This window comes from Moschus berezovskii, chromosome 22 (genome assembly GCF_049115385.1).
Source record: "Moschus berezovskii isolate FMDL1 chromosome 22, NW_MosBer_1.0, whole genome shotgun sequence".
NCBI classification, from domain to species: Eukaryota; Metazoa; Chordata; class Mammalia; order Artiodactyla; family Moschidae; genus Moschus; species Moschus berezovskii.
The window spans coordinates 8,529,115-8,646,637 of record NC_142481.1 but is presented as its reverse complement, the minus strand read 5'-3'; the positions used below and the strand labels follow the sequence as shown (position 1 = coordinate 8,646,637).

At 53.0% G+C, this 117,523-nt stretch overlaps 9 protein-coding genes across 20 annotated transcripts in view; 4 read left to right on the top strand and 5 right to left on the bottom strand.

The window, feature by feature from the left end:
- Positions 1 to 22,525: 22,525 nt before the first annotated feature.
- Positions 22,526 to 58,493, top strand: SULT2B1 (sulfotransferase family 2B member 1). Its single transcript, XM_055411696.2, has 7 exons — positions 22,526 to 22,678; positions 42,213 to 42,352; positions 49,349 to 49,557; positions 52,023 to 52,149; positions 52,408 to 52,502; positions 55,938 to 56,118; positions 58,272 to 58,493. Exons 1-7 carry the CDS (start codon positions 22,608 to 22,610, stop codon positions 58,469 to 58,471), a joined length of 1,023 nt encoding a protein of 340 aa, XP_055267671.2. The 5' UTR covers positions 22,526 to 22,607; the 3' UTR covers positions 58,472 to 58,493.
- Positions 58,494 to 58,639: 146 nt separating this feature from the next.
- SACK1E (scaffolding CK1 anchoring protein E) lies at positions 58,640 to 68,670 on the bottom strand. Its single transcript, XM_055411706.2, has 5 exons — positions 68,188 to 68,670; positions 66,439 to 66,606; positions 65,964 to 66,088; positions 61,632 to 62,082; positions 58,640 to 59,987 (listed from the first exon to the last, which is right to left on the bottom strand). Exons 1-5 carry the CDS (start codon positions 68,659 to 68,661, stop codon positions 59,712 to 59,714), a joined length of 1,494 nt encoding a protein of 497 aa, XP_055267681.2. The 5' UTR covers positions 68,662 to 68,670; the 3' UTR covers positions 58,640 to 59,711.
- Positions 62,243 to 64,365, top strand: SPACA4 (sperm acrosome associated 4). The gene is made up of 2 exons (XM_055411705.2): positions 62,243 to 63,282; positions 63,413 to 64,365. The coding sequence occupies exon 2, from the start codon at positions 63,666 to 63,668 to the stop codon at positions 64,044 to 64,046; it is 381 nt and encodes a 126-aa protein (XP_055267680.2). The 5' UTR covers positions 62,243 to 63,282; positions 63,413 to 63,665; the 3' UTR covers positions 64,047 to 64,365.
- A 2,561-nt stretch (positions 68,671 to 71,231) lies between the features above and the next one.
- Positions 71,232 to 74,944, bottom strand: RPL18 (ribosomal protein L18). Its single transcript, XM_055411704.1, has 7 exons — positions 74,875 to 74,944; positions 73,579 to 73,665; positions 73,113 to 73,220; positions 72,603 to 72,701; positions 71,993 to 72,116; positions 71,779 to 71,848; positions 71,232 to 71,349 (listed from the first exon to the last, which is right to left on the bottom strand). Exons 1-7 carry the CDS (start codon positions 74,875 to 74,877, stop codon positions 71,274 to 71,276), a joined length of 567 nt encoding a protein of 188 aa, XP_055267679.1. The 5' UTR covers positions 74,878 to 74,944; the 3' UTR covers positions 71,232 to 71,273.
- A 189-nt stretch (positions 74,945 to 75,133) lies between these two features.
- SPHK2 (sphingosine kinase 2) lies at positions 75,134 to 83,183 on the top strand. Of its 9 annotated transcripts, none has more exons than XM_055411670.2 (8): positions 75,136 to 75,290; positions 75,519 to 75,641; positions 76,276 to 76,428; positions 79,291 to 79,759; positions 80,547 to 80,696; positions 80,815 to 80,909; positions 81,000 to 81,115; positions 81,502 to 83,183. In XM_055411670.2, the coding sequence occupies exons 3-8, from the start codon at positions 76,390 to 76,392 to the stop codon at positions 82,592 to 82,594; spliced, it is 1,962 nt and encodes a 653-aa protein (XP_055267645.1). In that variant the 5' UTR covers positions 75,136 to 75,290; positions 75,519 to 75,641; positions 76,276 to 76,389; the 3' UTR covers positions 82,595 to 83,183. The 9 variants fall into 9 exon arrangements, 8 of the variants coding, with proteins under 8 accessions (XP_055267647.1, XP_055267645.1, XP_088687064.1 ...); XM_055411671.2 differs by lacking the exon at positions 75,136 to 75,290 and adding an exon at positions 75,291 to 75,403; XR_008683905.2 differs by lacking the exon at positions 75,136 to 75,290 and having other exon boundaries at positions 75,327 to 75,641; positions 81,502 to 82,752; positions 82,864 to 83,183.
- Positions 83,184 to 83,349: 166 nt separating this feature from the next.
- On the bottom strand, positions 83,350 to 89,777 carry DBP (D-box binding PAR bZIP transcription factor). Its single transcript, XM_055411702.2, has 4 exons — positions 88,991 to 89,777; positions 87,697 to 88,107; positions 85,981 to 86,192; positions 83,350 to 83,817 (listed from the first exon to the last, which is right to left on the bottom strand). The coding sequence occupies exons 1-4, from the start codon at positions 89,127 to 89,129 to the stop codon at positions 83,602 to 83,604; spliced, it is 978 nt and encodes a 325-aa protein (XP_055267677.1). The 5' UTR covers positions 89,130 to 89,777; the 3' UTR covers positions 83,350 to 83,601.
- A 364-nt stretch (positions 89,778 to 90,141) lies between these two features.
- CA11 (carbonic anhydrase 11 (inactive)) lies at positions 90,142 to 95,855 on the bottom strand. Of its 2 annotated transcripts, XM_055411700.2 has the most exons (9): positions 95,716 to 95,855; positions 95,553 to 95,627; positions 94,649 to 94,791; positions 92,641 to 92,826; positions 91,973 to 92,068; positions 91,753 to 91,825; positions 91,481 to 91,635; positions 91,052 to 91,217; positions 90,142 to 90,270 (listed from the first exon to the last, which is right to left on the bottom strand). In XM_055411700.2, exons 1-9 carry the CDS (start codon positions 95,780 to 95,782, stop codon positions 90,245 to 90,247), a joined length of 987 nt encoding a protein of 328 aa, XP_055267675.2. In that variant the 5' UTR covers positions 95,783 to 95,855; the 3' UTR covers positions 90,142 to 90,244. The 2 variants fall into 2 exon arrangements, with proteins under 2 accessions (XP_055267675.2, XP_055267676.1); XM_055411701.2 differs by lacking the exons at positions 95,553 to 95,627; positions 95,716 to 95,855 and adding an exon at positions 95,357 to 95,414.
- Positions 95,856 to 104,454: 8,599 nt separating this feature from the next.
- Positions 104,455 to 111,961, bottom strand: NTN5 (netrin 5). Of its 3 annotated transcripts, none has more exons than XM_088830132.1 (7): positions 111,613 to 111,948; positions 108,994 to 109,645; positions 107,525 to 107,713; positions 107,117 to 107,266; positions 106,647 to 106,700; positions 106,363 to 106,443; positions 104,455 to 105,044 (listed from the first exon to the last, which is right to left on the bottom strand). In XM_088830132.1, the coding sequence occupies exons 2-7, from the start codon at positions 109,622 to 109,624 to the stop codon at positions 104,680 to 104,682; spliced, it is 1,470 nt and encodes a 489-aa protein (XP_088686258.1). In that variant the 5' UTR covers positions 109,625 to 109,645; positions 111,613 to 111,948; the 3' UTR covers positions 104,455 to 104,679. The 3 variants fall into 3 exon arrangements, with proteins under 3 accessions (XP_088686258.1, XP_055267659.1, XP_055267658.1); XM_055411683.2 differs by having other exon boundaries at positions 104,918 to 106,131; positions 111,613 to 111,961; XM_055411684.2 differs by lacking the exon at positions 111,613 to 111,948 and having other exon boundaries at positions 108,994 to 109,683.
- The window catches only part of LOC129546587 (galactoside 2-alpha-L-fucosyltransferase SEC1), a 14,320-nt gene continuing 5,206 nt past the window's right edge, over positions 108,410 to 117,523 (top strand). The window contains exons 1-2 of the mRNA XM_055411690.2: positions 108,410 to 109,003; positions 111,849 to 111,960. Coding sequence (XP_055267665.1) covers positions 111,879 to 111,960 — 82 coding nt within the window. The 5' untranslated portion in view covers positions 108,410 to 109,003; positions 111,849 to 111,878. The remainder of the gene's footprint in view (positions 109,004 to 111,848; positions 111,961 to 117,523) is intronic.

The window sequence follows — 117,523 nt, the reverse complement described above, 5'->3', positions numbered from 1 at the left end:
GAAGCCCGTAGTTTTTGTCATAGCTGTGATAAATGGGTAAAGATATGGAAAATGCAGACCTGCCATGCCAAGTCACAAGGCAGAACTACAAGGGACTACCAACCTGTGGGAAAGCTTTTACCCTCCTTCTTTAAAAAGAAAAAGTATTTATTTATTTGGCTTCACTGGGTCTTACTTGTGGCACATGGGATCTTTAGTTGAGGCATGTGGGATCTAGTTCCCTGACCAGGAATCGAACCCAAGCCCTCTGCACTGGGAGAGAGGAGTCTTAGAGCAGGGAAATCCCTTTACCCTCCTTCTTAACTCTTTTAATAGTACATTTTGTTTTCTGAAATGATCTATCCCTTTCTTTATTGGCTTCTTTACTCTCTCTCCCTCCCTTCATCCCCTAGAATGAGTCCATTTTGTTCATTGCTGCATCTCTAGCGCCCACAACCATGCCAGCCATGGTCAATAAATGTTTAGTGACTCAGTGAATGAATACAGAAATGAAATTGAGACTCAGTTTTTCACTGACCAATAGAAAAACTCTAATAAAATGATACCGTTCGAAAAAAATAAAACGATACTGTTCGATAGGGAGGATGTATAACACAAACTCTAACGTATCATCCATTCTGTAAACAAGTGGAAGTTGTTTACCTTTCCAGAAACTGACTTTGCACTCTCACCCAGTAATTCTGTTTCCAGGACTCTTTGTGGAAGTTGTTTACCTTTCCAGAAACTGACTTGGCACTCTTACCCAGTAATTCTGTTCCCTGGACTCTTTGGGACTCTTTGTGTCTCAGACTGCAGTGCAAAAGACGCAAGTTCAGTCCTTGGTTTGGAAAGATCCCCTGGAGAAGAGAACAGATACCCACTCCAGTATTCTTGCCAGGAGAATCCCATGGACAGAAGAGCCTGGTGGGCTACAGTCCATGGGGTCACAAAGAGTTGGATATGACTGAGAGACTTTCACTTTTTTTTTCATGGAAAGGACCGAACGTTAAGATCTGCAGGAAAGCTGATGCACAAAGATTTTCTCTGTTGCATTATTTGTATCAGTAAAAAAAAAAAAGATACAAAAGATATTTGTAATCATAAGTTGTAAATATTTATAGTAATAATAAGCTTTAGAGGAAAGGTTCTATAAATTGTGGGATAGCAACGTTATGGAATGTTATGTAATCATTTTAAGTGAAAGGGGAACACGTTTTTATGATGCACTAAATCAAAATAAGCAGAATGCAGAAGTGCTGTGTAATGTATTCTCTACATGAAATGGAAGAAAATTATTCAACTTGGAATTAATGGAAGGCTCCAGAGCCAATAATGGAGACAGAATCACCAGAGGTTTTGCTTTTCCATCTTTTGCTTATCTGTAGTTCCCAAACTCGCTCCACAAACATGGATGCAATTTTTTCTTTTTCTTTTTGGTAATCACAAAGCAAGAAAATCATTTTCAGAACCAAGTGTTTACTCCCGCTGACCGGTCAAGGATTCAGTTCTAGAGATGGTGGAACAAAATCCAAAGTGCAGGGATGGCACTGGGTGTGCAAAGATAATTATCCCAGAGGACACTTGGCAAGGAGCCAAAAGTCCAACCAGAGGGCCCTGAAGAAGTAAAGCCTACTCCACCCATAGAAACCTAGGCAGGCATTCAAAGTTATGTTTATAAACAGCCTGAAGCACCATGGCAAATGTTTATGTGGAGAGTCATGTATAAAACAGCAAGATATAAAATGAAACATGCAAAGAAGAAAAAGAAAAAAATGCAATATCATCCCCTCCGTATATTTGTGTAGTCATTTAGGTGCATATATACACATGCACACATATACACACATGGAGAGGATTTTAGATGCATATGGTGGCTTAGTTGCTCAGTCATGTCCGACTCTTGCAACCCCATGGGCTATAGCCTGCCAGGCTCCTCTGTCCATGGGATTCTCCAGGCAAGAATATTGGAGTGGGTTGCCATTTCCTATATATATATATAGGGGCACAGAGGGGGTTTTATATCCCCACAGAAATCAGTGGGATGAATATATATAAATGTAAATATAAATGTGTATATGTTTCTATTATAAATGTATATATGTTTATATTATAAATGTATATTAAATACAATATCATATAAACATTATTAATATTTTGTAAATTTATATTATAAATTGTGTATTTATTAAAAATTTATATATATATGAAATTAAGAGACAAAAATCCAGGATGCTAACCACCTAATTTTACAAAGATAAAACCCTTAAAAATAAATATGTCAATTTATAAAACATTTCTACCAATTAAGAGTAAACTCTACAGAAATGAAAAAAAAAATATCAGAACACTGCTCCTGGTTGTTTCTTGGTGGTGGACCCCCTGGGGGTTAATCTTGCCCTTTTAACTTTATGAGCTTCCCTTGTGGCTCAGCTGGTAAAGAATCCACCCGCAATGTGGGAGACCTGGGTTTGATCCCTGGGTTGGAAAGATCCTCTGGAGAAGGGAAAGGCTACCCACTCCAGTATTCTGGCCTGGAGAATTCCATGGACTGTATAAGCCACGGGGTGGCAAAGAGACACGACTGAGCGACTTTCAGAATTCAAAATTTTTGGATTACTTGCACACAGCTGTTCGATGAGACTGTTCAGCTTCACAGAGACAGTCCCATGGTCACTCGATGTCCTTCCTAGGGGACCTGCTCTTTTTGTTGGGTGTTTCTTCACAGTGTTTTCTCCCCGTATACCCTCCCACGTATTTGTCTTCATAAATATACACTTTTGTAGGGTTTTTTCACCTAAATATTGTGTAGTGTTCCAGATGAACTGTCCAGCAACTTGCTTTTCTCACTTAACAGGCCTCAGAGAACTTAATCTGTCACCAGTACTGTTTTACAGTTTTAATCTGCTGCGTCACATTTCATAGAAGGGTGAGTCTCAGTTTATTTGATTACTGTCTTATTGGTGGTGCCTAGGTGGTTCCCAGTGCTTTTGCTGTGATAAATAATAGCACTGTGAACATCCTGAAATGTCCTGCTGTGGGTTGAAGTCCTTCTCTAGGGGAGATTCCGAGAAGTGAAATGATACGATGGAGAGGAAACACATTAAAAGGTTCAGGAGCCCTGCCAGCGACCCTCTCCTCTTCCTCCTTTTTTGTAATCATCAGGTTTTCCATTTTGAGCCTGTTTTCATGAAAACAAACATACAGTGTGATTTGGAAGAATGCAAATTTGCATGCCATTTTCTGGGCTTCCCTGGTGGCTCAGTAAAGAAGCTTCCTGCAGTGTGGGAGACCTGGGGTTCAATCCCTGGATCAGAAAGATTCCTGGAGAAGGAAATGACAACCCACTCCAGCACACTTGCCTGGAGAATCCCATGGACAGAGGAGCCTGGCAGGCTACACTCTCGCAAACAGTGGGACACGATTGGGCAACTAACACTTTCTGGGAACAGTCTCGGACATTCCTGGGCTGATGGACAAGGTTCCTGTGTCTCCCTGCAGTGAGCATCCAGTGTGTTGAGGGTAACCTGGTCCCGTCTCAGGTCTGAGGAGGAGGATCCAGGTCCCAGACACCTTACCTCCACTCTATTCAAAGAGAGGCTAGGAGCAAAGTCTCTGGGAACCAAGAGGAGGCTGTGTCTCCCTTCAGATTAGAGGACTGGAGCCCTTGACCCCAGTGCAGAGGGGCCGCAGGTGAGAGGACAGAATCCTTGATGCCAGAGGCCATGAGCAGCACAGGTAAGGTTGGCCCCCCATCTCATCGCTGATTCCCTGCTTCTCACTCAGGGGTGAAATAGACCAGTAGCTGTCTTAGTTTTCTGTGCCTGCTATAAAAAATCACCACACCTAAGTGACTTAAAACAGCACACATCAGGAACCTTCCTACACTGTCGGTGGGAATGTAAAGTGGTACGGCCACTCTAGAGGACAGTATGGAAGTTCCTTTAAAAACTATAGATAGAACTACCATATGATCCCACTCCTGGGCATATATCCAGAAAGGACAAAAATTCTAATTCAAAGAGACACATGCCTCCCAGTGTTCACAGCAGCACTATTCATGATAACCAAGACACGGAAACAACCTAAATGCCCACCGTCAGATGAATGACTAAAGCAGATGTGGTACATATATACTCAGTCATAAAAAATGGGATAATACCATTCACAGCAACATGACTAGAACTAGAGATTATCGTACCAAGTGAAGCAAGTCAGACAGAGAAAGCTAAATATCATATGATATCACTTATATGTGGAATCTTTAAAAATGATACAAATGAGCTTATTTACAAAACAGAGACAGACTTAGAAAACTTATAGTTACCAAAGGGGAAAGGTGGGGAGGAGGGATACATTGGGATTGACATGTACACGCTGCCATATTTAAAACTGATAACCGGAGGTTTCTCTGGTGGTCCAGTGGTTAAGACTCCACACTTCCACTGCAGGGGGTGCGTGCGGGTTTGACCCCTGGTCAAGGAGCTAAGATCCCACATGCCACTCTGTGCCCAAAATCAATAAATAACATAGATAACCAACAAGGACCTACTGTATAGCACAGGGAACTCTGCTCAAGAGTCTGTAATAACCTAAATGGGAAATGAACCTGAGAAAGAATAGATATATGTATGTGTGTTAGTCACTCAGTCGTGTCCGACTCTTTGCGACTCCATGGGCTGTAGCCCGCCAGGCTCCTCTGTCCATGGAATTCTCAGGGCAAGAATACTGGAGTGGGTTGCCATTTCCTTCTCCAAGATATATGTGTATGGATAACTAAATCACTTTGCTGCACCCCTGAAACTAACGCAAGATTGTAAATTAACTATGTTCCAATATAAAACCAAACAAAAACCAAGCAAAAACCCCACAACTAAAATCAAGCAATCTGGGACTTGAGATTGGCATTTGAAGATGGGTCAGTCTTGTGGGACCAAGCCCTCAACCTGTGGAGTCTGTGCTGACTCTGGGTGGTTAGTGAAGTGAATTGTTGAACACCCAGCTGGTGTCTGGAGAATTGGTGGGTGTGTGGGGGTGGCATTGAGGAGGAGAAGCCATACATATTGGTGCCACGAGTGTGAATGGAGACAGTTTTCCTTTGCCCCTTTTTTACTCACATGAATATACTGATAAACTATTTCAAGCACACAGAAAAATCAACAGTATTGTACGATGAATGTTGCACACCCATCCTTCAGAGTCGTCATAGAATTTTGATTCAGTTTGCTTTATGGCTTCTCTTCCTATCCACTTTTTACACCGAGATGCAATTGGTATACAACAATGGGTGAGATAAGGTGTACAGCATGATGGCCTGATGCATTGATCTGTCGCAGCGTGATTACTGTTGGAGGGTTAGCTAACACCTTCATCATCTCTTCATCATTTGTGTTTTTGTGGTGGGAACAATTAAAATCCACTCTTGGGAGTTCCCTGGTGAGCTAGCACTTAGGATTCCAGGCTTTCACTGCTGTGACCCAGGTTTAATCCCCACCTGGGGAACTGAGATCCTGCAAGCCTCGAGGTGTAGCCAAAAGTAAATGAATAAACAATAAATAAAATCCAGTCTCTTAGCAACTTTGAAGTTTGTAATCCAGGATAGTTGTCTGCATTCACTATGCTATACATTGGATTTCCAGGACTTATTTATCTACTGGCTGCAATTTTTTTTTTCAAGTCAGATTTACTCAGCTCTAATTTACATAATAATCATCCAATTCCATACAATAAAACACATCCTTTTAAAGTATATGGTTCAACTTTTAAAGCATATGGTTCAATGAATTTGTTTCCATTTACTTACTCACAGCTCTACTGATGTATAATTAACATACAGGAAACTGTACATATTTGAAAGTACCCAATTTGCTAAGCTTTGATACATGTACCCCTGTGAAGCCATCACCACAAGCAAGATGGTGACCACATCATCACCCCAAAGTTTCCTGTGCCCCTTTGTAAATCCTTCCTACCCCACCCCACCCTCATCCCCAGGCACCCATTGACCTGCTTTCTGTCACTGCAGATTAGCCTGCATTTTTTCTAGACTTCTATATAAATGGAATCATACAGAATGTTCTATTTTTTTTTTTTTTTGGTCTGGTTTTTTTTTGCTCAGCAGAATTATTTTGAGGTTTGTCCACATTTTTGGGTGCTTCAGAAGTTCATTCCTTTTTATTGTCGAGCAGCATTCCGTGGTCCAGTGGTGCCAGACTTTGTTGATTCAGTTGCCTGTTGATGAACATTTGGGGTGCCTCTCCTAGTTGCTTATGAGGCTGCTTTTCGGGCTCAGCTGGTAAAGAATCCGCCTGCAATGTGGGATACCTGGGTTCGATCCCTGGGTTGGGAAGATCCCCTGGAGAAGGGAACGGCTACCCACTCCGGTATTCTGGCCTGGAGAGTTCCATGCACTGTGCAGTCCATGGGGTCGCAGAGTTGGACACGACTGAGTGACTTTCACTTCTTTCACTTCACTTCTCCTAGTTGCTCATAGTAAATAAGGCTGCTGTGACCATTCATGGGTTTTCCCATGCATATGTGCTTTTGTTTCTCTTGGGTAAAGACTCAGGAGTATAATTGTTGGGTCATAGGATAAACGTAAATTTATTTATTTATGGCTGTTCTGGGTGTTCATTGCTGCGAAGGCTTTTCTGTAGTTGCAGAGAGCGGGTGCTCGGTTTCTCATTGCGGTGATCTTTCTTGCTTCAGAGCACAGACTCCAGGGCACGCGGGCTTCAGTCGTGGCGGCTCCCGGCTCCCCAGTACAGGCTCAGTAAACGTGGCACACGACCTTAGTTGTTCCACGGCATGTGGGATTCTTCCCAAATCGGGGAACAACCCTGCATTGGCAGGCGGATTCCTTACTACTGAGCCACCAGGGACGCCTATAAACTTAAATTAATAAGAGTTGGGAGGAAAAAAATCTCCTCTATTGAGATTTCCCTGGTGGGTCAGTGGCTAAGACTCTGCGCTTCCCATTCAAGGAGTCGGGGGTTTGATCCCTGGTCATGGAACTAGATCCCACGTGCGGCAGCCAAGAGTCTGCGTGCGGCAATTATGGATCCCGCCTGCCACGAGGGAGATCAAAGATCCTGAGTGCTGCAGCTAAGACCAGGCACAACCAAATAAATAAGTGTTTAAAATTTTTTCTTCTACCCTTCTAGGCTCTTTTGGCTGGTCCAACGATTAAATTGAATTAAGACAAATCAACAGGAGGAAAACAAAGTTAACTCTTCGGGCAGGAGACTTGCATAGACTCCAGAGGCTCAAGGACTGTCAGGCAGTTGAGGCTTAAATGACAAACTGAACGAAGAAAAAGCAGGAGGGGGTCTGGGGCTTCAAAGGGAAGGAAACCAGTTCACGGGAAGATGGGAAATGTTTGGTTAACAGATATTTGCCATGCCATGGAAATACAGTGGGACTCAGAGGAATTTGAACAAATAGGGGCCTGGCCAGCCCCACCCACCCCCTCCAGTTTAGCACACCTACCCATCCTCTTAGTATTAAATAGTTATCTCTGGGGACAGTTCTTTTCCTGGACTAGGCTCCCTATCTGAATTCTTTTGGGCAGCTAAGACAGACCTAAAAAGCATTTATTGGGTCTGTCGGGCTTGATTGTCTTCAGCTTAAAATAATCTATATACCAAAGTGGCAGGTGTTAGGGTAGCCCGTCCTGAACCCCATCAGTCCCCTCCTCTGAAACTTCTTTGGAAACTCCGCACAGGAAAAGCTGAACTGGTAGATCGTCCCATTATTTCGTTGAATTAGTCTCTTAGTCTGGAAAATAGGTCAGTTCAGTGAAGCAGTTGTGTTTCAATTTTAGGAGGTGGTGGTACAGCTGGGTTCCCAAAGTGAAGCCTATAATGCATGAGAAATGAAGTGCTTAATAAGGCATTTCTATGGAAACAAAAGAAAAACAGTGGTTCACGATTAGAGAAGATTAGAACCCCAGTTTCTGAGTTCTGAAGGCAGCCAGTTGAGAACATTTCTACATGTTGGACTCAAAATGTCTTCAGATGGAGTGGGGGCAAGCAATGACAACATGACAGGTTTTCCTGGTTTGTATGTCTCTGGTGATCTTTCTTCTTCTTCTTCTTTGTAATATTTATTTATTTGGCTGCGTTGGGTCTTGGTCATGGCCTGCAGGATCTTTAGTTGTGGCACGTGAACTCTTACTTGCGGCAGGCAGGATCTATTTCCCCGATCAGGGGTGGAACCTGGGTCCCCCTGCACTGAGAGCGCAGAGACCCGGCCCCTGGACCGCCAGGAAAGTCCCTCTGGTGATCCTTCTGAGATACGCGAGCTGTTTGTGATTTTGCTATCCATCTGTCCAGCTTTAGTTTGCAAGGCTTTGGGAACAAGGCAGTTTTAATCTTCCGTGATTCAAAGTCAGAAGGTAGGGAAAAAATTGGAAATGTGAGTATGGAGAATAGTCAAATACTGGAGGAAACTAGATGAGTTCAAGACCTAGTTCAATTTACAGGGAGAAAACAGAATCTCAAAGACAGTAAACAGAACTAGAATCTAATATTTATAGGTATGCATTTTTTTAAAAAAATGACTTTTATACTTTCTGTATTTTTTTTACCAAATACTCTTTTCTTAAAAAATTTTTTTATGTTTGGCACCATCAGGTCTTAGTTGCGTCATGCGGGATCCTCACCGCAGCCTGTGCTGTCTTTTGTTGCAGTGTTTGGACACTTACTTCATTGCAGTTCATGGACTTCTCTCTAGTTTTAGCAGTGTCTCCAGAGCACACGGGCTCTGGTGTTGCAGGACCGAGGACTCAGTTCTCCCTGGCATACAGGATTTTAGTTTCCCGACCAGGGATCGAACCCGTGTCCCCTGCATAGTAAAGAGGATTCTCAAACAATGGACCAGCAGAGAAGTCCCAAGACATGTGTGTATTACAGTGTCTACTGAAATACAGCTTTTTACTCTCTACAATCACCCCAATTTCCATCAAAGATAACCACAGAAAGATAAATTTGTTTGCCAATTAAGTCTAGTTCCAAAAAACTTGGCTTGATTATTTACATATGTGCAGCAAGAATAGTGGACATGGAACAACAGACTGGTTCCAAATAGGAAAAGGAGTACATCAAGGCTGTATGTTGTCACCCTGCTTATTTAACTTCTATGCAGAATACATGACACGAAACGCTGGGTTGAATGAAGCACAAGCTGGAATCAGGATTGCCAGGAGAAATATCAATAACCTCAGATATGCAGATGACACCACCCTTATGACAGAAAGCGAAGAAGAACTAAAGAGCCTCTTGATGAAAGTGAAAGAGGAGAGTGAAAAAGTTGGCTTAAAACTCAACATTCAGAAAACAAAGATCATGGCATCCGGTCCCATCACTTCATGCCAAATAGATGGGGAAACAGTGGAAACAGTAGCAGACTTTTTTTCTGGTGGGGGGGGGCTCCAAAATCACTGCAGATGGTGATTGCAGCCATGAAATTAAAAGCCATGACCAACCTAGACAGGTTATTAAAAAACAGAGACATTACTTTGCCAACCAAGGTCCGTCTAGTCAAAGCTATGCTTTTTCCAGTGGTCATGTATGGATGTAAGAGTTGGGCTATAAAAAAAGCTGAGCACCGAAGAATTGATGCTTTTGAACTGTGGTGTTGGAGAAGACTCTTGAGAGTCCCTTGGACTGCAAAGAGATCCAACCAGTCCATCCTAAAGGAAATCAGTCCTGAATATTCATTGGAAGGACTGATGTTGAAGCTGAAACTCCAATACTTTGGCCACCTGATGTGAAGAAGAAGTGACTCATTGGAAAAGACCTTGATGCTGGGAAAGATTGAAGGCAGGAGGAGAAGGGGACGACAGAGGATGAGATGGTTGGATGGCATCACTGACTCAATGGATATGAGTTTAAGTAAACTCCAGGAGTTGGTGATGGACAGGGAGGCCTGGAGTACTGCAGTCCAGGGGGTCACAAAGAGTCAGACACGACTAAGTGACTGAACTGAACTGAGCAAGAATAGTGATGGACAACATAGAATCTTTTAATCTGCTTTGCTCGAACTTTTTATCAGAAATCTCATATTACTTTTTAAAAAATCTCTCAAGGTGAGGAAGTCAAGCCAAGAACTTACCATCAGATGTTGCCTGCCACACTTAGAGATTTGGGTTAATTCCTCTCTTCTTGGGGTCCCCCAGAATATCCTGGGGTTACTGCCCCTGCCAGGAAGTGAGCTTCCTTACTAAAGGCAATGCCAACTAGAGGTAGAAAAAGCCACACATCTACAAGGCATATATATATATATAGACACACATGAACATACAGACAGATGCAGAGACTTCATAGCTTCTATTTTAAAGTAATCATAAGATGGGTATTTGTGGAGAAGATATATAAGGTTTTGTTACCGAACCAGGTTTGTTTGCCTGATGCAGAACAAGACAAAAATGCTGAGATGTTGAGATTTCCAACAGAGAAAAGATTTATTCATTAGGCAGCCAAGAGGGAAGATAGGAGAACACATCTCAGATCTACCTTCCCCAAAGTGAAGGGCTTGAGATATTTATAGAATAAATATGGAATAAATGAGTAGGGTGATCTTGGGCATATCTGAGTCACTTGCTTCTTCATGGAATATATGTTAAAATATGGAAGTGCTGAGTGTCAAGACAACTCCCAGTCGTCACATATGGTTATGAGAGCTGGTCTGTAAAGAAGGCAGAGCGCCAAAGAATTGATGCATTCGAACTGTGGTGCTGGAGAAGACTCCTGAGAGTCCCTTGGACTGCAAGGAGATCAAGCCAGTCAATCTTACGAGATATCAACCCTGAATAGTCATTGGAAGGACTGATGCTGAAGCTGAAACTCCTGTAGTTTGGTCACCTGATGCAGAGAGCCGACTCACTGGAAAAGTTCCTGATGCTGGGAAAAATTGAGGGCAAAGGAGAAAAGGGCATCACAGGATGAGATGACTGGGTGGCATCACTGATGCAGTGGACATGAACTTGGGCATACTCCGGGAGATGGTGAGGGGCAGAGAGGCCTGGGCTGCTGCCATCCACGGGGTCACGAGGAGTTGGACACGCCTGGGCAACTGACCAACAACAGGACAATTTTATCATTCTTATCACTTAGGAAATTCCAAGGGCTTTAGGAACTCTGTGGCAGGAACAAAATATATATTTCTTATTATGAATCACATTAACACGATATATGACAATATTTTAATGCATTTCAAAGTGAGTTGCAGAAACAAGCACACTCTAACCCTTCGATGAACATTTTAACTAGGGTTCCCCGTTCCCAGTTGTATTTTTTTGGAACAGGGTGAAATTTACAGAATGTGAAATGCACAGATCTTAATTTGGGTTTCAAGAAAGAGCTAACTTGTGTGACGATGTCCTTTTGCTGAAGAGCCTGGCATATTATCCCGTATGGAATGTCCCACCTCCCTGATTCATCTCTTTCCTTGTAAATTTTTTAGCTTGCACCGTCCCCCTGCCCTCCCCACCTCACCCCACTCCCTGCCACCTGGTGCTTCCCCAACACTAGAAGATGTGCCTGAGCAGGGCCTCTCACCTTGGCCCTGCTGACACTTGAAGCTGGAGAAGTCATCTTTGTGGGGCCACCTCTGTGCTGTCGGATGTTGAGTGGCCTCCCTGGCTTTGACTTATTAATCCCAGTAGCATCTCCTTCCCCAGCTGCAACAACCAAAAGATATCTCCAGATATGTCCAAATGTCCTTTGGAAGGGACAAAACTGTCCCAGGTCGAGCAACCATTGGGCTCAACATTTGTGTTGTGAATTCTTCCCAGTTTGTTCCAAGAGTCTTGGGTCCCTGGTGCTGAGGAGGGCAGACAGAATCCCCCTTCCAGGGACCACCAACCAACCTCCAGGAGAGATAGATGGTTCACGAGGACCTTGGAGCTTCTGAATTATCTCAGCCTGGGGAATGGCTTTTAAAAGGGATGGGCAGCCAGGATGAGAACTGGTGACCCTGAGCTATTGTTGATTAAGCATTGTTGGTGGGCCAGGAAATGTGCAAGAAGTTTTTCTCCTCCAGCCCTGTTCATGCCTTTATAGTAGCAGCACTGGTTGCCAGGTTCAAATCCAAGCTGGACAAGTGATGTTCTCTGTGTCTCAGTTTTCACATCTGTAAAATGGACTTAATAATAGTGCTAGCTGCATAAGGTCATCACAGGGATTAAATGTGGAGCTGGGTAGGTCTCTTGGCACTTTGTCAGGCACTGACTAAGGACTACGTAAGGGTTTGACAGATTCAACAAAACTATGACTGTGTATCTTGGTATGGCAAGCGTGTCCCCATGCCTTGGCAAGGCGTGTCAGTTTCCCTGAGCTGGGAGAGAACCTATCACATCATAGGGGACCCAGCTCCCTCCGTCTCTCCATTCTGCCTGTTGAGGGGCACAGTTCCACCTCTGAAGCTGTGCCCTTGCTGTCTTCTTTACCCTATTCGTCCAATTCGAAAGCATCAATTCTTCGCCGCTCAGCCTTCTTTATGGACCAAACCTCATATGCATACATGACTACTGGAAAAATCATAGTTTTGACTATTGAGACCTTTGTGGCAAAGTGATGTCTCTGCTTTTCAATATCTTGTCTACATTTGTCATAGTTTTTCTTCTAAGGAACAAGCCACTTTTAATTTCATGGCTGCAGTCACCATCCACAGTGATTTTGGAGCCCAAGAAAATAACATCTGTCACTGTTTCCCCTTTCAGTTCAGTTCAGTTCAGTCGCTCAGTCATGTCTGACTCTCTGCGACCCCATGAATCACAGCACGCCAGGCCTCCCTGTCCATCACCAACTCCCGGAGTTCACTCAAACTCATGTCTACAGAGTCGGTGATGCCATCCAGCCATCTCATTCTTGGTCGTCCCCTTCTCCTCCTGCCCCCAACCTTTCCCAGCATCAGAGACTTTTCCAGTGAGTCAACTCGTCGCATGAGGTGGCCAAAGTATTGCAGTTTCAGCTTTAGCATCAGTCCTTCCAATGAACACCCAGGATCGATCTCCCTTAGAATGGACTGGTTGGATCTCCTTGCGGTACAAGGGACTCTCAAGAGTCTTCTCCAACACCACAGTTCAAAAGCATCAGTTCTTCGGTGATCAGCTTTCTTCACAGTCCAACTCTCACATCCATACATGACCATGGGAAAAACCATAGCCTTGACTAGTCGGACCTTTGTTGGCAAAGTAATGTCTCTGCTTTTTAATATATCAAGGTTGGTCATAACTTTCCTTCCAAGGAGTAAGCGTCTTTTAATTTCATGGCTGCAATCAGCATCTGCAGTGATTTTGGAGCCCCCAAAATAAAGTCTGACACTGTTTCCACTGTTTTTCCATCTATTTCCCATGAAGTGATGGGACCAGATGCCATGATCTTTGTTTTCTGAATGTTGAGCTTCAAGCCAACCTTTTCACTCTCCTCTTTCACTTTCATCAAGAGGCTTTTGAACTTAGGGACCTGATGCCATGATCTTAGTTTTTTGAATGTTGAGTTTTAAGCCAGCTTTTTCACTCCCCTCTTTCACTCGCATCAAGAAACTATTTAATTTTTAGCTGTTGGTTATCTTTCTCCTTGACCACCATATTAGTTCCCTGTTGCAGCTGTAACAAATTGCCACAGATTTAGTGGTTTAAAACAACCCAGATTGGGACTTCCCAGTGGTGCAGTGGCTAAGACTCCATGCTCCCAATGCAGAGGGCCTGGGTTCAATCCCTGGTTAGGGAGCTAGCTATATCCTACATGCCACAACTAGGAGTTTGCATGTCACAACTAAAGATCCTATGTGCTTCAACTAAAACCCAGTGCAACCAAATAAATAAATAGAACACAGTTTTATTCTCTAACACTTCTGGAAAGCAGAAGCCCAAACTGGACTTTGTGCTGTCGTGTCTGACTCTTTGCGACTCCATGGACTATAGCCTGTCAGGCTTCTCTGTCCATGGAATTCTCCAGGCCAGAATACTGGAGTGGGTAGCCATTCTCTTCTCCAGGGTATCTTCCCAACTCAGGGATCGAACCCAGGTCTCCTGCATTGCAGGTGGATTCTTTTACCGTCTGAGCCACCAGGGAAGCCCAAGAGTACTGGAGTGGGCAGCCCATCCCTTCTCCTGGGCATTTTCCCCACCCAAGAATCGAACCAGGGTCTCCTGCATTCTTTACCGGCTGAGCTACCAGGAAAGCCTAAAATGGATTTTACTAGGCTAAAATCAAGGTGTTGGCAGGGCTGTTTCTTCTGGGGGTTCCAGAAGAGAATCTCTTTCTTTGCCTTTTCCACATTTTACCGACTGCCTGCCTTGCTTGACCTGTGGCTCCTTCCTCCATCTGCAGAGCCAGCAGCGTAGGACCATCAGTCTTTCTCTAACCCTGACCTTCCTGCCTCCCTTTGTCATTTGTAAATTACATTTGCTGTTGTTGTTCAGTCCAAGTCTTGTCTGATTCTGTGACCCCAGACTGCAGGCTTCCCTGTCCATCACCAACTCCTGGAGCTTACTCAAACTCATGTTCATTGAGTCGCTGATGCCATCCGACCATCTCACCCTCTGTCGTCCCCTTCTCCTCCTGCCCTCAGTCCTTCCCAGCATCAGGGTCTTTTCCACTGAGTCACTTCTCACATCAGGTGGCCAAAGTATTGGAGTTTCAGCTTCAGCATCAGTCCTTCCAATGAATATTCAGGACTGATTTCCTTTAGGGTGGACTGGTTGGATCTCCTTGTTATCCAAAAGACTCTCAAGAATCTTCTCCATCACCACAGTTCAAATGCATCAATTCTTCAGCGCTCAGTAAATTACATTCAGTTCAGTTCAGTCACTCAGTCGTGTCCGATTCTTTGCGACCCTATGAATCGCAGCACACCAGGCCTCCCTGTCTATCACCAACTCCCAGAGTTTACCCAAACTCATGTCCATAGAGTTGGTGATGCCATCCAGCCATCTCATCCTCTGTCATCCCCTTCTCCTCCTGCCCACAATCCCTCCCAGCATCAGAGTCTTTTCCAGTGAGTCAACTCTTCACATCAGGTGGCCAAAGTATTGGAGTTTCAGCTTTAGCATCAGTCCTTAAAATGAACACCCAAGACTGATCTCCTTTAGGATGGACTGGTTGGATCTCCTTGCAGTCCAAGGGACTCTCAAGAGTCTTCTCCAACACCACAGTTCAAAAGCATCAATTCTTCGGCGCTCAGCTTTCTTCACAGTCCAACTCTCACATCCATACATGACCACTGGAAAAACCATAGCCTTGACTAGACGGACCTTTGTTGGCAAAGTAAATTACCTTGGGCCCACCCAAATCACCCAGGGTCGCCTCCCCGCCTCAAATCCTTAACTTTTTTTAACTGGCAAGAAAGACTTTATTCAAGACTATTGTAACTGTGTTTATTGCAATCGGGGATAGGTTGAATTCAATTCTGCTAAAACAAGAGGGGCAGAATTCTTAAGCATTGGGGTGAATTAATGGAAAAGCACTGGAGGACATTGGTAAATGTGATGAGACCATCTGGGCTTGCTAATTATTATTTATCAGAGTTTAGCCCCTGCCTCCCCATGAAGACCTGGAGATGGGGTATTATCTTTCTTTCTTTCTTTTTAAGTTTTGTCCAGCTTTTCATTCTGATATGAAGATACATGTGCAGATGCAGGCTGCTGCTGCTGCTGCTGCTGAGTCACTTCAGTCGTGTCCGACTCTGTGTGACCCCATAGATGGAAGCTCACCAGTCTCCCCCGTCCCTGGGATTCTCCAGGCAAGAACACTGGAGTGGGTTGCCATTTCCTTCTCCAATGCATGAAAGTGAAAAGTGAAAGTGAAGTCGCTCAGTCGTGTCCGACCCCCAGCAACCCCACGGACTGCAGCCCACCAGGCTCCTGCATCCATGGGATTTTCTAGGCAAGAGTACTGGAGTGGCTTGCCAGTGCCTTCTCCGAATATGCAGGCTACAAACTACCAAATGCGTAATCCTGGTGATTTTGCATACACGTTACATGTTTTAATATAAAATCCTTAACTTGATCACATATATGTAAAGTCCCTTTTGCTAGTCTGAGGTCACTTATTTATTCTTCTTCTTTTTTTTTTTTTTTAGCCTGAAGGCTTATGTGATCTTAGTTCTCCAAACAGGGACTGAACCCAGGCCCTTGGCAGTGAAAGCACTGAGTTCTAACCATGGGACCACCAGGGAATTCCTGATCCATGTTCGTTCTGAGGTTAGGAGGTAGGGTCGCTATTCATTTTTTGTGCCCTACTGTATCCCCAGTTCCTGGAACAGCGTCTGGCACAGAACGGGTGCTCTGTAGGAGTTGCTGAATGAATGAATGGAACAGAAGGAGCAGGACGGGCAGGACGGATGTTCGGTGGAGCAGGTTTGGGGAGAGACTGAGGCCAAGGAGGAAGTGCCAACCCCAGTTGCCCAGGGTGGGATGATGGAAGGAGCAGGGATCAGCTGGACCAGCAGGGCAGGCAGCAGGCAGAAAAATGGAGCAGCAATTGGGGTGTCCTGTTCTCCAGGACTTAAGCCGGCGCTCACCCACCTGCTCACCCACCTACTCACTGCCATCGCCCTGGAGCACCTTAGGGGGAGGGGGTCATGGGGATGCCCAGCTAGCACAGCTGGTTTGGCTGGTTCTGGCCTCTTGGCGGAGAACCCTGAGGGGTGAGGATGCTGCTGGGAGGGTCCACCGGAAATCGCGGGGGAGGGGCAGCGCCTTTGTTCTCGGGCCCACCCCTGTGGACCCGATTCTCATACCCAACACCCCCACCCCAGAAGCCTCAGGGACCAGAAGCCTAACCTCTCCATCCCTCACCTCCTCCTCTCTCAGACCCAGGAGTCCGGGTTTCCCCACATGGCGTCACCACCAGGCTTGATCTCTCAGGATTCCCAGCTTTCTGTACACGTGGGTCCCTTCTCGCCCCGTTTCTTCTTTTAAGACCGAACGGCTGGTAAGGATCCAGGTTCTCAACCTTGCCTCCTTGCCCGGAGCATCCCTTCCCCACGGCTCTGTCCAACTCCAAGATCCCAGAGTCAGGGTCCCCCCCAAGCCGTCCACTCTTCCAGAGGCAACTCCAGGATCCCAGAGCCAGGGTCCCCCCAGCCGTCTACTCTTCCAGCGGCAACTCCAGCATCCCAGAGCCAGGGTCCCCCCAGCCGTCCAGTCTTCCCGAGGCGGCCAGGTGTGGCCCCGCCCTCGCCCAGCCCGCAGCCCAGCCCCCGTCCTGCTCCGGGAGGGGCGTCTGCGTGAGTGTGTGGGGTGGAGCCGGGTCTACGGTATCGGCCCTGGGGCAGGCTCCTCCACCGGGATGGAGTAATCGGGGCGGGGAGTAGAGACGGAGGTTTCTGCAAAGCTGCACACCCCGAGATGGACCCACTGATTAGAGGGCTGGGGGCGGGGTGCTGTGCCGGCTTTGAGGTGCCAGCTGCCTCCCTCTTCCCACCCCTCCCACCCTGATTCTTCCGTTCCTCCGCCGAGGGGCCCTTGGTCGCCCTGGGGACAAGGACATCCCCCTGCCTCCCATGACCCACTCCTTCCCCAGGTCCGGATGTCCCAGTTTCATCTCTGTCTGGGTCACAGGAACCCCAGCCCCCATCCCTTCCTCCCCCAAGACCCAGGATTCCGCGCCCCCTGCCCTTCTAGTGGCCCGCTTCTCGTCGCATTCAAAGTCCTTGTTCCCGACTCGAGGCTTTGGGAACCCTGCCCCCAGCCTCCGTCCTCTGGGGAACCCAGCCGGAGCTGGCCTGTCTTCGGCTTTCCCAGAATTCCCAGCAATTGCTAACTTTTCATGGAAAGGTCGGGCTCTGGAGGTGACAGTGGCCCCGATTCCGTGGAAACGTGACCTCATGACCCAGTGACCTCCCTTTGCCCATGTCTGAGCTCCAGGAGCAAAATGGTACATCCTGGGACTTCCTGGGGCCCCCGGGGGAGTCTGGAGAGAACCCAGAGAATTGCGGGGCGGAGGACTGTGGGGGCGGCGATGGCAGGCTTGAGAGCTCCCACCTCTGCCCTCAGCCCCAGGCGGGAAGACCACCTTTTGCTAACCTTTCACATTCAGTCCCTGAGGTCAGAGGCGGAAGGGGGTCCCCTCCGGCTCCAGTGACGCATGCGGGTGATGTGTTCATCTTCTCAGGGGCTCACAGGGCGGAGGGCATGTCCTGACCAGCCCAGCCCGACCTGGCCTTGCTCCCTGCTCCCTTTAAGCCCCCAGGGCTGGGTGTGGGTTCCCACCCCAGGACCCAGGAATGTGCGCTATCCCTGGAAGGCCCCTCTCAGGACAGGAAGAAATGCCTGCCAGCTGTCTCCCCAGCCTCTATGCCTGTGCCAGACCCTCTCTCTGGGTGCTTTGTCCACTCAGCTCACTCACCTGGTCTGTCTCCCCTACTGGGCCATCCTTGCCCCTGGGAAACCACCCCCTTCCTCCTCAAGAGATGGAATCTACAGGCAGGATACCAAGTAGACTGAAAGTCCCCCAGGCCAGCAGAATCCATTCAACGAGTATGCTAGCTCTGCGTGTCATTTTATACTTTCTGGCAGCCACTGTTCTTTTAGGAAAGAGAAAGGAATGAGACTAATTTTAGAAATATGTTTTGTTTAATCTCATATATCCAAAACATCACCATTTCAACATATCATCAATACAGAAATTACCTATGAGATAGTTTACATGCTTTATCTCAATGTTGATGCTCCATCTCCAAGGGTTAAGTGAGATACAGTCTTCCCAAAGTGTTAATGTTGCATTTAAGAGGAATGATGTTGCTTCTGTTTATTTATTTGTTTATCTTCTGCTTCTGTTTTTCAAGTTGAATTTCAGTTGATTAGAATGAAATGAAGTTGGAAATGTTCCTTTCCTCGGTCACAGGCATCACATCTCTAGTGCTGAATAGCAACACGTGGCCGGTGGCTCCTGTGCTGGACAGCGCAGCTGTAAGGTGTGTCTACTTACCTGTCCCGTTTGTGGACCCAGTGCCAGGTCCCGATCCAGGGGAGGCCTCCCTGGTCTTAGTCAGAGGGAGAGATGGACGGGTGTTTGGAGGACTGATGGAGAAGTGGATGCTGACTAGAGAGAGGGATGGATGGAAGCTGGATGAATGGATAGATAGATGAATGGATGGAGGGTGGATGGTTGGAGGGATGATTGAACAGACAGATGGATGTATGGACAGGTGGATGGATGGATGGGTGAACAGATGGATAGATGGATGGGTAGATGGTCAGATGGATGGATGGATGAACAGATGGATGGGTGGATGGACAGGTGGATGGACGGATGGGTGAACAGATGGATAGATGGATGGGTAGATGGTCAGATGGATGGATGGATGAACAGATGGATGGGTGGATGGACAGATGGATGGACGGATGGATGGATGGATGGATGAACAAATGGATGGATGGACAGATGTATGGCTGGCTGGCTGGCTGGCTGGGTGAATGAACAGATGGAGGGATGGATGGATGAATGGATGGACAGATGGATGGATGGATGGACAATCAGATGGATGATTGTACAATCCTATTCCTCCCAATGTCCATCCATCCCCCAGAAGCTGGCACTGGGTTTCCCACTCTCTCCTTCCCAACCCCTTCCAAGTCCTTCCCTGTTCCCAGATGCCGAAGTGCCCCCAATTCCATTTCTGTTTGACCAGTGATCTCCATTCCTGTTCCTCCCCTCCTGTCTCTGGGTAAGATGTTATTCTGGTGTCTTCTGGTTCCTCTTGCCACCTCCGCTGGAGTCCGGGCCCCTCACCCTCTACGATCAGGCCTTCCACGTCCCCATCCCCATGTTCTGAAGGGACTCAACCAACTTCCCTGTGTAACACTGTGACCCGTCACCCATTCCCTATCACCTGTGACATTTCACACACTCCATCCGCAGCATTTATCAAACATCCTACCACATTCTAAGAGCTCTGCCAGGCACCTCTCTTGGGCTACAATGGGGGACAGATAACCAGCCCTGTCTTCATGGGGTTGACAGTCGGAGGAGGAGACCATCAACAAGCCAAAGAGTGAAACACTGAGGCTGTCAGGTGGTGATGAGCGCTACTTGGAAAAAAGCAAAACAGGAAAGGTGGTGGGGGCGAGGTGGTTGGTGGGCAAACTCTGAGGAGGTGAGACTGGGCAGACTTGGATAAAGGGAGGCGTTGAACCTCGCAGGTGTCTGAGGAAGGGCATGTCAGACAGGGGAAGAGCAAGTGCAAAGGTCCTGGGGTGGAAGCGTTTTCTGCGTCCCTGGGACCCCTTCTGCAGCTGGTCCCTTGCCCACTCAGCCACAGCCTCCAGGCCTACCTTCTTCCTTAAACAGCTTCGTTGAAACTTTCATGGGGTCTTCCTGGATTTCCTGGTCCCGCAGGGCTGTGCCCCAAAGGTTTCCCCACCCACAATGTCCTTCAAGGATCAGGGTGTCTCATTTCCCCTAGACTCTCCCTCTCTTCAAGAACTTGAGGCTTCTGGCTGGCACAGGTGCCCTCCCCCTCTGGTTCTCTGGGGGCCCAGGGGCCAGGGTTCAACAGAGGTTCCCGTGGGAAGGGCAGGGCAAGGTTGTCACCTCTTCAGAGCTAAGAACAAAGGGTCATTGAAGGCAGAACAAAGGCCAGGCAGTCCAGGCCTGAGGGCCAAGCAGGATGTCTCGCTCAACCCCCTACCATCGAGTCGTGGGAAATCCACTCAGCCCCAGACCAGGAAAGAGAAGGCCCTCTCAATTTCCCTCCTCTCTTTGAAGGAGCCCTTTTCACAGATGGGAACATTAAGGTTGATACTGAAAGTGGATGAGGCGTGGGAATTTCCCGGCCGTGCAGTGGTTAGGACTCTGTGTTTTCACTGCCAAGGGCACGGGTTCAGTCCCTGGTCAAGGAACAAAATCCCACAAGCCGTATGGCATGCCCACCCCACCCCCAGAAAAAGTGGCCAAGGCAGGATTTGAACCCAGTTGAGGTGGCTCCCCATTTCACAGTATCCTAGAGATGAGCCTTGCGCAGATAAACTGACAGGGCGTGATGCTCTAGGACATGTGTCTTCCGCCTGTTTTCAGAGGGAAGGTGTGCAATGCTGTGTGACCCTGGGCAAGTTGCTGCACCTCTCTGAGCTCCCTGCTGCATCTATTACTTGTCCCACATGCAAAACATTGGAGACTAATTGGTGAGTAAAGAGAGGCCTCCCCCCCCTGCCCAGTTTTCAAGTCTTCATTGAATTTGTTACCAAATCGCTTCTGTTTTATGTTTTGATTTTTTGGTCACGAGGCATCTTAGTTCCCTGATCAGAGCTGGATCCTGCACCCCGTGCATTGAAAGGGGAAGTCTTAACCACTGGAAAGCCAGGGAATTACCAGTCGAGTTTTAAATGATGGTATTTTTGTATTTACTCATCCAACCAAAATTTCTCTGGCACATGACAGATGAGAAGAAATTTCTAGACTGATACTGCAAAAACGTTCATGGTATTTGTCTCTGTGGGTTGAAGGAGGGTCCCAAGGATCCCTATTTTTTTTCTGGACTTAGTGGCTCAGATTTTTTTTTTTTTTTTTAAGTTACTTTGTAAAAAGAAGTCATTTCTGGTGAGGAGACTGGGCGTCGCAGCCAGACACCGAGTCTCTGAGGGGTCAGGAGACCAGCGGGTGGGGAGGAGCTGGGTTTGGGAGGGAGAGAGCTGAAGGGGGACGTGGGCTTTGTGGAGCCTGATGTGAGTCAGGTGCTTTAAGAAGCATTTGAGAAACGTCTCATGCGGCCCTCACAGCAGCCTGATGACATGGATGTCACTTACAGGGCGGCGGCGGGTGGGGGCGCGCAGGGGAAGAATGCCCAGGGGGCTGATGAGACTGGTTTCAGGCCGCACAGCTGGGAGGTGTTGGAGCTGAGAGTCAGACCAGGAGCTCTGAGCTTCAGCGCCCCTCACCAACCAGCTCTGGCCGTCATCTGCTGCACTTCTGTTTCTCTTTGCGTCTCCCACCATCTCTGAGCCTCCGTGTGCCTCGCTTCCCCTCGGCTTCTCCCTGGATCTCCTCCCTCGGTCTCTCCGTGTCTCTTGTTGTCTCTGACCCTGTCTCGGTGGCCTCTCTCTCTCTCCCTCTGCCCTGGTCGCATCTCAGCCTGTTTCTATGCGTGCCCCTTGCAAGTGTCAGCCCACGAGGGCAGTTTCTGTCTGTCTGGTTCCCAGCGGCGTCCCAGCCCTTCCAACAGCGCCTGGCAGACAGGAGGCGCTCAATAAATATTTCTTGAATGAATAAAGCCATGAAGGAATGAATGAGCTCTCTGAGATGGGGCTAGCTCCTTGATCAGATGAGCAAACTGAGGTTCCGTAGGGTCACAGGCGTGCCCCGAGCCACCAGTACAGAGGGTTCCGGTGTGGCATTGTCTGTGACCCCCTGGACTTTGTCCCCGGCCACTGGCGTGGTGCCCAGGAGATGCCTGTCACTCCTCCTCTCCACCCTCAGAGAAGGGTGGCTCCCTCCTGGCCTCTCCCCGCTGTTGGAGGCGTGGGTAGCATCTGGGAGAACCGGCTGGATGCGGCCCCTCCCCTTGGGCGTGGAGGTAGGCACTTGGCGGGTCCCCGGGTGGCAGACGCCACCGCTGCACACACCTGGTCCCCGTGCTGTCTGCTCTCCGCGCGTCCTCCTCTCCCCAGCCTCGCCCCGCCTGCCATGGGTGAGCCTGCCGAGCCCGGGAACCAGGCCGAGTGGGACACCTCTGAGAAAAATATCTTGGCGATCAGGTGAGGCCCAGACCCGCGGGCAGCATACGGGGAGCCCCCTGGAGGAGGTGGCCTGCGGGGAAGTGCCAGGGGCCTCTGCAGAAGAGGCCCAGGCCTCCCGGAGCCTCTGAACCAGCCGGGCTGGGGCTGGCGCGGCCGCCCTGGGGTGCAGGTCCCTCCTGCGAGGGGATTTGAGGACGCAGGCAGTGCTGAGCCACCTGTTGAGATGCTTGGGGTGTCCTGTCCCTCTCGGGGCCCCAGGTTCCCTGTTTGTCAAATGCAGGACTGGAGGGGCTTGGTGTGCCGTCGTTGCTAGGGAAAGAGGAGGGCCTGTTGTCCCCGCTTTCCTCACATACACCCCCCCAGAAGCCCTTCATATGGGGGTGCTTTCCCTCCAGGGAGCTCTGCTCTGTTTGGGGGAGGATGGGAGAGCAGAGGTGAGTGGGCTTGGATACAGATACAGCTGAGTCCCCGAGTCCAAGGCTGTGTCCTGAGGGACTTGGGGGCCCAGAGGAGGGGCCTCTGCCTCCTCCTGGGGGTGCTTAGGTCAGAGCTCTCAGCACTTTGGAAGCCTGACTCCCATGTTCCCAGGCAAGACTCAGACACTTTTTATAGTCCTCCACTTTCCAGATGGGGAGACTGAGGCTGAGAGGGAAAGTAATGGGACCATGATTATTACGCAGCCAGAAGCAAACTGAATCCTGTCCATCTAACCCTCTCCTCAAGGGCCTCGGTGATACCCCCACAGCTCCATTTCTCAGAGGAGAAAGCGGAGGCTCAGAGAGGGCAGGCAGCCTGCCCAAGGTCACACAGCAAGCTGCTCAGATGACCCTAGCCCTCGGGACCTTGCCCTCTGCCAGGCAAGTCTCTGCTGGCCTCCGGAGCCCCTCCAGCCACCCCGGCTGTGCAGTTTCAGGTTCTCCCCTCCCCTCCCTCACCTTTTCCCCTCCCTGCCCCCATTTCCCCAAAACTCCAGAGACGGGAGTAGTTGAGTTCCGATAGCTGTGCGACACAGGCAAGTCTCATGCCATCTCTGGACCTCTCGGACTGAGAGTGGCCACCGGGCGGTTTCCAGCTCTGTTTGAGGAAACCTCCAGCATTAATTTCTCCAGGTCCCCTGGGTTCTGCAATTTCTCCCTCTCGAGATAAATAGGGTCCCCTTCTGGGTTCTCATACCTCCCATACCCAGACTTTCCTCCCACCAGGTCCTGGCAGCCCCCCTCCACTTTGCTCCCACACAGCCAGTTGATCAAACAATCGCCAGTTTTTTCTCAGTGAGTGAACTTGACCCAGTCATTTGTCCTCTCCCAGCCTCAGTTTCCTCATCTGTGAAATGGGGGTACATAGCCCTCACCTGTGACACTCTTACAGACCTGAATTCTGCAACTCCTTGGGAAGTGGCCTTAGGATTGAAAATCTTCTTTTCCACAAGCTTCGGGAATCCCCTGGACCAGAAGAATGCTTCTCACGAGGGCCCTCACCATCCTTTTTGGACTTCCCGCTGCAGACCCCTCAGACACACATCCCCAGCGTTGGGTGGGAACTCAGTGGCTCCCCCATAACTACCCCCCTCCCAGGCTGCCATCTCAGGGTTGGCCCCCATCAGTCCGCAGGCCAGACACCACGCCCCGCCATCAACCTTCTCCTCTCCTTCCTCTCCCTCCCACTTCCCGTCACTCCCCAGCCCTGCTCTCCTGTTCCCTGACTCTCTCCAGTTGCCTGGCCCCAGCTCTGACCTCATCTGCCCCTCAAGCCTCACCCTGGTCTCCCTGCCTCTAGTCTTTCCCAGAGTTGCCCCTCCACTCCTCCCAGTCCCAAGGCCCTCCAGAGCCCGGCACCCTGGCCTCTCCAGGTCAGTCCCCACCCTCACTTGTACTCCGTCTACCCCAGCATTTCAGAGTCCCTGCTTACACCTCACTCTTCCCTGCCCCAGTGCCTTTGCATATACGGTTTCCTCTGCAGAGATTCTCAGAGATCTCTACACCTACCAGCTGACCATCGCCCCAGCTCAAGCACCTTTCTTGAATCCCTAGCACCCACAGCAATGGTTTCCAAAAGCTTTATAAGACACAGATTCCTTTGTCCAGGAGAAATCTTATGTCCACGCTAAAATACGTAATAGAGATAAAAATGGAGCTGCTCTGGCTTAAAATGGAGGAGTGAGGCTGGGGTCCCACCGCTGCCTATGCTCCGTCTGTGAGAGTGCCTCTCCGCACACACCTCTCCCCCAGCTCCATCCTCCACCTTCCTGGCTGCCTGGGCCTCACCTGACAGCTTCCACATCCTGTCTGACCCAGATCTCACACCTTCAGGCCTTTGCTCCTGAAATGACCTCGCTCCTTCACCTGGCAAAATCCTTACCCAATCAAAGACTCTTGGCCCCCATAGGTAGGTTTGCTGATGATACTTCTGTCTTCAAACGTATGCCATGGTACCCAAAGGTGGACCCGTCCAGGGACAGGGACGGAGTAGGGACCACCTCTGCCATCCTCTGCTAGGGGCGGGGTGGGGAGGGGGCGCTGCGAAGGCTCTGGGAATGATGTCAAGGGATGAATGGAGGAGAGTCGAGGCAAGCTTGGAGCTGGTGCTGGCAGGATGACTCAGGGCTGGAAGGCAGGTGAGGAGGGGTGGGGCCCGCAGGGGTGGAGACTGGAGAAAAGGGACAGTGGCTGTTGGAAGTGATGCGAATGGCTTTCAATGTCAAGGGCTAGAAGCGACTCCCAGGCACTGACTACAGCCCACTTCCTTTTTTAAGCTTCCCCTCGCCCAAGCCAGGAAAGCTATGCCATGTATCATTTTTTTCAATACAGGCATAACAATTGACTGGGACTTCCCTGGTGGCTCACTGGTTAAGGTTCCTTGCTTCTAAGTCAGGGGATGTGGGCTCGACCCCTGATTGGGAAACTTAAGATTTCACATGCTGCACAGTGCGACCAAAAACCCAAACAAACAAACATACACACACAGTAGGTTATTTTAAAAGTCCAATTAAAAGAAAAGTGACTGGTAAGGATTTAATTCAGGATGAATGGGGAGGCCAGTGGTACAAGGAGGAGCCCAGAGGCTTACTGTTTGTAATGTTCCAGTGGCTCAGATGATAAAAGAATCCGCCTGCAATGCAGGAGACCCAGGTTTGATCCCTGGGTCAGGAAGATCCCCCAGAGGAGGAAATAACAACCCACTCCAGTATTCTTGCCTGGAGAATCCCATGGTGGGCTACAGTCCGTGGGGTCGAAAAGAGTTGGACACGATTGAGTAACTAACACATATACACACATTACAAATTATGGTTCAGAAATGTTACATGTGTCCATGGAGACTTGTAGGTATCCAGCGGACTAGAAAGGGCTCATTAAGTGCAAAACTAAAATTTTAAGAGGAAGAAGTTAGAAGCAAGAGGTAAGCAAAACCCAGGCAATTATGCCAAGTTTCAGGAGGCAGAGATGATGCAGAGACAAGCCCAGAGGAGGGTAATCCCTAGAGAATCTTTTTAATGTCACTTTGCTGATTATCTTCCACCCATTATCTCATTTAATCCACAACAATCGGCTGAGATTAAGCCATGTGGATGATTAACTATGATCATTCTATTTATGATGAAGGCCACTGAGGCCCAGAGAGGTTGAGTGACTTGTCCAGGGTCACACTGCTGTCAAGCAAGGTGTAGTCAGGATGTGAACCGGGACAGCCCGACTCTATCACACCCTGGAAGGGGTGGGCTGTTACGAAAGGAATTTGGGAATAAGAAACACGAGGAAGCAGGTGGATCTGCAAGACAGCCCTGCCCAGATGGGAGGCTTAGTAGATACTCTCTGCTGCGTTTCCTGGAAAATGCTGTGCACTGGGCTGCACCTTGACCAGCCCTTTCCCAAGAAGGTCAAGGTCAGAAGCCTCGTGGGCATTTGGACCTGTGCTTGCTGCACCACTCCCCTCCCCTCCTCCCTCTGATCTTGGAGAACCCCAAGCAAGGTCCTTTCAGATCTCACCCTCTGAGGTCACCAATCCAGGTTTTACAGCCCCGGCTCCTCCTTCCTTGGGCCAAGCTACTAGGATGATTTTAGGAGTTCGGCCTTGCCCGTCACCGTCACCGAGCTGCTTTGCCCAAGGGGAAGAGGGCAAGGATTCGATCCCTTGTTTCGGGAACTAAGATCCCGCATTCTGTGCAGCACAGCCCCCCCCCCAAAAAAAATTTTAAAGTCAGTAAATATGTAATCAAACCTTGAACTTATTGCCTGGGTGGAATTTGAGCAGGCAGAGAGGAGGTGGGGTTCTGGACCTCCATGAATAAAGCAGATGCCCTGTGGAGAACTAGAGAAAGATGCTTACAGCCCCTAGCTCCTACCTTCCCTTCTCCCTACCACCCTCCGCAAAGGATGCAGGCTGGGAGAGGGGAGGGAAGGAAGTGTTTCTGTCTCCACTTGCTCTCTAGAGGCCAGGGAGGGGGCGGTGGGAGGTGTGCCTGCATCCCACCTGTGGCTGTGGTCCTTTGTAAGGATCAGGAAGTGGGAGCATCCAGGCCCCACTTGGAAAGAATCAGAGAAGCCCAGTTTGCCGAAGGTAGGCTCTAGGGGAGGCAGAGTGAGCCCTGGTGGACCATCAGTGGCATCAAACTCCAAGGCAAGAAGGGAGACCCTGAGGACTTCCCTGGTGGTCCAGTGACTAAGACCCCAGACTCCCAATGCAGGGGGCCTGGGTTTGATCCCCAGTCAGGAAACTCGATCCCACATACCGCAACGGAGTTTGCATGCTGCAGCTACAGCTTCTGCATCCCACAACTAAGAACCAGTGCAGCCAAAAAAAAAAGAAAAAGGCCCTTGTCTCGCTGGGATCTGAATCAGAGGGCCTAACAGAGGCGTGGCCAGCTACTCATGAGGGTACCTGGACCAGTTTCCCTGTGGACTCTGGCCTCGCAGACAAGAATGCCTGTGTCAGGAGTCACGCAGCCTGCAGGAAGGTAGTCCTGAGTTCAAATCATGCCCCTGTCACCCGCCAGATGGAACCCACTGGGCACACAGGATCCTCCTGGGAGTTCCCCATCCATGAAATGGGTGATGCCCTAGGACAGGCCAGACTCGCCGTTCTCTGCTGAGTCAGGGATCACGGGGTTTTTCTTCCTCCTTCTTGGGTTCCCGTGACCATTTCTGAGCCAGGAGACCGGGTGCCAAAAAGGGTGGGGACGGGGTGAAAGATGGTAATAATTATGACCTTCCTAAGAACTGGCCACGCTCCAGGCTTGTGCTCGAAGCTTTGTGTGGGTGAACCTTTCCCATTTTCACAACAGCCCTGTGAGGGTGGTGGTGTCAGAGTTCCCATTTTACAGATGGGAAAACTGAGGCCCCGGAGAGGACTCATACATCTGGGATTTATTCCAGAGATATTGCTCTTTATCTCCATGCTAGAAAAAGAGATCAGAGAGGGGCCTTGAACTAGAGGGAGGGGCTACCCCTCTGTGGCCGGCACCTGGGAAGAGGGGCTGGCTCAAATAGGGTCAATGAGTCTGTGGTCTGACTGTCCTCCAGACTAACACTGTCCATAGATACATAACCCAAGCTCCCTTGGTAAACCTTTTCTTAGTCCTACCAAAAAAAAAGTAAAAGAAACAGGTGAAATTAAGTATGTGTGCTGTGTGTGTCGCTTCAGTTGTGTCCAACTCTTTGTGACCCCATGGGTTGTAGCCTTCCAGGATCCTCTATCCGTGGAATTCTCCAGGCAAGAATACTGGAGTGAGTTGCCATGCTTTCCTCCAGGGAATCTTCGCGACCCAGGGATCAAACCCACATCTCTTATGTCTCCTGCCTTGGCAGGAGGGTTCTTTACCACTAGCACCACCTGGGAAACCCAAATTTCAGTATATATTTTATTTAACCCAATATACCTGAAATATTATTAGCCTTTAGGCTAAAGGCACAGCACATGTAGAGTTCCAGTGATGTGGTTGAGCATGAAGTGTGTAGGGAACAAATTGAACTCGATGCTGGGAGCAGAATAACCCTGGCTGTGCTGGTGTGGGGACCCAGTGGAAGTGGGGGCAGCGCAGGTCAACAAGCCCACAAAGAATCTGCTGGGCTTTGAAGGACAGAGCCAGGGATGCAGTCCAAAGAACAGTGTGATTTTGAAGAGATTGATCCACAGATAGAGCTAGATTTCCCTCTCACCATCATCAAAGTAATAATCAAAAAGTCATTGAAAAGTATGTATAGATTTTAAATGTGCAAGGAGAGTCAAGGGAAGAAAAAAAGGAATGAGAAGGAAGATTTCAAAATTTTATCAGATTTCAAAATCTGTAGTTACTATGATCCAAAGAGTATGATGCCCTAGCGATTCCGATGCTACTAAATACGTAGCCCAAGGGAAATGAGAATGCGGGTTCCACGTGAAGGCAAAGGATGGTCCCAGTGGGTCTATGGGCACTAGCCGAAGCTGGAAACAGCCATGAACAAAAGAGGGCAACACGGCGTAATCTATTCATACTGTCAAATTTTACTCAGCCATAAAAAGGAACAAACCCTGTATGTAATGTACACTTATGTTTATGCAAGGACGCATGTCAAAGGGTATTATGTTAAGCAAAGTTGGATGCCAGTGAGTTGGCTCTTCACATCAGGTGCCCAGAGTATTACAATTTCAGCTTCAGCATGAGTCCTTCCAATCATGGGAAAAGACCCTGATGCTGGGAAAGATTGAAGGCAAAAGGAGAGGCAGGCAGCAGAGGAAGAGATGATTAGATAGCATCACCGACTCAATGGACCTGGATTTGAGCGAACTCCGGGAGGCAGTGAAGGGCAGGGAAGCCTGGAGTGCTGCAGTCCATGGGGTTGCAAAGAGTCGGACATGACTGAGAGACTGAACAACAGCAGCAAAAGTCAGATGCCAGAGTACTTTCTGTAAGTCGTTGGCTCTAGAAGGTCCAAGACAAGCCGAGTCAATTTATGATGGAAAACTCACAACACTGGTAGCCTCGGGGAGGGAGCTAATTGGGAAGAGGAAATTTTCTGGGGTGATGAACTATTCTGTATCATGATAACGGGACTCTCCTGGTGGTCTAGTGGTTAAGACTGTGCTTCCAATGCAGGGGTTGTGGGTTCAACCTCTGGTCAGGGAACTAAGATCCCACATGCATGGCCAAAAAAAATTTTAAGTGTATTGTGATAGAGATTTAGATTACTTGGAGGTATTATGCATTTGTCAAAACTCACTTGAAATGAAGAGGTTTCAAGAGACAAAGTCATTTGTTTCTAAGTAGGGCAATTGCCTGTGATATGTATTTTCTTCTCTATTATTTTTTGTATCTTCCAAATGTCCTATATGTTATTTTTCATGAGCAGAAAAATAATGATTCCAAAACTTTCAGTTCAGTTCAGTCGCTCAGTCGTGTCCGACTCTCCGCGACCCCATGAATCACAGCACGCCAGGCCTCCCTGTCCATCACCAACTCCCGGAGTTCACTCAAACTCATGTCCACAGAGTCGGTGATGCCATCCAGCCATCTCATTCTCAGTTGTCCCCTTCTCCTCCCACCCCCAACCTTTCCCAGCATCAGATTCTTTTCCAGTGAGTCAACTCATCTCATGAGGTGGCCAAAGTATTGCAGTTTCAGCTTTAGCATCAGTCCTTCCAATGAACACCCAGCATCAATCTCCCTTAGAATGGACTGGTTGGATCTCTTTGCAGTACAAGTGACTCTCAAGAGTCTTCTCCAACACCACAGTTCAAAAGCATCAATTCTTCGGCGATCAGCTTTCTTCACAGTCCAACTCTCACATCCATACATGACCACGGGAAAAACCATAGCCTTGACTAGACGGACCTTTGTTGGCAAAATAATGTCTCTGCTTTTTAATATACTGTCAAGGTTAGGTGATAATAATTTCCATATATCATTAAAATAATTGAAAACATGAAAAACCAAATTAGGAGTTTTCCTCAACAGGAAAATAATGTCTAAAAGGTGGAAATGGGATATATGTCTTGCAGCTATGAAAAATGTTTTTTATTGAATGAAAGATTCTTTAAATTCTATAATTTTCAAAACTTTCACACACAACTTCATAAAATCCCATAATAACTCTTTTATAATTTTTAAAATTTTATTTTTATTGAAATTCAGTTGCTTTACAGTGTTATGTTAGTTTCTACTGTACAGCAAATGAAATCAGCTATATGTATAGATAGATCCATTCTTTTTTGGATTTCCTCCCCATTTAGATCACCACAGAGCACCGAGTGAAGTTTCCTGTGCTGCACAGCAGGTCCGCATTAGTCGTCTGGGTTTTACATAGCAGTGCATATATGTCAGTCTCAACCAATGACCTTAAAAAAATTCCCTCCCCCGTGCTGCCCCTCTCTTCCTCCCTCTCCCCACTGCTAACCACTAGTTTGTTATCTGTGTCCATGAGTCTGCTCTTTTCTGTTTCATTCACCAGTTTGTTGTATTTTTGAGATTCCACATATAAGTGATATCTACAGTATTTGTCTTTCTCTGTCAGATTTATTCCACTCAACATAATGCCCTCCAGGTCCATTCATGTTGCCATTTTGGCAAAAGTTTCCTTTTTTTTAATGGCCGAGTAGTATTCCATATATATATATTCCATACATAAATACCATATATATATATTGCATATATATTTCACATACATATTCCATATATATATATATATATATATATCACATCTTCTCTATCCACTCATCTGTTGATGGACACTTTGGTGGCTTCTCTACCTCAGTAATTGTAAATAATGGTCTGGCAGCTATTTTTAAAAAGGAGATGGCTACAGATTTGAAAAGATTGCCATAATAAAAAATCAGCAAGATGCAGAGGAAGGTGTAAAGTCTGATATCAATAGTGTTTAGAAGGAGGGTGAAGGGCAGCAGAGAAGAAATCTCAGTGCCCACACCGTGAACAGGATGGCACATACTTCTGCAAGGATGGTTAAGTTTTGCATCAAGCTGGTAATACAGGAGTCCCCTGAAGCTGGCATGGCAGCGTTGGGGGAGGCCATTAACTTATTAACAAACCCTGAGGATAATAAATACATATAACTTATTAATAAACCCAAATGATCAATAGATACAGAGATACGATCCAAAAATTTATTTTCCTAATTAGATTTTCTTTAAAAAAAAAAAGGAAAAAGACGCCTGTGTTAAATGCAGGGTCTAGGGGACTCAAACTCCCCTCCCCCACCCCGTCTCCACCCACCCACTGAAGTTCATTCCAAGCTCATATTTCACCCCAGGCACGCTCTCCTGGTCATCTGATGCCAGGTCTGGGCTCTGCCATCCTCCACCCCGACTCCCAAGTCTCTGGTGACATCTCACTGATCCCACCAGCCGTGGGGCAGAGGGCGAGCACCTGGCAGTCACAGCTGCCACGCTCACAATTCAGAATTCAAGACGTGCAGAAAGACATAAAATGGAAAATTCTAGTTCTCACAGCACCCCCAGACCCATGCCCTGAGTAACCACTTTTAATGCTATACTGCCAGAAGATTTCTAAGTGCGTATCTTGTCTTTACTTACTTATTTGTTATTGTTTATTTTAAATTTTTTATTTATTTATTTTTGGCTGTTGGATCCTAGTTCCCCAAAGAGGGATGGAACCCATGACCCCTGCAATGGAAGGGCAGAATCTTAACCACTGGACCACCCAGAAAGTCCCACTGAACTTTCTTTTTAAACATAATTAAGACACTTTTGTTTCTGGCTCTGCCTCTTGTCTTTTCACTCTGCAATATCTCAGACATCTTCCCAAATAAATGCCATCTCCTTACTCCTCCGACCTTTTATTATGAACATTTCAAACGTACAAAACCTTTGAAGGGGTCATCCATGGCACACCTGCCCTGTATCCACTACCCCTGCAGTTTTACATACTTGTTTCGTCATGTATCTGTGCATCCTTCTACCCATCCAGCAATTCTTATTGGTGATGCGTTTCAGAGGAGTAAACTGCAGACATGGGAACACTTCACCTTAAGCATTGCTCCATATTATGAAATCGACTTCAATACTTGTTTTCGGGCTTTTTGAAAATAGATGATGTTTATACAGTACACTGCACAAATCTATTAAGTGTGCCATTTTGAGAAATACATGTGTAGCCCAAATCCCTATCAAAACATAAACGCCTCCTTTCCAGTGGCTGGATTCCAACGTTTGCCCGCCAGTGATTTATTCACCCAGTTCTGATTTATTTAACCAGTTCTCTTGTTGTTCAGCGGAGAAGGCAATGGCAACCTACTCCAGTACTGCTGTCTATGGGGTCGCAGAGTCGGACACGACTGAAGTGACTTAACAGCTTGTTGTTCAGAGAACATGTTTATACCTCTTATAAACAATGTTGCAATTAGTACTTTGGTACCTACAACACCACCTTCACTTCCTCAAGGGCACCCATCTCATAAATTTCTGGAAGTCACATTCATTTGTGCCTCCAACAAATATAATGGAGTGCCGCCTGCCTGATGCTGGTTCTTGGAGGTGGGACATGGGAGACCCAGAATTTCTGTTCCCTTGTAGCTCTACTACTAGACAAAGAAAATAGTAACTAAGTATTAAAAAGGCTGTGAAAGAAGCAAATAGGATGCCGCCGGGGTGAAAAAGCGCATCGACCAGGTAGGCTCGAGTGGGACGTGGCTTGTATAAGACAAATGTTGCCAAATGATCTCCCAAAGAGGTTACTCTGATCCCATCTCCCCGGCTGCCTGCCGCAGCCCACAGCAGCAGAGGGGAAGAGCCCGCTTCTCTGAGCTCTGGCCAAGGCGTGAGTCATCCCACGGAGGTGGAGGTGGCCGGAGGAGACGCGGGCGATGCCCCAGATGGGCTCCAAGCGGAGGAATTTCGGGAGGGGAAAGAGAGAGAACAGTCCAGGCAAAGGAGGGCGGCTGCCACTGCACAGGGTGTCCTGGGAGAGAGGCGCACTGAACCCAGCTCAGGCTGGAGGAGCCTTGGCACCGCTCTCCCCAGACAGGCAGGCGAGCTGACCGCAGGCACCCGCTGTGAGTCAGCAGCACCGCGCTGCGGAAAGGCGGAAATACTCCCCTCGCCGCCGCATCGCGCGCTTGGAAGCGCGGGAGTCGGGGGCGGAGGGGGTGGGAGAGTTCCCCCCCACCAGCCTCCCGAGTCCCAGTAGCCTGCCCTCTCCCGCTTCCTTTGCACCCAGGATTCCCTCTGGTCCCCACACACCGCTCTCCCCTCGCCTCCTGCAGGTCTGCTCAAAAGTCACCTCCTCCGAGAGAGACCTCCCCTGACTCCATCGATCTCAAATTACAAACCCTTCCAACCCCAGATGCCTCCTTTCCCCCACCGGCTTCATTTTTGCCCCATCACCATCCCATACACTGCATTTAAAACATATTGAGTTAATTTTATTGTTCATTCAAACGTAAACTGCGATAGGGTTTTTGTTTTGTTGGTTTTTTTTTTTTTGTCAGTTGCACTCACTTTTGTATCTCCCTAGCACCTGGAGAAGGAAATGGCAACCCACTCCAGTGTTCTTGCCTGGAGAATCCCAGGGACAGGGAAGCCTGGTGGGCTTCCGTCTATGGGGTCACACAGAGTCGGACATGACTGAAGTGACTTAGCAGCAGCAGCAGCAGCAGCACATACCACGGAGAAGGCAATGGCAAGCCACTCCAGTGCTCTTGCCTAGAAAATCCCATGGATGGAGGAGCCTGGTAGGCTGCAGTCCGTGGGGTCGCTAAGGGTCGGACACGACTGAGCGACTTCACTTTCACTTTTCACTTTCACACATAGGAGAAGGAAATGGCAACCCTCTCCAGTGTTCTTGCCTGGAGAATCCCAGGGATGGGGGAGCCTGGTGGACTTCCGTCTATGGGGTCACACAGAGTCAGACACGACTGAAGTGACGCAGCAGCAGCAGTAGCAGCAGCACATACCAGGGATTCAATGAATACCTGTGGGCTGAATGAATGAATTTGCTTCATTGCAGGCAAAAGGCCTAAAGCTCCCTACATGGGGAGCGCTCTTTGGACATCAGACTGGGAAGTAGGTCCTTGGGAAAGAGGCCCCTGGTCTCTGCCCCCATCTCGGCTTATTCTTCAAGTGAGACCAGGGAGGGGTTTGAGAGTGACTTGAGGTCACACAGCAGATCCAAGGCAGGCCTGTGAGGTAGGCAGGAGTTCCATTGCTGCACAACCCTGTGTCGCCAAGAGGGACGCTGGCCGAGAGGATGTCTTGTTATAATAATGGCTAGTGGGAGTTAAGTATTTATATAATGAGGTTTTTTTAAAAAATCAATCAATAAAATTGATTTTTGTATGGGGGGAGTGTATAACTATGAATTTTAACACATGTATAGATTTGTGTAACCATTACCACAATGAGGATACAAACCCACATCATCACCCCTTTGTAGGGATCCGTCCCTCCCCCATCCCTAGCTGCCCTCTTTCCTTCCACTGCCAACCTCCCACCCCCACAGCTACTAATCTATTCCCTGTCCAAATACCTGTTAACAGATCTTCATTTATTTGGATTCACTAGTTCTTAATTGCGGCACGCGGAATCTTCGATTGTCATTGCAGCTTGCAGATTTTCTTTCTTTTTTTTAGTTGCAGTATATGGAATCTTTAGTTGCAGCATGTGGGATCTAGTTCTGGACCAGGGATCAAACCCAGACCCCACCGGGGAAGCCCCATAGACTTCTGTCCAAAATGACACATTTGTTTCTTGTTGCCCGCAGCTGAACGGCTTAAAGCAATATGAATTTGTGCTCATACATTTCTGAAGGTCAGAAGTCTGCAATCAGTGTCACTGGGCTAAAATCACAGTGTCAGCAGGGGGCGTTCCTCCCTTTTCCTTCTTTGCCTTTTCCAGTTCCCAGAGGCCACCTGCGTCTCTGGCCTTGTGACCCTTTCCTCCATCTTCAAAGCCAGGTGCGTAGCCTCCTCCAATCTCTTTCCTCTCTGGACCTCTGCTTCTGCTATTACATCTTCTGTCTCCGATTCTAACCCTCCGGCCTCCCTCTTAGAAGGACCCTTGTAATTCGGGGCACACTAAATTCTCTCCCCATTTCAAAGTCCTTAACTTGGGGCTTCCCTGGTGGTACAGTGGTTAAGACTCCACAATGTCAATGCAGGGGATGCGGGTTCGATCCTTGGTGGGGGAACTAAGACCTCAGGTACCACGTGGCCCAGTCAAAGGTTTAAAACACACACACACTTTAAAAATTCTTAGCATAATCCCAGCTGCAAATTCCTTTTGTGGAGCAATGGAACACACTTGCAAGTTCCAGAGACTGGAACATGGACCTCTTTGGGGGCCATCATTCAGCCCACTTCAGGCGTATAAATGGAAATATACAAATCGTGACCTCCTTAGACTGGCCTCCTTCACTCAGCCCAACGCCTTTGAGACCCATCTGTGTGGGGGTGGGCATCAAAGGCTTGTTTCTCGTCATTGCTGAGCAGTATCACACGGTGTGCATGTACCACTGTTTATCCACTCACCCGCTGAAGGACATTTGGATTCTTCCCCGTTTGGGGAGATTATGCATGGGGCAGCATAATAAACACTTGAGTACTCATGTTGGTGTGAACATAAGTTTTCGTTTCTCTTGGGTGAATTCCCAGGAGAGGGAGAAACTCTGCTTTAAAATCTTTGCTTATATTAAGATATTTCATGGAAGTCTATTAATATACAATTATTGTTGTCGTTTAAGTTGCTCAGTCGTGTCCGACTCCTTGCGACCCCATGGACTGTAGCCTGCCAGGTTCCTCTGTCCATGGAATTCTCCAGGCAAGAATACTGGAGTGGGTTGCTATGTCCTCCTCCAGGGCATCTTCCCGACCCAGGGATTGAACCCACGTCTCCTGCAGTTCCTGCGTTGGCAGGCAGATTCTTTACCACTGAGCCACCCGGGAAGCCCTAGTATACAATATGATGCTAATAATGGTCATATACACCTATGAGTTAAATGGTCCTTTGACCAAGGGGAAGAAGGTGGACACTGAGACAGGTTATGTGCATTGCCTGAGGTCAAATCTGTGTTTTCCTGACCCCTCTCCACCCTTGAGCCCCTGCAGCCTATGCCCAGGATGAGCACACCCGAGGACAACTGAATGACGACTGGGGAGGGGTTACCCCCATGGCAAGGGCCAGTTCAGGGTGCAAACTGCAGGGCCACACCGCCTGGGTTCAAACCCCAGCTCTGCCCTCTGCAGCTGTGTGATCTCAGCCTAGTGGCCTTGCCTCTCTGAGCCTCTACTTCTTCATTTGTAACTCGGGGATAGCACTGTCGGGTGGCCTCCTAGGGTTGTTGAGGGGATAAACAAATTAAGGCTTATAATGGAATGAGGAGCGTCAGGCCAGGGAGCCCTGTGAGCGCTATTTTTATTTCTTTTACACACATATTCACTTATTTGGCTGCACCCAGGTCTTAGTTGTGGCATGTGGGATCTAGGTGCCTGACCAAGGGTTGAACCTGGGCCCCTGCATTGGGAGCACAGAGTCTTAGCCACTGGACCACCAGGGAAGTCCCATGTCAGGCCCCTTTGAGGAGGCTAATTATGACCTTGGCCCACTGCCCGTCACGTGAGCCGGAGCTCCGTCTGCTGCTCCTCCCGCTGCAGGTCTCTCCCCCAGCCCAGTTGTCATTTTCATTCCTCAGCTCCAGCCGAGCGATCGCTGCATGCCACCAGGGCCTGGAGCTGACCTGGAAACCAACTGGGCTCAGAACCCAGGGAGAAGCAAGGTCACCCCGGGGCCAGATTTAATTGACCAGGTGGGGAGAGAAGACGGGGCACATAGCACCTGTCTGGGGACACACAGTAAGATTCAGCCAAACGTGACTCCAGATCCCCTCCCCTCTGCTCCCCCAACCCCAGCCAGGCCACCGTGCTCAAGTGCAGGGAGACAGCATTCCTGGTGGGAGGAACGGCAGATACAAAGGCCAGAGGCTGGAATAGTGCTTGGTGCGTTGGGTGGCTTTGGCGGGGTGGGGGGGGCATGAGGAAGGAGGATCTGGAACGGAACTGTCTGCGGGGCTCAAGGTCACATCTCAGCTCTGTTTGGTGCTTGCCAAGTAGCCTTGGTCACATGGTTCCCTCTCCCTCAACCTCCGTTTTCTCACCTGTAGCCTCGTGACATATGGGGAGGTCCCAGCTCACCCCCATCACACCTTGATTGTTAATTGAATATTGAGGCTCAGTGATTTATTGACTCGTTGGTTGTTCTGGGCTCAAAGGGCACAGTGATGTAGTTTGAACACTGTTAACCTGGAATGACCCACTCCAGTGTTCTTGCCTGGAGGATCGCAGGGACAGGGGAGCCTGGTGGCCTGCTGTCTATGGGGTCACAGAGTCGGACACGACGGAAGTGACTTAGCAACAACAACCTGGAATGAGGCTGGGCTTTGGGAGTTTCTGACGTCTCCCTAGGGGGTTCTAAAAATGCTGGGGGCTGAGAACCCTGGGAGAACAAGAACGGATATAACAAGTCCTCTTTAACTTTCCTCACCTTTCTTTCCAGGCGACCCCGTTCATTCCCTCCCACGTTCTTGCGTTCATCCATTTACTCAAACACTGAACTGTGCATTCATCGCACATTCACACATTCACGTACTCGGCACATATTCGTTCCTTCACACATTCATTCAGTCAAATACTGGTCAGGCACCAGCAACGTATTAGCGCTGTGGCTTCCGCCCTGGCTTCCTGGGGTGGGGCTTGGTCCCCCAATTTGGAGACTGTGCTGAAGGGGATGCTGAGTGAAAGTCGCTCAGTTGTGTCCGACTCTTTGTGACCCCATGGACTATACAGTCCATGGAATTCTCCAGGCCAGAATACTGGAGTGGGTAGCCTTTCCCTTCTCCAGGGATCTTTCCCACCCAGGGATCGAACCCAGGTCTCCTGCATTGCAGGTGGATTCTTTACCAGCTGAGCCACAAGAGAAGCCCGAGGGATGGTGGGACACCCTCATATTTATGCATGTAGGCATTCACTGAATATTTCAGGGACTCCTGAAGGGCACAGGATCTTTTCCTTGTTGGCAACTCCATTTTCCTCTTCTGTAAGCTGGGGAGGACATTTCTTCCTTAAGCAGCTGTTGATGAGATGAAAGCCTAAAATAGCACTGAACGCTAAAGGGAGCTTCCGTGTCTTGAGCATCAGTCAGGAGTCAGGGACTTAACATATATTATCCCTTTTAATCTTTAAGTAGGATTAAAACCCTGAGGTTGAGATTACCGTTATCTTCTTGTGTCAGACGAGGAAACTGAGACTCAGAGAGGTGAGATCTGCTGCCCAGGGCCCAGAGAGAACACCGGGAACCCACCAGAGCCAAGACCCGGGCACTTAGCGGTTAATCTGCCTAGTGACTGATGACCTCACAGTCCCGCCCACTGGGTTAAATCTGCCTGACAACTAGTGACATCACTAATTCTGCTGCCTGTGCTCAACCTCTGATAGCACTGAACAATAAAGTTAATTACAACGCGCTGAGGGCCTACTGTGTGCCAAAGGTTGTGCCAAGTAACCTCTCCTCCGGGCTCACACAACGCTTAGTGTTGCCTCTATTACTGGATATAATAACAATAATTTTAGTCCAGATTTATTGAACGCGGACTACGAGTCAAATCCTATCTTGTCTCGACTACAAGTCAAATGATGCATTAAATCCTCCCACCAAAAATTAAGAAACATTTATATAATGCATACTCTTATGCCAGGCCCATTTCTAAGCACTTTTTACATGCTCACAGCTATCCTGTGAGGTAATGTGTACTTATTATCCCCATTGTATGGATGAAAGAACTGAAGTGGAGAGAGGTCGAGCGAGTTACCCACAACCACACAGCTGGAGGGAGGAAGAATCCAAACTCATGGATTCTGGCTCCAGGGTTTATGCCATTAACCAAGACACCGTGTGACTTCTTCTATCCCCATTTTACAGTTGAGGAAACCAAGGCACAGAGAGATTAAGCACCTCGGCGAGGGAGTGCCAAAGCTCGACTCTGAACCTGAGACGCCCAGCTCCAGAACCACACTTTAAAAAAATATTTGTTTTTAAATATTTATTTATTTTGGCTGGACCGGGTCTAAGCTGTGGTATGAAGGATCTTTGATCTTCATTGTGGCATGTGGAATCTATAGTTGCAACTTGAGAACTCTTTAGCTGAGTAAGGCATGTGAGATCTAGTTCCCTGACCAGAGTCCCAGCATTGGAAACTTGGAGTCTTAGCCACTGGACCACCAGGGAAGTCCCTCAGAACCACACTCTTATTCACATTTGTCCCACTTTGGATACTAAGAAGCAGTTTGCAAATCCCCTGCCACCACCCCTCTAAGGTAACCAGTACTTCCTTCCCAGTCCCCTCATCAGGGACAAAAGGGGCCTTGGCCAGTAGACCATAGCTCACCTGCCAACTTCTTCCATAGCCTCCTCTGAGCCCCCGCCTTGGGACCCTGCCCTTTGGCAACCCTAGCTGGCTGGGCCAAGCCTTACCTGGGCTCCCCAGAAACCTCCTGGGATCCCACGTAGAGGAAACAATACTCTAGCTTTTGTCTTTCTCCTGCAAGCCTGAGCCCGATTCCAAGCCCTGGAGAAACTCCCCATCCCTCAAATCTTGGAAGCTGGTGGAGGCCTTCAGGAAGGACACTGGGAGGTCCCTGGGCAAGTTGCAGCCTTCAGTGGGCCTCAGTTTTCTCATCTGTCAACTGGACAGATGAGGAAGAAATAACAGAAAAGGCCTGTGCAAGTCACCTGGGATTTCAACCTCACTGGGTCTAACACTCACTTCACTTCCTTTTTATTAAAAGCAGTTATTTTAGGGACTTGCGTGGCAGTCCAGCAGTTAATATCCCATGCTTCCACTGCAAAGAGGCGCAGGTTCCATGCCTGGTCAGGGAACTAAGATCCCACATGCCTCGTGAAGAAAGTGAAAGTGTTAGTTGCTTAGTCGCGTCTGACTCTTTGTGACCCCATGAACTGTAGCCCACCAGGCTCCTCTGTCCATGGAATTCTCCAGTCAAGAACAGGTTGCCATCCTCTTCTCCAGGGGTTCTTCCCAACCTAAGGATCAAACCGAGGTCTCCTGTGTTGCAGGCAGACTCTTTCCTGTCTGAGCTGTCAGGGAAGCCCATACCAAAAAGTAAAAAACAAAAACCTGAATCTCCTCCCCTACTCCGTACTTTTGATACCAAACTCCCTTGAACATGTGATATCATGATCTGACTTCCATGTCCCCAGCCTTCCTGTCTTTATGCCCAACCAGCGCTCCCAGAAGCAATTCCCGCACCCAACCAGCTCACCATCCCCGTTAACTATACACAGACGTGCCGGCCAACCTTGTAAATATCCCGCAGAAGTCCAGTGCAATGTATCCTCAGCTCAGTTTCACCTTAGCCGGGTCCCCCAAATACCTATCTCTCTCCCACACCACAGACAGGAAACCCCAGGGGAGGCTGCCATAGCAAAGAGTCACAGAATTAAACGGATTGCTCTCAGAGCATCTCACTTTGGGAAACTGTATGTCTGTGTATGGCTCTTGTGAACGCACTGCAGGGTTTGGGGGAAAGTGGCTTCAACGAGGGGCTTGAAGTTTAAGACTGTTCCGGCTTCCCGGGTGACTCCACATATGGGTTTCGCAGGTTGGCTCTGCGTCTCAGTGGCCGTGCAGGAATGGGCAGGGCACCTGACTCCTCTGGCCTGTGTTTGTAAAATGGAGGTGGTGACTGAGCATCTTCTTTGAGGGTTGGGGGGAAGAGTATACATAAGGAAAGCGCTTAGTCCCATTTTGCAGAGGTGAAGTGCTGTGTGTCCTGCCAGCTGTGTGACTTTGGGCAAGTCACTTGACCTCTTTGGACCTCGATGTCTTCATCCAGAAAACGGAGATACCAATTTTCATTGTCATTTCATACGAATGTTATGAAGTGAAGTGAGAGTGTTAGTCGCTCAGTCATGTCCGACTCTTTGGGACCCCATGGACTATAGCCTGCCAAGTTCCTCTGTCCACGGAATTCTCCAGGCAAGAATACTAGAGTGGGATACCATTCCCTTCTTCAGGGGATTTTCCTGACTCAGTGATCAAACCCAGGTCTCCTGCATTGCAGGCAGATTCCTTACCCTCTGAGCCACCAAGGAAGCCCAGAATTGTCACCGGGTGTTAGTAAGTCAAACTTACTTTGCAGCCGAGGAAATGAGGTGCAGAGAAAGTCCTACTAATGAACGGGGTGCCCCTCGCCCATGTCCTTGGTCGCCCTCTGTCCTCTGCCCTAAGATCCCTCCTCCACTTTCTGTCGCCATCAGTTCTGGAAGCTTCAGCTGTAAAGCTGGACCCCTAGGCAGGCTCCTGGGACCTCGAAGGATGCTCAAATGCAGGCCCCTTGGGTCTTCCCTGGCGGTCCAGTGGTTAAGACTCCGTGCTTTCACCGGGAGGCGTGGGTTCTATCGCTGGTCGAGGAACTGAGATCCTGCATGACGCGGCACGGCCAACAAATAAAAATGAAAATTGAAAAAGGCAGGCTCTCCCAGGGGTGACCTCTGCCCTTGCCTTGTGTCCGGCCCTCACGGTGTCTCCCCTTCCTTCCTACAGCCAGAATATGTCAGGCGAATACTTCAGGTACAAAGGCATCCTCTTCCCCGTGGGCATATACTCCCCTGAGAGCATCAGCATGGTAGAGAACGCCGAAGTACAGGACGACGACATCTTCATCGTCACCTACCCCAAGTCAGGTACCTGCCGGGCCGGGCCGGGAGGCGGGGCACCAGGGAGAGTGCTGGCTGGGTGTGGGGCCGAGGGCGACACCGAGGACAGCGGCGAGGAGGACGCGGGAGGGGCGGTGGACGGGGACCCGTTCGGTCTACTCGGAGCCAAGGCTTTGCAGTGGCCGGCCCCTCCGCCAGGGGGCACCCTTCCCCGCATCCCTGGGCGCCCCGCTCCCTCCCGGCCCCTGCGCTGGCTCTTTTGACACCTTCCTGGCTAAAACAGCTTCTCCATCCTTGAACTGTCCTCATGCTTTTCCTCCCTGCCGGCCACTGTACTGTATTTGCTCTGGTTGGTCTACTCTTCGTCTTCCTCACTAGAACCTGGCTCCGTGAGGGTAGATGTTTTGGTTCCTCTTGATCCTGACTGTGCTCTTTGAGCTAAAACAGCGAAACACATTCAGTAAGTATTTGTGAAAGGAAGGGAGGAGGGGAGGGCGGAAGGAAAGATCTTAGTTTTCTCCATTTGGGCACTGAAATGCTACTCACTAATTGCCACGCGCAGAGACACACAGCTCTGAACAAAGATTTTTTTTTTCAAAATAGTTTTGAAGAATTTCAAAATGTTATATTCACCCTTTTTAACATAGATTTCTATGAGGATTTTTTTGGGTAACGCTTAAAAGAATAATTCACATACCAAACGCTTTGGATACTTCCTAATTCACCCATTGGAAAGTGTACACAGTTCTATGGCTGTAGTATATTCACAGAGTTGTGCAAACCATCACTGTAGTCAGTTCTAGAACATTTCCATTACTTACAGGGCTTCCCTGGTGGCTCCGATAGTAAAGAATCCGCCTGCGATGCAGGAGACCCGAGTTCAGTCACTGGGTCAGGAAGATCCCCTGAAGAAGAGAATGGCTACCCACTCCAGTATTCTTGCCTGGAGAATTTCATGGGCAGAGGAGCCTGGCAGGCCACAGTCCAAGGGGTTGCAAAGCGTCAGACATGATTGAGGGATTCACACATTCACTTCACTTTCAACAAGAAACCCTGTAACCATTAGCCATCACCTCCCAACCCCCACCCCCCAACCCCCAAGGCGTAGGCACCGTTATTCTGATTTCTTATTCTATGATTTTGCCCATTCTGGACATTTCGTGTAAATAGAATAGTACAATAGCTGGTCTTTTGTGTCTGGCTTTTTTTCACTTAGCCTACTTTTTAAAAATAATTTTATTTATTTATTATTTATTTTTGGCTATGCTGCGTCTTTGTGGGTGCGTGGGCTTCCTCCAGTTGTGGCAAGCGGGGGCTACTCTCCAGTTGCAGTGATGGGCTTCTCATCACAGTGGCTTCCCTTGCTGTGGAGCAGGGGCTCTAGGTTGCAGAGGCTTCCGTTGTGGCGGCACGTGGGCTCAGGAGTTGTGGTTTTGCAGGCTCTAGTGCCCAGGCTCAGGAGTTGTGGTGCACTTTGGGCTTAGTTGCTGAAGCACGTGGGATCTTCCCGGACTAGGCATCGAACCTATGTCTCCCGCATTGGCAGACTCTTTACCGCGGAGCCACCGGGGAAGTTCCAGCACGTTTCTGAGTTTGACACACGTTGTTGTCAGCGCTTCATTCCTTTTTATAGCAGAATAATATTTCGTGATATGAGTGTACTGCCTGCATGCTCAGTCGCTTCAGTTGACTCTCAGTGACGCTATGAACTGTAGCCCGCCAGGTTTCCCTGTCCATGGGGTTCTCCAGGCAAGGATACTGGAATGGGTTGCCATTTCCTTCTCCAGGGATCTTCCCAACCCAGGGATCGAACCCGCGTTTTCTGGTGGATTCTTTTCTGAAGGGGTATACTGTGTTCTGCTTATTCATCAGTTGACGAGCAGTCGGTTGGGCTGCTTGTAGGAACGTTGATATACAAATCCGTCTATGAATAGTTTTCATTTCTCTTGGAGTTCTATGAATTTTGATAGGAACACACAGGAGACACTACAATTGAGATGCAGACTCGCTCCAGGAATTCCCCGGCGCCCTGAATGGTTAGGACACGGCGCTCTCACTGCCCTCAAAACTCCCTTCACACCCTTTCGTGGTCGGCTCTTTCCTCACCCCACTCCCCAGCAACCGGTCATCGGTTTGCTGCCCCTATAGCTTCACCTTTCCCAGAATGTCACACACATGGAGTCATACTCTATGTAACTTTTGAGACCGATGTCTTTCACTCAAGACTAATGTATTTTTTTAATTTATTTTGAATTGAAGGATGATTACAATGTTGTGTTGGTTTCTGCCATACATCCACATGGATCAGCCATCAGTTTATGTGTGTCCCCTCCCTCTTGAGTCTCTCTCCCACCTCCCAGGCCATCCCACGCCTCTAGGTTGTCACAGAGCCCCAGTTTGAGCTCCCTGAGTCAGACAGCAAATTCCCATTGGCGGTCTGGTTTACGTATGTTTCCATGCTACTTGCTCCATTTGTCCCACCCTCTCCTTCCTACACCTCCCCCCAGCAATGCATTTTAGATTTATCCAAGTTGTTGTATTTCTTATTGCTGAGGAGTACTCCGGAAAATGGATGGACCGTGGTGGTTTTATACGTTCATCTGCTGAAGGACACTTGGGTTGTTTCCAGGTTGGGTTGAGTATGACGACTGCAACTGCCGTAATTCATTTCACGCAGGTCTCTGCATGGAAATACTTCTCCACTTATCTTGGGTAAATACTTAGCTGTGGAACTGTGGAGTTTATGGAAGTACATATGCTTAACTTGAGAAACTGCCAAACTGGTTCCAAAGTGGAAACCATCTTGTACTTTTGGGTAAGCTGGTTTACCCTCTTGTGTTCTCACCAGCAAGATCAGTGGACTCCAGATGCTCTGCTTCCTTGTCAACACTTGATAATGTCAAGTTTTTTTTAACCTTTTTTTTCCTTTGGTCACACCTCAGGAAATGTGGGATCCTAGTTCCCCAACCAGAGACAGATCCCATGCTACCTGCAGTGGAAGCAGGAAGTCTTAACCTCTGGACCACCAGGAAAGTCCCTGCAAAATCATCCTCACGGAAGTGCTCTAGTATTTTATTGTGGCTGGTATTTGCATGTCTCTACTGGCTAATGGAGCTGAGCATTTTCCCAGAGGCTTACAAGCCATCATATATCTGTTTGTTTGTGTTCTTTGGCAGCACTGGGTCTTCCTTGCTTTTTGTGCAGGCTTTCTCTAGTTGCAGTAGAAGAGGCTACTCTTCGTTGGGGTGCTCCGGCTTCTCATTGCAGTGGCTTCTCTTGTTGCAGAGCACAGGCTCTAGTTGCGTGGGCTTCAGGAGTTGCAGCACTGAGCTCAGTAGTTGTGGCGTTTGGGTTCTAGGGCGCTCACGCTTCAGTAGTTTTGGCATACAAGCTGAGAAACTTTGGCTCTTGGGCCCTAGAGCACACAGGCTTCATTAGTTGTGGATCCAGGGCTGAGTAATAGTGGTGAGTGGGCTTAGTTGCTCTGAGGCAGGTGGGATCTTCCCAGACCAGGGATCGAACTTGTGTCCCCTGCATTGGCAGGTGGATTCTTAACCACTGGACCACCCAGGAAGTCCACCATCATATACCTTTTTCAGCAATGTGTCTGCTCAGATTTTTTTTTGCTCTTTTAAATGGGTTGGTTGGTTTTCTAATTATTGAGTTTGGAGAGCTCTTTATGTGATCTGAGTGCATTCTTTATCAGGTATGCTTTTTGCAGGCATTTTCTCCACGTCTGTGGCTTGTCTTTTCATTTTCTTTTCAGTGTCTTCTCAGAGCAAAAGTTTAAATTTTGATGAGCTCCCACTGTCAATTTGTTCTTTAATGGATCAGACTTTGATGTCATAGCTAAGGAAACTTCCTAAACCAAGGTCATAAAGGTGACTTTTTTGTCTTCTAGAAGTTTTACAGTTTTAGATTTTACACTAAAGTCTAAGATTCATTTTAAGATAATTTTTGCATATAGTATGAGGTTTAGATTGGAAAAACAGTGGAAACAGTGTCAGACTTTATTTTTTTGGGCTCCAAAATCACTGCAGATGCTGATTGCAGCCATGAAATTAAAAGACGCTTGCTCCTTGGAAGGAAAGTTATGACCAACCTTGATAGTATATTAAAAAGCAGAGACATTACTTTGCCAACCAAGGTCCGTCTAGTCAAGGCAATGGTTTTTCCTGTGGTCATGTATGGATGTGAGAGTTGGACTGTGAAGAAAGCTGATCGCCGAAGAATCGATGCTTTTGAACTGTGGTGCTGGAGAAGACTCTTGAGAGTCCCTTGGACTGCAAGGAGATCCAACCAGTCCATTCTAAAGGAGATCAATCCTGGATGTTCATTGGAGGGACTGATGCTGAAGCTGAAACTGCAATACTTTGGCCACCTCATGCAACGAGTTGACTCACTGGAAAAGACTCTGATGCTGGGAAAGGTTGGGGGCGGGAGGAGAAGGGGACGACGGAGAATGAGATGGCTGGATGGCATCACCGACTCTGTGGACATGAGTTTGAGTGTACTCCGGGAGTTGGTGATGGACAGGGAGGCCTGGCGTGCTGTGATTCATGGGGTCGCGGAGAGTCGGACACGACTGAGTGACTGAACTGAACTGAACTGAACTGATAGATCAAGGTTCTTTGTTTGCATATGATATCTAGTTATTCTAGATATTTTTTAAAGTTTAAAATATGTTAACTTCTCTTAGAAAGTCATGTATTCATAGTTCAAAATTAAAGAGGTACAAAAGATTTCTCTCCTCCCAAGTCACCAACAGTCCCTGTGTATCTTTTCAGAATTTTATGTACAAGCAAAAACGTACCTTTTTTTGTTAGTTTTTCCCCCCAAAAGTTAACAAATGATACACATCATTCTGCTTCTTTTTTTTTTTCATGGTTTTGCCTTCTTTTTCCTTGTATTTTGACATCATCCCATCTTAGAACTGTAAACAAAGAGCTTCCTGGGGTTTTATTGGTTTTGTTTTTACAGTTCCATAGTATTTCATAACATTGGATGTACAAGAATCCTTGTTTAACTTGTTTAACTAGCTCCTCATTGATTCACATTTCCTGGTTTCCCATCTTTTGCATTTATACACAATATAAACTTTATACACACTGCTGCACCTTTCTGCGCACTGTGCTGCTGGCCTCTGTCCATAACAAGAGCCATCTGGGGGACTTCCCTGGTGATACAGTGGTTAGGAGTCCGTCTGCCAATGCAGGGTACACGGGTTCGATCCCTGATCCAGGGAGATCACACATGCCAGGGAGCAAGTAAGCCCGTGGGCCACAACTACTGAAGCCCACGTGCCTAGAGCCCCTGCTCCGCAACAAAAGACGCCATCTCAGTGAGCAGCCCTCACACCACAAAGAAGACCCAGCTCAACCAAAAATGAATAAATTAAAAAAAAAGCCTTCTGGGAGAAGCTCAGAACCAGGAAGAAAAACCACATCCTTCTGCAGGGTTCCTCCAGCGCCCTCTACTGACCAAGCGTGACATTGCGCCAGGTGGCCAACGAGATCTGATCATACTCTCCAGCTCCAACGTCAAGGAACGGGGAACCAGGAATGGGTTTAGAGCTGAGAGACAATACACTGGGAACTGGCACAGGGTAGTTGTTAGAATCCAGGACAATGTAATACTAAGACCAAGTGACTGTTCATATTATTGTTATTTCTCCTCTGACCTGCCGGCAGTCTCCTGGAAACCAGGCTTGTGAACCAGGTCATGAATGAGATGCCCCTCCTACTGTGTGATGTTTGTGGCACTATGGCTCAGTTGGTTAAGAATCCGCCTGCAATGCAGGAGACCTGGGCTCGATCCCTGGATCAAGAAGATCCCCTGGAGAAGGTCCCTGACAGCCCAATGGTTAGGATTCCATGCTTTCATTGCCCAGGGCCTGGTTTCAATCCCTGGTTAGGGAACAAAGATCCCACAAGCCATGTGGTGAGGAAAAAAAAAAGAAATTTATTCTCATTCCTCTAAATTCTAACTGATCTTAGGTGGCCTCGGCCTGCAATGGCTTAGAGCCGGGCTTGGGTTCCCAGCCAGAGAGTGGCTGGGTCAAGGTGCTGAGAGCACCAGATCCCAGCCACTAGACCAGTAGGCAGTGACAAGGGCCCTGGCCCTCTGACTTTGCAGAAAAGAATTTCTACCAAAAGGAGAGTCATGACGCGAGTGAAGTTATTTATTAAGAGGAAAAGGTACACTGGCAGACTCAGGGGGAGAGTCGCTGAGTCGCACCTTTGTGGCAGTTTGAATTACTTTTACCGGGCATTTCTTCTGGGTTTCCTTTGGCCAATCATTTTGATTGGCCTGGTTCACAGCCCGTATTTGGTATATCTCAGGATCTTCCCATGTGTGCACATGCAACTCTTAGCCAAGATGAATTTTACCAGAAGGGGTCTGGGTAGACTATCTCTTGACATCATTCCGCTTTGAACGCCAAGGATCCTTTCTGCGCAAGTGTGGCTGGGCAGATCTCCTGATTGCAAGAATGAAAACTATGTGGTCTGGACAGGACCCAGCCTCCTCCCTTAACTGTCCTGCCATTCTCTTCTTGGAGTTTTGGTCCATAGGGAATGAATCTCCAATTGCTGTACCCTGGGGGTGGAGGTGAGGGTGGGGGCATTTGCCTTCTGCTCAACCAGTGCGGGATGGATGGAGGGAAGGGGGCTTATCCACACAGCTTCTGGCATCCTTGCTTCTTCCGCTTTATGGCTCTGCCCTCCCCAGGAGCCCCAGTTTCCACTGGCATCTCTGTATCCAGACAGCAGGGGGAAAGTGAAAGTGTTAGTCGCTCAGTCGTGTCCGACACTTTGCGACCCCATGGACTGTAGCCCACCAGGCTCCTCTGTCCATGGAATTCTCCAGGCAAGAATACTGGAGTGGGTTGTCATTTTCTCCTCCAGGGCGTCTTCCCGACCCAGGGATCGAACCTGGGTCTCCTGCAGTGCAGGTGGATTCTCTACCGTGTGAGCCACCAGGGAAGCCCTACCTCCGATGAACTTGCCCAGTTTTTCCCGACAGGGACCAACTGGATGATTGAGATCCTGAGCTTAATCCTAAAGGATGGGGACCCCTCCTGGATCCACTCGGTGCCCATCTGGAAGCGGTCGCCCTGGTGTGAAGCCATCGTGAGTGCCTTCAGCCTCCCCAACCAGCCCAGCCCCCGCCTCATGAGTTCCCACCTCCCCATCCAGCTCTTCGCCAAGGCCTTCTTCAACTCCAAGGCCAAGGTACAGGAGGACGGAGGGGTGTGTGTGTCGGGGGGTCAAGGTGGGGTGGGAGCATAACTCTCTGATGAACTCAGCATATTAAGCAGCCACTATGTGTTTGGTCCTGATCTAGAACAGCAGCAAACACATGCCCAGGAACACCTGCCTTGTGAGCCCACGCTCTAAAGGGGGAGGGCCAAGAACAGATGCAATAGATAAGGAAAATGCTGGGGCTTCCCTGGCAGTCCAGCGGTTAGGATTCCATGCTTCCATTGCAGGAGGCGTGGGTTTGACCTCTGGTTGGGGGACTAAGATCCTGGATCCCAAATAAATTTTTATAAGTATCTTTTTAAAAATAAGGAAAATAGTTAATACATCCAAGATGATAAATTCACATCAAGAAGGAGGAGAAGGCAGGGGTTGGAATTAGAGGTAAGGGTTGCAATTCTAAATCGGGGAGTGGTCAAAGGAGGCCTGAGCAAGACAATGCCATTTGAGTAAAGACTTGAGATGTGAGGGGAGGAGCCACGGGGGTGTCGGGGATGGTGGAAGAATGTTCCAGGCAGCGGCATGAGCAGGTGCAAAGGCCCTGGGGTGGGTGTGGCAGGCCTGAGGTCTAATCAGGGGGACTGTGTGGTTGGATCTCAGTGAGCAAAGGGGAGCAGAGCAGAGATGAGGTCAGGGATGTAACAGGGGCCACAATGTGCAAGGGCCGCACGGGCTTTGGTGGGGAGTTTGCTTGTCTCTGAGGGGGATAGGAGCCAGGGGAGGAGAGACAGGGAGCAACTTAGGTTTTCCCGGGCGCCCTCTGGCTGCAAGGCAGGGAACAGACGCTCAGGGCGAGGGCAGAAGCAGAGTGCCGGGGAGGAGGTGACAGACCAGGTGCAAGGCGGCCGTGGAGGCCAACAGGTCGGTGGTCGTGGAGGGGCAGAAGAAAGGGCTGGGTCTGGAGCGTGTTCTGAAGCTGGAACCAGGAAGATTTGCTGGCAGGTTGGATGTGAGTGTGAGAGGAGCATGAGTCCAGGGGGACGGTAGGGGGTTTGGCACGTCCAGTAAGGAGCTGGGAGGATGCGGCTGCTGTGGACTGAGGAGGGAAGGAGCGGCTTGGGGGGAAGGTGGGGGGCTCCGCTGTGACCCAAGTGGAGGATGCCGGTGGACAGTGAGAGAGACGAGTCTGGGCTCGACAGGAGCCATGTGTGCTGGGCACGTCTGTCTGCAGCCTGTCGAGATGCGTGTGCGTGAATAGGGGCAGAGAAAGAGAGACGGAGAGAGGAGTCAAAGCCAGGAGCCTGCTGGGGCCACCAAGGAGGCGGAGCGTGGACAGGGAAGTGGTGGGATTGCAACCCAGGGGTCCCCAAGGCCACTCTCAGGCTCCGTGATTCACTGCAAGGTCTCACAGGGCTCAGCAAGGCTGTTAGGCTCACAGATACAGCTCATTACAGGCTTCCCCGGTGGTTCAGGGGTAAAGAATCTGCCTGCAATGCAGGAGCCACGGGAGACGCAGGTTCAGTCCCCGGGTGGGGAAGATCCCCTGGAGGAGGGCACAGCAACCCACTCCAGTATTCTTGCCTGGAGAATCCCCACAGACAGAGAAGCCTGGCGGGCGACAGTCCTTAGGGTTGCAAAAAGTCGGACACGACTGAAGCAATTTAGCACGGAGAAAGGACAAAAATTAAAGCTGGTGAAGGGAAGAGGTGCCTGGGGGCACATCCACAGGAGACCAGACACCAGCTCTGATGCGGTCTGTCCCAGTGGAGCTGTATGGACAGTGCTCAGTCCTCCGGCAAAGACATGTGACAACACGCATGGAGGGCCACCCACCAGGGAAGCTCACCCAAGCCTCGGCATCCAGGGTTTTTGTTGGAGGTTGGCCACGGAGGTGTGACTGACCACCTGCGTAGCTAACCTTGATCTTGAGAGAGAACATATCTGATGGGGCTGGAGTCAGGCTAGTTGCAGAACATCAAGCTGGCAAACAGATTGGAACCGGGTCACCAGGGCCTTGAATGCCAGGCCCTGGGGCTGGAACTCCGCCTTGGGGCAGAGGGCCAAGGAGGGCACAGTCAGGTGTGGGTGTAGAAAGAGCCTCTGGGGCTGTGTGGAGTCTGGGAAGCTGGGGAGGAGGCTGGGGCCTTGACTGTGGGAATAGGAAGCAGAGGTGGCTGCCTTTCTTTATTGGTCATCGCCCTTCACCATGATCTCCATCACCTGCCCCGCATGCCTGTCTCCTTCACTCTTTATTTCTTGAAGCCAAACTGCCTCTCCACCTGGTATCGAAACAGTCCCTCTCTTTTCCCAGAGTATGGTTGGACGGTGCCTTCCCTTGCTGTGGACCGAGGCAAACTGATCTGAACCCCGATTAGCTGGGAAGTCCCTCCAGAAGTCTACCCTGAGTCCGTCCTGCTGCAGAGATCAGAAGAGAGAGGGCTGGAGGGCAGGAAACCTCAGGGACTGACACCCTCTCCCCTTTTCCTGCCCCTACACAGGTGATCTACATGGGCCGGAACCCCCGGGACGTGGTGGTCTCGCTCTATCACTACTCCAAGATCGCCAAGCAGTTGAAGGACCCTGGCACACCCAACCAGTTCCTGGAGAACTTCCTCAAAGGCGAAGGTGAGGACTGGGGCAGCGTGAGGTTGGGGGGCTGGTGAGCCCCTCGGAGGCCCAGATGGGGAGAGGGACAGAGGAGGGCCAAGAAGGAAGTGGGGAGAGACAGTGAGGCAGAGACGGGGTGGGTGGGGGGGCTTGGAGGGAGGCCTCCAGCTCTGAGGAGCCAAGCCTGGGGCCATGGGGCATTGGTTGGGCTCCTCTGAGCCCCAGGGGGGCTGGCCCGGCTCCCTGTCCCTCACCCTCCTGTCTCTCTGCTCGCAGTGCAGTTTGGCTCCTGGTTCGACCACATTAAGGGCTGGATTCGGATGAAGGGCAAAGAGAACTTCATGTTTATCACTTACGAGGAGATGCAGCAGGTGATCCCCTCCCCCACCTCAGGCCCGCTCCCCCCTCACTCCTCCCACCCACCAGCTCCGCTTCCCACAGAGCTAAGGAGAAAAGGCAAGCGGGGAGCAGAGCATCCCTAATGCACATGGGCACGATTTTCAGAAGGGTGGTCAGGGGAGAGCCATGGAGCTCCCTGGGGAAAATGTGTCTCAGGCAAAGGGAATAGCCAGTGCAAAGGCCCTGAGGTGAGAGTGTGCTTGAAGTGTTCCAAAGGGAGCCAAGAGGCCAGAGCTGAGAGGGGGTGGGGTGGGATATGAGGGCAGAGAGGGGATGGGGGCCCAGAGTGAGGACTTTGGCTTTTTTCTGAGTAGGTGGGAGCCACAGGTGGGCTCTAAGCAAGGGAGGTTATAGGTTAAGTGAGATACTACAGAACCGTGACCCTCAAGAAGTGATGATGCTTCCTGATGGTTGTGACCTGAAAAGGAGAGGGAAGCAGTGGAAGAAAATGGTCTTTGGAGGCAGACAGAGAGCCTGGCTGGACCCTGTGGAACGTCCTTGGGGCAGGCACCTGGGAGAGAAAGGCCTTCTGGCTGGGGCAATCAGGGAAGGCTGCCTGGAAGAAGGGGCCATGAAGAATGACTACGGCTTTGCCTGGCTTCAAGGAGGATGCTGGGCTTCTAGTTGGACCAAATCTGTGGTGAAGGTGTCCAACTGTTCCATGTTCCTTTTTAAATTAAAAAAAAAATTTTTTTTTGTGGCACCTCAAGGCATGTGGGTCCTTAGTTTCCTAATCAGGGATCAAACACAAACCCCTGCATTGGAAGCATAGTCTTAACCACTGGACCGCCAGGGAAGTCCCCTGTCCTGTGTTCTTAACAGAGCTCTATTCTGAGGGGCTAGGAGCCTAAGAGGTTTCCAGTGTTCCTTCACCCACGGCACCCAGACACATTCTCATCCCATGTGTGTGTTTCATGTATTTTTTGTGTCCTGGTTTTGGTCGACACTGTATAGCAGAAAGAGCCTGGATTTCAGTGTTCGAAAAGCCGTTGAAACCCTCTTTAAAATCTCTCAGAACCTCAGAGGCCTCATCCTTAAAAATGGGTGGAAAATGCTGGCTCAAGGGTTGCTGTGAGAACCCCAGTCCCTGACATTGGCATTTTTTAACCATCTGACAAGGGACCACAAAGTGTTAGTATAGTGTGCAAGGTAAGAGTGATTAGGTTCCGAGCAAGGGCATATCTGGCTAATAATGACCATCATGGCAGAGGTTTCAGCCTCTTATTTTATTTTCTATTTTGGTTGCTCTGGACCCTTGTTGCCGTGTGTGCCCTTTCTTACTGGTGGCAAGTAGGGACTCTGCTGCCTTGCAGAGCACAGGCTCTAGGAACGCGGGCTTCAGTGGTTGCAGCACGCGGATTCTGTAGTTGTGGCTTAGTAGCTCCAAGGCATGTGGCATCTTCCCAGATCAGGGATCGAATCCGTGTCCTCTGCATTGGCAGGCGGATTCTTAACCACCATGCCACCAGGGCAGTCCAGAAAATGGTGTATTTTAAGTGGCTGACCCCAATATTATTATTGCCCCCATTTTATAGAGGAGCAAACTGAGGTTGTATAGCCTCAAGAGAGCTGAGAACTTGCCCAAGGCACACAGCTCTCACTGTGAATCCCATGGGTTTATTTTATTTTCTTTTCCACTCTGGTAAATCTCTTTTGATGAAAAATCCAGAAAAGACTTTGGCATCACCCCTCCCCTATCTTTTCCACCCAGCTTTATTCTCTGAACAAAAAACTGGGCCACGCAGCCTGACAGAGCTTCTGGGCTGCCCCTGGGTGTGAGGAACGGCCAACATGTTAGAATTTCTGGGACACATCAGCGGTTCAAGAGGAGAAAGGCTTATGAAACCAAGAATAACCTGGAAAATCAGGGCCGTGGGGTCGGTGGAGCTGACCACAAGCGCCTATGCCAGGCGCTGCATGTCAGGGAAGGTAGGGAGATAGACAGGAGGGTCATGAACTTTGGGAATTCAAATCTGAGCTCCTTGTTGGCTGTGTGACCCTAGACAAGTGTCTTTCCCTCTCTGAGCCTCCATTTACCGATGGGGGTAATTACACCCAGTCTCTTGCCTGGAAAATCCCATGGATGGAGGAGCCTGGTGGGCTGCACTCCATGGGGTCGCTACGAGTTGGACACCACTGAGCAACTTCACTTTCACTTTTCACTTTCATGCACTGGAGAAGGAAATGGCAACCCACTCCAGTGTTCTTGCTTGGAGAATCCCAGGGATGGGACAGCCTGATGGGCTGCTGTCTATGGGGTCGCACAGAGTCGGACACGACTGAAGTGACTTAGCAGCAGCAGCACTAATTATACGTCTCTGCCAAGCTATTGCGAGGATTGGCACAAATATACCTGAGAGTCTTAGACTAGAGATGGGTACACAGTAGGTGCTTAATCCACAGTGATGTGAACCATTAGCCATGAGGGAGGTGATATTTGGGTGGCATCCGGAGGGGTAAGTTTGCCAGGCAGAGGAGGGTGGTGCAGGGCATTCATGACAGCCCCGTGCCCAAGCCCACAGGGAGGACCGTGCAGGGAAGGAGCTGAAAGACCAGGCCACGCCCGACCTTAAAAGGCAGACCTAGAGGGGGACTTCCCTGGTGGTCCAGTGGCTAAGACTCCATGCTCCCAGTGCAGGGGGCCTGAGTTCGATCCCTGGTCAGGGAACTAGATCCCACATGTCCCAACTAACACCTGGTACAGTTAAATAAATAAATATTAAAAAAAAGAAAAGCCAGGCCCGGGGATTGGGGCACTGGAGAGTTACAGGAGGCTGGGAGTAGGGGAGGAACAAGGTCAGCGCTGGGTGTGGGGAACTGGAGGCAGGGAGGCCGGGGAGAAGGCCAGGGCGGAGGCTGGGGTGAGGGTTCCCAGGGAGAGAATGAGGCCAGGCCAGGGCTAGGGGCTGTGGCGACACAGGAGGGGAGGTGGCAGAGAGCTGAAGCAGGAGGGTCAGGGCCCACGACTGACGGGGACACGAGGGGAGAGGGTAGGGAGGAAGGGGCGGTGAGGCCGGGCCAGGAGTCTGGCCCTGGGTGAGTGGTGGGGCTCTTTTGAGACCTGGAGCGGGGCAGGGTTGGGCACAGACCAGCTTTGAATCTGAAGGAGAGTTGACTCTGCATGAGATGCTGGACCGACCCCTGCCTCCTGCTGTGACCTCCGACCCAGCCCCATCCTTCCCTTGCCCCCACAGAACCCTCCAAAAGCCCACACTGCAGAAACCCCCAGAAGCCACGGCCCAACCCCTCCACCTGGAGGCGGGGAAACAGACAAAGAGGCAGAATTCTGCTCCCCCTCCCACCCAGATTCCAGGTCGAGGTGGGAGCTCAGGCATCCAGGTTCTGGGTCTGGTGCCCCTTCCTGGCCTGGGGTCCCCTCCTTCCACTGACGCCTCCCCTGCCCCCAGGATCCCCGCAGCTCCGTGAAGCGCATCTGCCAGTTCCTGGGCCGGCCGCTGGGCGAGGAGGCGCTGGAGTCCGTTGTGGCACACTCGGCCTTCAAAGCCATGAAGGCCAACACCATGTCCAACTTCTCTCTGCTGCCTCACAGCATGCTGGACCAGCGCCATGGTGCCTTCCTCCGGAAAGGTGAGGGGCCTCTGGGGCTCCAAGCCCCATTAGGCCACTGCCTGGCTGTGTGTCTTGGGCGAGCTACTTAACCCCTCTGGGCCTGTTAGCATGGAGCTTGGCATACAACTGATGCTAAACGCTGGAAGGCGTTGCCATAGTGGCTCTGAACGCTAGGAGGATGTTTGGAGTCTTCTTCGTGAACCCTTCTTAGGGTTACCGTTCACCCCAGAAATAGTCGAGTGTTGGATGACGGTCTGAGGGTGGGAGTGTATTAGTTTCCTATTCCTGTTGCAACCAAATACCACATATATAGTGGCTTAAAACAACACACATTTAGGGAACTTCCTGGTGGTCCAGTGGTCAGGACTCAGCACTTTCCACTGCCATGGTCCAAGGGTGGGGGAGCTAAGGTCTTCCAAATAGTGCAGTGCAATCAAAATAATAATAATAAAAGAAAAAAAACACACACACATTCACTGCTTTACTGTTCTGGATGTCAGAAGTCCAAAATCAGCCTCACTGAGCTAAAATTAAGGTGTCAGGACCATGTGTTTTATGGAGGCTCTAGGGGGGAACGTGGAAAAGGCAATGGCAAGCCACTCCAGTACTCTTGCCTAGAAAATCCCATGGATGGAGGAGCCTGGTAGGCTGCAGTCCGTGGGGTCACTAAGGGTCGGACACGACTGAGCGACTTCACTTTCACTTTTCACTTTCACACATTGGAGAAGGAAATGGCAACCCACTCCAGTGTTCTTGCCTGGAGAATCCCAGGGATGGGGGAGCCTGGTGGGCTTCCGTCTATGGGGTCACAAAGAGTCGGACACGACTGAAGTGACTTAGCAGCAGCAGCAGCAGGGGGGAACGAGTTCCCTGCCTTCACAGCTTCCAGCCCCGCCTGTCTTCCCCGGCTCGTGGTCCCTTCCTCCATCTTCAAAGCATCTTTGACTCTGACCCTCCCGAGCCCTCTTATAACGATGAGTGAGTGTGTGCTAAGTTGCTACAGTCGTGATGAGTCTGCGATCCCGTGGACTGCAGCCCGGTAGGCTCCTCTGTCCATGGGAGTCTCCAGGCAACGATGCTGGACCAAGGGATCTCCCCAACCCCGGGACTGAACCCACCTCTTACACCTCCTGCATTGGCAAGTGGGTTCTTTACCGCGAGAACCACCTGGGAAGCCCCTCTGATAAGAATGTTTGCCATTGAACGTTAACATCTTTAACTTAATCACCTCTGCGAAGTTCCTTTTGCCATGTCGGGTCACATGTACATAGGTTCGAAGGGTCAGGTGACATCTTGGCGGGGGTGCCACTAGTCAGCCCATCACAGGGAGCCCCCCAAAACCTCACTAGGGGTGCCATGCAACATGCAGTGTATGCATTTGCGAAAATTCAAAATACTGTGACCCAAATGACTTTGGCCCCAGGACTCCAGGTAACGAATGGCTGGTGCCCCTGATTATCCCATGAGATGAGAAACTTGAGGAGGGATTTCCTTACTGGTCCAGCGGTTAAGATTCTGCTCTTCCAAAAAAAAAAAAAAGAAAAGATTCTGCTTTTCCACTGCAGGGAGTGCAGGTTCGATCCCTGGCCTGGGAACTAAGATCTCATATTCCATGTGGTACGGCCAAACAAAACAAACATACAAAAATGTAAAAATAACTAATTAAATGATTTTTAAAGATAAGAAAAAAAAAAGCAACTTGAGGGATCCAAGTGTTTGCCTCGGGGCACATGGAGCTAGCAGTCAACCTCCCAGGCAAACCTTCAGCGTGATCCGTGAAAGCACTGGCTCCCAGTGTCAGAGCAGTACTGGAGGCAGTGGACGGCGCGCTGGAGCGAGGAAGCCCTGTTGTAGCCAGGGAGGTGAAGGACAGGCGGATGCTTTGGGTAGAGATTTAAGAGCTTGGTGGGGGTAGGGGAGAGGTCTGCTGGAGGGGTGAAGGGCAGAGAGAGCCTGGCGAGGAGGGGCAAGGATGGTACCTGGGGGTCTGGCCAGGCGACTGGTGGCCAGTGATAAAGTGTCAGCCGTCAGCAAAATGGAGCTATGGGGGCGGTGGGGGGGAAGGACACTGCTTCTGGCGAAGGGAACAGCATGGGCAAAGGCCCGGAGGTGGGAAAGAGGGGGCCGGCATCCTCCGCCCCTCAGCTCCGCCTTCCCGCCCCTCCCTCCAGGGGTCTGCGGCGACTGGAAGAACCACTTCACGGCGGCGCAGAGCGAAGCCTTCGACCGCGTCTACAGCCAGCAGATGAGGGGGCTGCCGACCTTCCCCTGGGATGTGGGCCCCGAGGACGCCAGTCCGGACTGCGACCCCGGTCCCGACCCGGGCCCCCACCCAGCCCAGGCGGCCGAAGCGCCCCCCCCGTGCCCCTGAGAATAAACGCGTCTCTCCCCTGCGCGGGCTGCTCGATGCGCGGAGGGGCTGCTGCGCGCGGGCGGGCGGGGGCCCCGGGGGCGCCCAGCGCTGGGCCAGGGCGAGGTCCGCTGCCCGACCCGGCACGCCTGTGGGGTCGGCGATCCAGAAGCCTCTCCCAGAGGCAGAGGTGGGGGCACGGAGGCCCGCGCTGGGCCCCTGACTGCGCCCGGCCGGGGTGCTGCGACCCCGACTCCGGGATCCAGGGGAGGGAGGCTGATGGGGGCCGGGACTCCCGGGTTTGAGGGAGGAAGGAGTCAGGTCTGGACTCCGGGGTCTCCCGTGAGGCTGCGGAAACGCACGTTTCTGGCATGAAGCAGCTTTATTCTGAACAGAGGTAAAGGGCAGCCCTAGCAATCCGCCCGGAGAAGGCAGTGGCAAGCCACTCCAGTAACTCTTGCCTAGAAAATCCCATGGACAGAGGGGCCTGGTGGGCTGCAGTCCATGGGGTCGCTACAAGTCGGGCATGACTGAGCAACTTCACTTTCACTTTTCACTTTCACCCATCGGAGAAGGAAATGGCAACCCACTCCAGTGTTCTTGCCTGGAGAATCCCAGGGACAGGGGAGCCTGGTGGGCTGCCGTCTATGGGGTCGCACAGAGTCGGACACGACTGAAGTGACTTAGCAGCAGCAGCAGCAATCTGCCACTTGGTTCCCACGAAACAGACTCGGCCCCTGCCGGCCCCTCCTCCGCTGGCCCGGACCTGCTCCCCAGCAGGTGTGTCTTCATCCGTTTCCAGCCCCTCGGGGTTCAGCTCGGCTTCCCCCCGACGCTCCTCTCCTCTCCGCGGCCAGGCTCGGTTTACCCCACAGCTCCTGAGCGCAGGCGGGTTCAGGACGCCTCCCCTCAGTCCCGAGGCCCCCCACCTTCAGCCCCGCACGATGCCAGCACGGGGACCACTCTGCCAGGCATCTCCTCAGAGAAGTTCCCACCCGGCAGGTACAGGAGGCGTTGTGCTGTCAGGACCCCGCCTAGTGGAGGCCTCCTGCCCATTTTCTAGGCTGTGACAATGAGTCCAGAGTGGGCACTGGGCTCGCCCACATTCTAGAACAAATGGGGAAAAAAAAAAATCCTTGGCATCTCCCAGACACCAAGGCCACAAGCTTTGTCCCAGGTACAACAGGGAGGAGGGGGTCTCTGAGTGATCATTGTCTGACCATCCTGGATCAGGGCCAGAGCCATTTGGCTTTGGCTCCGGTCAGGGCCACCCCCTGAGTCCTGGCTGGGTGGCCCCATCTGGCTGTCGGATGCCTCTGGGTTCCGACAGTTTGGAGGCTCCATCTTCAGCAAATCTCCTCCAGGTTGGGGACAGATGGCGGAGGCGGCGGCCAGGGGTGAGGGGCAGGGGGCCGCCCCAGGGCTGGGACCAAGCCAGCGGGCGGGTGTCCGTCTCCCCACCGGGGGCCCCTCCAGCACCCCGTTGCCTCATTAGAGCCTTGGCTGGCGTGTCCTTGGAGCCCCAGGACTTCTTGTGCTGTGGAGGGAAAGACAGGGAGGTAAGAGGCGGTTCTTGGGGGTCCCAGAGCCAGGAGAGAGAGAGCAGGGTGGGGGAGTGGGGGGCGGGCAGGGAGGATGGAGAGGGTGCTTAGGGAGGAGGGAGGGGAGGAAGGAGGAGGTGGGCTGCAGGGAGATAAGAGTGGAGGGGTTGAGGAGGTGAGAAGGCCTTCGTGTCTCCAGAACCAGGCGGGAAGTGAATGGGGAGGCTGGGGACCCCCAGACCTACAGAGGGGGTGCGGAGTTGCGTCCCCATGTGCAGCTATGCAGCGGGGAGAGAAACAGGAAGCAGCAGGCAGTTGCGTGGGGGCGGCAAATATTTGCCAAGGGAGGTGATGCCAGGTGAGGGTGGCTCAGGACCGGGAAGAGGCGAGGACCTTGCCCTTGCCCATCCCTCTTCTCCTCTTGATCGGGACGAGGGAGGTGATTCCAGGGACATTCATTTCTCTCCAGAGCAGCCTCAAACTCCCACTTAGCAGATGGGGAAACTGAGGCTCAGAGGGGGCACAGCTCAGTGGAACTGACCCCAGGTCTGCCCACATCTAGGGAGAGCACCGGTTTCTCCTCCGTGGCTCCTGCCTGCAGCCCACGTCACAGCTGAGGACACTGAGGTGCCATCCAAGGTTTCCCCAGAGAATGGAGGCAGGCTCTGCCGAGTGTCTAAGCAGCTGGGAGAAGGGAGGAGAGGCCCCCCCTGACCTCCCCTAGCCCCTTCCCCAACACACACAGCACACTTGAATCCAGGAAGCCAGTGAGCACTTAAATGTTCCACCTGGGAAGCAACCAGGGCTGAGATCCAGTTCCTCCCTGGTGCCTCGGTTTCCCCACCTGTGAAATGGGTGAGCGGGGAGCTGTAAGCACATCCACCTCAATGGTTGTGGCAGTTCAAGATGAAAGTGAAAGTGTTAGTTGCTCAGTCGTGTCCGACTCTGGGACACCGCGGACTGTAGCCTGCCAGGCTCCTCTGTCCATGGAATTCTCCAGGCAAGAATACTGGAGTGGATTGCCATGTCCTTCTCCAGGGGATCTTCCCAACCCAGGGATGGAACCTGGGTCTCCTGCGTTGCAGGCAGATTCAGGTGGTTTGTGGCAAAGGTTACATTTAATCAACTCTGAGGAAGCACTTGGCTTGGGGCCTGGCGCATGGCAAGGTGCCTGAAAAAAGAGCGTTGCTCTGACCTTGGGCAAGTGCAACTCAACCCCTCTGTGCCTCAGCCTTTCCATCCATACAGCTGAGCATTATCAGGAGTATCGCCTCACTGCCATGGGAGGAGGAGGTCAGGAAATCAAAATAAATTCCATCTGGGGACTATATTGTAACAATGGTGATTATTCTATTTCATCTGACCGCACTGACTCCCCCTCCCAAGCAAACTGAGGATGGGGACAGTAGCTCAGCCCATGTTCCCAATGAGAACACTGAGGGTCAGAGGAGGCGGCGCTCGGGGTCTCTGCCCATTGTCACTGGTGCTCCCCTGCCCAGCACACAGTAGGGATACCGGAAGTGGACCATGCCATTAGGAATGCAGGGAAGCAGTTTTGCTTCCCCCGCCCCCGGGACCAGGCACCTCACAGGGGCCCTCACAGGCCTCCATCCTCTTCCAGGCCCTCCACCCGGTCTCACCTCGTCGTCGTCTCCATCACTAGAGCCCGACAGCTGGGACAGGCGACTCAGGTCCCAGAGGGAGCGGCTGGGCCGGGTTGGGGGGCCGCTGGGAATGCGGGCACGCTGTACGCTCCTCAGGATGTCGCTCAGAGCCGGCCCTGGTGCAGCCGGGGTCTCCTGCCTGTCCCCCTTGAAGACTCGGCAGGCGGCCAGGCGTTGGGGCAGTGAGCCATCAGGCGGTGGTGGCGGTGACAGGGGGGCCATGGAGCAGCGGTGGGCCACGTGGTGCGGGCTGTGGGCCAGCTGCAGCCCCCCCAGGGCTCTAACAAAGGGACCCGGGGTGGGCGCAGGCGGGAGCGGCCAGGAGGCTGCATATAGCGTCCGGAACTCTCTACTGAAGGCATCGGCGATTTCACCGGTCAGCAGGGTCACCAGGCCACGGTGCAGGCGGGAGTCACTCCATGTGAAGCTGGGGGGCACAGAGGGTGGAGGGGGGTGGTCAGGATCTCCAAGCAGCCTCAGAAGCCTGGGCTGGCCCCCATCGCCTGCTCCCAACCTGGTCTCATGGAAAGGCTGTGTGACCTCAACCAAGTCCTGCGATCCCTCTGACCTCAACATGCCCCTCCGTAGAATGGGGGCAACCAGGTATCTACTCCAGAGGGTTGATGGGAAGGCATGAACTAACGTACTTAAATTATCACCTGGAATCAGACTGGAGTTTAAACCTGGGCTCTGCCCCATTCCCACAGAGGGACGCCTCAATTTCCACCTCTGGAAAGAGATGTGATTCTGACACCCTCGGGGACTCTTTGAAGACTCAATTGCTTCTATTATGACTGCCACTTATTAACTGTTTGCTGTGTACCAGGCTCTATGTGTGCCTGCTCCCTGCCTCTGTTTGCTCCTCTGTCACATGGAACTAAAACACAGGAAGATTAGAGTCAGAAAATATGGGTCAGGCCCCCTGCCCAGGGCCCAGTAAGTACTCAGCATTAAAAGTCTCAGAGTTGAGACTTCCCCGGTGGTCTAGTGGCTAAGACTCTGCACTCCCAACGCAGGGGACCTGGGTTCGATCCCTGGTGGGGGAACTAGATCCCACTATGCCATAACTAAAAGATCCTGCATGCAACTAAGATGCAGCGCAGCCTAATAACGAAATTAAAAAGAACAAAGAAAAAGAGACTCCGCACTTCTATTGCACAGGACGAGGGTTCAATAAGTGGCCAGGGAAATGGCAAAAAAAAAAAAAATCCCCCAAAACTATACTTCAATTAAAATAAGTAAATAAATACTTTAGAAGAGTTTAAAAAAATTAAAGTCTGCAAGCCATGGTGAGCTGTGCCCTTACTATCCCTGTGGTCACACTGGTTGTGATTTTGAGAATCAAGCACACGTGCTGGTACACAGCTGGTGCTCAGTAAATGCCCTCTTTAGAATTAAATGAGCCTGGGTTCTCCTCCTGGCTCAGGGGTACTTGGACGTGTCACATTCCATCCCTGAGTTTCGGTTTGCCCATGGCAAAACCAGGCTTGCCCTGCTCCACATCACCTTGCAGTTCGGCGGTACCGTAGCAGCACCCGGCAGAGAGGACCAGTTCGAGGCCAGGATGAGGAACGCCAGTCCAAGCATCCTTACCTCGTGGGGTATCAGTTTCCTCGCTCCCTGGCAGGTCGGCGGGCCAGCCTGCTCCCTCGGATTGTGACACCCCTCCCCCACCTATGACCTCAGCCCCAGAGCGGCCAGTGGGAACCCTGGGGAGGGGGGCGCATCTGTGAGGTCACCCCCATTCCGCTCCACAGAGACTGCTGTCAGGCAGCGGCCGCTGGCTCATCTCCGTCCCCGGGGGGGCGTTTCTGAGACCCGAGGATTCGAGAGCGGTGGTCACAACGGCACTTCGGAGAAGGACGTGGAGCATCGGGAAGTGAGGACACGCCGGGTGCTGGGCCTGGGAGATCAGAAGTCTCGAGGGCACGAGGCGTGTCCTTCAGCAGCTCCGGGAGGCCCGGGAAGCCCACGGCCTGGCTGGGGCACCATCACCGCCGCCAGGCCACCATGGTCCTCGGCTGGCTGCCACTCCTGGTGGTGGTTCTGGCCCCTGGCACGACGGGCGTCAAGGATTGTGTCTTCTGTGAGCTGACCGACTCCACGAGCTGCCCGGGCACCAGCATGCGCTGTGGCGATGACGAGGACTGCTTCACGGGCCACGGGGTGGCCCCCGGCGTCGGCCCCGTCATCAACAAAGGCTGCGTGCACGCCACCTTGTGTGGCCACGAGGAGCCCATCAACTACATGGGCGTCACCTACAGCCTCACCACCAACTGCTGCACCGGCTACATGTGCAACGGGGCCCCCGGCCCCGCGTGCGGCCGCTTGGCGGGGGCCGTGGCCAGCCTGGCGCTGGGTGTGCTGCTGCTACTCCGACACGCGCCCTGAGCGGCCTGGAGGGCAGGGCCTGGGGCTGGTCTCCCGGCTGCGTTGCTCCCCCTGCCCCCCACCTCCATCCCCTTCCCCCATTAAATGGCCAGAGGCCCTGGACAACCTCTCGTGGCCCTGGCCTCGTCCATTCTAGGGCTGCCCACCGGAGGAGCCCGGTGCTCTGGAAGCAGCCCCAGGCCCTCCAATTTAGTGATGGGGGAGCCATGTCCGATGGGTGGAACTGGACTACTGTATTTCATTGGTTCTAAGATGCGGTTTCTTTTCAGATTGGGATCAGGATGTTTCTTTCCTTTGGTGGCAACTTAGAGTCGATGAAATACGGTAAAAAAAAAAAAAAACCCACACACAAAAATCAAATAATAATAAATGACAGCTGACGTTGATGCAGCACATCTTATGTTCCGTGCCAGGCATGATTATCTTATGGAATCCCCAAGTGAAGCTGAGAACAAAGATTCTCTTCCAAAACCTCCCAGGCTTGGAAATTCCCTGGTGGTCCTGTGGTTAGGACTCCGTGCTTTCACTGCCCGGTCCCTGGGTTCAATCCCCTGGTTGGGGAGCTGAGATCCAGCCAGCTGCGAGGCGCAGCCAAAAAAAAACCCAATGTCCCAGTCTTGATGCTAGCAGTTCTCAAAGGGTGGTCCCCGGACCAGCAACATCAGCATTAACCAGGAACTTGCTAGAAGTGTCAATTCTCGGGCCCCAGTCCAGGCTGGCTGAATAGGGGTGGGGCCCAGAAATCTGGGTTTTATTTAACAAGTCACCCAGGTGACTCTGGGGCCTGCTCAAAGTTGAAAGCTACCAGGCTAGGGCAAAGGTAATCAACTGAGCACTTCTGCCCCCCAGTTGGGGGGGGCACCTGGCAATGTCTGGAGATGGTTTGGGTTGTCATATCTGGGGAAGCCAGATGCTACCCATATCTCCTGGGTAGGGGGTCATTCAGTCCAAGAAAGCTCCCCCACAATACACAGTCATCCAGCCCCAAACATGAGCAGTACCTATCTTGAGAAACCTTGCTCTAGACGTGCTAACCAGACCATCCCATTGTCTAGAGGGAGAAACTGGGGCACAGAGAGGGGAAGTCAATTGCACAAAGTCACACAGCCAGTAACTTCGAGCTAGGATTTGACCCCGGGCCATCCGGCTCAGAGTCCACGTGCCCTGAGCCTTGCCGTTCCCAGGAAGTAACTGCTGCTATTTTCACACTTTGCAGATGGGAAAACTGAGGTTCAGAGTAAGGGGAGGCACCAGCCCAGTGTCCCAGAGCTAAGAAGTCACGGAGTCAGGTTCCAGGGCCAGTTGGCCCCCAGGGAGAGGAGGGACAGCAGATGGTCTGAGGACCGGGCCATTTGTATACCAGCTCTGATTTTTGCTTCCTTGCATGCATGCTAAGTCGCTTCAGTCGTGTCCGACTCTGTATGACCATGGAGTGTAGCCCGCTAGGTTCCTCTGTCCATGGGATTCTCCAGACAAGAACACTGGAGTGGGTTGCCATGCCCTCCTCCAGGGGATCACCCTGACCCAGGGATGGAACCCACGTCTCTAATGACTCCTGCATGGGAGGGCGGGTTCTTTACCACTGCGCCACCTGGGAAGCCCTCTGATTTTTGCACAGATGCTCAAAGAGGTGGAGACAGCCACCCAAAGCAGAGCCTGGACTCCAGTTCGGGTCCCCCTGGCATGGGAGCTCCCACACACCGGGAGCCCAGTTTCCCAGATGATGAAGTGCTGGGCCCGGCGGGAGGATCAGTGCCAGCCTGTTCTGCCATAAGACCCCTCCTCTACCGGGTGGGGGTGGGTACAGACCCACCTTACAGGGGAGGAAAGAGAGTCTGGGGAAGGGTATGCCCCACTGCCGGCTGAGGGGGAGCTGGGGACCCAAGGCTGGGCAGTGTGGGGTCGGGGGCGCCGCACCTGTAGGATCCTGAGATGACCCGCTCGCCGTCCAGCAACACAAACTTTTCCCGCACGTTGCCGCTCACCTGCCGACGCCAGCGGCTCTGGAAGCTGCAGCCCTGCACGACTCGGATGTCTAGGTTCTGCAGTGGGAGGGCACACCCTTGCTCAGGCCGACCCTCCCCTCCCCACTGACCTCCACCCAGTGCCCTCCCTCCAGGCTGCTCCTACCTGGGTGGCAGCCCAGGGGAGGATCTGTCCCAGCTTCCCCAGGGATCTCCTGTGGATAGTCTTAAACTTTGACGGACGCCACGGGAAGGCTCACCCCAGCTGCCCCACCCCCATGCCATGGGCATCAGATCTCAGGAGACACTCTCAGCCAGCATCCACCTTGATGACCCAGGACCCCCTAGAAGGGTCCTGCCCCCCCCGCCCCGCTTACCCTCCAGTGCCAGGGGATTGGGGTGTCACCCTCCAGCCACCTGGCCCCTACCTCAGTGGCCCAGGGGTTGACCCTCAGCTTGTGGGCCAGCGTCAGAAAGGCGGGCAGCTGCTGACGGTCCAGGAGCAGGTAGACGGGTACCCAGCGGCATGTGGCAGCCTCCACCAGGTCCAAAAGCAGGTCTGGGTCAGTGAAGACGTCCATGACCACGGCCACCAGCTGAGGGGTGGGGAGAGGGGCTGTGGGTGGAGCCTGGGGCTTGGGGGGCACATTCCGGGGGTGAGGTCCTCCAGGGTGTTAAAGGTTCCAGGCTCTGTGGGACGTTCAGGGAAGCTGATGGGGGACCCCCGAGACAAGCACTACTGTTCATTCAGCGCCTATGTGTGAGCTGACTCAAGGGACAGGAATTTGAGCAAAGCCCAGGAGACAGTGGAGGACAGAGGAACCCGGCGTGCCGCAGTCCATGGGGCCCAAGAGTCAGACACAATCGAGGAACTGAACAACAACGGTTTGTGAATGAGAAGCAAACAGCCTTTCTGGAGCCCCCCCGCCTCTAACTGCTGGAAAATTGTCATCGTAAATCGCACGTCTGCAGCAGTACCCCATGGGCTTTGACTGCCATGGCTGCCAGGCTCCAGGGCTCAGTGGGCTGGGGGCCCTTCACTGTGGGCAGCTGCACACCTGGTCCTTGGGTGGGATAACCTGCCAGGCCACCAAAGTGAGCTCTCAGGACAGGGAAATGCTGAGGAGCCTGGAGCTAGCAGGCAGAAAAAGGTGGTGCTGAACCCTGAGTCACTGGCCAGAGGGCCGTGGTTCAAAGCCCCACTCAGCCACTTAAAAGGCAAGGGACAACCTGCCATGCCTCACTTTCCCCATCTCCTCAGTGGGTACATGAAGCCTCAACCTCACAGGACCCTCCTTGGGATTAGGTGGATTAACCCATAAAAAAGCACTTAGTGTGGGAGTAGAGACATAAAAAAGTTGTTAAAGAATGGGCCGTCCAAGGGGCTGCAGGGCAGACATTTTCAGTTCAGTTCAGTCGCTCAGTCATGTTCAACTCTTAGCGTCCCCATGGACTGCAGCATGCCAGGCTTCCCTGTCCATCAGCAACTCCCGGAGCTTGCTCAAACTCATTTGGGCCCCCTAAAGGAGGATAAGGGCTTCCCTGGTAGCTCAGCTGGTAAAGAATCTGTCTGCAGTGCAGGAGACCTTGGTTCAATTCCTGGGTGGGGAAGTTCCCTGGGAGAAGGGATAGGCTATCCACCCCAGTGTTCTTGGGCTTCCCTGGTGGCTCAGAGGGTAAAGAATGCAACTGCAATGTGGAACCCACTGGGTTCGATCCCTGGGTTGGGAAGATCCCCTCGAGGAATAAGTGGCAACCCACTTCGGTATTCTTGCCTGGACAAGAATCCCCACAGACAGAGGAGCCTGGCAGGCTGCAGTCCTTGGGGTCACAAAGAGTCGGACACGACTGAGCGACTAAGCACAGCAAAAAGGAGGATAAAGACATCCACCCTGGCGGTGGGGGTGGGGTGGAGTAGGTGACTGAGGTGTGTGGTCATACTTAGGTCCAAGAGGCATGGATGCCTGAGGCACCCAGGTCTTGGGGAGAGAGTGGGAACCCTCAGATCTAAGAGGGTGAGGGTGAGATCGGGGCCGTGTGGATGCCTGGATCCTGGGAAGTATGGAAACACACAGCCCAGAATGCCGGGATCCCAAGGGATGTGCCCTCCTGCCCACGTCTGGGGGCCGACACGTGAGGGTGGCCGGGTCTGGGGGAGGGACCCCTGAGGCTCCCACCTTGTGGGCGGCCCGAATCTCCTGGTGCACCAGCTCCTTGAGGGACGGCTGGCCCTCGCCAGGCGGCTGGGTGTACAGCTGGGCCCGGGTGATCCCTTTCCAGGCTGAGTCCTCCGGCCAGCCCAGGCGCAGCATGGGCACCGCCTCCTCCGACTGTCCCGGCCAGTAGGTCAGGCTGCCCGAGACCCCATGGGCGGCATTGGCTCCCTCTGCTGCCCCGCCGGGCTCAGGCTTCGTAGCTGTCCAGTCCTCAGCCGCTGCCACCAGGCCCCGGAGCTCCTCTCCGCCCAGGAAGGGCCGCAGCCCCTCGCGCCGCAGGCAGGCCTCAAACGCCTCCGCGCCCTCACCCAGCAGAGCCTCCAGCGCCAGTCGCTGGCCCTCCGAGTACAGGAAGCCGGGGCTGGCCTCAGTCTGGGGCCGTCCCCCGGGCCCTGGCTCTGTTCCTTCCAGTGCTGCCAGCTGGGAGGCCGCCATCGGGCCGTTTGGCGGGGAGGATGGCAAGGCTGGATGGACAGTCTCTGGGCACTGAGCATCTAGAGGTCTCCAGACAGGCAGACTCCGTGTGGCCGTGCAACGCCACGCAGAGGCCTCAGTCCTGACAGCTCACTGTCCTAATGATCGGACTGCCCAAATGAGGGACCACCCGGAGCGTGGCGTTGCTCAGACCACCAGCCCGCCAGCCACCTGAGCTTCCTGCCAGGCTCCGATGGTCTGGTGGAGCCCACGAGTGGCACCCTGCGTGTTGGTCAGGCTGACCGCCTGACACTGTCTGCAGCTACCCAGCTCTGCTTCCCGAACGCCAGCCCCCCTAAAGCCCCACTGGTGACACGAGGCTCCAAGTGACCCTGCCTGTGGCTCAGGCTGACTCTCCCGCCAGGCAACAGGCTGTCTGTTTGTCTCTGAGCATCCAAACCTCCCTAACTAAAGGCAGAGCGGGCTGCCCGTTTGCCCCTGGCAGATAGCACAGCTAACTGACCTTCTCTGGCTGGCTCTTTGATGGTCCGGAAGACATGGATTGCTTCCAGCTGACAATCTCAACATCTGACCACCCAGTGGAGCAACCAGCAGGCTCCGCCTGAATGTTGCTCCCGACAACCTACCGCCAGACTCACCGTCCTCACTGGCCGACCATCCCGGAAGCCTTCTCTGTGAACCACCCCTCTCAGCCTTGGGAGGATACACAGCAGCCCTAAATCCTGGCATCACCTCCCCCAGCTGGGGAACTCAGTCTGTCTCCTGTGCAGGGTGAAGACCCTGCTCCCTGAGCGTTCACACCCACTCAGGCTGCTGCGGGTGTGGGTGCCCTCTACAGGGAGTTTCCTTACAATGGAATCAGCCCATTCAGACTGATGGCTGGATCAACTAACCCCGGTTCCTAAGACCACTGACCCGGCCTGTGTCCTGGGCCTCTGAGTGATCTCGGGCCCACTCCAGCCAGGATTTCTGCCTTAATCCCACTGTCTTCAGCCAGCGGACTGTCCACTTATTCCAGGATGAGGACCACTCTGCATCCTTCCCAAGCTGCCCCTTTGACAATTCTGACTCAACCTCTGCTCAGTGGACCCCCGATCCCTGTCAACAAGAAGCCCCCTCTCCAGCACTGTCGGCTCTGCTCCGCCAGACCACAGCAAACCAGCCCTGCAAAGAGAAGGAAGAGGAAGAAAGCCAGGCCAATCCCTCTCCCTCCGGTCCTCCCAGACCCCCCATCTCTCCCAGGTCTCCATCCCCTTCCTCTCCTCTTGCCTTTCTGGAGGTCAGATCAGGGGCCTGGAGATGTCCTTTATTCCTGTGGCTCTTCCGACCGGCCGTCCTGCCTTATTCATCAGGTTTCTTTCTGGGATCCGGGGAACCCAGCCCCTTGTGCAAATACAGGGGGAGGGCCACCACAGGCCCCTGGAAGTCTGGGGTGTGGGACCGAAGGAAGGGAAGGTCCCAGCGGCCCGCCAGACTCCGGCTTCAGGGCGGGAGCTCACATCACCTGTTCCCACACACCCTCTCCCCCACGGTGTCCCAACCCATTTCTATTTCCTGGTCCAAGCCCTGCCAGCCATCCCTAACGTGGAGATCCCTGAGGGGAGCACGGGTCCTTTAAGAGTAGGCGTGGCTGGTTCAGAAAGGAAGCAGGTGTCATTAACGGCAGACACCTGGGAAGGAGGTGGGGCTTCAGCCTTAGATAGCTGCTAGGTCCCAAGGGTGCAGCAGGGTCAGAGGGTGCCAACAGGCTTAGGGTGGGCACCGCAGACACTCAGGCCCCCACAGAACGTTAAGGGGCTCATCCCAGAGGCTAGTCTGCATAGAGGGGTCGTCACTGAGTCACTAAGTCATGTCCCACTTCTTGTAACCCCATGAACCGCAGTATGCCAGGCTTCCCTGTCCTTCACTGCCTCCCAGTTTGTTCATGTCCATTGAGCCAGTGATGCCATCCAACCATCTCATCCTCTGTTGCCCCCTTCTCTTCCTGCCCTCAATCTTTCCCAGCATCAGGGTTTTTTCCAGTCAGCTGTTCACATCAGGTAGCCAAAGTATTGGGATTTTCAGCTTCCACTTCAGCCCTTCCAATGAATATTCAGGGTTGATTTCCTTTATGAGTGACTGGTTTGATCTCCTTGCTGTCCAAGAGACTCTTAAGAGTCTTCTCTGCACAATTCAAAAGCATCAATTCTTTTCAGCACTCAGCCTTCGTGGTCCAACTCTACATCCATACATGACTACTGTAAAAACCATGAAAGTTGCTCAGTCATATCTGACTCTGCAACCCCATGGACTATGGCCTGCCAGGCTCCTGTCCATGGGATTTCCCAAGCAAGAGTACTGGAGTGGGTAGCCATTCCCTTCTCCAGGGGATTTTACCGACCCAGGAATCAAGCCCAGGTCTCCCGCTTTGTAAGCGGATTCTTTACCATCTGAGCCACGCTTTGACCATACAGACCTTTGTTGGCAGAGAGGGGCATGGTACCCACTGCCCAAAATGATGGGGTTCTCCTTGAGGGCTCCAACCCTCCGCCTCCACCCTACTCCGTTCCCCAATAATATACAGAAGACCATTAACATCCAAAATCTTTTTAATAACAAGGCAGACTCTTGGGTTAGTTTTTGTAGCCACGGCTGGCTCGTCGGCCTCTGGCGCGCTCGAACTTCCGGCCCTTGGAGCGGACATAGGGTCTGCGGGGAGAGAAGGGGCCCACATTAGAGTTAGTCAGGGGCTGCTGGGGCCTGCCAGCCAGTTGGGAGTTGAGAAGAAATGTCTGCTCTAACAGAGCAGCACCGGGACGCCAGCAGAGGGCCTCACTCAACTGAGGCAGGGTCAGAGGGAAAGCCTGGCAGCGCAGGAAGCCAGATGGCCAGGAGTGGCGGAAGGGCCTGCACTATGCCCTGGGGGTGTCGACCAGGACACCCCAGAGCTGGACAAAATGCAGGCACCAGCCAAGGTGGGGAGAGGCCCCGAAGAACCCATGCCAGTGATGCTGGCTAGGCAGGAAGCTCAACACCCAAATAACAGAGCTTAAAGCAAAGCCGTGAAGGAACAGTGGAGATTCTGGGGTGACAGAATAGCTGGAAGCATGGTGAGGCCGACGTGCAGGCTATACTCACTTGGTGTGGCTATGCGGGGTTCCTGGGGCCTTGCCAAAATGCCTGTACACCTCTCGGCCCTTGCGAGGACCTAGGGAAGGGGAGGAAGGGGCGGCTCAGGCTGATCCGGGCTGGGGTGTGGGGGGAGGGCTGTCCCTGAACTCCCAGACCCAGAAAGGGAAAGGCTGCCAGGAGCCCCACGGCCCGGCCCCTCGAGCCACGAAGCCCCACTCACCAGAGAGGAGGACAGTGCCACAGCCCTTGGGGGAGTCCAGGGCCAGCTGGTCGAAGGTGAGGATCTTGCCCCCGGCCTTGAGGATGCGACTCCGGGCGCGGCTGCTCACTCGCAGAGCGCACACCTGGGGGACAGGACGGGCGTGATCAGAGCCCCCTGGACGGTGACCCAGGAGCTGCTGCGGCCTCCAGTCCGCTGCCCAGACCCAGCAGGAGCTCCGGCTGCTTATTCTGCCTGATAACCAACTACTGAAGGCAAATGCCTGCCGCAAGAGTGTGCCCTTCTTACCAGTTCACATCTAGAAACCCCGACACCACAGACCAAAGCCAGTACACAGGTGAGGAAACCGAAGGACAAAGAAATCCGTCACTTTGTCCAGAAAACAAAGCGACAGAGAAACCCAGACGTGAATCCTGCCTCAGAGCGAGCACCATCAGCAAAGCCCCAGAAGGGGCTTGCCCAGGGATGCCTGCCATCAACACCACCCCCTGCAATTCAGGCTTGATGCCTGCCTCACCCAGAGGCGAGACTAGCCCGATGGCACCACAGCAGGACAAGGACCTCAGCGCGACCCACACACCGTGCTCCTGAGCCACACCTCCCCACTCACCTTCAGTTTGGGCACCTCCTGGACACGAACATCGTCGGTTACAGTCCCCACGACCACAGCTGTTTTGCCTTCCCGGCCAGGAAGCTTCATCTTCCGGATCTGGGGTGGGTGCAGGGGAGAGGGACAGTGACATACACAATAAGCCTAATCTCAGGTCCAGCCTGGGGAAACCTCCAAAAAATGTGCAAACAGATCTCTCCTACAGAAAGCTTTTGATACAGAGAACTTGCTCTAAGACTTCAAGCCTCAGGAAGACTTCATAAGACACTGTAAACTGCACCCCCTTACACATTGAGAAAGAAAATGAGGCCAAGCCAGTCCAATGCTCCCACAATACAGCTTCCATCCGAGGGGTCAGAGTTCTGCACCCACCGCTGGGTGAAGTCAAGGCAGCTAATAGCCAGGCTGCCACCAGAGAGCTCCAAGCCCACCCTTCCTCTCAAAGTCGGGCTCCAGACATGACCCAGTTGCTCCCCCAGGTTGGCGAAGCCCCCAGCTTCAGCCCCTCACCATCCGGGAAAGGGAGAGCGGTGGCCGGTTGGTGCGGCTCATGAACAATCTCTTCAGGACAACCTGATTGAAGGTGGAGTTGGTTCGTCTGGCCAGGAACCTATACAGCTGGAGCGGAAGGAAAATGAAGAGTGAGAACCCAGGGCAGCCCATCCCATCCCCTCCCTCCCAGCTTTCTAACAAAGGGGCAAACAGATGACTGAGGGCTTTCCCCCATCCCATAGAGCCCTAAGGAGAGAGCTGGCTGAGTGCCTCCCGGGCAGGGACCCAGAAAATCCCCCACACCCCACCAGCTGTGAACAGGCCCAGAGACTGAAAACACTGGAATCTCCAGCTCTGGGAAAGCAGCAGATTCGTGCCTGTGCTGTAGCCCCTGCAGGGAGCCTGTGACCGAAACCAGCATGGAGGCTCTGGAAGTTCTGTTTCTGGGGTGGCCTTGATGAGGGGTCTCTAGCCCCAACCTCACCTTGACCAACAGCCTCAGGTAAATGTCCTGGCTCTTGGGCTCCTTGCGTCGAACCTTTCGATCCTTGTTGTGGCGGATGTCAACTCCCTGAAGGGGTGAAGGAAGGGAAGACCAGGAAACCCAACTCTCATTTGGCAGATTCCACATAAACATTCTCAATTATTCCTTACTTGCGAGAAACAGCTAAAGACGCAGTCTCTGGAGATAACCAATCCCAGACCCATACTGAGAACAATCTAGGAAAATCACTTAAAACTCCCTGGGTCTCAAGTCACTATTTTAAAAAAGGGTGAGAGTGTTCATTTTACACAGTAAGCTGTCAGCTCAGCACAATGACCTTAATGGCACCCCTATTAACTCAAATTTTTAGTTCTTTAGCAGCTATGCTTTTCAAAAATGTAAGTACCATTTAACCTCTCAACGCTTGTTCCCACACGTGGAGCGTTATCAGAAACACTTAAACCGAGGACTGACTTTAAGTTATCATAAAAGCAATGAGCCTTTTTTTCAAGTACTCCGTACAGAACCAATCTTAAAACGACTTTTCAGGCATTATCTTCTTGACTCCAAAAACCTGACCAGGTAGTCTCCCACTCTAGTGCTAAGAATGCTGAAGGAAGCCCACGATTTCACCACACCCTCTGTCTGCTTTCCTGCAAATTTCTTAGCCTATGTCACGAATTGTAAAGAACCACTTGTTAATAGCTCTCATTTATCCAGTATTTAGATATGCAAAGACCCCTGGTGAGCATTTTCTGTGAGCTTACCCAACTCACATCTTTGAAACAAAATTACTAGGTCTCCAACGGACAGATGCTTTCCGGTCACAGGGAATGCAGACGGTAGGGAACTGAATCTCGAACGGAAGCCCGCCTGGCCCCCAAACACGGGCACCAGCCGCTTGACGACTCCCCCCCCCCAACCAGCACCCAACCTTCCAGGCTGGGGAGTGACAGAATACAGGGGCAGCACGGGCAAGTGTGGCTGTGGAACCAGTTCCCGGGTCCGGATCCTGGGTCCGCCACTTACTGGCACTGTAACCCCGGTCATTCTACTTAACCTTCTTGCCCCTCAATCTGGTCATCTACGACCAGACCTTTATAATAGAGTACAGGAAGGGTGGGAGACTGAAGAAGCCCACCCCTGGCCTTCGGGCTTCCAAAACCACTCCCCACCGCGGGAGTCGCCTCCTTCGAACACCCGTGAACCCCTGCCTCCCTCCGGAACGTCCCCAGCCCGGGGCCGCAGTGGATGGCAGCGGATGGTCGAGCCCAGGACGCCGCAAAGCTAGCTCACCATGATGGCGCCTCCTCCTTAGCCAGGTCCGGAAAGAGCGAGCCGACGCGGGATGGGCGGGGAAAGCCTTCAGCGTGTGGCGCCTACCTGACATCACTTGGGCGACGCGGCGCGCTACTATGACGCACGCCTCTCTATGGTGAATCAGAAGGCCAGCTAGATGGGCGTTTCCGGAATTGAGTGGAGGAGCATCTAAAGGGGAACAAGGGCTGCGCCAAGGACGGAAGGACCCGCACGTCGGGGGCCTCTCTAGCCCTAGCCACTCCCTGTTCTTGATAGTCTTCCGGAAGAAAAGACTCTCGGAGCGAGAGAGATGTCGCGCGGAGCTAGTAAGAGGCGTCGCGCGGTGACGCTCTGGCCCGACGCCGACGGCCTCTCTGTGGCTCCCGGAGGACCCAGAGAGCCGAGTGTTAGAGGTGAGGAGGCGGGGCTGTCTGGCTACTCTGGACCTCGGGAAACCTCTGACCTCAAGCGTTGGGCGTTTCCTCAGGAGGCTCTCCTCTGTCTTATTGCTTGCTGCGCCTCTCAGGTGAGGCTGCAGCTCGGGAAGTCTTGAGATGTAACCCGAGATCATCTTGCTGCAGCCTCGTTTGTGGCATCCTGTATTTCCAGTTTTTAGGTTCACCTTCTCCCTCTGCCCTCAGATGGCCCTTCTCTGAACCCTACTTGCCCCTGCCATCGGGAGGCTGCTTTTCCCAGCGGGAAAGATTCAAGTGGTCCAGCGTGTTTCAGTTGAGGGATGTGCACGGTACTGGAGCGTGGAGGAGGCAAGCTGAGGCCCCCCGGGCTTTGGGGATGGGGTGTAGAGAGGGGATGGGTAAAAAAAACTCCTGAAAGAGAGGGGAGGGGAGCCTTAGAGGGAGACAGAGATTTCGAGAGGAGGAGGGATGGAGACCGAGAAGGGGAGTGGACAGAAAGCGGGGTTGATGAATTGGTGACCCGGGAGAGTCAGAAGACCTAGAAAGAGGGAAGGTGGAGATCCAGAAAGGAGCAAAGACATAGAAAGATGGTGATACCGTTTGTAAGCTAATTCAGTTCGTGGCTTTGCTGTTAATAGTTACTAATGGTGTGGCCTTGGGCAAGTCGTGTAACTTCTCTGTGCCTTACTTTTTTTATCTGGAAAAGGGGGATGATAGTAGGCCTGGCACATAGAGTGTTTTGGAGCATTTAGTTTAAAAATTAGTTTAAAAGCTCAGGAAAATGTTTGGTTCATAATAAGTGCTTGCTAAAAATTAGTATCTATTCTTGTTATTGACTTTACTGGATGGGACCAGATGGACTGGTTGGGGCAGTGATGAAGCTTCTTCCTTGTGGAAGCCCTGCCTCTAGGGCCTGCAGTATTCCTGTAATAGCCTGGCCTCCTTTATTCTGCCCTTCAGGCTCCTACTTACCTCTTCACAGAGCCACAGACCAAACCTGCACCATGAGCCCTGACTCCTTGCCCATACCACCCACCCATGGCCTCCGAACCAGGCCCAGCGTCTTGCTGATGTGGTAACAGCGGAGGACCAGCAGATGAATGGACACTTTGAAGCAGAGGAGCGGCAGGATCAGGTAAGGGTCTATGTGAAAGTCAAGATAACCATACCATGGGACAGTTTTCTTCTCCTTGTCCCTGTGCCTTGGTCTTTGAGTCTCAGCCTCCTTGATCACTGTATCTTTCTTTTTCCTGGTGCCCTAAGCACACACACTGTGTTTCTCAGTCTCTCCATCTTACTGGGTGTCTGTCCCTCTCTCAGGGTCATTCTTTGGCACATATTATCTGGTGCTGTTGATATTCTCAGTTGAACACTAGGTACATTGTTTTGCAGCGACTGAACTTCATCCTCCATTTATCTCTTTGTAGCAAGCTCAGTCCCTATCTCCTTCAGCATGTGTCTTTCTCTCTACACATTTCTTTCTTTCTTTCTGTTTCTAGGTCGCCTGATATTATTCTTGCCTTATTTCTTTCAGTTTCCTCATGTCTTTGCCTCTCTATGTCTCTTTGTCAACACCTTTGCTTTCTGTCTCTTGGTCTCAGTTCCTGTCAGCCTCCAACATTCTCTCCGCCCCTCACCCTTGACCAAGATATTTATCTTTCTCAGATACTCTCTCCTGTGTCTCTGTCTTGCCGTTTCACTGGGCAAATATTTATGCCATGATGTCCCCACTCCAGTTTTGCCCAAGGTAAACAGTTTGTGAATTAATGAGCCTCTCCTTCCTGGTTTTCATTCCAAAAGTGTCTGTCCCCATCTCTCTATGCGTCCATCATTTTCTGGGTTTTCTTATGTCCTTACCTTGCACATTCTTAATTCTGTTGTTTTTGTTTGTTCATATCTCTTTTCTGCTCAAAGTATGTTTCTGCCTCTGCTTCTGCTTCTCTTTTACTGTTTTTGCATATCTCTGCTCTTTGTTATGGAGAAGCCAATGGCAACCCACTCCAGTACTCTTGCATGGAGAATCCCAGGGACGGCGGAGCCTGGTGGGCTGCCGTCTATGGGGTCGCAGAGTCGGACACGACTGAAGCGACTTAGCAGCAGCAGCAGCAGCTCTTTGTTAGATGTGTTAAGATCATTCTCTATCTGCAGTTAAAGACCTCCTCCCCCACGCCCCTTTCTCTTTTATAAACTCAAAGAATGGGACAGGCCCACGTGCCCTCAATAAAGATGGAGACAGGGGCGCTGGCCATAGGACCGTGTAGACGCCTCTGCTGCGCCTGTGCCCTCACCTATAATGGCGGCTGATCTCGCGAAAGGCGATACCCCGCCCAGTTCTCCAGCGCTTCCGCGGCAAGCCCCTGCGCAAAGCTCGCGAGTCGACTGGTCACGCCCCCGCACGCTCTCATTGGTGCAATTCAGGCCGGCCGCGCGGCCATTGGCTGAGCGGATGCACACCCTCCCCCCCCACCCCTGGGTCTGGTGCGGACAGTTGATGATGACTAGAGGGGCTATGTGAAGGAGGACCCGGCGTGTGAGGAGGGCCCGGGGCCGGACATGGACCCAAGTCAGAAGGACTCAGGGACCAGGAGGAACGTAAACGCAGGCCCGAGACTGGGGTACTAGTGGTGTGGGGTGGAGATGGAAAATCAGAACCAGGACTAAGAGATCCAGGAATGAAAACTCAGGTCCGAAACCGGGTTCTGGAAATGGGGTGGGGATGAGGGCCGGGAACCCAGGGAACCGGAGACAGTGACTTAGGCTTACTGATTGGGGGGAACCTATGGATGAAGACCAGGCCAGCAGCCTGGGGACCTCGGGACAGAATCGCAGGCCAAGGACGGGGGGAGAGCTAGGGCTCCGTGCAAACTGATTTAAGGTAAGGGGAGGCGGGTGCGGTCAGTGCAAGTTTATGGGTGAACCTTGAAGAACCCCCCTGGGTCGGAGACAGAGGTCACTCCTAAGAGTGAGTCCACAGACGGGGGTGTGTCTGGGGCAGTTCTGGGCCTGGGGTAGGTGAGGGGCAGAACTGACAGGTGACTGGGTGGGCGGGGCAGTGGTGAACAAAGGTGAGCAGGAAGGAGGCAGAGACTGGGCAGAGGGCAGGGGGAGGGGATCTCGGCCCAGCTCCCAGTCTTTCCCTGGAGAGCAGGCGGCCAGACGCCCAGGTCAGTGCTTGAGGTTCCCCTCCTGGCCTCTGTCCCTTGCAGGTTCCCACATGTGGCTCTCCCTCTCCGACCCCTTAGGTCCCTCCATGCCACACCCCTTTCTCAGTCTTTACAGATACGTACCCCCCGTCTCCTGCCTCTTCTGTGTCTTCCTCGCCACTGTTGTCTTTCTGATCCTCGGCGCACCCCTGGAGCCCCTACACTCTTCCTTGCTCTCTAAATATCTTTCACTGCGTTAGGTTTCATCTCACTGAAGCCGTGTGTCTCTTTCTCAGTGTTTCTCTGGCTCTCAGACCTTGTTTTCTGTGTCTGAGTGTCTGCATGTGTGTGTGCCCAGTCGCTCAGTCGTGTATGACTCTCTGTGGCCCCATGGACTATAGCCCGCTAGGCTCCTCTATCTGTGGAATTTTCCAGGCAGGAATACTGGAGTGGGTTGCCATTTCCTACTCCAGGGGATCTTGCCAACCCAGGAATTGAACTTACATCCCTTGCATCTCCTTCACTGACAGGCGGACCCTTTACCACTGAGCCACCAGGGAAGCCCCGTTGGCACATAGTATTGAATAATTATTGGGGGAATAAAGGAATGGATCTTTGCATGCCTGGGTGTGGACCGTCCAGGATGCTGGCCTTCTTGTCCACCTGACCTCTGCCCTGTGTCCTCAGAGTCTTCCCACACTTTGTCTGGGCCTGTCTCCCTCTGGTGCTTCCACCTCGCCTGTTGGCACCCCTTGCCTCACTGTCTCCTCCTGTCCACAGGCCCTGCCCGTGCTCCCCTCTGCCCACCACGGGGCTCCTGGACTCTGACTCCTGCCCTCCTTCCTCCCCCACAGAGGCCAGAGCAGGAGCTGACTTGGAGCTGGGGCTACCGGCCTAGAAGCGCCCTGGACAGGGTCAAGGCCATGGCCCCCCCACCGCCACTGACCCCCAGCACCCCACTCCTGCATGGCGAGTTTGGCTCCTACCCAGCACGTGGCCCACGCTTCGCCCTCACTCTCACACCACAAGCCCTCCACATACAGCGGTTGCGCCCAAAGCCCGAGGCCCGGCCCCGGGGTGGCCTGGTCCAGCTGACCGAGGTCTCAGGCTGCTGCACCCTGCGGAGCCGAAGCCCCCTGGACTCAGCAGCCTACTTCTGCGTCTACACCTACCCCAGGGGCCGGCGCGGGGGCCGGCGCAGAGCTGCACGCACCTTCCGGGCCGACGGGGCAGCCACCTACGAGGAGAACCGCGCTGAGGCCCAGCGCTGGGCCACTGCCCTCACATGTCTGCTCCGTGGACTGCCACTGCCTGGGGACGGGGGTGAGGCACTGGGTGGCCTCTCTGTCCTGAGGCTCCCTCGGTGTCTCTGCAGATCTCCCTCTGTGGGCATCTCTGTGTCTCCTTTTCTGTGTGTCTGTCTGTGTGATATGTCCCTCTGGCTTCGTACTGAAAGAGTGATATACAGACAGGGATGGGCTCCAGAAGGAACAAAACCACAGGCAGAGGAGTCACGTTTGCTGCTCTTGCAAGATTTCAGTCTCTGTTCCCTTCCCCTTCCCCGGGTGCTGACCGCAGATGAGTCAGAGGCTCCTGGGCTGGTGAGAGCAGCCAATTGAGACGTGCTCCTAGGCTTGGAGAGGGCATCTCATCCAGCTCTGGTTGGAGGGTAGCGGGGGTGGGATCAAAGAAGGCTCTCGGGTAGAGGCCCCCACCCAAGGTACTCAGATGGCACGAGGAGGTAAAGGTTCTGTGGTCCCCAGGTGGTGGGTTTTCCTTGGTCCTGACTGCTTCCCACAGTGGAGTAACCTGACCCAGGGCCCAGGTGTTTGGGGGTGTGGAAGGTGGAAACAGCTCTCCTCCTTCCTCGAGTCCAAAGGGCACTGGGATTAGACTCCCCAGCACTGCCTTTGTCTCCTCACCTGGGGGTGGTGGGTGCATGGGGCTGTACACCTGGCCTGAGCTGGTGAGGCCCGGGAGGAAAATGCTGGACTTTAAGGTTTTGACGCCAGCCCTCCACCAGCCCCACTGGGGCTATTTGCAGTTACCGTTTCTGAGGTGAGGGGCCCGGGTCCCTGACCTCCGTAGACTCCTTCCCCTCTCTCTGCAGAAATCACCCCCGACCTCCTGCCGAGGCCGCCCCGATTGCTCCTATTGGTCAATCCCTTTGGGGGGCGGGGCCTGGCCTGGCAGTGGTGTAAGAACCATGTGCTGCCCATGATCTCCGAAGCGGGGCTATCCTTCAACCTGATCCAGACAGGTAAGGGCGGTATCAGGAGGGAGGTGGGAGCTGCGGGCTAGGGCTCCAGAGTCCGAGGGGGTGGTGGTGGGTTCGGGGGCGTGGAAAAGCCTGCCTCACTTCTGGTTCCCCACGTTAGAACGACAGAACCACGCCCGTGAGCTGGTCCAGGGGCTGAACCTGAGCGAGTGGGATGGCATCGTCACAGTCTCGGGAGATGGGCTACTGTATGAGGTAGGGCAGGACCACCCTTCCTCAAGCCTGAGCCCGCGGGTCTGCAGGGGCCAGGACCAACACCTGGGTGTCCGGTCTCCCACCCTCCAGGTGCTGAATGGACTCCTACAACGCCCTGACTGGGAAGAGGCTGTGAAGACCCCCGTGGGCATTCTCCCCTGTGGCTCGGGCAACGCGTTAGCAGGAGCCGTGAACCAGCACGGGGGGTACGTGGGAGGAGCCCTCCTGAGATAAGGGGCATAGCCCATCTGCTTCGCAGCCCTCCTCTGCCACCCCACCCCCCGACATTTTTGCCTACCTTGTTCCAAGCGGTCTGCCTAGTGCCTGGAACTGTGCCTGGCACACAAGGGGCACTCAGCGAATGCAGTGAAAGAGCTGACAGGGAACCTGGCCCAGTGAGAAGAGCCTGCCTGGAGGTGGCCAGATGGCTGTGGGTGGGCCCACCCCCGGTGCCCCGCCCCGCCCTGCCCTTGTCTGCTTCCCTGCCAGTCTGTGTCCCGTGCACACCCCTCCCCGCCTGGCCTGGGCACGGAGTGTCTCACCAGCCCTGTTTACTCTTTCCTGCTGTGTCTGTCCATGTCTGATTGTGAAGATTTGAGCCGGCCCTGGGCATTGACCTGCTACTCAACTGCACCTTACTGCTCTGCCGGGGTGGCAGCCACCCGCTGGACCTGCTCTCCGTGACTCTGGCCTCGGGCTCCCGCTGTTTCTCTTTCTTGTCTGTGGCCTGGGGCTTCGTGTCGGACGTGGACATCCAGAGCGAGCGCTTCAGGGCCCTGGGCAGTGCTCGCTTCACGCTGGGCACAGTCCTGGGCCTTGCCGCGCTGCACACCTACCGCGGCCGCTTCTCCTACCTCCCTGCCTCTGTGGAGCCCGCCTCGCCCGCGCCCGCCCTCGGCCTGCCGAGGGCCACGTCAGAGCTGGCCCTGGTCCCGGCCCCCGCCCCCGCCGTGGCCCACTCGCCCCTGCATCGCTCGGTGTCGGACCTGCCCCTGCCCCTGCCCCCACCCGCCCTGGCCTCCCCGGGCTCACCCGAGCCCCTGCCCGTCCTGTCCCTCAACGGTGGGGGCCCAGAGCTGGCTGGGGACTGGGGTGGGGCTGGGGATGCCCCGCTGTCCCCGGACCCACTGCTGCCCTCACCCCCGGGGACCCCCAAGGCAGCCCAGCTCTCACCCATCAGTGAGGGGGCCTCAGAAATGGCAGCATCCTCTGGGCTCCCACCTCCCACCCCCGGCGCCCCGGTAGCCATCTCTGCTGGGGGACCACCTGACCACCTGCTCCCTTCTCTAGGCACTCCCCTACCCCCAGGCTGGGTGACAATGGAGGGAGACTTTGTGCTTATTTTGGCCATCTTGCCCAGCCACCTGGGGGCTGACCTCGTGGCGGCCCCCCACGCGCGCCTTGACGACGGCCTGGTGCACCTGTGCTGGGTGCGCAGCGGCATCTCGCGGGCGGCGCTACTGCGCCTGTTTCTGGCCATGGAGCGTGGTAACCACTTCAGCCTGGGTTGTCCGCACCTGGGCTACGCCGCAGCTCGTGCCTTCCGCCTCGAGCCGCTTACACCCCGCGGCGTGCTCACGGTGGACGGGGAGCAGGTGGAGTACGGGCCCTTGCAGGCGCAGGTGCATCCTGGCCTCGGTACATTGATCTCGGGTCCTCCAGGCTGCCCTGGGCGGGAAGCCTAAACCCGACCAAGTTTGGAGCCCGCCAGGGGCGGGGTTTACATTCCCAAAGGGGCGGGGCCCGAGCTAGGAGGCAAGGCGAGTCTGCTGGAGTTCGCGCGGAAGCCCCACACCGGTCCCGGCCGCGTCTCAGGATTGAGCCCTACTCTAGGGGACCAGAGGTGATGCTGGAGGGTGTCCCGAACTCCAGGGGCTTGGGGTCGGCAGGGTCACGGAGAAATGGGCTCGCCCCAAGGGTAGTGCCTGATCAATGAGGGCGGGATACTCTCCAGGTCCTCGCGCCCGACTCGAAGAAAGCCAGGTTGGCTGAGGGCGGAGCCTGTCAACGCGTTGTCCAGTGACGCGACCTGGAATGTACGGGCCTGGGAGGCCTTAGCTAATTGGCCCTGTCTACTCCGGTGCCTCCACCAAGTTGGCCAATCAGCCCGGGAGGGGCAGGTTCCTCCGGGCCGGCGCTCCGATTTGCACTAATGTTCCTCTACCCCCGGGTGGGGAAGTTCGTGTCCTGTCTCCTGTGCGTTCCCCCAGCCCCAATCTTCAAAGCAATTGAAAAGGTCTATGCAATAAAGGCAGTGGCTTCATTCCTCTCAGATCCTCGCCCCTTCCTCCATCCGGCAGCCCGTGGGAGGGATCGGACTCTGGGCACTCCTGCCTTTTATGGACCGAAGCCCAGACCTGCCCATGGACTGCGGCCAGCGTAACCCGCTGGCCTTTAACTAGGGCCAGGGAGCTGCCTCCTCCCCCACGACAGCTGGCTCTGGGGTTCTCAAGATTTATTCAGGATTGTGTTAACGGAGGCGGTGGGAGGATGGGGAACACACTGAGGACCCTCCCCGGAGCGGGGAGGCTCGCTTTTTCTTAAAAATATAAATGTATTTATCTGCATCATCACGTCCCTGGGGCACCCAGCTGGCCGGCCCGTGGGGCACAGGGCAGGGAAGGAAAGAGGGTGTCAGGGCACAAGTCTGAGCGAGGCGGAGGAGAGCTCCGCCTGGCGGGTGGGGGCGGCCTCACAGGGCTCCGTGCTGGGCCTGGTATCGGGACAGCACAGCGCGGTAGTGGGACAGCTCCTGGCGCACGGCCACCACCTCCTGCCGCAGCAGGGCGTTCTCCTTCTCCAGGAAGGCCGCCCGCACCGATATCTGGTTCTCCTTGAGCCTCCGGGCATCGCGGGACCGCTTGGCTGCCTCGTTATTCTTGTACCGTCGGCTCCAGTATTTCTCGTCCTGGGTGGGCAGGAAAGTACTGAGGTCCAGAGGGGCCCGGCCCCAACGAGAGAAGGGAGGAACAGCTTTGCTTGTGCCTTCTGGGACCAGACTACAGCTAAGAGAGGCCCCACCACCCCGGGGGGCTACTTCTCGCCCAGCAGTGGAGCCAAAGGGATACCAGGTCTCCAGTGGATGGATGGGTACCCAAGGGTCTGGCCTTCTAGGGCCCTTGTTGCTAAGGAAAGTGGGCCCATAGCAACAGCTAAGGCAGGAGACAGCCGCCTGCCTTAAGCAACTGAGCTTTATAGTCTCCACTGTGCAGAGCAGACCCAAGCTCTTCTCACTTGACAAAAGGCCTGCAGTTAGCTCCCCGGTTTGCTAAGGATACTGGTTCCCTAGCAACAAGGCCTTCAGGGCCTGAGGGCGTCTCTTAGTGAAAAGCCCTATACATCACCTTTTCAGATCCTGGTTGCTGGGCTTCCTAGTGATGGGGTTTGGTGTCCCATAAAAACCTCTCAGAGCTGAGCCCTTCTGACCTGGTTGCCAAAGAGATCTTATCCCTCCTCAGCAAACAAAAGTGAGGTATAAGTGGCCCCAATGACCACAGCCAATCTCTGATGCATTGGCTCAATGATTGTCTTGTTTTTGGCCACAAAGTGCAGCATGCAGGATCTTAGTTCCCCAACCAGGAACCAAAACTGTGCCCTCTGTGTTGGGAGCTCGGTGTCTTAACCACTGGACTGCCAGGGAAGTCCCTCTGACCCAAAGGCTCTGCATAGAGATCAGGGAGTTGCCTTCTCCCAACAGGCCCTGGTTGCAAAAGGTTTTGTCCCAAGACCTTCCCACACCATCATGTTTAGAGTTCTGCAGTCCTTGAATTTGGCTGTGAGGGGGGACCACTCCTTAGTAACAAGGACCACCCTGAGCTCTGAAAGATGCCCCTCCAACCTCATTCCATTAAAGCCTAGTCCCTGCTTGCTAGGGCAAATCCAGTCCTTAATAACAGAGCCCTGTGTTAGGAGAAACCACTGGTCTAGATTTGGTTTACAGGCCAGTACTCACTGGGCTTCCCTGGTGGTGCCAGTGGTAAAGAACCCGTTTGCCAATGCAGGAGACACAAGAGACACGGGTTCAACCCCTGGGAAGATCCCCTGGAGGAGAGCATGGCAACCCACTCCAGTATTCTTGCTGGAGAATCCCATGGACAGAGGAGCCTGGCGGACTGCAGTCCATAGGGTGGCAAAGAGTAGGACATGACTGAAGTGACTTCACACACACACACACGCCCTCACTCACCGGTTCAAGTAGTTGTGTCTTACACAAGGACATGGCAAAGTCTTCTGAGACCAGGCCCAGGCACCCCTTGTTAGGGAAGACCCCAGGCCTGGCAAAGACAGGGTATTAAAGAGATGCAGTTACTGCCCCAAATACCTCAAATCAAAATGTGGCCCTGGCTGCAAATGAGAACCTGAGGCCTCTAGCCAGTGAGCCCAGAAAACAAGGCCTAGAGTGACTGGCAAAGTCTTCATCCTAGGCAGATGCAATTGCCCTGAAAAAGTGAAAGTCGCTTACTTGTGTCTGACACTTTGCGATCCCGTGGACTGTAGCCCGCTAGGCTCCTCTGTCCATGGAATTTGCCAGGCAAGAATACTGGAGTGGGTAGCCATTCCCTTCTGCAAGGGGAATATTCCCAACCCAGGGATCAAACCCGGGTCTCCTACATTGCAGGCAGGTTCTTTACTGTCTGAGTCACCCTACTGCCCTGAAGGATGCCTCAAACCAGTGGTTAAAGGACCAACCCCAGCCACCGCTGGCTGCTCAGAAGAAACAAGCTGATACCCCATTCTGAAGGGATGCTATCCTTAGCACGTGTAGTGACTAGTACACCCTGAAGCCTGCCACAGTGAGGGTTTTGGGTCCTATTGACAGGATAAACTCCAAGCCTGTAAAACCAGTCCCAGCAGGGCTTACTGAGTCTGAGTCCCACAATGATTCCCTTTTCACAAATCTCGAGCCCAAACCTCTGCCCCCTGTGCAGCTGCCCATGGTCCTTGGCTGTAGGTTTGAAGAACATGAGTGCTAATCCCGGTGAGAAATCCAGGTCTGACTGTGAAGGGAGGGCCATCCCAGGCTGTGGGGCCAGCATGCACAAGCCTGTGTCCCACACCCAGCAAAGCTCACCTTCTGCTCCTCTGGCACCTGGATCTTCCTTGCCTTCTTCATGATTGGCTGGGGCTTGAGTTCCTCTTCGGAGAAGCGGTGTCTCCGAGGGTCAAAGGTTTCATGGCCAGGAATGCTGGACAGGGCTAAATCTGCTGGGTCAGGCTCAAAGGTCATCAGCACCTCCACCGTATCTGGGTCCACAGGGCTGGGTGTGTCTCGAGAAGTCAGGCCTTGGGGAAACAGAATGTGCCACCTGAGGGCCTAATTATTTGGGGAAGGGGGGTTCCCCAGAGGCTACCAAGGAAGGTCCTTATGGGGTCAAACATAAAGTCCATCAGGGATTAACCTCCCTAATATAAAATATGAAGACTCCCTAAGCTACAAAGATGCTAAGCAATCATGAAACCAACTCCCACCTGTCACACAGGAAAACCAAGGCCCAATCCTATGTGACTTGCCCTAAGTAGCGCAAGAACCTGGATCATTGCTTCTAAAAGCCCAGGACTTTACAGTTAGCTTCTTTCCTACAGTCCTACCCTTCGTAACTGAATCCCTGACCAAAGCCTAGATCCCAGGGAAAATGTCCTGATGACACTTCAAGTTAGCTTCTTAAGAATTATTAAGTCCGAAGAGTGAGAAAGCATTATGAGGTTGGTTTAAGCGTAAAGGCTGCCTGTATCTTTAAGAGAGAGCCAGCCGGGGCCAACTGAGGACACAGGTTCAGGGCCGAGTCACGTGCTGGCGCCTGCTTCCCCCGCCCCGCCGCCACGGGCGCCCTCACGTTTCTCCAGTCCCGCCCTCTCCCTCGTGATCGCGCGTGCGCGAAGCACGGAGCAGGGAGGAGGACTCACGTGGCGCGAGAATGTGCGGCTGGGAAGAGGAGGGCCTTAGTCCTGTGGGGAGGTCAAGGCCAGGATCAGGTGTGTCCCGGGATCCCCGGACCTGCTGTCCGCCCCTGGCAACCCCAGGGTGCCTACCTTTCCTCTTGCTCCCTGGGGTCTCAGCTGTCAACCTCAAGGCCCCTCTGCTCTCTAGGGAACACTCGAGGACGGCCCCCCCTCTATATTCTCAGGTCCCAGACATTCTCGCCACTTGGATAAGCACGATTCTGGAACCCCAGGGCACCTCTTGCAGGAATATAGAAAGCTCAGTCCTTGCCCCAGTCAATGAAAGACCTAGGATGACGATCCCTTCTGAAGGACTCCTGGGATCCGGGGCGCCCGCCTCTCTCCACTAGGGGGACCGAGGAAGCAGGGCCGCCAGTCCCTTTTGTCCTGGAGAAACACGTCTGTGCCCGGCCCTGGTCTTTCTTCCTTGCAGAGGGCCTAGGAGTTCCGGCCCTACCCCAGTTGCACCAATTCCGGGCCCAGATTCTGGGCGCATTCCACTCCCCAGTAAATAACTCCGGTGTTCTGGGATCTCAGTCCTGACTCCTCGAGTATCCAGGCCCTTTATCTTCACGTCCCACATAAAAGTTCCCACGACCTCACTGGGCAGGTTTCCTGGAACTTGGGGTCCCATGTCCTTTATCTCCTATAGGTCCGGGAGACCCAGTTCCCTCATCCATTAAGGAACACAAAATCTGGACACCTCTCTCGACGCCTCCCGATTAGGGGTCACGGACTTCGGGCGTGCAGCCCCAGTCCCACCGTCCCAAACCCCTGTGGCACAGCCCCGCCTTCTGGAGCCCAAGCCCCTCCCAACGGGGGCCCTGCCTCGCCCCCGCAGTCGCACCTGCGCGGTGGCCGCCGGCGGCCCCGAGGGCAGCCCGGGCAGGGGCGTGCCCGGGCGAAGAGCGAGGGGAGGCCGAGCCGCAGGAGCCGGGCCCCGGGGAGGGTGCGGGAGTGCGCACCGGTGAGGGCGCTGGCGACGGACCGCCCGGGGGCGGCGGGCTAGGAGGGAGCCCGTGCTCCAGCAGGAAGGCGTCCAGGTCCACGTACTCCACGTCGCCGAACGGCAGTGTCCGCTCCCACAGTAGCGGCGCCAACAAACCCGGGCCCGGCGCAGCCCCCGGGCGTCCCCTCGGGGACCCGCCGCCCACCACCGCCCCAGCTGAAGCATCCGCCGGGCCCGCCGTCTCCAGGCCCGGCCCGGAGACTGTTGCTGCTGGCGGGGGCGCCTTGCGCTCCTTTTCCTTCAGGAGACCTGCAGGCCAGGGAAAGAGAGAGCAGGGTGGGGAGGAAGAGGAAGATAGAAATGAAGAATCAACTCCGAGTGGAGAGAAACGCGAGGAACGAGGGGATAGATACCCGCACCGCAGAGATCCAGAGAGCGGGGACACAGAAAGGAGGTGTGAGAGAGACCGGAGAACGAGAGCAAGGACCCAAAGAGAGGAAGAGATAGAGGCTCAGAGAGGGAGAGAGACCCAGAAAGCAAGAACAGAGACGGGGACGGTGGACCAAGAGATGGGGGGAGACTCAGAAAGAGCCGAGGACAGGGATGCAAAGAGGGATGGGGACAGAGACCCGGGAAGGGGAGCGGAAGTTCAGACAGAGGTAGGTGGAGGGTTGGGCAGGTGAGAGAAAAAAATGACAACTCTGTAATTTCTCTGTAATCTACAACCCCTCCCCCCACACACACCCGGTGCACAGTACCCCCTTCTCCCCGCCTCCACACTCTTTAAGGGAGCAGGAAGGGGCTCTATTCCTGGGGCACATTCCTCATCCCTAGACGCCATGTGACCCCAGGAGGCCCCGCCCAAGCCCGTGTAACAACCGTGTGAGCCTTCGACACACCCCCTCCCTTCTCCCTGGACCCTAGGGGTCTAGGCGTTTGGAACCAAAAGGAAGACGGGGCTGGGGCCTAGAGTCTTGAGTCCTCAGGATGGACTGGCATGAGGGCCGGTACTTTTGGGTCCTGGGAGCTAGGGGTCTAAACACCTAAGTATTTGGGTATTTAAAGGTTGGACTTTGGGTATTTAAAGAGGATGGACTCTTGGCACTTAGAGGATAGCTGGGGACCCTCCCCGCACTTGACTACCTAAGGGAGTACGGTGTCTGAGTTGGGTGAGATGGGGGCTAGAACTCACAGCTAGTTGGCTCTTTGGGCTTGCTGGTCCCCTGCAGAAGGCTTCGCAGCCCAAGCAGCGCTCCCCCACCAGGGGGTGCTCCAGTCGGGCCGCCCAGCAGCAGGGGGGCCGGGGTCCTGTCGCTCACTGGCCGCGCCATCGCCCGGCACCTGCCCACAGGCTCACGGATTCATGGAGAGGCGAACAGCTGGCTTGCCAGTCAGCGGCACACTCCGATGGTTCGGGCAAGTGTCTGTCCAGAGGCGGGCGAGCGTAGCTTGCAAGCCTCCAGTATCCAGAATACTGCAAATCCTAGGAGCGACGGGGATTTGCAGTCCTCGGTGCAGAAACGTGCAACTCAAGAGGGTCCCAGAAGAGCATACAGTCTGGGTGAAGGGGGGGTGATCAAATCAGGCGGCCGGCTCTTTGCAACTGAGAGTTCAGGGGAACACAAGGCGCTCCTTCTACAAGGTGGGCGAGCCTGGCTCTTGCAAAATTTGCGGCTCTCTCCAAGGAAGGAGCTTTGCAATCTGCACCGAGAGGTGTGCGCGGACCGCCGGGAGAGACGGCAGAGGGAGGCGGCTGCCTTGAGGCGTGGCCAAAGCAAACTTCTTTCGCGGAAAAAAAAAAAGCCAAACCAAAACACCCGACGCCACAGAGCGCACCCCTCCTCTCAGCCCCCTCCCGCCTCTGGCCTTGCACCCGAGCCGCGTGCCTCCCTCCTGCTGAAAGCGTGGGCCAATCGCGTCCTGACCCCTCGAGACGCACAGCCAATGGGACTCCTGGATCCGCCAAGGCCCAGAAGTGCGAGAGAGGGGCTCAGAGCGTGAAGTTACCTTGCCTTTTGGAGGGAGGCGGGACCCTGACCTACATTTACCCAATGGGAGATGGCTCTGGGGGCGGGACCGTGACCCAGTTCGGGCCAATGAGGCAGACGGGAGGGGGAAGCACATGGCTCTGCGCGTGCTGCCTGCCCTGGAGGGTGGGTAATTGGGTGGGAGGGGAGAAGCGCTGCTTAAAGGAGCCACACATCCAAGAAATTCTTTCGGGAAACCGGAAGCCAAAAAACCGACTTGTGGGGTTTAGGAAGAGGGAGGTGGTTTCTAGAAGAAAGCTACTATTCTTTAGTACCCAAATGTTTCCCCGCCGTGCCTAGAATAAGACCACTGAGATACAGGAAGTATTCTGTCCCTTTAATAGCTTTGTTTTGGGGGTGACTCCCCTCCCCTTGTGGGGAGGCTTGGGAAAGGCAGGCGCAGTCCTCGATGGGGAGTCTCAGCGACCATGGGGGGCACCATCCACTGTAAGATGACATGGGTAGAGGGCGTTAGTTTAGGGCAAGAAAGGATGGACCTTGCAGAGGGCGTGCAAGAGGCGGGTAGGGGACGGGTGGGTGTGGGCCAGGCGGGGCTCTACCCCAGGGAGGCTGCAAAGGGGGAAATCGGAATATACCAGGTTGAGAAGCTGTGGGAAATGGCCAGGTTGCACTGGGCTGAACCATAGCGGGGCAGGAGGAGGGTGGAATAGGGACATCCAGTTTCAGCATTAGGCTGAACTACGTGAAGGTATTCATGGGGAGGTCTGGGCTGTACCATGTTGAGAAGCCAGCGAGGTGGACTAGATCTCGGGACTGAACCACGAGGAGGCAGTAGGGGGAGAAGGGGAGTGTACCACTTTTTTTTTTTCAGTAAGGGACGTGCCAGATTGTGGAACAGTATAGGGTTATACCACATGAAAACAGGGGAAAGGATCTGGGCTGTACCATTTCGGAAAGCCCTAGTTAAAAGAACCACGGACCAGTACAGGATCGTACCACAAGGAAACCAGGGGGTTAGGGTTCTACACCGAGTTGCAAGTTGCAAGCAGTGAAGAATAGCAAATCACGGACCTGCAATGGTCTATGACAGGAAGGTGGGCTGTACCACTTTGACACAAAGGGAGAAAGAGCGAGGAAGAGTTCAGGAGGCTGGGTCACACAGAAGCAGCAAGGGAGGGGTTGGACTGCATCATATTGAAACATCAAGGGGAGACACATAGGTGGGTTGGACCAAGACGTGGAAGGGGTTGCAGACTGCATCGTACCATGCAGGCGGTAGTTGGGGCCTCGGCAGCGCCTCTCGGGGTGCCGGGGGTCCCTGTTGCCCCTCAAGGCCCTGTGGGCCAAGGGCTGCAGGGGCCGGCCGTTACCGCTGAGGCTCTGGAAGATCTGGGACGGAGGATTCTGGCTCAGAAGTCTCAGGGAGTGCATCTGCCACGGAAGCGGGGTGGGAAACTGGGAGTGAGTAATGAATGGCCCTTGAGGCAGCGGGCAGGAAGCCCCGCCCCTGGGGGCTGGTGGGCGGAGTCTTGCTCAGCCCCGCCCCCGACAGTCCCAGGGCGGTCGGACCCTCGAATCCCCTCCAGTTCCTTGTCAAGCGAGGGTAGAAGGGTAGGTGAGGCAAGGGGACACCCAGGCCATGGAACGGGTTGGGGGGTGGCGGGGGTGGGGAGGAAATAGGCTGACAGGGTCACCTGGAGGGAGGTGATATTGAGGGCCCTGTCAATGAGGATCCAGGTAACAGTCTCCGAGCAGGGTGGGGTGCTGAGAGAGCCCTGATAGGTGATGAAGCCAAAGGACTCGGGGAACAGGAGCTCCAGGCTCAGGTCTTGAAGAAAGTAGGCATCATCTGCAGGAATATTAGGTCAGAGTGAAGAGGGGTGCCCCTGCTGAACTCCCCTATGTGCATAAGCCATCCCCCATCTACCCCCCGCACCCCCCCTACCCCCAGTGCCCAGGGACTTACTCTTATAGGAGATGCGGGTGATGGTGTCACGGTTGAGGAGGCGGCTGAGGAACGGGTTTGAGCTACCAGCCACCTGAGTGGAGGTATGCAGTGAGGAGAGAGGAACCCAGAAATCCAAGCTTCCCCAATCCCTTCCTCCCCTAGAACCCCAGAGACTGGGCCTCCTAGCTCCCTCTTCTCAGACCCCAGGTCCAGACCTTCCCTCCCTCCCTGGGCTCACATTGACAAAGAGGCTGAGAATGGCCAGGCCATTGGGGCCCCGGGTGGCAGCGCTGAGGTTCCCATAGAGTTCTTGGTTGAAGTGGATGAGCTGCACCTAGGAGGGAAGCACAGAGAGTGGGGTCCCCCGGAAGAAGGGGAGGGCAGAATGGGCAATGGGAGCAACTGTGGGGTTCCAAGTCAGGTTAAGGATCAGTGCTGACGAGGTAGGGGGGTGGGCTGTGGATTCTGTGGAGGAAGATGGGATGAGGCATGAAAAGGAGGGTGACTATGGCTGATTCATGCTGATGTTCGACAGAAAACAACCACATTCTGTAAAGCAATTATCCTTAATTAAAAAATAAATTTAAAAAAATTCAAAGGAAAAAAAAGAGGAGGGTGAGGTGGGAGGAGGGCTTCCCAGGTGGCGCTAGTGGTAAAGAATCCACCTGCCAATGCAGGAGATGTGGGTTCGATCCCTGAGTCGGGAAGATCCCCTGGAGGAGGAAATGGCAACCCCTCCGGTATTCTTGAAAGGAGGATCCCTTGGACAGAGGAACCTTGGGGGTTACCGTTCATGGGGTTGCAAAGAGTCAGACATGATTGAGCGTCTGAGCATGCATGCAGGAGGTCAGAGGAATTTGGTTGACTTAGAGTGAAGGTCGAGGGTCAGAGGTCAGTGGCCATCACCTCAGCAGAGAAACCCTGGTGATTGATCTGGTGTTCAGAGCCAGCTCCGTCACGTGCTCCAAATAGCAGCCGCAGTTCACTGAGCCGGTGGCTATAAAGGAGGGGCCCCCCAGAAACATTAACCACAGGCCGGGGCGCAGGCAGGAAGGAGACATGGCGACCGGTGTTGTACAGAGTTCCACGGAGCTGTGGGGGAGGTGGAGGCGGTCATGAGAATGCAGAGAAATCTTTGCCCGACTCTTTTCCGTTCATACATTTCCCACAGCCAGTATCCATTTAATCATTCAGCACCGTTTGAACATTGGAAAAGACCCTGATGCTGGGAAAGATTGAAGGCAGGAGGAGAAGGGGACGACAGAGGATGAGATGGTTGGATGGCATCACCGACTCAATGGACATGAGTTTGGGTAAACTCAGGGAGTTGGTGATGGACAGGGAGGCCTGGTGTGCTGCAGTCCATGGGGTCACAAGAGTCTGACACGACTGAGTGACTGAACTGAATAGTTTGAACACTAATGTCTTTCCAGGCTCTGGGCTGATCCTTGGTAGGTGCTCGATAGTGGTGAATTTAATTAACGAGTATTTATTGAGCTGCTACTATGTGCCATGGATGCCAGGGAGAGAGCCATGAGCAAGTAGACAAAAACTCTGGGACTCATGGAACTTCTGTTCGAATGCTGTTCGAATGAAGGAGAAACAATAAATACTGAATCATATAAGTAAATGCTTAATTAATTACATCCTATGCCCACACTGAGGAGCACTGGGAGTTCTAATAAATAGAAAACCCAGGGAATTCTCTGGGGTCCAGTAGTTAGGACTCCTGTGTTCCCACTGCCGGGGCCTGGGTGTCAATCCCTGGTTGGGGAACTGAGAAGTTGCAAGCAGCACAGTCAAAAACAAAACAAAACAAAACAAAAAGGAAACCCAGAGAATGGAGTAGGGGTAGGGTGTCAGGAATGGCTTCCAAGAGGAAGTGACATTTGAATGGTGACCTGAAAGATAAGGAGGGGTTATTTGCAAGGAGTGAGGAGAAGAGTATTCCAGAAGGGGGAACAGTCCGTGCAAAGGCTATTTTAATAACAGTGAAGAAGCCTGGGACCAGAGCCCAGTAAGCAAAGGAGAGTGTGGTGATGGGAGCCGGGTGGTGCAGAGCCTTGTGGGCAATGATGTGGTATTTTGTGTTTTATTTAAATGATTGAATAGATATAACACATTTGGCACAGTACCGGACACACGCTAAGTGCTGTGTAAGTGTATGCTGTCATTACTTATCTTAACAGAAAGATTTTGAGTAAGAGAGAGTGGTATGATCCAGTTTGTGTCTTTAAACATCTGTCTGTGGGATGGAGAATGGGTTGCAGGAGGCAGAGAAGCAGGCCAGCAAATATGCTATAGCATCAGTCCCAATGCAAGATGATGGTGGGACCAGTGGAGGGACAAGAAATGAAATGCTATTTAGCAGGAAAATTAGAAAGGGAACGGATGAGAAATGGAAGTGAGGGAGGAAATGGGATGGGGAAGCTCTGAGACTTTTGGCTGGGTGACCGGGGAGTGCCAGCTCTTCTAAGAAATAATATTGCTAAGTGGGCAAGAGTGTGGATTCTGGAACCACGCTGCCGAGGTTTGAGTCCCAGCCCTGGCACTCTCTGGCTGTGTGACCTCAGGTAAGTAACTTAACCTCTCTGTGCCTCAGTTTCTGCATCCATAAAATAAGGATAATAATAGCACCTATTTCATGGTGCTGTTAAGATTAGAGGATTCATCAAGTTTGAAAACAGTGCCTGGCCCAAGAGATGGTCTAAGAGAGGGGAAGACTAGGAGCCATGTTTGTGGAGGGAAGAACTGGTGATCATTTGTGAGTGTAAGTAGACTCCTCTCCATGGAGGGAGTAGACCTCCTTCCCCTCCTTCCCCGAGGCTAGCCTCCTAACTCAAAGTTCCACCCCCGATCCCCACTCAGGCCCCGCCCCAGTGGATTCGATAACCCCTCCCACCAGGTTCCTTACCTTCTCTCCCCCGGTGCTGAGTCTCAGCGGGGGCAGAAAGGGGTCATAGAGGACCCTCTTCAGCTCCACATCCACGGGGCTCTGACGCTTCCCTACGGCACAGAGACTCCAGGCTGCGTTCACCAGGCCCCAGAAGGGAGGTCCTGGGAGCCGAGTGGGTAGGGAGAAAAGGAAGTCAGAAATAAGGACTGGATCCCTAGACTGGGACCCGCTAAGAAGGCTGTCATCTGGATTCCTGGATCCCAGGAGAGGAAAGGCTGGGAATCTGGACTCCTGGCTCTGAGGGAGGAGGGGGCTGGGATCCAGAATCCTGGGGTCCTAGAAGAATCTTGGAGGCGTTTCCTAAGGACCCCACCCCTTACCCACCTAACACCTCCAAGTCTCTTTGATTAAACCTATTTTAAGTTGTCTTTGGGGGAAGAAACTACAACTCCCAGCAGGCCCCGGGACTGCCAAACAACCCATTCACTGCCTGCCCCAGAGGTCATGGGAGTTGTAGTTCTTTCAGTCTCCTTGTCCCACAGCCGGATAATGAATGAAGTAGGAAGAAGGAGTTGCAAAAGAGGGCAGGAGGAGGCGGGGGAACGGGGCCACTGAACCTCTGGTTCTCAGCAAGAGCCAGGAGCTACCTGCCTCTTTCCTAGGAAACACACACACACACACTCTTCCACCCCCACAATCTCTTAGCTTCCAGTCACTCCTACTCACTACTTGAAATGCGCATGTATAATGTCCCATGCTGAGCCACTCGGGTTCAGAAGCTGGGCCTCCTGAGGGAGGGAGGAAGGGGCTGGGACTCTCGGGTCTGGGGCATGGGGAGGGCAGGCGGGAAGGAGAGGACTTCTGGGTCTCAGGAAGAAAACGCCCAGCAGCCCAGACTCCAGAGTCCCCGCCCCGGCTGCACCTGGCACGAAGTTTCCCTGGAGATTATCCTTGTAGCTCCACCAGTCCTCTGGGTCAGGTGCGGGTCCGATGTGAGCTGGGGAGAGAGCAGCCTGCACCCCTCTCCTTGGCGCCCCACCCCACCCCTCCTTCAGGGGCTCCTGCCCCAACCCCCCAGGCCTTACCTGCTGCTCCCAGTGCGGCCCAGAGTACCAGCGCCCCAGGGGCTCTCAGACGAGCTGCAGCCCCCATCCCCAAGAGGCCTCGGGGTGACCCCTTCCCAATGTCCCGGCCGGCCCTCTCTCAGCTTCTCCCCCTCTTTGTGGAGCCCTCACCCCTCCCAGGACTTCCAGCCTTCCGCTCCTCCCTACAGGGAGTCCCAGTTCCCCAGTTACTGAGGCAGCCGGGGACTGAGACCCCCACCCACTCCCCTCTCCCCTCTCCTCCCTCGCTTTGCCTCCCCTTTCTCTCCTCTTTTCCCCAACCCTCCAGGCTCGCTCTGCCTCCCGATCTTCTTACTCCTCTCTGCCTCCTGCTTCTCCCTGGGTTCCCTCTGGGTTCCTAACGCACACTCCCCTTCTTCGCTCTCATTTCATTAAAAGCTCTCCCAAGCCCCCTAACTCTGTCCCTCCATCCTGCTTCCCTCACCTCCTCCTCCCTCCCTTCCTTCTCGGTCCCTGCCTCTCCCCTCTCCCTTCTCCCCTTCTCCTCCTCACTCTCAGCCTCCAGCTCCTCTCTCTTTCCCCACCTCCTCCTCTCCTGCCTCTTCTGCTTCTCTGTCTCTCTCCTCCCTTCCTCCCTCCTGCCCCTCCCTCTCTTCTCTCTCTTGCAGTTATTTAATTTTTCTGTCGTCTGGGGGTGGGGGTGGGGGCTCTCACAGCAGAGAACCCTCCTCTTCGGGCTGGTGTGGAGGGAGTGGGGGCGCCCTAGGGGCAGGATGGAGGGGTCATTGGGGGGCTGGGGTCTTGGGGGTGGGGGTGGCCCGGACACCTGGGGCCCAGGAGCTGGCAGTTTCCATCCTCCGCAGAAGAGGGAAGGGGGGGAGCTTAAGGTGGAGCTGGGAGAGTCCTTGAGGTCTCTGCACCCAGAGCCGCTGGCCCCAGAGGATCAAGGGTTTCCCCAGCTCACGGGGACCCAGGTTGGAGCCTGCATCACTGCCTGCAGCCCCCCGCCCAGTGCATCACTCGGGCCTCCGCCAGGGGCTCCCTTAACTCGGCTAGGGGATCCCCTGGGAGACTTGAGTGCGGTGTGGGCGGCTGACCAGGAGAGGGAGGCAGAGACTTGGAGAGGGAAAGAGAGTGAGGCAGGAGATGGAGCTGGGAAGGCAGAGAAGAGAGAGCAGAGGTGAGGTCAGGGAACTGTGGAGGCTGGGGAAGGGAAGGAGAGCCTGAGATCAGTACCGAGAGACAGGGCGGAGGGAGATGCAGGGCAGAGAAGACAGGGCAGGGTGGGGCGGCTGCAGGTTTGGGCAGGGGGAGATGGCGGCAGGAGAGACAGACCGGCTTCCATACCTTGAATGAAAGAGATCCAGAAACTGATACACACATAGGGGAGGCAGAGATAGAGAGACAACCCCCCTCCCCACCCCCCCACAAATGACTGGGGAAAAAATACAAAATGAGACAGATATAGATGGAGGCAGAGAAAGAGACACACAGAGAGAAAGACACAGACACACAGACTTAGAAACAGAAGCAGAGACCCACAGAGAGAGCGTGCGTGGGCCTCAAACAGCAGGTTCGAGGTGGAAGAGCAAGAGGCCTGGCAGGAGGTGTGCAGGGAGAGACAGAAACAGAAAACGAGATCTGAAGACAAGCATAGAAACGCAGGCCTAGAGAGTGCAGCAGAAAGAAGCGGGCACAGAGAGAAAGAAGCATCACCTGTGCACATCTGTAAACAGAGACCCTCATGTAGAGGAAGAGGTATTGACAGAGATAGAGACCCAGAAACAGATCAACTGACGTGAAGGATGAGACTAAAGAGGGTTGAGAAAGACAGAGGCATTCAGAGACAGAGAACTGGAAATGGACATGCAAGGACTGTGATGGAGAGAGACAGACACGCCTGGGAGAGCCGGAAGTGGAGAGAGACACCCAGAAAACACAAGAAAGGAAGGTATATTCATGATCTGTTATCACATAACAAATCACCCTGAAACTCTGTGGCCTAGAGCTACACATCTTTATTGTCTCACAGTTTCTGAGGGGTGGGAACCGTGGAGCAGTTTAGTTGGGTGGATCTGGCACTGAAACAACAGAGAACTCAGTCTCTCATGAAGGCGCAATAGGCTATCGGCCAGGGCTGCAGTCATCCAAACTCTTGACTGGGGCTGGAAGATTACCTTCAAGCTCACCTACACGGCCCTCGGCAAGAGGCCTCAGCTGCTCAATGTTAAGGTTCACAAGGGGCTCACGTGGGTGAAAGTCATTCAGTCATGTCCAGCTCTTTTCGACCCCATGGACTGTACAGCCCATGGAATTCTCCAGGCCAGAATACTGGAGTGGGAACTGTTCCCTTCTCCAGGGGATCTTCCCAACCCAGGGATCAAACCCAGGTTTCCAGTATTGCAGGCGGATTCTTTACCCACAAGGGAACCGTATATATATATATATATATATATATATATATATATATACATTGTATAGTTAAAATATGGTCCTTTCTGGTGACCTGACAAACAAGAGATGAAGTCACAGTGACAACATTTTAATTATATGCTATGAGCCCCTTGTGAACCCTGACACTCACCACATGAGACTCTCCATAGGACTGCTTAGGTCACAACATGGCTACGGGCTCCCCTTCAGAGCGAGTGACTGGAGAGACAGCAGTGTCCTATGTAACTAGGTCCAAAGTCACACACTGTCACTTTTATTTGTGTATTGGCCATGCTGCTTAGCCTGCAGGATCCGGGTTCCCTGACCAGGTACTGAACCCAGGCCCCAGCAGTGAAAGTGCTGAGTCCTAACCACTGGACCACCAGGGAATTCCTAGCACCATCACTTCTTTATTCTATTCATTGTAAGTGAAAGTCGATCAGTCGGGTGTGACTCTTTGCGATCCCATGAACTGTACAGTCCATGGAATTCTCCAGGCCAGAATACTGGAGTGGGTAGCTGTTCCCTTCTCCAGGGGATCTTCCCAACCCAGGAATCAAACTCAAGTCTCTTGCATTGCAGGCAGATTCTTTACTGCCTGAGCCACTAGGGATGTTGTGGATGTGTATTCATTGGACGTAAGCTGCTCAGTCTAGCCCACATTCAAAGGGAAAGGGATTGATGTTTTTTTTTTTCCCCTAAAATTTTATTTATTTTGGCTGCCCTGGGTCCTCAACAAAGACCCAGTGCAGCCAAAATAAATAAAACCTTAGGAAAACAAAAGCAAAGAGAAAGAGATTGAGCTCCTCCTCTTGAACAGAGGGATATCAAACAATGTGGGCTTCTTTCAAAACCATCACAGAGGGAATTCCCTAGCAGTCCAGTGGTTAAGACTGCACTTCCACTGCAGGAGCTGTCGGTTTGATCCCTGAATGGGGAACTAAGATCCTGCATGCCACATGACATGGCCCAAAAAATAAAAAACAAAGTAAAATAAACTCATCATAAGTGGGGAAAGGGAGAGAGACAGACTTTCAGTGACCCTCAAGGCTTAGAGGTTGGTGAGGCACTTATTCAGAAAGGCAGGAATGTGTTGAGAGAGGGAAGACAGAGGCAAGATAAAGGAAACCAAAGCAGTAGTAGTAATAATAATAATGATGATGATAATAATAATAATTACAGTGACAGCAGCTAGCAGATAAAGTACCTGCTACATACCAGGCAAAGTTCTGAGCACTTTCTAAGGACTCACTCATGTAATCATCACAGTCTCTTTATGAAAAAGAGGAAGTTATTATCACATTTGACAGATGAAGAAACCAAGGCTCAAAGGGCATAAGTGACTTGCCCAAAATGACACAGGTAGGAAACAAAGAAGGATGGGGAAATTATGACAGAGACATATGTGCAGAGAAATGGGGAAGTGGCAGGAAGAGACTGGCAGAAGAACCCAGCTCTGATGGAAAAAATCAATCAGCAAGAAATGGCAGCCACTCTGAATGAAGGTTTCCTAGACACTGGAGCTGGACCATGCACACTTTAGTTAACCCTCTCTTTTATTAACTCTTTTGTTAACCCTCAAAGTTGTCCCTTGAGGTGGGGGTTGGTATTAGCCCCATTATACAGATAGAACCCCTGAGACTCAGAGAGGGAAGCGACTCACCCAAGATGTCGAGGGTTGACTCATGTCCCCCATCCCCCCAAAAGAGACACATCCCCCTGAAACCTTTAAATAGGACCTTATTTGGCAAAAGGGTCTTTGCAGTTGTAACTAAGGTGGTGATCTTGAAATCAGATCATCCCATATTATCTGGGTGAACCCTAAATCCAATTACATATGTTCTTTTAAAATAAAGACAGATAAACAGCAGGGATCTGGTTGGGCTGCAAGTCATGTAGGACCCCAGTTCCTGGACTAGGGACTGAACCCATGTCCTTTGCATTGGAAGTGCATAGTGCTAACCACTGGACCACCAGGGAAGTCCCTATTCAATATCTTCTAACAAACTATAATGGAAAAGAATTGGGAAGAAGTATATATATATACATATATATATATATATATACACATATATATAGTTGTCGTTTTTCAGTTGCTCAGTCATGTCCGACTCTTTGTGACCCCATGGACTGCAGCACACCAGGCTTCCCTGTCCTTCACTATCTCCCAGAGTTTGCTTAAACTCGTGTCCATGCCATGACTTGATGATACCATCCAACCATCATCTCACCTTCTATCCCCTCCTTTTCCTGCCCTCAAAACAGAATCATTTTGTGTACACTTGAAACTAGCACAATATTGTAAATCAACTACACTTCAATTTCAAAAGAAGAAGGAGCAAAGAAAGGCAGAGGGGGATTTTAGATAGAGGAGATAGTACTGTGAAGACAGAGGCAGAGGGGACGTCCCTGGTGGTCCAGTGGCTAAGACTCTGAACTCCCAGTTCATGAATGTAGATCCTACATGCTGCAACTAAGAGTTTGCATGCCACAATTAAGACCTGGCACAGTCAAATTAATTAATTAATTAAAAAAGGAAAAGAAATGGGTAAGAGAAATTTCTTCTTATATGGGGGTAAGAGGAGTGTAGGTGTAGGTGACATTTTTCTGACCCTATAAGCCCAGCCCTGGCTCAGAACGCATCTTTTCCCACCAGGATCCTCTCTCAAACCCCTTCTCTCACCCCCAGTCTCCCTCCCCCTCCAGTCTACCCTCTAGGGATCCCAGAGGAGTCTTCTATGTCCAGAGGTGACCTTGCCTCTCCTCAAGTCACAGCCATCCTGTATCTCCCCAGCACCCCTGGACAAATTCCCCGACCCTCCGCCTTTCTAGTCATGACCAGTTGCTTCCTCTGTCCTTCAAGACCTACCTCTGCTGTCACTTCCTCTGTGAACCCAACTTGCAGTCTGGGTTCAAGGCCTTCTTTGGGCTCACACAGTGAAGGGAGCCACATCTGCAATTGTCCATATCGTGTTTGTTGCTCACCCCACCCCTCCTCTGCTCATAAATCTCCCACAGCTCTCCAGTGCCCCTGGGGGAAAAACTCAGGCCCTCAGTCTTGTCTTAGAGGCCCCATATGTCCTGGTTACTGCTTATTCCAGCCTCAGATCTCTTCTCTGACCATACCGGGCCCTCTGGCTTCTGGACCTTTGCACCAACTGCAACTTCCTCAAAGTGTGAAAGTGTAGCCTCTCAGTCATGTCTGATCCTTTGCAACCCCATGGACTATAGTCCACCAGGCTCCTCTGTCCATGGAAAAAGCGAGGAATGCAGGTTCCACTGAGATTTGAACCCAGATCCCTGGATTCAGAGCCCAGAGTGCTAGCCATTCAACTGTAACTTCTAACTTGGCCTTTCTTTCTACCTCCTCTGCTGGGCAAACTCATCCTCAGCTCACACGCATTTTAGGAGTCTGCTCTTCCAGGAAGCCGACAACAATGCTGTGGAAGGCAGGGGCCTCTTCCGAGTTCTGGAAGCCACCTGTGCTGCCCTCATTATAGCAAGAAGACAGACTGGGCTCAGCGCCCAGAGGCGGGAGGGAATGGCCAGGCCGGAGGTGGGGCCCAGATGTGGATTTCACGCCTATTCGTCTTGGGCGCTGGGAACAAAGTTTGGGTCATAAGGAACACATGGGGCTCGCCCTGTTCCTCACTTTCATCTCCTACCTCCCCAGCCCCGGGGTGGGAGGCAGCCGGGACAGGACTCTGAGCCTGGGTGGTTCCCACAGCCCTTCCTGCTCCCGCTCTCAACTCCCACTCCCCAGGAGAGCCCAGCAAAAATCCTCCTGACTTGTGATCTCACCTTCTGGGTTCACCTCTCCTGGGGAATGTCTGGCCACCAGGTGTTTAAATCATGAAAACAAACTCCAGAAGCTCTTACTCTGTGCAGACACTATTTTAAGCTCATTACATACACATCTTTTAAAAATTGAGTATTTATTTGGCTGCACCAGGCCTTAGTTGCAGCACTCGAGCTCTTCGATCTTTGTTGTGGCATGAGAGATCTTTAGTTGTGGCATGTGGGATCTAGTTCCCTGACCAGGGGTCAAACCCAGGTGCCCTGCATTGGGAACTAGGAGTCTTAGCCACTGGACCACCAGGGAAGTCCCTACATGTTCATGCATGCTCAGTCACTTCGTTCGTGTCTGACTCTTTGTGACCCCATGGACTGTAGCCTGTCAGGCTCCTCTGTCCACAGGATTCTCCAGGCAAGAATACTGGAGTGGGTTCCTCCTCCAGAGGATCTTCCCAACCCAGGGGTCAAACCCACATCTCCTGTGTCTCCTGTACTACAGGCAGATTCTTAACCACTGAGCCACTGGGGTAGCCCTACATACACATGTTAATTCATTCAATCCTCATAATATGCCCTGTGGGTTATTTCCTATTATCATCACCACTCCCATTTTACAGATGGGAAAACTTAGGGGACAGAGAGGGATTTGAACCCAGGCAGTCTGGCTCCAGAGGTTCATGAAAATCACCTCTAGAGCAATGCCATCCAATAGAAGTTTCATTGATAGTGGACATGTTCTTTATCTGCGCTGTCTGATATGTTAGCCACCAACTACCAATGTGGCAGTGGCTACTGATTGGGTAGAACTAAGTTTGAATACTGGCTACTTGCTGTGTGATAGTTGTTAAGATTCCCAGCCTCTCTCGTTCAGTTTCTTTATAGAAGAGGTGGTTAAGGATTCCAGCCAAAACACATGTGGGTTTCAATCCTTGCCCCCATTTCAAGGTGGAGTCTCTCCGAGAGCCTCAGTTTCTTCAGAAAAGGATGGAAAGAGCAAGATAAGGCATCCAGCGATTTCTGAAACAGAGAACCCTTCTTAGAAAACCCCTTGACATGCTAAGTTGCTCAGTCGTATCTGACTCTTTGCAACTGCAGACTGCCAGGCGCCTCTGTCCATGTGATTCTCCAAGCAAGAACTGGAGTGGGTGGTCATGCCTCCTCCAGGGAGTCTTCCCAAACCAGGAACTGAACCCTTGTCTCTTATGTCTCCTGCATTGGTAGGTGGGTTCTTTACCACTAGTGCCACCTGCTGCTGCTGCTAAGTCGCTTCAGTCATGTCCGACTCTGCAGCCCCATAGACGGAAGCCCAGCAGGCTCCCCAGTCCATGGGATTCTTTATAGAAGAATAGGTGGGTTGTCATTTCCTTCTAAAACCCCTTAAAGATTCCTAACTCCTGCTTCAGATATGCCCATAGCCAGGGCCCTGTTGGAGGCCAAAGGCAAGCCTCCCCATATACAGGATTGTACTGGTAGCTTGGGGATCTAACAGTCACCTCCTGCAGGCTATTTTCTGCCTTTCTCAGCCTCCTCAGGAGCATACCTAAGGAGCACTGGTGGGAGAGCCTGTTCTCTCTGCCTAGCACCCAATGACATCATGGTGCAGCCAGAATCCCCATTGGCTTAGGCCTGCTTTTTCTCTCAGGGAAAGAATAGGTTGCTCTCTAGGCCCCAATGAACCTTAAGTCATATCTCTTTGTCTGAGATTCCCTCAAAATACTCACTGTCTCTCCTACAAAGGTCACTCAAATTTGAAATTTTGCCCTTCATTATGGGTTCAGAGGCCAAGGTGACATGAAAAAGCATAAGCCCCATGACCTTTCATTCCATAGTACTTACTACTTCCTGCTTTTTTTAACCCCACCCCCCTGGCCTGTTGGGGCTTCCCTGGTGGCTCAGACTGGTAAAGAATCTGCCTGCAATGCAGAAGGCCCAGGTTTGATCCCTGGGTGGGAAAGATCCCCTGAAGGGAAGGGCTACCCACTCCAATATTCTTGTCTGGAGAATCCCATGGACAGAGGAGCCTGGCAGGCTACAATACATAGGATCACAAAGAGTCAGCATGACTGAGCAACAAACACTCTGGTCTGTAGGTACCCAACTGCTGGGTGGAATCCAATTCTGCTTAGCACCAAATGAAATCAGACTGCTCTGTGGCTCCCAATTGGCTATTCCCTCAGGAAAGGATTTAGCCTGTGGTTCAAGACTGGGTGGACCCAACAGAACCCTCTCAGATAGTCACTCAAAGACCATCCTGGGGCCATTAGGAATGAAGTATTTCTTAACTCGGAACTTTCTGGAAATCCGACACTGCTGTGCTTTCCTCAGGTGTGTTTCCCGCCTTTTCTAGCCACCCTCCCTTCCACCGGCTTTAGCCAATGGTTAAGCAACACAACGCTGACTAGCCTCTGTAGCCATGTTTGATTTCACGACATTCCTCATGGCCTTCTTCATTTGCCCCTCCTAGACTCTCCCAGCGCATATCAGTGGTGTGGAGCCGAGATTCCTCAAGAGTTGAGACTTTATTGAGGGGACTTGCTCCATAAGGCAAAGGTCAAGTGTCCGAGACACAGCCCAGGAGTTCCATCGCCTTTAGTTAAGGCCTTCCTGACTCCTGGGTGCTGGCGCACGCCAGTGACGTCTGGCGCTCCGCGGCTTCTGATTGGCTCGCTCAGGGACGCCTCAGAGTCGAGGTAAAAGGCGCCTCCCGTGCTTGCTTCTAGTTCCTTCGACGGCATTGGAGGCCGCGGGGCTTCGGCTCTAGAGCCTGGGTTCGGGGCTTGGGGTTGAAGGCCGCAGGCCGCGGCACCCCCCGGCGCGCTCTTCCTGCTGCAGCCGCCGCAGCGGCCGGGCCCAGCGCGGCCTCCAGGGCAGCGCGAGGCCGTGGCGGTCGAGGACGAGGCGTGTAGGATCTGGGCCGCCAGCCGTGCTGCCCAGCAGCAGGTAGTGGTTGGCGGGGCGCAGGCGCAAGCATCCGCACGTCAGATCGGCTTGGGGCACCCAGGCGGCCTGGCTGCCACGGCGCACGGGCCGCGCTCGCTGCTTGTACACGGCCAGCACGCGCACGGCCAGCCGCTGCCATGTCGTGTCTGCGGCCTCGGACGCCAGCACCTGCGCGTGGAGCACTGCGGGAAGGGAGGAGGTCAGGCCTGGGCCGGGGGAGGGGGGGTGGTAGCCTGAGGGCCTCGTGAGGTTAACCTTGGTGGGGAGGGGCCTGGGACGCAAGAGTGGGCTTCCAGAATCGCATCAGGAAGAAGAGACCTTGAAGCTTTGAGGGTGACAGGCCCTGTGCTATGAGGAGTGAGGTCTTTCTGAGGACGCTGGTCAAAGCAAGGAGGGCGGGGCGTTTGGAGGGTACGGTTGGGTCTCAGGATTGTGATTGTGAAGGGGAGGGGTGTGTGGGCGGTCCCTCTGGAGTGGAGGTCAGGCTGGGCCAGGAACCCAGGTGCCCACCAGGAAATATGCAAGCACCACCAGGGATGCTTTTGAGATCGTATTGGAAACAGCAGGTATAGGAATGACTTAAAGGTTAGAGGTCTCCCGGGACCCTGCAGTGGGTGGGGCTGGAACAAGGCAGAAAAACAGGTCCAGGTCTCTAATGCCAGAGAGTCAGAAAGTATTAGGAGCACACAGAGCCCCTGGAAAACAGACATATTGCCCTAGGAGGGATCTGCATCTAGGATTAATTTGAGGGCCAGAAGGAGGTCAGTCCTTGGAAGCCCAGGGTCAAGGTCTTACTAGTGGTGATTCAGAGAAGTGTCCCCTCTAAGCGGGTGAGATGAGATCTGTTGGGAGCAGCGCTCTAGTGGGCAAGCTGGGTCTATGGGCTAGAAGAGCCCCGTGGGAGGTGGGGGGAGAAGCCTCCACATTTGGAGTTCAAGGATACTACTGGCCAGATGGTGAGCCTCAGGGAGGGGAGGTCTGGGATCCTGTACCATTGGGGGGAGTTACTGGGGCTGGGCTGAACTCGAGTGTTCAAGAGGTTTGAGGTCATAGGCCCTGGACTCAGGGGGCTGGTGTGGACTGGTGGATTAGGAAGCTGTGGGGGAGTCTGTGGGAATGGGGCTACAGCCCTGAAGGAGGGCGGAGGACCTGTGACAGACAGGACAGCGCAAGGGTCCCCTCCATTCAGCCAGTGTGCCTTTCTCCTTCCATCCTCAGGAGGCCACCTCCCCCACTCGGGGGCGTCAGGCTGAAGGAGGTTGTGAAACTCTGCAAGACCAAGAACATGGGGAGAGAGGAGACCTAGGAAAGTAGGGAGTAACCCTCCCCACTCCCTCTTCTGCCCATTGTCCCATTAGGTTCTAGGTCAGGAAAGGCCCTTTAGAGTTCAGCACCCCTTCCCACGTAAGATGGGGAAAGTGAAGGCCAGAGAAGAGAGTGGCTTGGAGGCAGATCAGAGCCCCTGCGTGCCCGCAGGCCCTTGTTCTCCCCGGCACTCACCATAGTCCTGCTGACAGTACTTCCGGAGGCCCATGTGTATCCTGGTGTCTGAGGTATTGCAGTAGTTTCGACACTGAGGGTCTGGGGAGGGTTGGGCTCCTGAGGCCTGGACTATAGCATGCTGCCCCTGCCCATCCCCCACAATCCGTCTGGATGGACAGCTGGGGTGCCTCAACCCTTGGGACTGCGCTCAGTGGACCACCCCTGGATCCCCACCTGGTGGCCCAATCACCCCATCCCCGATCCTTCTTGCTACCAGGGATTTGTAGGCCGGCCTGTCTTACCCGAGCTATAAGCATGAGGGGTAGTAGCAAGGGTGGTTGTCGCCTCTAGGATTCCTGTGAGAGAGCAGAGGAGAGGTAGGGCCTCTTAGCACCTCCCACCAGCACCCCACTGCCCCCAAGGAAACCAGGCATCCAGACCCCATAAAGTCTGTTCCTTTGAGGCCCAAGAGTGGAAGCACACTTTGTCTTTATCCCCCAGGACCTGGAGTTCTGGTCCCTTGCCACTTTCTGGACTCAGGAGTCCCGGTCTTAAGACCTCTGTCAGACCCAGGAATCCAGGCTCTTAGCCTCTTCCTCCACAGGGTGAGAGACTGGACTTCAGTCTCACCTCCCCAAAGCCGCAGAGTCCGGCTTCCAGTCTCTAGCTTCCATCTCCCAGGAACCTGGTCCTCACCCCTCTTCCCGCCTGGAGGTCTGGCTGTCTCCTTCCCACCCCATTTGGGACTCGGGGCCCCGCCCCCAGGACTTACGCTGGCAGGGCATTCTGGGGGAGCGGCTCTGCTGATAGCCGGGACCACAGCGGTTGCAGGTCAGGCCAGTGACCCCTAACTTGCAGGAGCACTGCCCACTGGTCTGGTTGCAGGCACCGCCTGTCGCCCCAATAGGATGGCACTGGCAGGCTGCAGGAGGAGAGGAGCTGGGGTGGTGGGGTGCGGGCTCCCAGCCTCTTCCTCCCCAAGACTGGGGAGGCTGGAATTCCCTGTCCCCTCCACCCTCAGACCCAGTAGTCCGGGCCCCAGCTCCTCCTCCCACGGATCCTGGTCTCCTGGTCCCCGGGCCCCTCCACCCTCAGACCCCATAGATCCGGCCCCCAGCCCCTCCTCCCTCAGACCTGCCTGCCACCTTTCCCTCTAGGCGGGGCTTCAGGCTGCACTCACCCCTGCAGGCCTTGCGGCTGTTGATGGGCTGGCTGGGATCCCTCCAGAACCCTGGCTGGCAGTAGTGGCAGTGCCGCCCAGCTGTGTGGTGGCGGCACCGCTCACAAACGCCCCCACTTCGGCCACCCGACAGCCTGAACAGCTCAGAGTTGAACCTGCAGCGTCGCGCGTGCTGGTTGCAGGAGCAGGCTGGGAACAGGATGGAGTGAGGGCGCCTCAGGCTGCCATTCTGTTCCCCTTTCCAGCTTTCCCGCCACTGCCCTTAGGAGAGAGACTGCCTGGGGTTCCCCGGGTGAGTGTGGGTCCCCAAAGCCCTTCATTCTTATCTTTACTCTGGACTGGAGCTGGGTGAGGCCGAAGGAACTGATGAACACGAAGGGTGTAAAGAGTGGCAACTCTGGGCGTGGGCCACAGAGTCAGACCCCTGCGTGGGAGTGTCTCACTTTTTCTGTGGGCAAGTAATGTCTCCTTTTTGCAGCTCAGACTCCTTTGCTATAAGATGATATTTCTAGTATTTACTTTCTCGCAGGAGGACCACCTACCATGTACGTTTTGCTGGGGAGCATTGATCAGATTTCAAAGGCAGTGACTCTCAAACCTTACCACTTATTTGAATTACTGGGGAAACATTTAAAAATGTGCTAGGTCGTGTATCGGGCTGCATTCTAAGGACCTTATATATATTTGTGATTTGAATTTCTACCGCAGCCTGTAGAGGAAGTTGTTTTCCTCACTTTACAGGTGAGGAAATGGAGACACAGAGAGGTTTGGTCACTAGTTGGGGGGGTCACACAGCCAGGAAGCCAACGAGCTGGGATTTGAACCCAGGCAGTCTGGCAGGCTCCTGAGGCCGTGCCCCCATCTGCTGCCCTAGAACATCTAGTGTGACAGCACGTTCGGGACAAGCCAGGACCCTTGGGCTTATCCTCCTGAGCTCACATTCCAGCCCTGCCACCTGCTGACTGCGTGTCCTTGCGCACAGAACTTCCCAGCTCTAGCCTCAGTCTCCTCATCTGTAAAATGGGCCTGATGCAATCCCTGCCCGGCACATAGTAGGTGCTGGATAAAAATGTGTCTAATGAATAAAAACTTCCCCCACCGCAGTTGATTTGATGAGTCCAAAAACATCCAGCTGCTCTGTTTTTCTGCAGCCTCTCACTAAATACCACCTGAGCGCCTGCGCCAAGCCAGGCCCTGGGCGGGGGCTCAGAAAGTGTCCTCCACATCACCGTCACCATGATCAGGTGTCACTGAGAGGCTGGAGCCCCCTGGTGGGCATGGAAGCAGCAGAGGTGGCGGGGCAGAGTCAGGGGAGCCAGGAGAGGTGCTGCCGGACGACAGTGTGGGGAGAAGCAGGCGGCCGGCAGCTCTGGGGAAGGAGAGAGCCTCCTGCCCTCAGGGGCACGGCCGGCTGCCGGACCAGGGCCCAGCTCCGGATCAGGGCGAGTCGGGGCGGGCCCAGGACTCACGCAGGCAAGGGTGAGGGTGTCGGGGTGTGGCGGGCCGCCAGGGCCAGTCGCGGTGGGATGGCCGGCAGCTCTCACAGCCCGGGCCGGTGGTGTGGTGGCGGCAGCGGCAGCGGGGTGGCTGGTCGCGGGCAGCGCAGCGGGCCGCGTGGCCGTGGCACTGGCAGCGGCCTCTCACGCCTGCGGCTGCCAGCCCCCCCCGGCCCCCAAGCTCCAGGCGGAGGTGACTGGCCACCACGCTGGCCTTCGGGCCCGCTGGGACCCGGAAGGTCACCCTCTCGGGCCCTCCCAATGCCCCCGGCCAGGCGGGCCTGCGCCACAGTGACCTCCAGGGCCCTCCGGTGGCCCAGGCGGCAGACAGGACCAGGGCTGGGGGTCCTGGGGTGCAGAAGCGCAGGCTGACAGACGACAGGAGGAAAGGGCCCCCCAGGCCCAGGGTCAGACTGCCATTGCAGGGGGCCCGTGGGCCGAGGTCCGCGCCTGGGGAGGGGCCGCAGGCCTGGGGACAGGAGGCGGCCATGCCAGCCAGCTGGGTCACGGGTGGGAGGCAGAAGCGTGGGCGGCCCCCGGGGTGGTAACACGGGTCCGCGCTGGCCTGGCTCAGGAGGAGCCAGAGGGCAAAGGTCACAGGCATGGTTCCAGCAGAGGCAAGTACCTGCGGAGGAGAGGAGTGGCCAGGCTGGAGGCCTCGGGCTGCCCCCCGAGGTCAGCCTCCACCCCGCTCTCCAGGCTCCCTGAGGAACCCCGGCATTCCACCCCCAGCCCTGCCCCAGACCTCTGCCGGCTGCTTCTGAGCGAGGAAAATAGTTCCATCTGGGGAGAATTACTGTTTACATAAGCCAAAGGGGAAAGAACGCAAGCAAAATCGAGAATTTTGCCTGAACTAATCTGTAGCTTAACACCCCGGTGCTATCAGTCAGTGTTGAGGGGCAGGGGGCCTTGGGGAGAGGGTGGGGATGAGGACAGACGGGGAAACTTTGAGCAAGGACAAGGGGGAGAAGGGGGAGCAAGGCGGGGCAGACGGAGTTACAGACAGATGAACACTCAGTGACAAAGCAACGGAGACAGGGACAGATAGGGGCGCAGACAGATGGAAGGAGAGGGGCCGAGGCAAGCGTAGGGCAAGGGCCAGGCAGGGGGAGGAACCAGGAGGGGCGAGGAGGACGCAAGGGGGGACCACGAGGCCCAGAAAGATGGCGGCCGTGAAACGAGTCCAGAGGGTGTTGGGGGAGTGGGTCCCCGGGAGCCTGGGGGCCGGGACCTTGGAGACACCTGCAGAGCCGGAGGAGAGCGGGCAGTGCAACAGGCCTGACCTGGGGGGAGAGCAGGGGTGCTGGGCCAGGGGATCAGAAGCAGGAGGCAGGCCCACGGGGATCGGGGATCAGAGGGGAGGCCCCTTTCCCACATGGGGCCCTAACCTCGTTCTCCACACCCAGGGCACGGAGGGGGATTATCACCAAACAACCAGGCCTCCCTGTCACCCACCCCCAGCCTCCACCCACCCTTAACCCTTTCTCACCCAGATGCAGTGCTAGGGACACCGGTGGGGATGCCTGGGGGCTGGAAGCCTGGGCTGGGAGGCTGGTGTGGAATGCCTGTGGGGCTGAGAAGGTCAAGCCCCGGTGTCCCACTTGGGATGGGAGGCCCCGTGTGCTCGCGTTTCTGAGGACTTCCTGATAGTCTCAGCCCACCCGGCTCCCACTGCCCTCCTAGGCCTCAGGGTCCAGGAATCAGAGCCCCCACATTCCCCACCGGCTGTAAAGTCCCCAGAGCAGAAGGGGGAACAGACGTTGGGGGTGGTGAGTGCCAAGGGAGGAGAGAGAGGGGCGGGACAGGGCAGGGCTACAGACCAGGGCATCCGCAGGGGCCGGAAGTCCAGGCCTGGGAAGGCACGACCAAGGAAGGACTTGGTGCTGGAATGGTCCCCTCTCCCCGTCCAGGGCTGGCAGCCCCCATTGGAGAGCTCCCTCAGGTCTGGGGGCCTTGAGCCCCTTCTGGGCCCCACTGTCCAGGCCCCTAGGTCAGTCTGGACCTGGGTGTGGGTCCCCGCTGGGAGTCTGTGAGGCACAAGTAGGTGCATTGGGGTCACATGCCCCCCAGCCTGATTTCACTGCCCCCAGGGTCCCCACTGCAGACGCCCTGTGCGCAGACCGCCTCCCCCGCCCCAGATGACTGCCATGGCCTCCACCCCTCCCGAGGAGGAGCCTGGCGCCATTTTGAGCTCTGGCGCGGGGCATTTGCCCTGGTCCCCTGGGATCTGCCTTGTTAAGGCGCTCACCCCATCTCCCACCTCTCCTCTCTCGTGTGGGTGGTTCAAGGGGCACTGCTTTCTGGCCTTAGTACGCCAGGCAAACGGGTTGAGTCCCCCGGTGTTCCTGGGGGATCGAGAAGCCAGCCCCTGCCACTGGGGAGCCCAGATGTCCGGCCCCCAGTCCCTGCCCCTTGTGGGAACCGTAGCCCACCCTGACCCCCCGTCCCATTTAAGGAGCAGAGACTAGCTGTGTTCCCACCAGATCCAGAGTCAGGCCCCTCGCCTGGGCAGTGTGGGGTCCCTCTGGGACCCAAGCTCTTGCCTGGTTTCTTTGGCACCCGCCCGACCCTTTACCCTGCCGTTGTCCAAACCTGTGCCCTGGAAGAGGTGGTCCTCTGCAGCTAGCTGCTCACACGTCCTTCTCTCCCGCAGGAGCTTGGCGGCCAGCGTGGGCTCCGGGGAGTGAGTGCGGAGTGGCTGTTCTCAGGCCCCGGGCTAGTGGGGGTTCTGGGCGGGAGCTCAGAGCAGAGCCTAAGAATCCAACACCACCCCCGCCCCCCCACCCCGCCCCAGTCCCCTCGCCAAGGCAGCCACGCTCTCCCCGCAGGGACCCCTGGCAGCCACGCCACCCGGGACAATGTGGGACGTGAGAGCCGTCACCCTGCAGCGGCCCGCAGCTGGACATCCCCGAGTAGGCTGGCCCAGGAAGCTCAAGACAGGTAGGAGGGGACAGCAGCCAGATGGCCTCTCCGGGTCTGGGGTCTGCTCTCCACTCACACCCAGCCCCTGCCCCACTGCTCCTAAGGGCGGGCAGGCTGGGGCTCAGCCCCGCCATGTGGTGGTGGCTGTGATCAGGAAGAGTAGACCTGCTGGGGTTGGGGGCGGTGTTAGGGCCTCTCACGCCGAGGTGGGACCCCACGCCAGCCCCTCCTGCCCTCTGGAACCTTCTGCCAGCTGTGGGTTAACTGAGCATGAAGGTCAGGCGCTTTCAAGCCCTAGAAGTCAGTGCCCTTTGAAGGGTCACACCAGCCACCTGGAAACCCAAAGACTTGGACCGCTTTCTGAGTTGGTGGTGTAGGGGTGGGGGAGAAATGAATGCCTGGGACCTCGGTGGTTCTAGCGGCTGGAGGGAGAAATCGGGGATCCCCCAGGGGTTCAGAGCTCAAAGCGGCCTTCCCCATGACCAGTTCACTATGAGGCCTCCAAACTTCAGGGGTGAGATTTTTGTACAAATGTTGCCCTCAACTGTATTACATACCCGAATGGTTTTGACTGGAAAGATAACATTTTTTATCACTTCCCACTGAGAAGGGCAGGCATCTCGGGATGATGGGGCATCATATTTGCTACTGTGGCCTTGAGTGCAGTGACTGTGCCACAGCGTGGGCCTGTGGGGTTTGGGGACCCACTGTTCCGGCGGGAGGGCGCAGCCGAGGCAGTCTGTGCTTGGTTCTGGGTGACCCGCACGGCGGCGGAGGCAGGATGGGAACATAGGATTTGAATGTAAGCTGTGAGGAGGGGTTGCTGCTGCTGCTGCTAAGTCACTTCAGTCGTGTCCAACTCTGCGACCCCATAGACGGCAGCCCACCAGGCTCCCCCATCCCTGGGTTAGCTGCCAGAAAAAGAGACACCCCCAGATCAGAAGGGGACATATGGGATCCAGGGCAGGTGGCATGAGGGGCAGGCTAACTTGTGCAGAAATTAGAAATTTCCTGGTGGCTCAGAGGTTAAAGCATCTGCCTCCAATGCGGGAGACCCGGGTTCGATCCCTGGGTCAGGAAGATCCTCTGGAGAAGGAAACGGTAACCCACTCCGGTATTCTTGCCTGGAGAATCCCATAGATGGAGAAGCCTGGTAGCCTGCAGTCCACGGGGTCACAAAGAGTCGGGCACGACTGAGCGACGGAATGGAACGGAATGTTCCCAAAGCTTGCTTTCTCACTTTTGCTTTTAATAACCTGAGCTTCCTGAGGTGATGATCATCTCTAAAGGAGCCAATGAAAAATCCGCCTGCCAATGCAGGAGATGCAGGTTCGACCCCTGGGTTGGGAAGATATCTGGAGAAGGAAATGGCAACCCACTCCAGTATTCTTGCCTGGGAAATCCCGTGGACAGAGAAGCCTGGTGGGCTACAGCCCATGAGGTCACAAAGACTCAGACACGACTCGGCAACAACTGCACTGAGAGTGTGCCTCTGAGTATCCCTTTCTCAGGGCAGAGTAGAAAAACTCAAGACAGTACTCGGGATCCCAGATTCCTGAACCACACTGGTTTCAAATCCAGGCTTCACCTCTTTCCTAGCTGTGTGACCCAAAGCAAGTTTCTTAACCTTTCTGTGCGGTAGTTTCCTTTCCTGTTAAATCGGCATGAAAATGTACCTTCTTCATGGGAGATCATGAGGACCAAATGAGTGAAGATAAGCATACAGTCTAATATCTGAAACTCTGTGGACCAGACATGCTGCAGAACCTGTTTTGATAACACCATGGGGTTATACACCCCTCAGTGAGGTCTGGGCAGCATCCCATCAGTTCATTTCAGTCACTCAGTCGTGTCCACCCCATGGACTGCAGCACACCAGGCCTCCCTGTTCTTCACCATCTCCCGGAGTCCATCCAAACCCATGTCCATTGAGTTGGCGATGCCATCAAACCATCTCACCGTCTGTTGTCCCCTTCTCCTCCCTCCTCAGTCTTTCTCAGCATCAGGGTCTTTTCCAATGAGTCAGTTCTTCGTATCAGGTGGCCAAAGCATTGGAGTTTCAACTTCAGTATAAGTCCTTCCAATGAATATTCAGGACTAATTTCCTTTAGGATGGACTGGTTGGATCTCCTTGCAATCCAAGGGACTCTCAAGAGTCTTCTCCAACACCACAGTTCAAAAGCATCAATTCTTTGGCGCTCAGCTTTCTATATAGTTCAACTCTCACATCCATACATGACTATAGGAGAAAGCGTAGCCTTGACTAACTGGACCTTGGTTGACAAAGTAGTGTCTCTGCTTTTTAATATGCTGTCTAGGTTGGTCATAACTTTTCTTCTAAGGAGTAGGGGTCTTTTAATTTCATGGCTGCAGTCACCATTTGCAGTGATTTTGGAGCCCCCCAAAATAAAATCTGCCACTGTTTTCCCATCTGTTTGCCATGAAGTGATGGGACAGGATGCATGATCTTAGTTTTCTAAATGTTGAGCTTTAAACCCACTTTTTCACTCTCCTCTTTCACTTTCAACAAGAGGCTCTCTAGTTCTTCTTCGCTTTCTGCCATAAGGGTGGTATCATCTACATATCGGAGGTTATTGATATTTCTCCTGGCAGTCTTGATTCCAGCTAGTGCTTCATCCAGCCCAGCGTTTCTCATGATGAACTCTGCATATAAGTTAAATAAGCAGGGTGATGATATATAGCCTTGACATACTCCTTTTCCTATTTGAAACCAGTCTGTTGTTCCATGTCCAGTTCGAACTGTTGCTTCCTGACCTGCATATAGATTTCTCAAGAGGCAGGTCAAGTGGTCTGCTATTCCCATCTCTTTCAGAATTTTCCACAGTTTATTGTGATCCACACAGTCAAAGGCTTTGGAATAGTCAATAAAGCAGAAATAGATGTTTTTTCTGGAACTCTCTTGCTTTTTCAAGGATTCAGCTGATGTTGGCAATTTGATCTCTGGTTCCTCTGCCTTTTCTAAAACCAGCTTGAACATCTGGAATTTCACAGTTCACGTTTTATTGAAGCCTGGCTTGGAGAATTTTGAGCATTACTAGCGTGTGAGATGAGTGCCATTGTGTGGTAGTTTGAGCTTTGGGAGTGGAATGAAAACTGACCTTTTCCAGTCCTGTGGCCACTGCTGAGTTTTCCAAATTTGCTGACATATTGAGTGCAGCACTTTCACAGCATTATCTTTTAGGATTTGAAATAGCTCAACTGGAATTCTGTCACCTCCGCTAGCTTTGTTTATAGTGATGCTTCCTTAGGCCCACTTAACTTCACATTCCAGGATGTCTGGCTGTAAGTGAGTGATCACACCATCGTGCTTATCTGGGTCGTGGAGATCTTTTTTGTATAGTTCTGTGTATTCTTGCCACCTCTTCTTAATCTCTTCTGCTTCTGTTGGGTCCATACCATTTCTGTCCTTTATTGAGCCCATCTTTGCCTGAAATGTTCCCTTGGTATCTCTGATTTTCTTGAAGAGATCTCTAGTCTTTCCCATTCAATTGTTTTCCTCTACTTCTTTGCATTGATCCCTGAGGAAGGCTTTCTTATCTCTTCTTGGTATTCTTTGGAACTCTGCATTCAGATTGATATATCTTTCCTTTTCTCCTTTGCCTTTTGCTTCTCTTCTTTGCTCAGCTATTTGTAAGGCCTCCTCAGACAGCCATTTTGCCTTTTTGCATTTCTTTTTCTTGGGGATGGTCTTGATCCTTGTCCTTGTACAATGTCACGAACCTCTGTCCATAGTTCATCAGGCACTCTGTGAATCAGATCTAGTCCCTTAAATCTATTTCTCACTTCCACTGTATAACTATTAGGGATTTGATTTAGGTCATACCTGAATGGTCTAGTGGTTTTCCACACTTTCTTCAATTTCAGTCTGAATTTGGCAATAAGGAGTTCATGATCGGAGCCACAGTCAGCTCCCGGTCTTGTTTTTGCTGACTGTATAGAGCTTCTCCATCTTTGGCTGCAAAGAATATAATCAATCTGATTTCGGTGTTGACCATCTGGTGATGTCCATGTGGAGAGTCTTATCTTGTGTTGTTGGAAGCGGGTGTTTGCTCTGACCAGTGTGTTTTCTTGGCAGAACTCTATTAGCCTTTGCCCTGTTTCTTTCTGTACTCCAAGACCAAATTTGCCTGTTACTCCAGGTGTCTCTTGACTTCCTACTTTTGCATTCCAGTGCCCTATAATGAAAAGGACATCTTTTTTGGTGTTAGTTCTAGAAGGTCTTGTAGGTCTTCATAGAACCGTTAGACTTCACCGTATCAAATTGTTTCTACAAGCAGAACAAATGGGCATTCACTCCAAAATAAGTCTATGAATAGCCTCACATTGGTTAAAATTTTGTCTCCAGATGAGTTCAACTCAAGTTGGGGTTCACCTCCAATCTTCATAAAAGTGATCGTAAGGAATTGTGGACTGGAATGTAAGCTGTGAAGCCAGCCCTGGGCTTCATCAGCTTTGATTCACTATTTCCTGTGGCTTTTCAACTGTGTAGGCTGATGAGCGACCAGGAGAGGGAGCTACTCAAAGACGTAGCAGCCAGATTGGCTACCTACCTGACTAGCAATGTTAGTCGCTCAGTCGTGTCCGACTCTGCGACCCCATCGGTTTTAGCCCGCCAGGCTCCTCTGTACATGGGATTTCCCAAGCAAGAGTACCAGAGTCGGTTGCCATTCCCTTCTCCAGGGGATCTTCTCGACCCAGGGATCGAACCTTTGTCTCCTGCATTGCAGGCAGATTCTTTACCGCCTGAGTCCCCTGATTGGCAGAGCCCAGGGCAAATGAAACCGGCTGCCTTGCTGGCGTCCATGGAGGGTCTCTAGATGACTGGAGCAGAGCAGGGGCCTGTGCAGTTGCATGGGTCGCGTGCAGTGCAGGTGGCCCTGAGTGGGGGCTCCCTCTGTCCTGAGATGGTTTCTCCTCCCTACTAGTCCTGGCTCCAGTCCCTGCCCAGCTTGCCTGCTGGTTTGGGACCTGCTTGGGGCTCTGACTGAGCTGGGTGAGCTGGCCAGAGGCTCAAGTCCTTCCCCCGCTCCCTGCCACCCCCCCTCAACCCCTGTACAGGACTCCAGGCAGGGCCCAAGATGGGCAGGCTGTGGTATGGACTGGGACAGAGTATAGCTCAGCTGGTAAAGAATCCGCCTGCGATTCAGGAGACCCCGGTTCGATTCCTGGGTTGGGAAGATCCGCTGGAGAAGAGATAGGCTACCTACTCCAGTATTCTGGTCTTGAGAATTCCATGGACTGTATCGTTCATGGGGTCACAAAGAGTCGGACACGACGGAGCGACTTTCAGTTCCCTTCACACTTCACCAGTCCAGAGAGCAGAGGGGCTCAGGGACAGATGTAATTGGCTTTTTAGAAATCAAAGCAGTGAGCAAGGCATTTCCTGTACACCTCGGGGGAGGGAACGTGACGTATATTTAGTCTTCATGTGGTAAGAGCCAGCTGACCTCACTGGGAACCCACACTGAATGGGAGATCTTTGAGGAGAGCCTGAGAGTGTTCATATTTCCCAAAGGGGTCAGATTAATAAAGTGAGGGACCCTGGAATATAGGAGGAAGA

Coding starts and splice junctions, on each gene's coding strand:
- SULT2B1 (XM_055411696.2), top strand. CDS start 22,608: ATGGGTGAGCCTGCCGAGCCCGGGAACCAGGCCGAGTGGGACACCTCT. Junction 49,558..52,022: donor TCTTCAACTCCAAGGCCAAG/GTACAGGAGGAC, acceptor GCCCCTACACAG/GTGATCTACATGGGCCGGAA. Junction 56,119..58,271: donor TGGTGCCTTCCTCCGGAAAG/GTGAGGGGCCTC, acceptor CCCTCCCTCCAG/GGGTCTGCGGCGACTGGAAG.
- SPACA4 (XM_055411705.2), top strand. CDS start 63,666: ATGGTCCTCGGCTGGCTGCCACTCCTGGTGGTGGTTCTGGCCCCTGGC.
- SACK1E (XM_055411706.2), bottom strand. CDS start 68,661: ATGGCGGCCTCCCAGCTGGCAGCACTGGAAGGAACAGAGCCAGGGCCC. Junction 66,089..66,438: donor TCAACCCCTGGGCCACTGAG/GTAGGGGCCAGG, acceptor CTCCCACTGCAG/AACCTAGACATCCGAGTCGT. Junction 59,988..61,631: donor GTGATGGAGACGACGACGAG/GTGAGACCGGGT, acceptor TTCCCTCCACAG/CACAAGAAGTCCTGGGGCTC.
- RPL18 (XM_055411704.1), bottom strand. Junction 72,702..73,112: donor CGCTCTCCCTTTCCCGGATG/GTGAGGGGCTGA, acceptor CACCCACCCCAG/ATCCGGAAGATGAAGCTTCC. Junction 71,849..71,992: donor TGGCACTGTCCTCCTCTCTG/GTGAGTGGGGCT, acceptor CCCCTTCCCTAG/GTCCTCGCAAGGGCCGAGAG.
- SPHK2 (XM_055411672.2), top strand. CDS start 76,390: ATGAATGGACACTTTGAAGCAGAGGAGCGGCAGGATCAG. Junction 76,429..79,290: donor CAGAGGAGCGGCAGGATCAG/GTAAGGGTCTAT, acceptor CCTCCCCCACAG/AGGCCAGAGCAGGAGCTGAC. Junction 79,760..80,546: donor GCCACTGCCTGGGGACGGGG/GTGAGGCACTGG, acceptor CTCTCTCTGCAG/AAATCACCCCCGACCTCCTG.
- DBP (XM_055411702.2), bottom strand. CDS start 89,129: ATGGCGCGGCCAGTGAGCGACAGGACCCCGGCCCCCCTGCTGCTGGGC. Junction 88,108..88,990: donor GCCCAAAGAGCCAACTAGCT/GTGAGTTCTAGC, acceptor CCTGGCCTGCAG/GTCTCCTGAAGGAAAAGGAG. Junction 86,193..87,696: donor CGCCGGCGGCCACCGCGCAG/GTGCGACTGCGG, acceptor TGTTTCCCCAAG/GCCTGACTTCTCGAGACACA.
- CA11 (XM_055411700.2), bottom strand. CDS start 95,782: ATGGGGGCTGCAGCTCGTCTGAGAGCCCCTGGGGCGCTGGTACTCTGG. Junction 92,827..94,648: donor TCAGCACCGGGGGAGAGAAG/GTAAGGAACCTG, acceptor CCTCCCCCACAG/CTCCGTGGAACTCTGTACAA. Junction 91,636..91,752: donor CACCCGCATCTCCTATAAGA/GTAAGTCCCTGG, acceptor ATATTCCTGCAG/ATGATGCCTACTTTCTTCAA.
- NTN5 (XM_055411683.2), bottom strand. CDS start 109,624: ATGCCTGTGACCTTTGCCCTCTGGCTCCTCCTGAGCCAGGCCAGCGCG. Junction 106,444..106,646: donor CCCTCATGCTTATAGCTCGG/GTAAGACAGGCC, acceptor AACCCTCCCCAG/ACCCTCAGTGTCGAAACTAC. Junction 106,132..106,362: donor GTACTGTCAGCAGGACTATG/GTGAGTGCCGGG, acceptor TTGGTCTTGCAG/AGTTTCACAACCTCCTTCAG.